The 143,343-nt window shown below is 40.9% G+C and overlaps 5 protein-coding genes and 4 long non-coding RNA genes across 13 annotated transcripts in view; 4 read left to right on the plus strand and 5 right to left on the minus strand.

Annotated features, from left to right (window-relative positions):
• Window positions 1-1,664: 1,664 nt before the first annotated feature.
• On the minus strand, window positions 1,665-8,511 carry LOC137863545 (uncharacterized). The gene is made up of 2 exons (XR_011100958.1): window positions 8,374-8,511; window positions 1,665-3,412 (listed from the first exon to the last, which is right to left on the minus strand). It is a non-coding gene; the product is annotated as an uncharacterized lncRNA (long non-coding RNA).
• On the plus strand, window positions 6,349-8,522 carry LOC137863555 (uncharacterized). The gene is made up of 3 exons (XR_011100960.1): window positions 6,349-6,822; window positions 7,891-7,993; window positions 8,400-8,522. It is a non-coding gene; the product is annotated as an uncharacterized lncRNA (long non-coding RNA).
• A 2,568-nt stretch (window positions 8,523-11,090) lies between these two features.
• F5 (coagulation factor V) lies at window positions 11,091-42,587 on the minus strand. Its single transcript, XM_068696504.1, has 25 exons — window positions 42,286-42,587; window positions 39,136-39,227; window positions 37,732-37,854; window positions 35,841-36,053; window positions 33,766-33,909; window positions 32,782-33,003; window positions 31,876-32,041; window positions 31,386-31,563; window positions 30,235-30,337; window positions 29,639-29,850; window positions 28,724-28,874; window positions 28,134-28,346; window positions 24,363-26,256; window positions 22,502-22,664; window positions 21,395-21,631; window positions 20,696-20,906; window positions 19,572-19,751; window positions 18,932-19,048; window positions 18,441-18,512; window positions 17,286-17,377; window positions 16,191-16,346; window positions 15,278-15,422; window positions 14,974-15,122; window positions 13,624-13,806; window positions 11,091-12,866 (listed from the first exon to the last, which is right to left on the minus strand). Exons 1-25 carry the CDS (start codon window positions 42,444-42,446, stop codon window positions 12,678-12,680), a joined length of 5,766 nt encoding a protein of 1,921 aa, XP_068552605.1. The 5' UTR covers window positions 42,447-42,587; the 3' UTR covers window positions 11,091-12,677.
• Window positions 42,588-49,258: 6,671 nt separating this feature from the next.
• On the minus strand, window positions 49,259-73,137 carry ATG3 (autophagy related 3). Its single transcript, XM_068696603.1, has 12 exons — window positions 72,977-73,137; window positions 70,951-70,992; window positions 66,628-66,677; window positions 65,392-65,462; window positions 63,659-63,766; window positions 61,611-61,660; window positions 59,692-59,773; window positions 59,135-59,169; window positions 58,276-58,431; window positions 57,495-57,622; window positions 51,410-51,478; window positions 49,259-49,469 (listed from the first exon to the last, which is right to left on the minus strand). The coding sequence occupies exons 1-12, from the start codon at window positions 73,046-73,048 to the stop codon at window positions 49,388-49,390; spliced, it is 945 nt and encodes a 314-aa protein (XP_068552704.1). The 5' UTR covers window positions 73,049-73,137; the 3' UTR covers window positions 49,259-49,387.
• A 167-nt stretch (window positions 73,138-73,304) lies between these two features.
• SLC35A5 (solute carrier family 35 member A5) lies at window positions 73,305-84,359 on the plus strand. 2 transcript variants are annotated; one of them, XM_068696590.1, is made up of 6 exons: window positions 73,305-73,694; window positions 74,472-74,570; window positions 76,246-76,379; window positions 79,121-79,188; window positions 80,411-81,206; window positions 82,297-84,359. In XM_068696590.1, exons 1-6 carry the CDS (start codon window positions 73,565-73,567, stop codon window positions 82,363-82,365), a joined length of 1,296 nt encoding a protein of 431 aa, XP_068552691.1. In that variant the 5' UTR covers window positions 73,305-73,564; the 3' UTR covers window positions 82,366-84,359. The 2 variants fall into 2 exon arrangements, with proteins under 2 accessions (XP_068552691.1, XP_068552700.1); XM_068696599.1 differs by having other exon boundaries at window positions 73,555-73,694; window positions 74,424-74,570.
• A 3,062-nt stretch (window positions 84,360-87,421) lies between these two features.
• CCDC80 (coiled-coil domain containing 80) lies at window positions 87,422-108,256 on the minus strand. Its single transcript, XM_068696515.1, has 8 exons — window positions 107,605-108,256; window positions 105,354-107,236; window positions 101,671-101,827; window positions 96,471-96,607; window positions 95,720-95,868; window positions 92,428-92,531; window positions 90,948-91,028; window positions 87,422-88,809 (listed from the first exon to the last, which is right to left on the minus strand). The coding sequence occupies exons 2-8, from the start codon at window positions 107,223-107,225 to the stop codon at window positions 88,463-88,465; spliced, it is 2,847 nt and encodes a 948-aa protein (XP_068552616.1). The 5' UTR covers window positions 107,226-107,236; window positions 107,605-108,256; the 3' UTR covers window positions 87,422-88,462.
• Window positions 108,257-113,143: 4,887 nt separating this feature from the next.
• LOC137863550 (uncharacterized) lies at window positions 113,144-123,950 on the plus strand. The gene is made up of 3 exons (XR_011100959.1): window positions 113,144-113,444; window positions 121,258-121,519; window positions 123,861-123,950. It is a non-coding gene; the product is annotated as an uncharacterized lncRNA (long non-coding RNA).
• A 351-nt stretch (window positions 123,951-124,301) lies between these two features.
• The window catches only part of LOC137863516 (uncharacterized), a 169,015-nt gene continuing 149,973 nt past the window's right edge, over window positions 124,302-143,343 (plus strand). For all 4 annotated transcript variants that reach the window (XR_011100942.1, XR_011100932.1, XR_011100949.1 and 1 more), the window contains exons 1-3: window positions 124,302-124,408; window positions 126,023-126,091; window positions 127,932-128,081. The gene's annotated coding sequence lies outside the window, so the exon portion shown is untranslated. The remainder of the gene's footprint in view (window positions 124,409-126,022; window positions 126,092-127,931; window positions 128,082-143,343) is intronic.
• The window catches only part of LOC137863540 (uncharacterized), a 7,324-nt gene continuing 7,313 nt past the window's right edge, over window positions 143,333-143,343 (minus strand). Inside the window, exon 2 of the long non-coding RNA XR_011100956.1 lies at window positions 143,333-143,343. This exon is cut by the window's right edge and continues 3,681 nt beyond it. This is a non-coding gene — a long non-coding RNA (uncharacterized lncRNA).

Here is a 143,343-nt window from a genome sequence, read left to right on the forward strand (position 1 = left end):
GAATTAGTTTGTGCCTCTTGACATATCCAGTTCTCAGTGCGCTTAGCGTAGCGTTTGTCCCACTAGGGGAGGTGTTACAGATGTTCCCAGGAACACTGAGAACGATTCCGTGGCCCATTTTGGAGGGTGCTGTACAAACTTCCAAGGTGATGGAGCCTCTACCCAGAGGAGGTAATTGTAATTAAAGCGTGATGCAAGTACTGGGTGTAACAAACAAGTGCAGAGTAGGGCACAGTAATGATAGGAAAGTGTGGGTGGATGAACTGGGCGGATGCTATACAACTAGCATGAATAAACATAACAAAGTAAAGGAGTGAGAGCAAGAAGAGGAACACTCAATGCTCGTTAAGTGGAACGACTGACTCACTAATACCAAGCAGCAATTGGTCACCCCAGGACACTGTTGCATCTCGTTTCTGTGGTGCTATATAGTCACAAGTAATAAACAGTCTTCCCTAGCACATCTGTGTGCGTGGGCACAGCTTCTACCTTCCTCCTTCAGATATGTCTCCAAAAGGTCTTTTCCTGTCATAGAAGATACCTCCTGCACATCGCTGCTTACCAGGTTGCAATCCCTTTTTCTGACCCTTAGCACTGTTCTAAAAACACCGGTGTTCATGGCCATACCAGGGTGCACCGGAGGGTGCTCAAAAGGCTGGATGTTTGCCTGAAGCCCTAGCCAGATTCCCACTTGTTGCTTTTTTTCTGTAGGGTTCTCCTGGCACTTCATATGTGCATGCCTTACTTTTGCCACACATGCTCAGCGATGTTTAATATGTGAAGTACCTTGAAGCCCAGATTCACCTTTGCACATCTCAGGAGGTTTCTGGGTAGATGAATGTAGACACACGATCCGCATCGACTCGAATCCACGGGCAGTACGCAGCTTTGTGTCTCCATTGTGCTTTGCTGTGCCTTTACAGCTGCACTTTACAGCACAACCTGTACAAACCTGTCCGAGTACTGGGCTCATGCGTCTGGGTCTGGAGAAACTACTGCAGTGCTGCTGTCGGCTGCTCAGCTGTGGTTACACACACTTCCTCCTCACTTCCCACCGACATGCAGACACGACCAGTTTCACAGCTTCTGCCTGTAGTCCAGCCACCACCACCTCTGGAAAGCAAAAGGAAACGCTTAGTGGCACCTAGTGAGAAAAGCATGGGGATTCGTGCACACTTATCCCTTCCTATCGTCTGGAGATGCTGTGCTTTGGACACCCTGCGGCCTCCTGGAAGCTGGAACTACAGAGCAGCAACGCCATTACTACGCCACTTGAGGCTACAAACAGCTAACGCTGGGGCTTTGGATCAAAAGGCCAGCGTAAAGGCACCCACCTGGAGTCCTGTGTGAAATATTGGCAAGATGTGAATACTCTGAACTCAGACACTACGTTTCTCCCTTGGTCCAAAAGAGCGTGTGTTTGTTAATGTTTCATGTAGTGATACGCATCTCTGTTTTTTTTAGTTTGAGAGAACTGCAGGAGTTTTTGCTCTCCCTATGTATTTTACAATTAGTTTCAACGTACACAGGATTGCATCCTGTGGTGTGTAAAAGGTGGTATAAACCTGATCATTTTTACTACATATTTCCAAAAGCCTTGGCAGATTCAACCTATGTTGCGAAACCATTTGTTGTCGACGGAAGGAAGACACAGACGCTCAATATGAGTGATCAGTGAACTTCGATTTATTGGATAGCTCAGTCGTCTTTTATCTAATTCAATATAATTAGCTCATACATATTGCAAAAGCTAAGCTCATGATTGGTTAGTGCATTTCTCTATTCTATCAGCTAGTTTCCCACCAAAATAACACAGTTAGTACTTTCCCAGCATACCAACAGATATCACGTTCTTGTACCTGAAACCTCCCTGAAACCTCCCTAAAACCTCCCAGAACTTACATTCCTTCCCAGGCTGCATTTACGTATTTTCTCAGGCTCATTTGAGCTGTGTTCGATACTTTGTTAACTCGCGGCCTCCTAGCTGCTCAACATCCACATGACCTACTTCACTTACCCATTCCTCCACAATTCCCTCGTTTTTATTTTGGGCTACAAACACCTTCTTTGTGAGTTGTTCTAGTTTCCTAGATAAGCAGCTAAAGACTACCTGCGCAGCAATTATAATCAATACAATTATAAGCAAAAAGCGAAGTCCCTCTTTGATTAAGTTAAAAACCCATCCCCCTACATTTCCAAAGACAGATTTAAGCCAATCATCAAACCAGTTATTCTGTATCGTAATTTTTTGTGTATGATCCATTAACCATTTTAATTGATTGTGAATTGATTGCCCATGATCAGAGAGATTAAAGCAACACATTCCTTCTACATCTTCACACCCATGTCCTTGAGCTAGTAGCAAGAAATCAATTGCAGCTCTATTTTGTAACACAGCATGTCTTATGCTCCCCATATCTTGCGACATTTCAGAAAGAACTTGTGTTGTTACATTTGATTGTTTAACAGCCCAACAAGCAAGCCTATTAATGTTAGTCAAAGCGTGTGCAGTTCCCACACCAGGCACTAAGAATCTTTTTGCTGGACCCCACAATTCTACATTATCATTGCAGTCAGAACCCAAAGTTTTTAATTCTCGTTTAATTCTTCTGCTCCCTGTCGAGTTCTGCCACGAGTGCAAATCTGGAACGAAAAGTGTGAGTCGTCCTAGGTAACACGGTCCCCCAAAAGCATTAGCTGGTATTCCTTGCCATGCACGGTCCCCACAGATTAAAAACATGCCAGGTGGCAAAGCTTTGGCCTGACTTTGAAACCAGATCGAATTGGTGTCACCTATTTCATACGCCCCAAATGGTACACTAATGTTCCCGGTGTTGTTCCATCCACAGTAATGTCCATTGGCCTCAAATCCAGGGGTCCTCGATGTTATGTTGGTCCAGTGCGCTTTATTTTGTTTCCCTTCATGGAGTACAAAGCATGTTTGTGTCCAGTTACTACTGCTATTCCCCACTACCACAGACCCCAGGAGATCCAGTTCTTGAGGGTCCCATGGCAATGAGTTATTAAGAGCTTGCAAGGCAGCAACTACTCCATCCGAGACATTAGCAGAAAAGGATCTAGTGAGTAAAGTAACACTGGCAGAATATGGTGCTAACATTTCACTCAGTTCCTTTGGATCCCCTATTGGGACCCCAAATAAGCACGTTCTAAAAGGATCAGATGCAGAAGCAAGAGACAGACAAAATGAACTCTGTCTGGTTTCATTAGCCCAGGTGACCCACATATTCTGCTGAGGGTCAATCTTCCCTAAGATAGCATTACCATGTCCAGCCATTATTATAACTGATAGCATAATCAAAGTCCCTTGTTCTGTTACTTCAGCCATGATCGTTGTCATCCTCTTCTTTCTTGATGGCTGGCTTTACACACCGACTAGGCACCCAGGTTGGACCTGTAAGGGAAGAGACACATACATAACCTCGTCCCACATAAATCACATCAGCAGGCCCTAACCATTGCCCTGTTTTCATATCTCTGTACAATACTCTCATAGCACATTTATTATCATTTTCAGATTTGGTATAATGTCGTGCTGCAGGTGGTTCGTCATGTTCCCCAAAAACACACAAATGATTTAGAACAAATAGAGTCTTGTCTACCCTTTCTCTAACATCAATAATGTCTTTAAACTTTTCTAAATATTGTTTAACTGTTCCATTAGCCCTTTCCACAATAGCCTGACCAGTTGGTGAATGTGGAATACCAGTAATATGTTTAATGTCCCATAGTTCCATGAATCGCTTGAATGGCCCACTAACATAGGCTGGACCATTATCAGTCTTTATAGTCTGTGGTACTCCCATTACTGCAAAACAACTGGCAAGATGACGTCGTACATCCCGAACTTTTTCCCCAGGCTGCGGTGTAGCCCAGATCATGTGACTATAAGTGTCTATTGTTACATGCAGATATTTCAATCGTCCAAATGCTGGAACATGAGTGACATCCATTTGCCACACTTCATTGGCTTTAAGCCCTCTTGGGTTTGTCCCGACTCCGAGACCCACCCCTGAGTTATAATTGCTACATATTGGACAAGCTTTTACTATCGCTTGTGCATCAGCTCTAGATAGTTTGTAAGCCCGCGCAAGTCCCTTAGCATTCTGGTGAAAAATAGCATGAGCCTCCCTAGCTCTACAGAAGGGAGATAATGGCGCTTCAGTGGCTGGAGCGGCAACTAATTTATCCGCCCGAGCATTGCCTTCTCCCAGTCCCTCCATCCATTGATGACTTCGTATATGTATCACCGCATAGGATTTGCTTCTCTGCGCTATAGCAAGCTGTAAGCTAGTTAATAGTTCTGCAAGGCGTTCATTTTTTACATCTCTTAAAGCAGAGTCCTCTATACGATTAGCTATACCTACTACATACAGAGAATCAGATACTACATTTAAAGGGGCATCTTTCCATTTTATAAATGTCCACACAACCGCATAGAGCTCTAATGTCTGTAATGAATCGTTGTCCTGGCCCTTTAAAATTTGGTGTTGCCAGCCTTGTTCGTCTTTCCATGTTATTGCAGCAGACTTGGAGCGCTTCCCAGCGTCTGTGAAAACAGTTACTGCATCTGCTAACGGAGAATCCGACCGCTTGGGCTGGGTTATCCATGCTTGGTTTTCCATCCATGACAATATAGTTGATTGTAATGTCTTTGCCACTATTGTGGCACCATCCTGTAATAATGCAGCTTGTAGTTTTTCAGAATTCTGTATGTACCATTCCAAGTCACCTGGCTTTATTGGTAGCCAGATTGTACTTGGTGGAACTCCGTCTATTTGTAGTATCCGATTTCTTCCTTTCTTTATTAATTCTGACAGCGTGTCAATTTTTTCTTGAATTGTTCTTCGGGGTTGCAATGGGGGAGCTGTCCACTCCAATACCACAGTTTCCATTTCCTTTTCCCCCGTTTTTATTTTTTGCTGTGTGATAGCACCCATCAAGTATTGTGGACCACACAAAACAGTAAAATCCAGTGGCCTGTCAGGTATGCGTCGATGTCTGACACGCGTTGTGATCAATGATGCAATTTGTTGTAATATTTCCGACTGTTGTTCTGATAATGTCACCTTTGCGGCAGGATCAGTTCCTTTTAATAAAGGTCGAAGGGAATTCAACAGTTCATTTGGAATTCCGACCACTGGCCTAATCCACTGTAAATCTCCCAGCAGTTTTTGAGCATCATTGAGAGTTGTGATGTTCGATTGGATAGTAAGTTTCTGAGGCTGAATAGTAGAATCTGTGATTTTCCACCCTAAGTATTTCCAAGGGCTTGTCTCCTGAATTTTTTCTGGTGCAATTACCAGTCCCATTTGTTTAAGAGCAGCTGCCAGGGCATTTTTCTGCTGTAAGGAAAATATCTCCTCCTGGGCTAGCAAAATATCGTCCATGTAATGGTAAATAATTGTTTTTGGCCATGCGCGGCGAATTGATTGAAGTGCTGCATCAACATAGAGCTGACATAAGGTAGGTGAATTACGCATGCCCTGAGGCAACACAGTCCATTCAAATCTCTGATACGGTCCTTCACGATTTATAGCAGGAAGTGTAAAAGCAAACCTCTGTTTATCATTGTCATGTAATGCAATTGTAAAAAAGCAGTCCTTGAGATCCACAATTAGTAATTTCCACCCTTCTGGTATCATAGCAGGATTAGGTAATCCAGGTTGCAGTGCTCCCATAGCACACATCTGATTATTAACTGCTCGTAAGTCATGTAGCAAACGGTATTTCCCTGATTTTTTGGGAATCACAAAAATCGGAGTATTCCAAGGGCTTGTTGACAGTCTCAAATGCCCTTGTTGATACTGTTCCTGTACTAATTTATGAGCATGTAAAAGACTTTCCCGTTTTAGTGGCCACTGCTCAACCCATACAGGTTCATCAGTTTTCCATTTAAGTGGGATCGGGAAAGTCCAAGCAATGGCCACACCTAAAAATTTTGATGATCTGTCGTGAGAATTGCTCCCATTTGGGCAAGGATATCTCGCCCTACCAGCGCTTGTACTCCTTCAGGTAGTGATAAGATGGAGACACTGCATTGTACCACCTTATCACCTATTGTCCATTGTAGCACTGGTGACCGACGAGCAAGAGTCATACCTCCTACTCCCGAAACTGTGGCATTAGACTCAAATGTAGGCCAATGTGAAGGCCAATCCTTTGTGCTGATTATAGATACATCAGCACCAGTGTCCAACAATGCCTCAATCTGTATTTTCTCATCCTTTAAACACACAGTGACTTTTTGTCGTGGTCTGTGTCGCATACCAAGTGTCAACAAAGCCACTTTTCCCGTGGAGCCAAATGCTCCCAGTCCTTGATGCTTTGCAGATTCCGATGCTAATGATTCAGCAAGATGAGGCAATGGGATCAACTGTGCTATTTTTGTGCCTTTCGGCACATGAATTGGAGGAAACATTGCAGAAACCATAATTTGTATTTCCCCAAAGTAATCCTTGTCAATAAGTCCAGTTAATATTTGTAATCCATTCATGGTGGCAGACGATCTCCCTATTAACAAAGCTCCCACAGGTTCCTTATTAACAATAACTGGTCCAATAAGTCCTGTTTTTATCCTGGTGGGTCTCGAATCCAATAAAGTCACATCGACTGCGGTTGCCAAATCCAGGCCGAGGCTCCCTCTGGTGGCTGGTCGGAGAAAAAGGGATTCGTCGCAGCTGGTGCTGGTGCTGTTGCCGTCGCTGCCGTTGTCGTAAAAGCCACTTTTTGTGTCGTCGCGGGGCGGCTCCTCCCGCTGCTCCGGCCGTTTCCCGACGCATTTCGGCGGCATGCTGAAGTGCTGTGAGTATTTGTTTGACAATTTTGGCACCACACAGATTCTATTTTGCAGTTCCGTCTAATGTGTCCCGCAACACCACATCGAAAACAACGATATTGCGGTGTCGATACTCGTCCACCGGGGGTTTGCAAAGGAGCAAGGGCTGCAAATACTTTTGACTGTTCTTTCACATTATCACCTAATTGTTTTACTGCTTCTACTAACATAGTCTGTGGGCCTACAGGTACCTGAGACATTCTTTCCAATCCTTCCTCTATTGTCCAAGTACTCGGTAACGTAGCTAATATACTACGAGTTGAAGGGTTACAATTTTGGAGTGCACATTGCTTTAGTATAGTGCCTTTAAGATAATCAGGAACTCCCGCTGCTTGTATCGCATTTGCTACCCGATCGATAAACAACCCGAATGGTTCCTCCCTGCCCTGTTTAATTCCCATGTAGGACGGCATTCCCCCTGGCTCTCTAATTTGTTCTAATGCTCTTCTGGCTAGATTCATTGATACCTTAGCTTTGTCTGGTCCCAAGAGTGCCTGCGCCTCTGTTCTAAAATATGGTCCCATGCCCAGTAATTCGTCTGATGTAACACCATACAAGGGATCCCCAGGCGCGCGTATTATCGCTACCTCTTCTTGACAGATACCATGCCAATATGCATTAAACAAAAGTTGTTGATGCTGTGTCAAGATTAGTTTCATTATGCTACGAATATCTCCTGGGAGCAAAATATTTGTCCCCCAAATATAGTCTAACATTTGACGAGTAGGTTCTCCCTTTAATCCAGACTCATTTACTGTAGATCGTAATTGTGTTAATAGTTTCCAATCTAAATTAGTCAACTGAGCCTGTACATTTCCCTGTGCATCTGGAGGTGAATACACCACCGGATAGGCTGTTGTTATTTGTGCTGCTACTTCAAGATTCCCTTCCTTCATTGCTTCATGTGCTATTTTTTTTCCATGTCTCCTCCCTGTCCTGTATATTGATTTTAAATGGACTTGTTGAGAATGAATTTGTACCTGACTCCTCACCCACCCTTTCTTTATTCTCTGATTGTACGGGCGGAGGTACAGGCGGAGCTGTCGGTGGCTGTGACTGTGAAGGTTCTTCTTCCCCTGATATGGGTACCGAAGTCCCTTGTGGAATTATAACTGTTCTATATGATGGTGGAGAGGGGTAAGCTTGTTCCTCAGCTCTTTGCTGAGTAGAGGAAGAAGCAGAAGCCCCCCCTTTCTGACTGGATGATCCTAATCGTTCTGTTGCAGCAGCAGCTATTTTTTGTTCAGCTTGATGTGTTGCTAATGCATTAGTTACCGCCCTCCATGGCTTCATCAATTTTTTTGCTATTTTATCATCACTAATTACTTCATCAAATAATTTGTCCCCAAACTTCCTCCACTCTGCTTGTTCAAACACAGTATCAGGATTTAAAAAACAACCCTTAACTACCCCATAAGCTAATAACTTTGGCAATTCCTTTTTACAACATATATCCTGTGTGCCCCGCTTTTCTAAAAAGCATTTGAGCAAATTATACGCCGCTTGTCTCTCCATACCTTTATATACGTCGGTACCGTTGCAGCCTTTGCAAAGACCTCGGCGACGCTTTCCGGCGGGACCCTCTATAGGCTCATCCCGGGTGCGAGGACTCCCTTTCCGAGCTGCGGGTGCGGGTGTGGTTCCATTCACCTTTCAGGCCTCGGGTGCGGGGATTCAGCAATTTGTAATCCTTTTCACCTCCTGAGCTGCGTTGCAGGACCGGTCCTTGTATTCCGTCCAACCGTGGCTCGCAGGTACAATTCCAGCGCAGGTTCAACTCCAGCGAAGTCCCTGTTCCTGTATTGCAGGTCCCTGTTCGGGCGCCATTTGTTGCGAAACCATTTGTTGTCGACGGAAGGAAGACACAGACGCTCAATATGAGTGATCAGTGAACTTCGATTTATTGGATAGCTCAGTCGTCTTTTATCTAATTCAATATAATTAGCTCATACATATTGCAAAAGCTAAGCTCATGATTGGTTAGTGCATTTCTCTATTCTATCAGCTAGTTTCCCACCAAAATAACACAGTTAGTACTTTCCCAGCATACCAACAGATATCACGTTCTTGTACCTGAAACCTCCCTGAAACCTCCCTAAAACCTCCCAGAACTTACATTCCTTCCCAGGCTGCATTTACGTATTTTCTCAGGCTCATTTGAGCTGTGTTCGATACTTTGTTAACTCGCGGCCTCCTAGCTGCTCAACATCCACATGACCTACTTCACTTACCCATTCCTCCACAAACCTAAGCTGTCTGCTTCATAGGCATGATAAAAATTCTTTGTTTTCCAGTCACCTAACGGCTCGTTGAACACACCTTACCTTCAGCATGGCAGATCCACTACAGATATTTTTTCACATCTTGCTGTAAACCTAGACCAAGAACTTGACCCCTCCATTTGCATATGGAAATACTTTGTGTGCTTGGTCTTGCTGGGATGGAGTCAATTTTCTTCAGAGTAGCCCACGGGGTGCTGGGTTTTCAATTTGTGACTAGAGCAGTATTGACGAGGCACCAATGGTTTAGCTATTGCTGAACAATGTTTGCACAGGGTCAAGGCCTTTCCTTTTTTCCACTTTGCCCCCGAAGCAGGTAGGTTGTGGAGTGAGAGGTAGGAGGCTGGGAGAGGACACGGCCACGACAGCTGATGCACACTAAGCAAAGGGATATTCCGTGCTGTACGACATCGTGCTCAGCAATAAAAGCTGAGGGAAAGGAGGAGGAAGGGAGGCACATTTGCAGTCATGGCATTTGCCTTCCCAAGTAACCGCTATGCATGCTGAGACCCCAACTTCCACAAAGTAGGTGGACATCTGCCTGCCAGCGGGGAAATAGTCAATCAGTTCCTGACTTTGCTTTGCTTGCATGCACAGCTCTGCTTATTACACTGTCTTGGTCTCGACCCACAGCTTGTTCTTATTTTTGTCCTTTCAGTTCTCTCCCATCCTGCCAGGGGCAGTGTGTGAGTGGCTGGGTGGGAGCTCTGCTGCTGGCTAGGGTCAACCTGCCATGCTCCTTGCCCAGTGTGTGACAAAAGGGGTCCAAGACAACGACAGATCTGATCAGTGTGCCAGATGGCATTGATAGCTGTTGGAGCTGTTTAACTGCTAATTAGCAGGGTCCTGGGCCTCACTGTTTGTTAGAGTCTAGTGCTTGTTAGTGACTAGTTTTGACTTTTGCTGTTTGAGCCCTTATCATCTCACTGCGCTGTTCCCAGGAATATTGTGATAACAGGGATGATGGCCATGTGCCCAGGCTGGCAGGTGGCCTGGGCAATGCTGCCACCCTGGACATACAGGAACTCCAGCATGAACTGCAGTCAAAGGGACTGTGACCATTAAACAAGTCCACGCTGAAGCAGATACACGCTGCTGTAACCCATGCCTTGAGGTGCATGCTATAGGAGGCCCCACAATGTGAACCACCTGAACCAACAGAGAATGAGCATCACAAAAAGCCAGGCAAGCGCAGCAGTGACCTGACCCGAGCTAGGTTTGGCATGTAGTAACTCAACACAGCGCACCACCTCTGAGCAGCTACTTTAGCAGATGGAGCTTGCGTCATGGGCATTTTACTGGACATTTTACTGGGACAGACCACAGGCTAAGGGAATAACATCTGTGTAGGTATCAAAGGATGAGAAGGGAAGTGGTGGTTAATGAGGATCTTGATGTATTGTAGTATAGGAATTGAGCATGATCCAAATGTTAAGGAATAAGGAGTAGAGACTGTACTAGGCCTGGCAGGGATGGAGTTAATTTTCTTCAGAGCAGCCCATAGGGTACTGTGTTTTGGATATGTGACTAAAACAATGCTGACAACATGCCAGTGGTTTAGCTGCTGCTGAACAGTGTTTGCACAGTGCCAAGGTCTTGTCTTTTTCCCCAGTGTGATAGGTTGGGGGTGCACAAGAGGTGGAGAGGGGATACAACAAGGACAGCTGACCCCAAACTGACCAATGCCCCATCCATTAGCAAGCAGAAGCAGAGCCTCCAACTTGGAACGCTGATGCAGGTGTATTTAGTCCTGCTCTGCACTTGTCTAACTTTACACACATGTATATAATAAAGCTTATAAATAAGTAATTAGTTTAAGAACATGGCCTTCTTAAATATAGATTTGTTTAGCACTCATCACACAAAATTCTAATTCTACCAAAGTTGGCTAGCATTCATTATTTGTATCCTCAGGCGAAACTTTTCTCTACAGTTTAAATTACTTAAAAAAAAAAAAAAGTGAAGGGGGCTTTTATTGCAGTTTCATCATTGCATCAAACAAAAATAAATTAAGCACCATTAAAAGATCAGTTTCTTAATATTTTCTAAGATGAGACAATTTTCCATACAGTTTCACAATTTGAAGTTAGTTCTAATTAACACTGAAATTTCCCACTGAGCAGGAAATTTTACTTTTGTGATGCAAATTTCCACTAATTATTGCCAAAGAGGAATGACTGTCAAGGCAAATATACAAATTAAAATGTTGATGGTTTTCATGCTGCAGTATTATCTTTATTTTCCAGTGAAAAATAACAGGTTTGTGACACAGTAAAAAAAAAAAAAAGGAAAAATATTTTAGTTGTATACTTCTTGACACTCCTTTTCTATATCTTTATTTTGAATGGTCTGTAAGATACAAGATTTGAAAAACTACTGAAATAACTTGGATAATACCATATGAGGATCAAAGACAAACTACTTCAAAAATTCCACCCTTCCCAAGGAAACCATGTGATAAATCGGAGTTTTGCAATTAATTTACAGGATAGAATCCAATGACACTAGTGAAAGCCTAGCAAAAACTGCTGGAATGAATTCATGGACTGTGTTTGTATTTTTACTAAATGTAGTCATCCTGGGAAAAATATGTGTACACTCTACACACAAGAGTAGCTCCTCTAGTGAAAGCATTGTCAGTGCTAAATAGGATGCAGGTGTTTATTATCCAGTTTGATCTGCTGCTCCACTACCACCAGGTTGTATTCTCAACAGCTAAAGTTCTCAATGCTACCTATTCAGGGAGCTCCTCATAGTCTAAAAGTTTGTATGAGACTGAAAGTAAGGAGTTCTGGATTTTCCCTCTGGTTCTACCATTGCCATTCCATGACCTGGGGTAAATCAATTCCCTTCTCGCTTCTGGGAAAGAAAGATATGGCTGACTCTTCCTCCCCTTGCCAGGACACTGAAGATAAATGATGTGTAACCAATAGTTTTTCCAGTGTGCTTGGTATGTAAGAACCAAACGGATAATGTGAAGCCACGTTCTCAGAGAAGGGATACTGCATATGCCTCGGTACTGGGATGCATTCTACCTTTGTCATACTGCACATAAAAGACACGTGGAGGTGAGACTACCCCTACTATCTCTTCTTACCTAGGCATTGCAGGAATGCAGCACGACAGCTCCGTGTCTGCATTTGTTTTCCATCTCAAGCACTATGTACAGAGAACATCTGCCTGTAGCTGTCTATTCTTCCTCTATGCTGCAGAAGCATTACAAAACGGAGGCAATCAGGGCTCAGGACTAAGGCTAGTCTCTGTTCCCAGGGATTTAGAACTTAAAATTAAGTAAAAAGCAAGATTATACTGCTTAGGATGAAGAAGTGATATATAAAACAGAAGAGACTGCTATTTCTTTAGAGAAAATAATCTGTTTTTTGAAGTGTGTATTCATAGGAACAAACTATCTGCAAAAGAACCCTCTCAATTCTTGCTGGCAAAACATTAGGTCCTTTGATGAAGCACACATCCGAACTACTAAGTATGATTGCTTTAAGGATTTTTTTTTAAAGTTGCCCTGCTTGATGATTGCAGAAGGGTTAAGAGCTCCCAGATTTTTCAGTCCTTTTTGCAGCCAGACCCCCATCAAAATCACACCCAAAGAGTTCTACCCGAAGAGCAATTCCATGATACCATGTCTTTGGAACAATGCGGATAAACCTGGAGAGGATGGGGGGGTTAAAGAAATGCTTGACATGTCCATCGCTGTTTTCATTACCTGAGAAAACCTGCAAATACAAAATAGTAAATTAGTAAAATTAGTAAAAAAGGCAGCACATTAAAAATAAGCTGATTTTTCTTTTTTAAATAGTTCCTAGCTGTTGCGTTAGCCAACCAGGACAGGATGGACTGGTTAACTTCTGCTCTTATTTAAGATCCAGTCTCTTCCTAAAATGCTGGGTCGAAGTTATTTAGGTCAGCAATATCGATATCTGAGCAAATAAACAGCCTCTGTTTCCATCCATATCACAAAAGCTACCACTCTAATTGGGATGGACAACAAAACCAAACTTCTGTTATTTTACCTCCACTAACAGCCCTTGTGGGTCAGGTTGGTGTAAAGTGATACAGGTAACAATATAAAGTACCCTGTCTGCTCTGTGTGTGCCTAGAGCCTTCCAGCTCTGTTACAACGTAACTGCTCGCTAATTTCAATTACAAAATAAAGGCAAAAATAAGAAAGCTGGAAAGAGTCCTTGGAAAATCCCTTGTTCATTCAAATTGAATGCCCTCCTTTACTCATCGCATCAGTTCCTTTTATCACACTGTTGACTCTATGGATTTGGTGTTCTTTCCTTTTATTACTGTAAATTACTGTGAAAAATCAGATGGCTATTATGACATTATCTGTAGTAACCCCAGCTCCCAAACAATTTAGTGTCCTGTGAGAATATCTTTTTGGCTGGCTATTCTGCCTTTGGGCCCTGATGGTACTCAGAATCTAAAACCAAGCAATGACAGAATTGTCTGAGCAGAGCATGATACCTTTGCCACTGAGCTTGAACCATCCGTATAGGATTTCCACTCTGAGCCTTCGTTGCTGTAGAGAATAACATAGGTTTTCACAAAGTTTTCAGATGACATGGACTTGACCCCCTGGGTAGCAACAGCAGTTATCTTCTTAATTGAGAGTAGATCAATTTGCAGCCACTGTTGGTTGTTGTTTGACTACAGTTGATAAAAAGGGTCATCCATTAGCAAACATGTCTATGCCTTTATTTGCTTAATTGAAAACAAATAATGCTTTATTTGCTTAATTGAAAATTCTTGTTTAAAGATAGTTAAGACTATCTTATGCTAAAGTCAGAAACATTCTTGGTGACCCCGGTGACCCATACAACTAACTTATTCACTGCAGATAGTGTATTTGGAGTCTTTTCACATTATTTTCAATGGTTTATGTAGCAAGGTTTTGGTAGGGGGGAGCTGCAGGGGTGGCTTTTGTGAGAAAAGACAAGGAGCCACAAATCAGATAGAGCCAGTTCCAGCTGGACCCACAGCTGAGCCAATGACCAATGCTGGTTATGCCTCTGTGATAACCAAAGGATAAAAGCATACAGGAGCTGTCAGAGAGGAGTACAAAAATGTGAGAGAAAAAACCCTGCAGACACAAGGGGAGGAGGTGCTCTAGGCACCAGAACTGATTCCCCAGAAGCCAACGGAGAAGACCATGGTGCAGCAGACTCTCTCTCTCAAGCATTAAAATGCAGTATATCACAAAAATACCAAACGCTCATACAAAAACAGTAGCTTCCAGCAAAATTCAAAGTGCCTTGTACATAATACTAATACCAAACACTTTAGAAAACAGTTGCTTCCAGCAAGTCTCCAGGTGCTTTGTAAAGAAATGCAGCTCCATTTTGCAGACATAGAAGCTCACACACCATGCTGAAAGTTATTCAGCAGAACAGTGGCAGAATGAACCACAGAATCTGCAGCCCCACATCCATTATGCTGCTCCGCCTATCGACCAGTCCAGGAAGGGTTTCTTTAACCCCCTGGAGCCAAATATTCAATTTATATTCAACTCCTGAAATTAAAAGGGCTATTTCTCTGCGGGGAAGTGCTGCAGGCTCTGGCCCAAAGGACACCATCGATCTCTCCAAAATATGATTTCAGTGCTGTTGCCAAAAGCTTAACAAGGTTTCTAGTGAAAGAGAGTTAAACGGGCTTCTTCTCAAAGGATGGCTAAAGAGCTGTGAAATAAGCTGTGAGTAAAAGCTGCGAAGTCCATTTGGCGCTGGACATGGTGTGCAGGAATCCCATGAGTACACAGGCAGCACAAATTTATTAACAGTAGCGGCCTTGCCCTTGTCCCTCTTTTTCACTTGTTACCTTAGCTCGCCAGGCATTTATCTTTCCTTTCTGATTGAGACGAGCAAGGAAAGGATCCCATGTGTTAAACCAGGATGTCTTAACAGATGAGGCCGTTATCTGGCTGTTCTTGATCGCTCCGTTTTCCATTCCAAGTGGCAAAGAGCAACCTGTTAAGAGAAGTGCCTTGTAGTTCTGTTCATCCAAGTAGCCATAGCTTCAGCAACAATGTTGGAACTGAGAACACCCGCAATTTCAGTTTAATTTAACCTATAAGTACAAAAATTATCCAGAAAGGAAGCACCAACACATGATCTGTTCTTACCATCTACTTCACAGCCAAGGAGCTCCATGCGAAGAGTAGGCCTGTTATAGGCCTGCGTTGGGTAGACTCTGATATACTTAGCAATAATAGGGGGATCGATGATGTTCTCTTTTATAGTATTGGCATCAGAATTACCTTCAAAAATCTATTAAAAAAATTCACATGTAGTTAATATAATGCAAACACAAACTGAAAGCCCCCGCTGTTATGAAAGTAGTCTTTTATGCCACTAGCATCTTTCACTGTGACATCCTATGCTGCAGGGCAACTTGAAATATTTCACACTTCCACCTTAGCACATTTGGAAGCACCTGTAGGCCTCAGTTCACATAAACAACCCATTGCTATGTGCTATATAGAACTGTAGGAACATACTAGTAGAGGCAAAAGGAGAGGTAAGAGAATAGGTTATTGATTTGGGAGTTCAACCACAGAGACCTCAGAGTAAATGGAATGGAGCTGTATTTGGTAGGGTTAGGCATAAAACAAGCCTCTTGCAGGGTATGACCATTCTTATTACATGGGCCTCCTGCAAGCGTTTCAGACAGTTTAAAATTCAACCATTGTGACAGCTGGAAGAAAGAGAAAGGAAGAAGGATCTGGCAGGCCTAATTTTTAGTTCATCTTCCTGCTTGCCTCAAAAAGCCAATGTGGGCTTCAGAAATAAAAATAGGGAGAGATATTTGTAAGAAAGCCAGACTCTACAGTCAAGGTTACAAGGCCAATCTAAACTCCAGCCTCGTAGGTTCCTCAACTTGTAATTTGTCTTCTGGTCTGAATGTGATTATTCGATAATTTGACTCAAGCACTATATTCTTGAAGTCTCTGAAGACCACCAAAATAAAGTTATCACCTCACTGCATCATCTAATGAGGTTACCTAGGTTGTGGCAACCCCCATAGCATGTACAGACCTTTTGTGCTTGAAAGCTGTCTCCTTTGAAGGTCTTCCACTTCCGTTTGTCTTTGCTGTATGCAATAAAGAACTTCTGGATGTACAAGGACTTTAAAAATTGCTTGGCACCCTGCATCTGTATCCCCGTTAACAGAACTTGTCTTTGAAAGTCCACCTAGGAAAAAAGAGTGTTTATAAAGTGAATACTGCATGGTGAAGTAAGCATCATTCTTTGGTATCTACACAATTGTTTTGAGCCCTGCATTTTTGTACCCACAACACTCATACTCTCAGGAGGAATACAAACAGATGGCAGAGTCCAAACAAATGCTTTCACTAATATTTGTGAATTTCTGTGTGTATTTAGTTTCAGAGTCTATTTCACAGTGTTCACCACAGCACTACAAAGACACCTCAGAATATCTGCACCTGTGCTAGGCAGAATTGCTATCTTCATTTTACAGATAGTCAAAAATATGCCACAACACTAGTTTGAGTCTCTCTTCTCCCAACTGCACATTTTCATTTAATTTTTAAGAAATTAGCTATGTTCTGTAGATTTGGGTTTAAACTGGCTATTTGTTGCAAAAGTGATTGGAATAGAAGATGGAAGCAACGCAACTGATTAATGTAGTACTTGAAGCCATAATCACATAAGCATCATTTCCCTGTGATATGTCAAACTGGGCACAGGAGCATCCAGTAAAAACAAAAAATCTCCAAAACTATCTGAAGTAATACTAGAGAGTATTACACTTTAAATGATCCCCCAACAAACCTACATAAAAATAAATATTTAACTGTTAGGTAGACAGTACAAAAAATGGTAGTGGAAATAATGACTTAATTTGCCTACAAAATGGCTACAGCCTAAATTGTAAGGGTAACTGTCCAGGAACTGAGCCTCAATAGCAGTACAGATTAGGTTACTCAGAGGAGATGGGCAATTTATGGTATCACTAAACTTGTTGCATCTTCTCAGTTTTCCCCAGCAGTCTTTTCTGCAAGAACAAGAGCAGCTTGACCTTCTAACAAAAGTTACAACAAAATCATAACACGGGACTGTATGTCCATGCCCAGACTCAGTGATGGCCAACCACGTGTTGTTTTATACCTGGATCCAAGGGAGATCATCTTTCATTGTTGTGCTCCAAGCATTGTATGTTCCAGAATTGTTTAATCGGGCTAGCTTAGGTTCCCAATAGTCTACAGAGAAAATATGAATAAAGCAAAAATTTAAGGAGATGCTAATTTAAGTGCTTCAGTTCTTTTCAGATCTGTTGGGGGGTGGGGGGGAAAGGGGGGAGAATTTGGACATAGCTAGCATTTGCAAGTCAACTATTACTCTACAAAGCTTTATAGTTAGAAGAATGACTTCAAAAAAAATAACAGCATTTTATGTAATATACTCTACTCATCTGGGATCAGGGTCTAGAGTTGGCTAAACAAGTTTTGGCTGCAAGCAGGATCAGACAAAACATGCTCTATATTGCCATATTCATGGCAGAGTTCCCCTATACATAAGGAAGTTTCCATGTTAAGAACTGATGTTGAATATATATGAACCAGCTTTCAAGCCTTCATAACACTGGCAGGGGATGGGACAAGAAGGGGGGAAGAATATGAAAAAATGCAGTTACATCCACAGAAAACTCTTCAAAATATGTAATTTATTTGTTATTTCAAGGGAAATGGTGTGTTTCTGCTTGTGTGAATAACCTGTATATCTTTTTTTTGCCACTATCTATGTAGAATCCAATCAATATTTCTTATCAAATGATACCAATTTTATACCAGGAATAAACTTGGTAAATCAAAGACTGTGATTGCACTAGATGCTACTTTCCCAAATCTTTCATAACAGATACACTTTGCACTTTCAGAGCTCATACCACATGCAAATCTCAGTGTTTGTTTTTTTTTTGAACATTTGGTATTGATTCTCAAGCAGGGAACCCAGAGGACAAAAATACGAAGCTAGATTTGTTCCATGTCATCCAGCAGGCCCATGACAGAGGACTTCCTGACTCTCAGGCTTATAATGCTGACAGAAGACCCAGAACAGTACTGGACTACAACGATGAGGCCTACCTCGTACAGGTCACAATCTCTGCCTACAGAATTGAAGAGCTTTTTAACCTGAAAGTTGATTCATTAATGAACTGATCTTTTACAAAGTATCATGAGATGCAAAAAAAAAAATGAAACTGCAGTACTTTGCTGGGGATGTTCAGTAGCATGCCCAGACTTTTCTTAACTATTAACTCACCTAAATGATCCGAAGCGTTGATTTGTGAATCAAGTATAAGTCCACTTGCCAGACCCATTGGAATCCTGCACTCTAGAGAGAGTACAAGAAGTTTGTTTTAAAAAAGTTGTCTATTCCAATGTACATTTTGGTGGAATGTTCTAAAACAGCACTTAGAACAACTCTTAGTAATACTGTAATATCACCACTCTTTTCCCAGAGAAGACCAAAATAAATCTCTGAAATTTCTTTCAATAGATTAATCTACTGGTCACTGTGAGAAAAAACAAAAACAAACAAACAAACAAACAAAAAAAACAGAAAACAAAACAAAACAAAAAAAACACATAACAAAACTCCACAACAAATGCAAAGCTATTATGCTAAAGGATGAATATTTTTAATTCCTCATTGATTGAAAACATCTCCCAGATTTGTTTTAGTGATCCTGAGAGGGAAGACATCACTTTACAACTTGGCTCCTCCAGACAAAAAATACCTTCGTTCAGTACCTTTCTCTAAAACCAAATAGGATGCCTGCATTCCTGCTTGCTGATATTCCCCCACTTCAGTGTCTAGAAGCCACCAGCCAGGTCTCTGTGGTTTCATTTCAATTGTTTGAAATGAGCCTTGAAAAAAATGGAAGAAAGAAACATATCAGAAGTGTTAGCATTATTGTAAGGTTGATGTTAGTGAGGCTGGGTGTTAAACTAAAGATCATACTGTGGCCTGATCCAGAAAAATTAAATAACCTGCTAAACATAGCAGAGAAAGCAGTAACTGTGTCAACACCGTGTCAACTGTGCTATAGGTCATACTACTACTCATCTTCCATATACATCCCTGACCATCTGAGAGGAAGATATTTGCCCATACTGTCTATGTTTTGTCTGTAAGTTTACTCGTATCTCCAGTTTTAGAAGACAATGTTACCTTTGCTTCCCCCCTCTTAAAATAAGTGCACCTCAAGTGCACCTTTGCACCTTAAGGGAGATGCAAAGTGATGAATTTTTGACCATCATTGACAACAGAACCGTTAGTGCCCTCAGACTCCTTCTCCCTGTGCCCAAAGCGAACTGCTGTTCTCCCTTACATTGGTATAATTATGACAGACTTCAATCATCACCCCTTAGAATTTATTCTGATGCTTACCTGGAAGGAGTGTGTATGTCCCAAGCTGATACTTTGGCTCTCCTTGTTCAACGAAGGTCTGTCCATGGAAATGAACAACATGAATGTCTTTTGGCCCTCCCATATTCAGCAAATGCCATCGGACCAGTTCACCTTCATACATGTTTAAGCCTTGCAAATTGTAGGTAATTCCATTAATGGCTAAAAAAGAACATACTGTTGGTAAGGATACACTCCACAAAATACGTCTTATAAAGTACTAGAATGCAGTTATTAAAATGAGTCAAATATTTAACAAAGTAATGTATTTGGGGAAAAAATATAACTTTTTCCAATCTAAAGTGCTACACAATATAGTCTATGTACCATCAGTTCAGAAAATCCAGAGACCTCATCACAGGATTTGAGCTCAGTTTGCTTGCAACATGTGGCAGGTAGGAGAACAATGATGTATTCTGTCACAACTGACACCCTTGATTAATAACTGATTTTAGAGACCACATCTTCAATGGCAGATTCTACTTTTCAACATGCCTTTTTCAAACATGATCACTTAAGATTTATGGCACAAAAACATCAGATTTTTTAAAGACAGCTCACATACTGGGCAGATTTTCATAGGCTTTCATTAATGACTATTATTTCAAACAGAACAACAGATTACCTTTCAACACATAGCTACTTAACTCTACATAACTAAAATCTCTGTATCCACAGAGAGGTAATATGAAAGGCCGTCCTTGAACTGCTTAAAATTCTTTCAGTAGAACTAGTTGATTTGCCAAATTATTATTGTACTTCTACAATTCAGGCAGGTTTCACTTTTCCAGAATATTAGCTTCTTACTGAAAATAGTTTTGTTTGTTTTAAATGCAGGGGGTAAATGCATGTGAAAGAAACTTTCTGTAGAAACTTTGTCTAACGTGTCCTTTCTACATTTTAGTAACAATTTTCCAGCCAATGGTAATCTTTGCATATAAAACTATGACTATTACAGGTAAAATGGAGGACAACAACAAAAAACATTCACATAATTAATGTGCAGGATTTATGCATGTCCAAAGGCAGAGTGAGCTGAGAAAACTTCCCCAACACCTTTCCTTCTACTCCGATAAACTGCACACTTGACAAAAGGAAATAAGTACCATAGAATTTGTGGCATTGTTGATTTCCTTGGGTCTTCTCAGTACAAGATCTTCTAGAACGTTTGTCAAAGTACCAGCTTTTCTCTTCATCAAAGACCATAAAAAGTAAGAAAAAGTCTCGGGTGGATGTTCTTTTATCGTCTGACATACTCAAGGTTCCTTTTTGACAGATCAGTATTGGTCCAATCAAACCTGAGTGAGTATCTTTCTCCTAGAAGGCAGTAAACCCACATTAAATATAAGAGTGGACTTCCCAAAAGATGTCAAAAAGCATAACGTTCTCTGGAAACGCATTGGGTCCTAAAACTTTGAGGGAAGGGGCCTGAATTTCCACTGCTTTGTATCTTTACTCTCCTCTGCTCAATCAACTAGAGTTTCCTAATTTGAATCTATCAACAGCATATATCCTCTTTTAACTGAATGTAAGAGATTAAATGTCAGACGGGAACATTAGGCCAGATAAAAAGGACAGCTATCTAAAAAGTGTTCTGCATCTTATGAAATTTCCACAGCTGTATAGTAACATCATTTGGAGATGTTCAAAACTTGACTGCACATGGTCCTGGACAACCCACTGTACCTGATTCTGCCAGAGCCAGTGAGGGGGTATCAGACTGGATGATATCAGGAGGTCCCTTACAACCTAAATGATTTTGTGATCAATTGCAATGCTATCAATGGCTATTTCAATTTCCTTACCAGATTTACATCAGAGTAGTAGACCCAGGACCGACAAGCTGCTCCTGACTGCAGGGGTCCTGATCGCCTGTTTGCATACCATACGTATATATAGCTGCTATTTGGCTGAACTTTGTCGTCTTCCTTAAACCAAGTAGTAGACTCATCATCGTAAGTGCTTCCCTCAGAGGACTTTTCATAGAAGAGTCCATGGGCATGGAGAGAATATGGTCTGGATGCCAGATTCTTAAAATGAACCTAGAGAAAAGGAAAAAAAAAAAAAAATCTGTTGAGCAAATTCAGGCCTAAACCACAGCACCTACACAATACATTTCAATAGCCTCAAACCAGGGTCAAGATTTGTATGACTACAGGCCACACTGTTCATGTCAAAGTTGGCAGGGATACTTTCTGAGATCTCCATGCAGAGTCACATACTTCAATGCAGGTGGTTAATTACAAAGTCGGTAACATGAGTCTAACTCCCTGTCTTCTACTGAGCCCAGTTTCCTAGGTCTCTTGCTGCTACCCTTCACTTCTGGGTATGCTTGTTTACAGCAAGCAGGGAGTATCTTTATATGTTTTGCTGTGTGGTTGCACTAAAGAAGGGCACAAGATAACCAAATAGTAACATTAGACCTCTGTATGTGTCACTCGCACTGAAATCAGTGCTTCTCTCTTGTCTCAGAGAAGAAACATGAGGATAGGGAGATTCCATATTTACCTCCCCAAGCTAAAGTAGACTTTCTTCATACTCATGTTTTTAATGTAGCTCAATGTGTTCCTACTGTACACAACTCATGGAAATAAGCAGAAATGTATGAGATCTACTGTATGTACTCCATCCTTGTGTGTTGGAAGACTGGACAGAGAAAGGTGAGGAGTATTTAATGGTTGGAAACTAGAAAAACAGAAGTGAATTTACTGTGGATAGTGGAGAAAAGGGGGATCCTACCCCTTCAATGAAACAACAAATTGTGCTCATTGTGCTCTTCTGTCCCCAATGCAATTTCTAGCTCTGAAAAATACTTCCCTATCATCTTGTAAAATGTGGTATTTTCAGACCCATTTATATCACACTAAGATCACCATGAGACTCCTATCTTGTACACATACTCAGTGACTTACTAGGATTACATCATCCACTTCAGCCCGGATAACTGGTCCCAGGATGCCAAGGTGTTCTTCATATTCGCCTTCATCCTGGAGAGTTGTAAAGGTACTATCTGTATACCTTTGAAAAACCACCTTATATGTGGCACCATCTTTACAGGCTTTGTCATTCATTGTACTGAAAGGAAATTCCCACCAGAAAAAAAAAAAGTCATACAAGTGAATTGGAAATTGCTGAGTACTGAAATCTGAGTACTCACACAACAGAAACATTTCAGCATGTAAAGAATAAGTACACAAATGTCAGAGGATTCTGAAAACCATAACTTACAATACTTAAGCAATTCTACTTCTTGAGTTCATGAGATCCTTCAAAGATTTGGTCATTTGTCAAACTCCAGATAGCCTCTGGAAACCCATCTAAGCTCTGTTTCCCTTTTTTACCAAAGGTATTCATTTTTACCATTAGCCTCAATAAGCTAAATCAGAGCTTAGCTCAGATTTACTGTGCTGCCTACACCTGACTTTCTCATAGATGTACCATCTCCAGAAAATTAACAGAAACACATTTTACATCTAATTATATCTGTATATCTGTATATCTGCAAAAGCAGAGATGGCAAGAACCAATAAGCTTTTAATCACTCAGACCATTTGTTAGGTCTTAAATAGAAGCACCAGGAGGTTATTATTCTGATAAAATATAAACATTGCCTTATTACCAGTACTGCAAAAATAGAAACCTAACCTAAATCACCTCACACAACAGAAGACTGGTTTTCAGCTCTTCAGCACACTGAGACTGCATATGCCATGGGCTCTGTTAACTTCACTGAAACTATGTACATCACAGCAGCTGAGAATGAACCCCACTGGGGAGGTCTGTATAGTGCTCTGAGCATAAGGGTTTCTTTATTTTTCCAAGCGCACTGAGAAACTGTCTGTGGTTTCTGCTATTTTTACAAGTGCCATTTACACAGACTGAGGTGATGCAGAAATAAACCCGGAGGATATAGAAAGAGTGTGGAAAGAATCATTCAAATAAATTAGAAATTCAATCTGAAAAATGATATATTTCAGAGCTGATTTTTCTGTACTGACAGTTTCCTTGCTCCTGCTTTTTCTGCTTGTGATAAAAACTGAAGTTGTGGCAAAACAGGCAATTTTGGTCTTGTTCATTTCAAGAACCACAAAGTTCAGCTTTTTGATGAAAAAATTGCTAGGAATTCTACACATTGTAGGATAAGCAGTGATCCTAATTTGGATGAACTAAGTTGAATTTTTAGTATGAGCCTCTCTCAAGTCACATACTTTTTGTTGTGGCATGGGGGCACTGTCAAAAAAAAAAAAAAGAAAAACCCTCAATGTTAAGGGTCTGTGATCCAGTCACCTTCTGATTTCTCTAAACAGTAAGAACAACACTGCTATAATTCATGCAGCTTTGCTTTCACTTTTAAATATAAGGCATTCTCCATCACTAGCATGGCTAATCATTTTGCATGTATTTTTCAGTGCCATGACCTTGTAAGGTTGGAAAGTATTATCTAATTTTACAAGAGATAACTGAGACACCAGAATCACTTCTTGCTAGTGCTAGAAACTGTGTGATTTCATGCTGCCTCTAAGCACGTCCTTCATGTATTAAATCAGTTAGCCCATTTAACACTGGAAAGGCTTTGTGCAAGGAAGTCTTTATGCTGTCTCTACTACAGAATCCAAAAATTAAAGGACATAAAACATGTTGTCCAAGTATAACAAAACTAACTGGAAGTTTCCCTCCTGACGTACTACAGAGGATTTTTCAATTTTACAGAGGATTTTTCAATTTTACATATGAGGATGGTGTGCAAAAAGAATCTAAAGGAATTAGCCAAACCTTTTTTTAAATCCTGCATAGTTCCAGCAGACTTCCTTGGCTGCAATGTAGTATCTCCTCTCATTCCCTCTGCTACGCAGGTAATGTTCAGCAATGCTCTCTGGGTTACGCTGCTCTTTGATATTCAGTTTTGGGTCTGTCATGTACGGGTCATCAAAGCTCACATAATGGTATTCATATTCACCGCCTGACGTATCCTCAGCGTAATATTCTCCTGAAAAATATTCATAGTCTCCATTGCCATGGGGAAGACCAATCACAATGGATGGCTTAAACTGCCGTGGCGAGAGCGTGTGATTTGGCAGCCCCCCGTGGCTGGCCTCACTGGTGTTGGTGCAGCACGGCAGTGCTGTGTGGTTGGCCTCAATTGGAAACAGTGCGCGGCCAAACTCTGCTCCAGGTTTGGGGAATTTCTGGGAGTTTTTGCTCCTTGGGCTCAACAAGTGAGCAGTTTTGGGGTATTCCTGTTTTTTCCTTCGGATCCTGATGAGGGCTCCGGATGAACTCAAAGTATCGTTCTTGTTTCCCCGCTTTCCTTTCAGAGTTGGGTGCCGGTGGCTGCCTTTGCGCTTTCCTCCCATTAGACCTGAGAACCCGTCATCCTTCTTCATATGCTTATTTAGGAATAATGTACCATTTCTGCCACCACGATGGAATTTACCACTAACAGACTTATCTAAGTTTGCCTCTAATCTCAGACTCTCCTTTGCAGACACCAAATTCCATTCCTCATTTGTCATTTTGGATGAATACTTCACAGTCCTGGGCAATGATGCTTCCAGTAAGTTCTTCACTACTGCAGGGCTGGAATTAGGTCTTACATTGCCCAAAGTATGATCTAAAGAAAAAGTATCTGCTTGTTTGTCTTTGGATAATTCGAGTTCAGAGAGGCTGGATGCATTAGACTCGTCTCCTTCTACAAAGACATCCAATTCAAGTGTCAAATTAACTGCTTGCATAGCATTTTCCTCCTTCATTTCCTCCTCTTCCAGTTCATCATCATAATCACTTGGAAGCTGTCCATCTCCCACAGGAGTTATATTGGTGGTGTTCTCCGCGTGATGCATGGAATGAGGTGCACTTGTCTTGTCAGAAAATGAGGCATTTTTATTTCTTACATGATTTAGAAGGGCATTCATCTTTTGGATGGAGTAAAACTTAGTAGCCAGTGAGCTTCGCTTTTTCCTTTTACTATTAATGCTGTCATTTCCTTTCCCTGTGCTTTCTGTTTGATGTTCTTCTGAAGAAAATTTACTGTCCTTTCCGTTAGTCAAAGGCTCTTCTGCAACTTCCATTTGGGCTTCCCCATTGCTCAGCAAGTGTTCAGCTGCAGACATGTTACTGTGATCTATTGCATAACTGCTTTGGCTTCTGTTCTCAAATACTAAGTCAGGCTTTCCATCACTGGTGCTAGCTAAAAATAAATCCTTTTCTGCTGTCACTGATGTGTAATTTGACTGGAATGTTTCAGCCTCAACCTGGGGAAGAGGAGTGGTATGAATTTCTAAGAGCTGTGTGGATTCATTGGTGTTTATAACTTTCAGACCTGAGTCACCAGCCACCTTAGAACTTGCAGCAGCGTCTTCGTAGTGTTCCCAGGCCAGTGCTGTGAGGTTTTGCGTTTCTTCATTTCCTTTTGACTTCCTTGGGCTTCGGATGGAGTACAGATTAGCCAGCACTTCCTGGTAATCATCGTCGAAATCATCTGTCTCTGTTTCTTCACCCACATTTTCTTCAGCTGAGGTGGAAGCAGCCTTTTTATCAGTCTTGGTGTATGTGACATCTAAAACTTCAAACGAAGAATAATCCTCGTATTCACATCTGGCATCTCTGAATCTCAGCCTCATGCCATTACTCTTTTCTGGGGCACCCCAGGATGCTAAAAGCCAAGTGCCTGCAAACAAAATAAAAAAAATGTTTTTCTAATATGCAGTATTTATTGGAGTGGATATTGCCTATTGTGTAAATGGTCAGGGCAAGTTGCTGGGTTTGTTTCTACAGCAACTGTTATAGCAGAGTGCTAATCCTCAGCTGGGATTCCTATGAGCTCCACTGCAGTGAAAAATAATCAATAGATGTAAATAAACAACAGCAAATAAATAACAGTTGGAGATCTCCAATGATTATGGTGCACCTAGGAACTGAGTCCAAACATATCTCACGAAAAAGAAAGAAATTATATAAAGAACCCTATGTTTACAGCAGGATCCAAGATTCTGATCTTTTGAGATAAAATTTTAATTTTAAGCTGTCTTTTACGTTATGTATATTGCCGCACACAAAGAACTCCAAACAAAACAAACACTTTGAGAAAACATAGACAAACCTTTGACAAACACAGCATTTTAAAAGCTTTTGAATGCATAAAGGATAGATGATCTTTAAAAAATGAAGTAACTTGAATTTCTAATATGGACATAAAATATTAAGCTGCCAATCTGAGCCTCTAAATGACTAGGTTTTGGAGGAATTATTAAACCTGTCAAGTTAGAAGATAAGCTCCTCCATTTGAAACTTGGATATGCAGAGAACAAAATACAAATCTGATTCCTTAAACAGCATTAGATCAAGTTCTTTGCTTGTTGCAGCTTGCTTTTGAAACTAGCAGAAGTGACAGAAGACAGAAGGATGTTGTGTATTGGGTTTACGTGCCAAGGGTTTGGTAGCAGGGGGCTTCAGGGGTGGCCTCTGTTAGAAGAATCCAGAAGCTGCCCCATGTTAGACCCGAACCAGCTCCGGACAGTTCCAAAGGGACCTGCTGCTGGCCAGAGCCAAGCCAATAACCACGGCTGGTTTGCGCCTCTGTGAGAGCAGATTAAAGACAAGGATAAAACCTGCTGCACAACAGCAGCTGGGAGAGAGGAATGAGAAACAGCCCTGCAGCCCCTGCTGCCAGTTGCAGCCCTGCAACTGGTGAAGTTGCAGCAATTCTGCTGGAGTTATTATAATCCCCCAGACTTGAACAATAATTAAAAAAACCCAACTCTTAACATACAATGCATTTTTAACTGATAAGGTCTTGAGATTGTAAGATCACTGAAAACAAACCTAGAGGACAAAAATAATCAGTAATTCAAACACGCAAAAGAGAGAAAAAAAAAAGCACACTGATATTTTAAATAAAGATACCTAAACCCTGGGAGATTTTAAGGTGATCATTGGACACAGTCTTCAATGAGAAACATATTTCTATCCTTTCATAGCTAATTCCTTAGGCGTGGACTACATGGGTTGTAATACCACTTTTTTCAAGATCTAGTATTAATCCTAGTTAGATATTGAAATAAATACTGATGAACTAATGATCTGATTCAGGCTGCCAGACTTTACTGCTGCTAAACGACCACAAGCCTAGAGGTAATACGTAGCCACTTTGTTCAGTAATGACCAGTGTAATTTGACAATCTTGGCTCATTTTAGGTTACTTTGGATGGACAAGCTGGGAATCAAAGTTGGGAATTATGCAGTGGACTTGATATTGGGTTGTTTGCATGGACAGTCTTAAAATGTCTTAAAGCAATTGTTGCTAACCCTAATTCTAACTGTGAAGTGAAAAAAACAAAAACAAAACAAGAAACAAACACAAACAACCACTATGCTATGTGCTTAGCCAACAAAACTGTATACATATCAGTAGCATTGGGGAATGATTCATGATTTTATGGCACTACGTTTATCTGAAAACCATTTCAATCTGAATAAATCTTTACAGACTAGAGAATAAAATAGTATCTTAGAGGAGCTGTCAAACACTGCAGTCTTGCCACTTACCAACATTGTCCATTTCTACTGTGACTGATTCTCCACTCATTGGGAAAATGTTCAACACATCTTCGTATTTTCCTTTATACAGGAAAGCATGCCCAGAAAGACGAACAGAGACAATGTCATCATGAGTGCCAACACTGGAGAAATGCCACTGAACCACGTTATCTTGGCAAAATCCAAGGATTTCACTGCTGTCAGACACATAGCCATTTATTGCTAAAATGAAAGTAAAATAAAAGTTGACTCAATATTTTAATGCCTCACCAATATTAAAACTAAAGAGCAAGACTTTTAAAGTCTCTTGTTCTTCAATGTCAGTCCACTGAATGGGACTCATATTTACACTCAAAGCGAGACTGGCACAGGGCTGAAACCCTAGTAGCCTTGATGGAGATTCCAGCTCTGGAAACAGCATCTCCAAATTAGCAGAGAACTGCATCAAAATTGAATAACTTTTGCCTTTGCTTTGGGTTGAAAGACAGCCCAGTGTTGGCCACAGAATTCCCTGATTGCACTACATCTGTGAACAATCAATCACTGAATGCTCAGGCTCACATGAGCTTTCATAATCTTCAGTTTGATATCCCACTCACTGTGCATTATGTTCGAGTTATAGAACTTGGGGTCATCCCTTTTAACAGTGGCAGGGCTGCTGCAATACTCCTTGATGTTATCTTCTATGTACCAGCTCTTATTTTCATCAAACACAGCAAACATTGCATGCTGCTCCCCATCTGCCTTTTTCTGGAAGACAACCAACAGAGCACAATTGCATTTTATGAGCAGAGGCACTTATTAAAGTACTCAATTCTACTATCTTATTTACTATGTAAACAACGTCAGCTTCAACAGAGTTGTGGTAAGTGTGATTCAAGGGGTCAATGAAAGGGAGTAGAGGGTCAGGACTTCAGTATGACAGTGCAGCAGTCAGCCTGAGGTGGAGCACCGAGCGAGCACTAGCACTACTTACATACAGGTGGTATGCAACCAGGCAGTTTGTAAAAGGACCAGCCTTCTGGTTTGACCTGAGCACAAGCTTTTGACATTTTTTTCTCCAAAGCAATGCTCCAGTCTTTGCCAGCAAGATTTCAATGAATGGCAAATAGAGAATCAGTCTCCCAGAACTCTCCCATCCTTTCGCATTGCTCTAGATTTAGTGATGCTTGAGACTGTAATGGATTTAACTCAATAGGGTCTGACAGACAAGAACCAGCTCAGATCTGAGTGTCTTGAGTATGAAGGCATAATAGCAGCAGGAAAAATTAGCATCAAGTCTAGGAACAGACTCGCAAATCAGGCTGACTTCTTGTTGAAATGCTGCTCTAAGAAAATTAGAATATAATTCGTAGACAACTGTGGATGATTACTACATCTTCAAGTCATTTCTTCAGAAAAATATTAGTTTGATTGCTCTTCACGAGACACTTCTCTAAATCAAAGCAAAACCAAATTTCACTGTAGATAAATTAATAAGCAAAATCTCTCCAAAAGGTTGCCAGACACGTTACCTGCACACCCTTCTGCGTCAGTGCTTCACTTTTGCAGATCAGAAGTGGGCCAATCAGTCCAGATGCAATATCTCTCTCAATATCTACAGCACTATGATATAGCCTTGTAATACACTGTGCATCCCGTGCAGTGGGTTGATCCGTTTTAGCAATTTGCCATTCATAAGTGTAGGTATTCCCTGGTTGAATTCCTTTACTCTGGGTGTCATTGCCTAAGTAAAAAATAAAGAGGGAAAACAATAATGATACAAACTTAGAGACAGACGTTTATACAGCGTCAGGTTGCACCCTTTAATGAAATTGGTGTAGTTATACCATTTCAAGCTACCTCTGAGGTAAATTCAGCAGGAATATTTGGCTCTCTCTAAAATCACAAGCAAGAACAGAAAATCAAGACACCAAAAAAAGAGCAGTTGTTTATGCTTTGCACATACTACCCTGGTTTCTCTATAAAGCAACATTAACAGGTCAGCAGAGGCAGAGCATAGAATTCAGGTCTCCTAGATATGCATTCCTATCTACAGCATCTCTTTCAAAGCAATGAGACCCTCTGCAACAGTTAGTGGTATGTAAAACATGACCCACAAATTTCTTACTTGTGGGATCCAGAGGATAATTAGCTCCTTCTGCATTCTTTGAAAGTGTCACTCCATGGAAGTAAATACTGTAGGGTCGACTGGCTTTATTTTTGAACACAATCTGTATTGATAGACAAAACAAGACAAAAATAATTCAGTACCCCACAAATCTGTGTCCAAACATATAACCAAAAGATTCAACTACAGTAGAATTTGCCTGGTTTCAGCTCTGGAAGAGCTGAAACGCACAGGGATACCTTAAATATTATCTGACATTATAAATCCAATGTCTACAGGCTGCTGGTACCTGTCAGGATCTCGCTAATTCTACGCTTTGTAGAGTTCATTAAGTGAAATTCAGCTTCTTACACATACTTTCTAGAAAACTTAAAAAGAACACTTGTTCTTCCAGCTTCTAGGCACATACTGTTTCAGGAAATACATGGAGTTATTGACTTAAATTCTTAATTACCTTCAGTATGAGAGAAGTCTGACTTAAAAGTCTATCTTTTCCCAGACTCCAGGAATCAAAGGGGAGGTGAGCAGAAAAGATAAGATGTCCTATCTACTCATGATAAAATCAGGGAAAAAAAAGAAAGGAACACTGTGCTAAATTCAGATTCAGAATCATGGTAGCAACGAAAGGCCAGGAAACCTTGTGATGTATCCCTAAGCGACAACCAAAAGGCAAGTGGATGTGATATTGCAAAACAGCAGCACAAGCCTATGATGCTTTGTAGTTTCATTTGATAACTCAATAAAAGAACATTTAACTATTAAAAGTTCATAACATTGTCTAAAACAGCCAGAAAAAAAAAAAAAAAAAAGAGTGAGCATATAATTAATTTCAGCCTCAGGTCTAAATTTCCCCAGAAGTCCAACAGGGTCTAACTTTTTTCATTGTGGACCACTGTCAACATAAAAATATACTTCACAAAAAGTGTAAATGAATAGTGTTTGTAAAATAAAGCACAATCATGGAAATTATAGACAGAATGTTGAAAAAATTAACCTAAACACTATCACTCATTGTTATACCTTTTAATAAGGCCAATATTTATAACACTAGCTATATGATTTGTCAAAAAATAATCAAACTAGTTCTCATGTAACTGTGCCCAACAGAAAAATTATGCTATAGTATATATCTCTGAATTTATGTTACTTACTTTAACTTTGTCGTTGAGTTGAGCTCTTATAGTTGGGCCCAAGATCCCAGTTTCCTTGGGACGAGGGTTTTCCAGACGTTTGGTGAAGGTGCCATCAGTATATTGCCTAAAAATAGCCTTTTTATACTTTTTACCAATGAGATTCGAGAAGTTGTCCAAGTGCTGTGCTTTATAGTGTCTTAAAAATAAAGGAAAAGACAAACTGATCAATCCAATTTGAATAGTGGATGCAAGCTGCTACATAACAACAGATTATGTTGGAGAATCTTTTTCACTGTGAGGTTAAAAAGGTGCCCAGGCTGAGGAGTCCCCAGCCTTGAAAACTCAATGATATGCAACCTGGTCTAATTTTGCAGATGGAAATAACTGATGTTGGCATGGCTTTGAGTACAATTTCAGGTGAGACAACCCTCAGAGGTCCTCTCCAACCTGAATTATTCTGTGATTTTGTATTAACATTCTCTATTATGTTGACAAAATATTATTTTACCTGTCAAGGGTGTCTGGAATATTTGGGGCATAATCCCAAGTGATTTCTTCTGCAGCAATGAAATATTCCCAGTTCTTGACCATACGACGCTCTTTAAAGGAGAGACGACTCTTCTTTGCCTCTTTGTCCCCACAGTCTCTTATGGTGAGGTAGCCATGCATTCCAGCTAGTTGAAAAGAAAGAGTACCACAGTGATTTTTCCATTTTATGAAATCTTACCGTTTCAATTACATTTCTCATCTCTTCAGCTAAGGTGGCCTGCAAGCATTGGTCCACAACTGTTATCTTCTCAGGCTTAAAAAAGCTGCATCCATATAGGTTATATGGATGGGGAGGCCTCTAAGGAACCCATATGAATCAAACTGAATACAGAAGCTCTCTCAACTAATCCTTTTTGAAAAAGGCTGAACTGATAAAAAGTTACTTTTCCTCCTTCCTGCCCCCCTTCAAAATATGTGTCTTCCAGCTCTCATAAGACAGATTTCTCTCATTCTTTAAAACAGAGTTTTGATCACTAATTATACCCACTTTCAAATGACAAGGAGCAAATATTTTCTTTAGATTGAGTGGTCCATAGCTAAAAGTGCTCAGTTTCTCAGGAAACAGGCAGTTCCTCACTTATTTTATAATGTTGCTCATCTGAGCAGCTCACAAACTTAGAAGCTCAAGTTCAGATTCGCTGCTGCTCTGTGATCTGCACACAGCAGTAAAGCTGCAGGTAAGAACACCTTTTAGTTCATCTTACAGTTCCAGCTCCAACAAAACGCCCTGTTCTCTGCTGGTTTCTTAGTGAAATGACAGCCATCTGAAACACGGTTACTGTACCACTGCAGAACAGAAGCTCTTTGGGTCATAAAGAAGAAGAGGACAACTCTACAGTTGCCTAATAAATAGATGTTTCCTTGCCTTGCAGGTGCTTTTGGACAAGAGAAGAAATCAGCCACCTTCCTTCTTCGCTCACTGTCATGTTTACTGTGGTTGATGCTCCTCCCACTAGGTTAACAGTAGAAATTCGGTGATGTCTTTGCTCCATGGCCTGGCCATTGATGTGAATGGAGAAAATTTCTGGCTTGGAACTCATTCCTATCAAATGCCAGCTAATGTTGTCATATGCACAAGCCTCTAAATCTGAAAGAAAAGTGAGAGTAGTGTTCAGAATATAGGCAAATTGTACAAATTACCCATGCCACACTAGGTGTGAAATGAATCTTTGCTCAAAACATTAAATAAATCTCTGATACCTGTGGTTAGCAATTGCAACAAGAGGAAGATTCAGAAGCTTGCAGTGGAAGATACATGTAGATATTTAAATCTTACGTGCAAGTGACAACCTGACTTATAGTGAGATGAAAGAGGAAGAAAGCCAGTAGCTCTCTTTCAGAGCATCAAGCTGTCCTTGTTTGAAAAAATGATCCAAGCTAAAGAATGATGCTGTGTGTAGTGGACGTAATGTAGTGAAAGTAACTATCCTATCCAGTATTTGTTTAAAACAAAACAAAACACTCTAAACAGTCATTTGCATTTGCTTGATGGACTGGATGGAGATATGAAAGTAGTTCCTTAGGATAAGGGGAAACAGTAGCAACAAAATTGTCTTATTACTACCCTCAAGGTCCCACTTAATTATCTGATTTAACAGCAACCGATTTTTCACTTACAGGAAGTTTTCCATTTACTATGTTCCACATGCTTTAAAATCAGCAGTTTGCCTAGCCGCATCACTATTTCCCCATTAGCTGAGTAAAAAAGATTTTATTTTTTTATTTAAGTTAGTAATCCTGTTCTTCTTATCAGCAATATGGCATAACTTCCTTCTAGCAGCATTCATTTCATATTCATATTCAGTCTTCATTAATGTTCATTTCTCTTCACACAAGCTTTGAGTAGTACCTGGTAACGTTCCATTAGCATACCCATTAATTGTGTATTTGAGCGATGCTGATCTTTGCCAACTCTTGTTTTCATCAAACACACCAAACATGAGTATATACTCCTTGTCAAAAAGTTTCTGGGACCCATCCTCATTGAGGCTTCCTACGAAGAAAGAAAGAACAGATCTTAATTTGAAGCAGAAGTGGAGTAGTTTCCACATCAACGTAATGGCATTTCTGTGTATTTAATGAGCTTGCTTCATCTGTTACCATGTGCTGGCTGAGCCTGCCCAAGAACCAAAGATCTTAATAATGATCATAAAGTGATTTTACTTCTGCTTTTGGGTTTGGGTAACCATGGAACCAAAAGCCTCTAATATCCAAAGGAAGATTAAAAACATGCAATGAATTGACTCAGAGAACTCTGGCAATGTGCTGCAGGTATCACCTTAATGAATGGGAGAATCAAACAGCCTTCTGTCCACAATCGGACTCTGGCTTCTCTTCTGAGATTACACGGCAAAGAGAAGAATGATGCCTGAGCCATCTGCAGTGTGAACACTGCCTTCTCAAGCACCACAATGAGATCATCAGTTCCTTTAAAAAGCAAAAAACTTCTGCGTACAAAAGAATCACAAATACTGCAGAATTGGATCAGTTATAGGAAGCTATTACGTTGAGTTTGTGATGCAGGTGAGATTTCTATCCATAAGCAGAATTAATTTTAGGCATAATTAACTGCCACACAGAACTGGTGTGATTTCATCAATTTTTTCTATAGTTTGCTTAGATCAAAAACTTCAATTTGCTACTTTCAGTAAATGTACATAATTCAAGACTAAAATGTATGTTATTTGGACTGCCGGATCTGAAAATCTGGGAGGTTACAGATTATTCTACTTAGGAGGAAGCACCTGCAGTGGAAACAGCTATCTTCATATAATTCTTTCATTTTTATCAGGCTACACACTCCCGTATTCTTGCAAAGAAGGACTCTCAGATCAACAGAGGAATTTATCTGCTTGTCATACAAAGAATATTCAGTCAATGCGTTAATTCAAAAGTCCCCTTTTCTAACCTTCCCACATTACACAATCTATGATGCTCATAATGTGTCTGACTGTGGTGAGTTAACCCCAACCAGTAGGCAAGCCCCCACACAGCTGTTGGCTCACTCCCTGCCCATCCCCTGCAGCAGGATGGGAGAGAGAACAGGAAGAAGAATAAAAAGAACTTGTAGGTTAAGATAAAGGTAAATTAAGGAAAAAGGAAAAAATGAACAAACAAAAAATGAACAAAAAAATGAACAAAATCACTCATCATCTCCCACAGGCAGACCAATGCCAGTCAGTCTGAGAAAAATTCACCTTGGAAGCCAATCCCACCTCCACCCACCGCTTCTTTGTCCTCTACCTCAATTTTTTATTGTACAGCATGATGTTAGATGGTAGGGAATATCCCTTTTGCTAATTTGGTTCAGCTTGTCAGCTGTGTCCCCTCCCAAATGCTTGCTCACCCCAAGTCAGTTTGCTGGATAGGGTAGAGCTGGAAAAAGAGAAAGTCTTGATGCCATGCAGACATGCAGGACCAGCAAAGCTGCACCAGGTCAGACTGGACATTATGAAAAATTTATTCACTGTGAGGGTGGTCAAACACAGAAGCTTCCCAGGAAGGTGGCAGATGCCCATGTCTGCCAGCATTCAAGAGGCATTTGGATAATGCTCTTGATAACGTAACTTTTAGTTAGCAGTTAAGTCAGTTGGACTAAGTGATCCCTTCCAACTAATTATTGTGTTCTGTTCTAATACTAAAAGCATCAATTCTCAATAAGTAATTAAATAAATAAAACTTCGGGAGGATCATGGTTAGTACTAATGACACTCCTGTTCAGTAATAATGAGTAGGCAAGTTCTGCAACTGAACAGATGTCTGTCAGTGAGAAGAGTGCCCTTGTATAATCCTTTCCTTGTACAGGAAAGGGTCAAGATCCAAGTCCATTCCATCTGCAGCCTATAAAACATGTTTGACTCGAACATTAATATGATTAAAAAAATAAGCCTACATTACCTTACAGTAGTCAAAGTGTTTCATTACCTTTCCTGCAGATAAGCAGTGCTCCAATCAGACCAGAGTTAAAATCCATTGCCACATTCTCATGAGAATAATAAGCATAAGTAAGACAAGGAAGGTCAGCTTCTCTTGGACCAACTTCTTCTGTTATCTCCCACACGTATGTGTAGACCTGGCCTGGAAGCACAGCATCATCTTGTTTTTCTACAGATGATGTTCTGTCATCATACAGGGAGCCTGCCAAGAAAAGTCAGTAGGGTCACATGAAGATAAAGAATAATTAAAGCATGAGGTAAGTAAAGCTCATACAATCAATTCCAAAAGTCTGATTTCTTTTTTGCCATATACACAGGAATGACTCATGTCTATTCACATTGTGTAGGGGAACACAGGGAAGAGTACCTATTCAATTCTTCTGTTTCTTACAAATCTAAAATTTTCTAGGACTTTTTTTTCACTGCCGAAAGGTGGGGCTCTTCGATGGTCTGACCAGGGTTAGCATGGCATGAAGCTGTCTGTGCTCACTTACCCTTTGTGGATGTATTTGTGGATAAATACTACCCTTTTTCTCATCTTTCTAATCATCTCTAATAAAGCCATCATGCAGACTAGCACTGGCTTGCTGACCTTAGACTTTCTGTGCACTGGATATCAGTGATCTCTCATATCTACGCCTACCCAGTACCCCCCTCCCCAATACAGTATGACAAAGGGGAGTCAGAGGATGAAAATTTTAGGTGCAAAAGGCATATTAATAGGATAGTCAAATTGAATTACCTATCACACCCAATAACATATTTTGTCCAACCCCATGAGATGAAGGCAAAACTCCTTTTGCAGTCATATAATAAATAAAGCCTTGAGTAAATTTGAAAACTGCAGTTTAGAGCTCTGGTTAAGCACCTAGGGCAAGGCAATCCAAGAAACACAGTCAATCACTCCAACTCACTGTGTTAGAGCAGACATTTAACTGTCAGTTTGTAGACTGATCATAAGATCATAAACTGCATCAATGAGTTTACATTTCCTAAAATAAATCATTTTGCAGTTATGGGATGAATTGTCTCTGAAAACTTTGTGGGTCTTCACTCCAAACAGTATGTGAGGGAGCAAGACAATGTTCTGAGTTTCACTTGCTTCACACACAGCTAACCACCTACTCGATTCAAAGGTCAAAAGCTGTCAGATCCCCATGTATGTACAAATCCATTCATGGACTGTTTGCTTTCTCAGTGTTTGCTTCTGCAAATCAGTGTTCTAAAAAGCTTTTAAAGTTTACAATTCTTTTCTCTTCCTCCTCCTTCATCAAAACCTGCTCCAGGAAGGAAAGTCCAGAAGACCTAAAGAAACTCTAGCCTCAACACTTTCCTGGGCCACCCTCTTCCTTGCTAGAATATCCACAGCTAGAGCTCTTTGAGAAGTAATATCCCTGACTACCCCTTAAATTGTCCTAACATTAAATTCTGTTCTACTCTTTATTTGGTTATTAGATGAAGGTAAATGGCCAGATAGCATCAAGTTGAGCAATAAAAAGCTAGTTCTGCCCAGGTGGGGTTCAACTGTTGTACTCTGGAAAACCAATGGACTATATCAGTGTTATCCAAACATGCACGTTCAGGTTCTGCTGGGAAATACAGCCCACTGCCCTTCAACTCCCTTTGCTTCCTCAGGTTCCTGAGGAGCAAAAAGTATTAGACACACAGACAGGGGAGCTGGTCAGGAGAAGGTATATGTCAAAAGACACTCATATTCCTAGTATTATATCGATGAACAAGGAGCTAACTGAGTGTGAAGTTTTAATCTACAATCAACATATATTTGTGTTACACATAACCCCAAACATTGGTCTGGGGCCCTTTCTATATTTCATGCAATAGTCTACAAGAACAAGACATAGATCTTTTATAGCATTTACCTTCTGCCTTTTTATTGTAAACTAAGCCCTGGGGATGAATACTGACCGGCTTGTCAGCCATATTCTTAAAGTGAACTACTAAAGTATCTCCGACTTCAGCACGCAGAGTTGGTCCGAGAAGTCCTGTAGATATTCAAGATAAGAAAAGAGGAAACTGTGAGCAAAACAGTCTGTTTAGAGAAAGGAAGAGTTCTTCTCCAGCAGAGAGTGTGAGCTCTGCTAAAGTACAAGTTGCACAAAATATAGACAGGAATATAATATCACTGCAATGAACATTTACCCATAAAAAGGGACATGGGAGGTGTAAAGCATGCAGTTCACAGTCAGTAACGTTATAAATTGTGTATCTGGAAACTAACACAAAGAAAAAGCTATTTTCCAGATACAGAGTATTTATCAACAGGTTCACATTGAGGATCGCTGGGAATTTCTAGGGATCCTTCACATACAATTCAATCATACAGTTTCTCAGGAAGGCAGATTAAGAGTTTATAAAGGCATTCAAACATTTACATAGCACTCTCTATGCCATAAGTCACAGACAAAAAGATCCAAACATGTAATCCAAGTAAATAATTGGTTTCATATTGCAATTTCTTTATGCATAGCCTGCAACAGGTTTTAAGAGGGGGTTATATCCTTTCTTAAAAGGGATCACTAAGGCAATCTTTGGACTGTTAGTCTTTTCTTGTAAACCATTTTGTAAATTTCTTCCTTTGTAAAGAAAAAGCACTTTAAGAAAGTGCAGGAGAACACACATTCTGGAAAGAATCAGATCATAGACTAGACCTTTCAGGCTGACTTGTAACAATTTGATATCACAAACCTCACATTTGCTTTGAAATCTAGATGGTTTCAACCATCTAGAAGTTATTTTATTCCTTAATATGAAGCACAGATAGACTGTATAAGTACCCTGCATAAGTACAATGCTCATGTATGGCATAAGAATTTGCTTCCATCCATTTAAAGCGTCTTCAAGCAGTAAAGGACAGCAAAGGCAAGGGGATATTTTTCACATCTGACTTCATTGTTTGTCTCTTCCTTTCCAGTGATCTATCAGAAACACATTTTGTCTCAGACCTTAGGCTAATTCCACATGAATTTATTGGTGTCATCGCTGTGACTGTGCCATGCAATTCTAAATGTGTGTGGCAGGTTTCACCTGATGCTGAAAATGAAGGGAACAGCTCTGTACCATGCAATTTATTTGCAGATAGTACTGAGCCCTAGCCTCTGAAAAATCTAGCTTCTCAATGGCCTTTCAAAGCCTAGTGCACTGTAGATAGAGACCTCATCCCCTGTGTCTATTTGGTTAAATGTGCAAGAACAAGCTTGCTTAGTAGGTTACTGGCTTTAAGACCAACAAACAAAAATAGTTCAGAACTTTTCTTTCCTGTTTACCTGCAGACTTATTTGCTGGCTTTTCTTTTTTAAAATCCACTTCATATTCTCTGTAAGAAATTTTCTTAAACACAGGATCAGAATGTACCAATCTGAAATCAGAAGAATTGTAAAAAAAGATTAGAAGGACAGATTCTCAGAGATGTCAGTGCTTTTTAACAGATATTTCAGGAAATAAATTCTGGAATTACATTTAAACACACATTTTGCTGAAGGCAAGTCACATGGTCTAACACTTTTTACTGTTTTCCCTTCTCCCTCTTACTCCACTGTCTATGACATTCTTGAGCTAGGCCATTTCATATATATTAAACGTACAATTACAGTACCTAGCACAGTTTATCCCTGATTCTGCTTGTGGTTTCTATAGTCCTTTTGATTCTGTGATGAAGACATCTTTGTTTTCTCCATTTAAGAGAAGACGTCCTGACCATATTTACCTAGAAAGCATCTGACAAAACATTGTGAAAAACTTGTATTTCTCTTTAGTGAGCTCCTTGCTTAAACTTTAAGACTTACCACAATAATTGCATAACAGCATAAACAGCAAGCACCTGTAGTAGCTATAACCTCTGAGACAAACATAAAACTGTTCCCTGAAAACAACTACGAAGCTCACAGAAAGCCAAAAAATCTGCTTTCTGGGATACCAGACAATTCTTCCAAATCTTGTTACATAAATGACATACACACCCAGTAGACCACACACTGTTTTCTCAGCAAATGTTGAAGCAAGCAGAAGGAAACCAGCACACAACATTTCCGGAATGAAAATGATGAAATGAGGGCTGAAGGGAGAATAATCTGTACTTAGTTTCGTATATATGGGCTGATTTCCTAGTACATACAATGGCTGGATCCAACAGTACTTCCACTTACTATTTTTGTAATGCTCTTTCAGTTAAGCAAGGCACGTTTGATAGTGGGAAGTTGATGGGTCTCTCGTGCACAGAGAAGCTGAGCAGAGACAATCAAGTGAACTTGCTTCAGTGGCATTCAGCATCCAGAAGGGGGAGATCTGCTTTTGTAAAGATCTTTTGTAAATACCTCTGGAACACTCTTTCACCTGCAGTCAGGCAGAAGTGGTCCATGCCTCAATTCCTTGTGTTTTCTTTGAAGTCACTGATAAAATTTCATTTCTTTCTTAAGGGGAAGAACACAAACCATCTTCATTGGCTGGTACTGCGCTAATGTGGCAATGTTCAATAGGATACCCACGTAAGACTATGGGGTGGAGGAGGAAACTTACTAATGCCCATTGTATTGGTAAAAGGAACACTTCACAAATCTCAGGCTGTGCAACTAAGTCTAGTTACATAACCTTCAGCAATGGCATCAGCAAATACATCATGCACAAATAATACATTTTCATTCTGTTTTGAACTATCTTATAAATATCACTCAGTCATGGTAATCGTTAAACCTATACAAAGATAAAAACACTGATGCTGAAGGGAAGTTAAGTGTCCTTAGCCTGAATGAATGTAAGATTAAGGAAATAGTTCAGGAATAATCCATTCTCTTTTCAGCCTCTCCAATTACTTAGAACTCCAAAAAGTAAACTATCAGATTCTTCTCTGTATTTACATATTCAGTTCCTGTTGAAATCAGAACAAGTTAGATGCCTTTGGGATTCAAGTAATTAGCCCTTCCTCAGTAAGTATCTTTGTGCAGTTGTGTTTTTTTTTTTTTTTTTTTTTTTTTTTTTTTTTTAATATTTCTAAAAGTTCTACAAAGTTCATTAGATCCACGCAGTATGTAACCTACTGTAAACACATACGTGAGATATCTCAATAGGCACTGTTCATGAAAAACTCTTACCTAATTACAGTGTAAAAACCTCAAACTCAGGTTTGAGACAGTTACTGAATCTCTACTGCATGAAAACAATCTATCCAAAATGTGACATTTAATGAAATAGTAGTTGATGCTTATATTGGTGCATTCAGTGCAGATAATATTGAAGTTCTAAATACTAAATCCACATGACCAGGTCACCAGTTAAATGGTATTTGACTTCATATTCCTATGTTTAAAACCTGTATTCTTCTGTCTTGCCAGTTTGATGTTATGGTCACAGCAAGCTGTATTAAACTTTCAAGGAGACGTTTTAGAAAACACAGAAACTTTGTTTGAATTAGTTTTGAAAAAGGAATATGTAGAAAATTGAAAACTGAATTGTAAGTGTCCTTGCCGCAGCATCCAGAAATCCAATACACATTAAAAAAGAATAAAAAATCACAGACTAAACCAAAATAAAGAAAACAAGTCACTCACTGATATATATATATATATATATATATAAGTTGTAATATCCAAATACACCCTTCAATGTAGGAGAATACAGAAGAATTAATCTGAGTAATTTGTACCATTTCATTTCATAGCTAAAAGCTATGTATTATGACCATAGTAAACTCAGTATAAGAACCAAGCTTAAGTTAGACCTAACTTAGAATTCTGTTTAAGATCTGTCATTTGTAGCATTGCACTTGCAATGTGTATAATTCTAAGCATAACAGTGGTAATATAAAGAAGTTATTTACATGCTTGATTTCTGTATGCATGTAGGTTGGCCATTCAGCAATGCTATATGAAAAAAAGAGTTTTAAAACTAGTGTAAATTCACCTAAAGTATAGTAATGCTTGATCCTACAACCTTTGCTCAGCAGAACGCAGGATGAACATTTCACAAAAACTACCGAACAACTCAGAAACAACAACTAGTTCCAAAGTTCATCAGGCTTCGATTTAAGTGAAAGTGATAGTACCCAAATTAGGACCTATTTGTGAAACCTATCAAACTTCAAGGAATAATCTTGTCAAATCATGGCTAAACTTAGCAATGCTCAAAATCCATGTATCTAAAAATAATGACATTTTTAAAAAAGACAAACACAGATGATGAGAAAAACAAGCCCCGATATGTATTCAACAAACGTGTTCTGAAAACATAAAAATGATTCTATCAATTAATGAACAAAAAACTTTTGATACTTCCTTGTCTCCAGTTCAGATCACACAGCTCCTCTGAAGCCAACAGATTGGGCTCTGAGGTTCTCCTGAGCTCTAAAATTCTCCATGAAAATCAAAACACTTCCAGTCCCAAAAGACAACTAATTTTACCCTTCCTAACCCGTACTTTGTTACCTGGACTTCTCCTCAGGTTCTGGTTTGTAGGTCCATATTATGGTCTGAGCAGCTATGTAGTGCTCCCTGATCTTCGCAGCTCCCACCACATTCTTCCCTGAGTCTGGCCACCATGAACCGAGAAGAAGCAAGAGAAAAAGACGCATGCAGTGGAGTGTCATGGTACAGATGCCTGCAGATGCTGCTCTGGAAGACGAGGCAGAAACTGCAGCTTTTATTGCTGTTGCTGCTTCCAACTTCCCCTCAGAAATGAAATAATCCTGACGCAAGAGGGTAACAGTGCTCACTACGCTCAGGTCACTGCTCTTCACCTTCTCCTCCCCTTGCTGACAGGGATCCAATAGAGATAAAAAAAACTGTTTAAACTACCTTTCCACCCCTCCTCCACTTCATCTTCACTGAGAGACATGCACCACAGAGAAGCTGCTTCAGCCCCGCTACAGACTGCGGTTGGGCCATTGTCTACTGAAGCAGCAGGAGCAGGAAATAATTACTTAGATTACTTACAATTACAAGATGTTTGACTTACTTGGTTAGGAAGGAGGGGGGCACATATTGTGTCTTACCAGGAAACAGAAACTCGGCACATACTTGGCGTAGTGGAAATTTCCCAGATAGGCAACAACATCTCCTAAGACCTGTGGAAACATTCCCAGTTTGAGAGCAAAATGATGAGGGATTAGACATGGGGACTAGAACTGAATGCAGAGCTAAATGAAGTTCAAATCTAATTGAGGTGACCTCATACAGCATATCCAATTTCTTAACATTGCCAACTTCGGTTTTGTTCCTGCTATATTCTCAAGAAACTCATACTAGATAATGAACTGGTTTCTCAGTGGCAGCTAACAGGTCAGCTTGAAGACTTGTGCATAGTCAGAATCCTCCTCATCTAGTCTTGGTAAGGACCTGTTAAAATTTATCTGAAGAGAAATTATTAGGAAAATACCTTTTGATAGGCTAATTACAAATGTAAGCTGTACTAACAAAGGTCTCTCCCCACTTCTGCCAGTGTTCAAAAAATTGTCAAAGCAAGGAGAAAGTTGTTGGCTTTTATCCTTGTGCACTGCAATAACTGGAAAAAGGAAAATATTTATATTTTTTCATGAATAGAAGTTTACAACAGTTTTACAAGAATGCTTTGCTACTGTTGGCAAGAAAAAAAATAACCTAAAAACACAAACCCAAAACAATCCCATTCCAGATCCAGACATAAATAAGGATGATATTACTTCAAAGTAAGGGTGATAGTACTTCAAAACAAAACCTGACGAAGTCCAGTTTTGATATGTTGTTCAACAGCAGAATGGCCTAATTGGCAGCTTGTATGATAACTCTATTCCAGCAGGTATGGCATGGCCTTAAAAGTAATAGAGAAACAGTTAAAATAAATAGAAATCAAATAAGACTAATAGCTACATATTCCTTTACCAAACTTCCGAATAGTTTGATGCCTAAACCTGAAAACAATCATGATCACTTGTACAGCATATGACTACAGGCATGGAAAGTTTTCATCATGGAACAGTTTCAAGGCAGCATATTGAACTGAAGTTACCTCTTACTGCATCTACATGGAGCTCATCACTTGTACCCATTATCCACTTCGACACATTCATTATGTATGAAATAGATTCAAAATCCAGAATCCAGCAAAAACTAGGTTGGACTATAATGTGTGCACTCATAATGATGAGAAAAACTTAGTAATAAAATAGTATTGGACTGTGTTTACCTAAGTAATTCTTGATTTGATTAAAGAACCCATCAAAATCCTTAGCACGCTGCTTCAATAATCTTAAAATAAGAAGTTGTAATATTTGTCTTATTTCTGCTCTGGTCCCAATTTCATCCCTGATTCAGGATCTCTTTCAGTGCAGGTGTTTTAAGAGTCTGACAGCATGAAAATGCCTATAATTTGGATTTTATGAAAAACAACAACAACACTATCTCCATGCAAATGAATTATTCCTACCTTCTATTTGTAACTGATGGGGAGCAGCTGGTGCTGAAGTGCCTATCACACTCTCTTAAACCTAAAGCACATTCACTTTTAAGCTAGCTTGTCTCTACTTCTTAAACATTCATACAGAAGCATATACAAATACTGCACATTTCTCTGTCAAAAAGAAAACTGATTCATGTCTATGTCCAGTCTCTACCCATTGGACTTTACAACACTATTCCTAAAGCTCCCTCTCATAGATAGATTTGAGGATGTCGCTGTACTCTGATGGGATAGGTTGATGAGACAAAATTAAAATACAAATTAAGTTGGCTTGACTGTTTGATGATCTGTTTAAGTATTAGAAACATACCTATAAGGAAAAACTTAACTCTACCCTGTAATTAAATAAAAAACACAAAACAAGTGCAGGCCAAGTATTAATACCGAGAAAACCTGATTAGAAACCCTTGATTGATATCTGAGACTCAAAGCTGATAATCAATTAGCTACTTCTGATTTATCCTTTTTGATGAATGCGGGGGTTCTATACTGGCAAAGCAATCTGCAGCACAATGAACAAAGTTATTCTCAAAGCTAAGCTATACCTTCAGGATGTACTGATATTTAAATGTAAAATAAAAACAAAGAATGGGAAGAGAAGTGTAAACAGTACTTTCTAACACTAAAAGCCAGCCCACTAAATGGGGAAGTTTACTATCTGTTCTGACGCCCAGGTGCTGGTTCTTGTTATACTACATGTGAAAACATACTAAAAGAGTAGTGGGAAGTGATGTCCTATTAAAGATTGACCACTAAAACAAACTGGTATTGCTAGTTTTTCACCCAGAATAGCCTAGGCTGAGTCTGAGCAATCAAGAACAGATAACTCTTCAAAAGAGTTATGAAGTGATTTTCAGCTTTCAGTAAATCACAGACAAACTTCATTTGTCTGAGTACTATCAAGTAGTCATATCCCAAAGACAGCCATTAGTTTCAACAATTGCACTGTAGTGACTAATAGCGAGCTAGTATAAAGTTGTAAAATAATTACTGAATTAGTTGCTAATAATGCCCTAACACAGGTCTGTCTCTCTCTCTCATTCAGACACACAAATCAATGCACAACGTGTCCAGCAAGCATACTTTGTTTAGCACAGGGCGAAAGGACTTCTACGGGCAAACAATGAGTTAATTATTGATCAGCAGTAAACACATGATTCTGAATGTAGGTAAAAGATAGACACGTACGTACCAGATCTACCAAGCACAATGCAGAGGGAGAAACCATCAATAAATATCTTCTCTTTTTGCAAGAAGGCACTAAAGCCAAGAAAGCTTAATCTGTGAAATGAGTTATTTTAGAAGTTTAAGATAAGATGTACTATATTGAAAATCATGTGAGCAAGCCAAGAAAACAGTTGGTAGAGAAACTTTTAGGCTTTCTTTCTAGGAACAACCTATGCAAAAAGGAACACATAAATGCATTTTGTATTTGATGGCAGTGTGTAAAGAACACATTCTGCATAACCCTTAAATAAAGGCAGACCACATAATATATGTGACCATACAAGACAGTAGAAATATAGAAGAGCAGCATTTTCAGACTGCTCTGGTACTAACGGCTTCAGATGATAAATCATCACGTTGATTAAGACAAACACATCCACATGTTCTAATCTTGTTTTTCCTTATGAGAAAAGCAATTCCTCAATTAGAATTGGGTATTTCTCCAGTCCATATGTTTGCCAGAAACTATTCTTTAGCCAGACCCAGTACTATTTGTACAAAAACACTGAATTCAGTTTCACAGAAATGTGAATCCTCTAAACGTTGTACACTTTAACTTCAATTCTTCAACAAATTTGTCTGATACCATTGCCTTTTAGTCTGAAAAAATGTTCATAGAAGAAAGAGAAGGATGAATTACCTTCCTTCAAAAACTACATTAATGTCTGACTCAAAAATTTTAAAATTAATTTTTGCTCCAAAATTTTCAGTTTCATTCCACAAAGAATTTTGCTCCTACTTTAAACCCTGCTTGTGTTCTGTGCTCCAGTTTCACTTCTGTACTAAGACTTCTGTATTTGCCCAGTCTGACAACTGATATTCTGAACCGGACCAACTGCCCACATGTTAAGTCAGTCTAGCAGCACGCTTAACTTGGCTTTCTTTCTGTACAGAATAAAGCAAGCACACCAATGCTTATAATACGATGTTAACCAGGTGATGTAAGATTGCAAGCTTCCAACTTGGAAGATTTGTTTTTTTTTTTTTTTTTTTAAATCATAAATCCTTGCTGGAACCAGAAGGAGATTTATTATCAAAAAATGAGTCTTTTGTAAAATTACATGCATGTGTATTTCCAACAGTAGTTATGATACTTTGTGGATGAATTCGCTCTCTCTTCTTTCACATGGCCATGTTTCCTACATGCATCTTTAAAAAAAAAAAAATTGGACCTGAATCAATTCCTACAGTTACTTGCAGATAAGGTTATTTTCCAATAGGAAAGCAGATAGGTATGTTTCAGGAAGAAACATCAAATCAATAAGCTAATGAAAATAAGATACTAAATTACATCTGTCACTACGGACTTTATAACACCAAGAATGCCTTGAATTTGTCTGGTTCTCCAGCAACTGATTAGGCTGTTTGTTACTAAGCCCATCAAACAAGCTGTGCTTTCCCACACCTAAAAAAAGCTGCAACAGAAGGACAACGTTGAAATTGCCCTTGTTCTTTAACACTATTTCCACTCATCCTTATTTAAAGTTTCAACTTGGACTGAACTTTCTAAACAAAGAAACGCTCTTTCCAAGTATGGCTTGGAAGTTACTGATTTCATTTTTTTTTTTTTTTTATTGGAAACAAAACTTTATGTTTTCAAAGCATTTCACATAAAATGAGGAATAGATTTCAAATTTGACAATATTTAAAATATCTAAAATACTCCTTTTACATCACAATCCATTCCCTACAGTAAAAAACAAACAAACAAAAAACCTTCAGATTCAATGGAATCAAATTTGACTTAAGTCTTCACTGCAATACCTGTAAACTAGAATGTACTCAAAGTCTAAAATCTATGCGTAGAGATCTAGAAGGCACGTAAACCAGAAGATGCACAGTAGGAAAAGGACTCCAGCATAGCAGAACTTCTCAGGAGCTATTTCAATAGAAGCAAAATTCAGACAATGACTGCGTAGGATTTGCCGTAAGCTATAACTGAAGTTACTATGTTTGCATATATTTATAGCAGCTCCTACAGCAGCAGTCTTCATTTCTAACATGAATTTTTAATACTAGTCACAAATAGAAAAGTATGAATGTAAAATTGCAGGAAAAAAATGCTGCAAGTGCACACATCAACTCCGTCAGGTCAGGTCCAGCCACTTTGATAGCCAGCCAAGCATCCACTTATTTTCATGTGTGGGTCAGGTTTTGTAATATCAGGGTATATTTGTCCTACAACTGCTGTAAGACGTTAAATATCATGGTGTTGATGGAAGCCACTGACTAGTTTGCTTCACTGCTGCTGCCCATCTGTTTTTCTGCTATAGTCAGAGAAAAAAGCCTTCCATTGCTAAAAAAGAAAAAAACTATAATCATGCCACTGAACTTCTGTCAACAGCCTGACAAAGAGGAACATTTTGTTATGGTATTTGTTATCTCAACATACTGGAGACCACTGAAAGGCTAATTCACCTTCCTAAAGGAGGGGAATAGACACCTTTTAGGGAGAAGAAGGTTTTAAAACATTCTGACAGAGCAAGCTGTCCCCAACCCAAAAAAAAATACCCCCCCCCCCCCCCATTTATTGGGTGGAGAACAGCTTTTTCCTTTGTTAACAAAGGATTCAACACGTCTTTGAAATGAATCTGATAGGAAAATCCTATGACATGACTCAGAGGGTGTGGCTAAGTTTTGTTTCAACCAGCGTTACTCTTCACTTATACAGACACTGCTTAAAATATTGTCCAAGAAAGAAGTGAAAATTAGTATCAAAATAGGAAAGCTGTTTTAAGCAAAGGACAGAGAAATTGATTATAGACCCTGATAAGTGAGAATATGGTACAGAGAACAGGCAAGGCTTGGCATCAGTTATGCCAAGCTTCCTATTCAACTGTACGTTCAGAAAATGTAGATAACCAATTTTGGATTATCCTGTAGCATGACAGCTGGATGTTTGTGAGACAAAGATGTTGTTGCAAAAGCTACGAAGACTTTAAGTGAAGCTATGACATACACACAGCAGTCCTTTTCTCCTATGAATGATGAACTTGCATTTTATAGGGCAGAAGATAGCTGCCAAAGCCTGGATGTGTCTGCAATACCTGAATTCAAACAACATTATGGACGCTTTAACCTAAAATGGAAATCATGCTATTCAGCTGCAAGTTAGCATAGTCTAGGTTGGGACAAATTTTCAAAATTGAACCCTGCTCTAACACAATTTTCTCCCTCCTTCCATTTGTAGTTTTCTAATTGGACTGTTCTTGCATTTATTACAAGTTGAACAGGCTACACACTAATACTCCTTTGTCTCCCCAAAAATGCCATCTCCAAATGCTAGTCTTACTCAAGTGTAAATCTGACTCACCTTTCAAAGAATGTCATTTATTTGAGTGTTATTCAAAGAACGTTATTTGTCTGCTTTAGTTTAAGACGTAGTTAATTTTTCCTAATACGATCATCACTTATTTTCCTTCAGCTTTCAAAGCCTTCTTCCACTTAGAGGAAACAACCATTCATAACTATGGGAAAAAAACAACTTGTCTCTCAAGTGAATTTAAATCGGAGAAATATGTCACATTTCCAGGAATCATCTTGGCAATGAAGCCAAAAAGATTAGGCTTCTACTAATACTAGTAAAGTAGACTTTAACTTCCAATATAGAGGAAAAAACAGTCTTCTGTTGAAAGGAAATTGAAAGAATTATGGAGAAAAAAATCCACCTTTTATTGCAGTATACGTATAGGAATGAAAGTGATTTATTTATTACACACAGACTTCTATTAAAAAGGCTGGTAATGGAACATTTTATTTTAATGCATTGACTTGATAAAAGGTTAGTTACAGAAATTGTGTGTAATGTTGTATGTCACATGGAAGGGTTATTTAAAAAAAGATTTGATAGAGGATCTCTCATTTTAGTTACATCGTAAAGTGCCTCGTATAGTCATATTCTATTGTCGGAATGACTGCTTGTACAAATTTCAAGAAAATAAGAAGGTACCTGTGTTTGGTGTTAAGGAAAAGGTGCAACAGCTAGAAATCCTCAACCCCCCGACCCCCAAACATACCAGCAGTCACATGCAATGGTCTGCTCAACAGTTTTTCTTGCTAATAGGAAAATAGTACTTAAAAATTACACAGTTAGAGACTGGGAAATTTACACAGTAGAACTCTAGTAGTAACATCTGATGCTCCTCCAAATACACAGACCTTTTTCAAGTTAAAGCAGGGAAACGGAAGTTCCTTTCAATAAATCTTACAAACTACACAAAAATTTGCAATCCCATTTACATACTTAATATTTGCTATTAACAAATGCCAAGGTAAACTGCACCTAGAAAGGTTAACTCCTAGCTACCTTCCTGTAACTACAAGGAAATCAGGCTCCTCAGTGGCTCAGAAAAAGAAGTTGCTGTTCTGAACAATTCCTTGGAAAGGCTCCTTCCTGTTGATGGGGGAAAGTAGAGAAATTAGCTTTGCTAAGCTTTGAAGTCTGCCCTCCTTGAAGTCTTCCTAGTCTCCCTTATATGAGTCATCTTCAATGAATCACCTTCAAACACTTGTTGTGCCCCAATCTGTAATGTGAAATATGCCTGATAATTGCTGTCTGATATTGCTGGATAATGTCTGTCCAATTGGGGCTGAGGCAGACTGACACCAAAAAGAAAAATAAATCGCAGCTTACAATAATTATGTTATATTGGTACTTGATAGAAGAAAAAAATACTACTTTGGCACAGTCTCATTGACCATTTTTTGACAAACACAAACTACACGACAATGATGTACGGAACTGTCTGCTAAAACCCCTCAATTATGTTAGAAATAGCAAAAAAAAAAGTAATAAAAATCTTGAAAATAAGTTATTTCAAACTACTGAGAAGCAGACAGCTTCAACTAACTAGATGCATTTTCCAGTTCATTTTCTGTTGCTTGCTGCACAAATTTAGCAAGTGTCAACTCAGTGAACATGAATTTTACTGATTCAGGGCCTCTGGCTGCTCAGTAATCCCCTCCCTTGCTTGCCTTGTAGCTGCAAAAGCAGTTAGATTACTGTTCGGAAAGGACGTACTTGCTTTTAATACCAAGGCTATTTCAATTATAAAGCACAGTACCGATTACTACAAGCATAATGCCAGTCACCTAACTAAAAGGAAATTGTTAGACATTCTATACTGATATTCAGAACGATGTCATCTTCATTGCTTTGTCATCCTAGTGTTTTCCCAAAGCAAGGTTTGTCAAATACTCTCTTCACTCCATGTGAGCAGTAATAGGATCTCCACACCTGTCAGAAATGAATCTCAGAGCCAAATCTAATACAGAAGCAGCATCTCCTTACCAAAAGGGTTGTTAGGCATTGGAATGGGCTGCCCATGGAAGTGGTTGAGTCACCATCCCTGGAGGTCTTTTAGACATTTAAATGTAGAGCTCAGTGATACGGTTTAGTGGAGGACTGGTTAGTGTTAGGTCAGAGGTTGGACTGGGTGATCTTGGAGGTCTCTTCCAACCTAGACGATTCTGTGATCTCTCATATTTCTAAGTCATTACTATGAGGTAACATCATAGCATGGATTCCCAAACTACACTTACGCATGTACCAAATCTGACCACACTCTATGAACCTCCAGCTCAACCTCCTAATACATCCTCCTGCATCACACTATCAGTTCCATCCTCATAGCTGCTTCCCTCCCACTTGTACAGAGACTCAACGCCTGTCCCTTCAGCACTACCTACTTTCCCCTGTGGTTCCTGCCCCACTCCCCGCAACTGATTAGTGGTGTTTGTTTGCACAGATCTCATCCCAGAACTCTAGCGTGCTACCAAAACAGCTGTTTACTGCTTTCACACACCGCTGTATTTCAGTTTAGGAACCCTTAGGTAACAGCTAGTGCAAAGAAGTCTCTAGAAATACCATGCAGTAATGAAAAAGGATACATGTGAACTCCAAGTTCTCCCCCACCTTCTGCAACAGTCTCAATTATTTTCTTCATCACTTCTGCATGCCTGAAAAACAGTAAAAAAATATTTTAAAGATAAAACAACTCCCTTTTCATTTCAGTAAGATTGTATTTTACACAAACTAAGTTTTGAATGGTTACCTTCAGTGCAGGAGGAAGAGATTTTCAGTTTATTAAGGTAGAAATCAAATAATAACTGAAAATATTGTCATGATTATAACATTACTTACCAGCCCCTTACATTGACAAGGAAATCGGAGGATGGGCTACACTACAATGTATTCTGAGTAGCATGGTGAGAGGCATTCTGCTTGCCGCTAGTATATCTGTTAATTGTGAAATAGGGGTTAATCCCAGATGAACCCCCTTTAGAAGATGACTAGAAATTGTTGCAACTTTTTTCACTGCCTCCTATAAACTTTCAAATTTGCTTAAGTTAAGAGAGGAAATTACTTACATAATTCACAGAGCTTCCTAGGAAAGCCAGGCTAAACCAACCCTGCATAAAACACTTTTTTGCTCTGGGACCGACTAGGGAAACTTTCCCCAGCTACAGCTGTAGTTCTATGGCAATAGGTTCTATGGCAACAGTTTCTAAACTATCTTCTGCTCACTCATGACTAAAATCATGACAAGGTTTAATCTGACAAACTTTCTAAATCAGATTACTACTGTGCAGTGGAGGATGAACATTTCTCCATGTGACTGTACTTTGAGGTTAAGTCAGTGACTTACCAGACCTACTATGAACCACACAAATACTTCTGTACAAAGCTGATCATAGGAATATGACATGGAATTACAAAAGAGCTGAGATGAGAAGAATTAGAAGAGACTCTGGTCATCATCTAGTCCAGACCTCCCTGTACAAGGAATAGTGACCTAGAACAGATTGCTCATGGACATTGTCTGGTCTAGCTTTTAGTATCTCCAACAATGAACACTTCAAATCTTTTCAAGACCAGTTACAATTTAGGAATAATTGTCTTATATTCAGGATAGCTCCTCTATCTCATAACCTACGGGATGACGAACATACAAATCAGAGGAGAGAACTACTCTATGGTTAATTGAGGTTTTATTTATACATTCTTAACCCAAACTCACCTTACTTTTATCTATGCATCAACCCTATTTTAAATTCATGATTCTGCAGGCAATCATGATCAGAGAGGCCATATAGCGCTGTGAACACTCAGTTATACAAGACTTCAAACTAGCCAGCAATAGCAGTTTAAAGAAGCCATCCTGAACAACTATGTGCCTCTGAGATCTAGAAAGAGTGGTAAGTACAGTTTGCGTAATTTACTGAACACGCTTTGATGTTGTTATGCAAATCTAAATAACTGACTAATTGTTGGCGTTCAGCAATCACCTCTGAAGTTAATCATTCTGACAGTGACTGTGAACACAAGGAAGGAAGCTGTTGCAAAATTACCAAGACACATTGTAAACAGGAACATGTACGTCTGGGGAAATACAGAAGGTCAGCATTTGTCATTTATTGCGCTGTTGATCCGTACATGCCAGCTACTCTTCACTGTTAATTGCAGTTCTGGATCCTCACGATGCCATGGCAGAACACATGCTGTACGTGGTACCAAGGCTGGTTACTTCAATATAGGAACCTCACTGCTGTTAAAGCTTAAGTTTTGACCTCATCTGTAATGGTGGGCTATTTTTTGTACTGGCACAGAGTCCAGGTCATCCCATGGATGTCAGAAGTGTTTTACAGGATACAGGTTCAATCACATACATCTTAATGATGATTGTTCTTTTTTTTTTTTTTTTTTAAAAAAAAAAAAGAAAAAAGGACTAAAGTTCTCACATTCTTTAATTGCCATCATAATAGTAATTCTTACAGTTACTTGGGAAAGCTTTTTAAGAACCTTGCAAATTCTCAGAAATTGGTTTCCTTTCATTAGATAATTCTGAGGAATTAACATGAAGTATATACCTCCCCCTCCATATAAAAGGAATGTGATAACTGGGAGAAATGTAACCTAAAACATCCTATCTAGAAATCTCAAAAGCTCAAAGATTTTTATTTTACTTCTGAATAAGAGCTCCCCAGAGACAAGTGGTTGTCTTAATTCAAGGTGACTAAATACGATGTGTTCACCAATGCTTGTCCCAGGAGATGTTTGTAGATCCCTTGAGCTAAGAAATAGGTCAGTCATGTGAAACACCTATGAAAATCCCCTAAATTACTTTCAGGTATTACTTGAATCACCTCAAGAGTTGGTTGATACAAGTTATTCATATTCCAAGTCAGAAATACCACTGTTGCTATTGAAAAGAAATTGAAATATGTAGAGTTAAGACCATGCATTAAGAGACTATAAATAAATTGAAAGCTGCTGATTTCTTAGACTCATAAGACAACTATTTATGCTCTCATTGGGACTTTTTGCTTTTTAAAGTGAAGAAACCCCCTCCCATGCTTTGTAAGTGAATAAAACTTTTGGTTAAAGAAATAAATTTCACAATGGAATTCAGCATAGTTGACATACGGACATTCTCCGAGTATCAGCTGGAAGGGAATCACCACACGGGAAAGTAAATGGAAACAGTAAAAGCCAACCGGACATAGTGGGGGAAAAAAAAAAAAAACACAAAACAGATACGACCACCAGAAGTGATTGATTTGCCCTACTTAACTAGTTTGATGATTTATTCATAAAACTGATACGAACATTGAGAACTGTGATTAAAAGTTTCCAGCAGTTAATGAGGAAGTTGAATATGTTCCTGCCAGTACCATAAAAATGCTGACAATAAATTTGTCTTCCAGAAGGGCTGCAAGATGAACAGTTTCAACTAATTACTCAGAATAGAAGCAATCTTAAGCAGCTGCCTATGGCAATCATCTTCACTCTACCACCCCGTTTCTCTCTTTTCTCTGACGCAGGACAAAGGGATAAATGCATCACAGGAACAGTCAAGCAAGGTTAGCGCCATCCAAATACCTTACATTACACAATATTTGTAACATGTAGGGAAGCAACAGCAGCAGAGCTAGATAAACACTGGAACTTCCCAACTAAATTAAGAAAAAACAGTGCTTTGGGCCTTTAAAAAAAAAATAAAATCTCACAAGTCCAGACTTTCTTAGCTGTAAGCCTTATTAAATTAAGGAGATGGAATAGCTTGCCTTGGAGAACAAGAGAACATACCTAATGCTTCAAAAGTCAGGTAGCATGAGAATCTAATTTAGCCAAGGTCTTTACAGCACTGGTACCTAGCAGTCCCATAGAATTCATAGAACACCATTTGAAACATTCATTTTAGCTAAGCTATCAGTCACTTCTCACATTCTCAGGCCTTTCCCAGGTCAAGCAGGTGCCAATCAACTAGACTGCCTCATTTTTGAGAAGGCTTCATTTAAAGATTACTGACAAATTGGTCTCACTGCAATATCCTTTTTTTGTTGTTGTTGTTCTTAAAAGACTAATTGCAGCAAGTTTAATGATGCAAGTTATTTCTTCAAGAGTAGATACAGAGTACATAACAAAGGCATTGAAACTTCATTCACTTCACAGGAAAAAAATGAAAAAGATACACTCACAGATCTCCTGGAAAAGAAAACTCAATCCAAGTTCAGAAGCTAGTATTAAATTGGTTCTTACTCTGCAAAGGAGTTTTCAAAATTGAACAGGTTACGTTGTAGTCACTGCCCTACATAAACTCTACCTAGTTAATAAGGGCTGTAATTCCCAGATGTCATCTTTGTTTCTTCTCTGAGCGCCCTCCAACCTGCATCCATCAACAGAAGCTTCTTCACAACCAACTTAGCAGCAGCACTTTCGGCAGTGACTAAACTGAGCCACGGCTTCATGCACTTTTTTTTTTGTCTTTGCTTTGGATAGTCATCTTCCTAGTCAGTCTTAAGCCTTCCTACATTGATCCCACCTGATACTCCTTCAAAAGCACTAGCTGTGCAAAGAGCTGGATGCACTTTTTGCTTCCAAAGCCCCGTTTACTGCAAACAAGACAGAGTAACAAATATATCAACATACTAAGATTCCTATCTTCGTATGTTACAAGAACCTTTGCATCACACCAGAAGTCCACCTTATCTGATAGATTCATCATACATGCCCAAGAAGCCTGAGCGAGTGCCTAGTAGTACTTCAAGTCTCCAGCAGTACACAGCCCAGAGACACTCTAATACTGAAGCTGTAACTTCACTTGTAACAACTCTTAGCAGTCTTTTTCTTTCATTATATTGCCTGAACAACTTTAGTTTAATTAGATGCATGCAGAATTTACTCCTTTTTCTGGCTTTCAGTGTGCAAGTAGTGAGCTGCATTCAATGCCACTAGTTTTCATTATTTAGAAGAGGAAAAAAAAACAAAACACCACCTATCATTTATTCTCCTTCTGTAGGGTTTGTGATGGAGGTCTCAGAAACCAGAACTCCCTCCTCAGCAGCATTTTGCTAGCTGAAGGGTGGCATGTTATTCAAATAATTCCTTATTTGGAAGAAGCTTCGTAACTGATGGCAGTTATCTCTAACACCCTCTTTGTACCTCTTCCAGTTTTAGTCTTCCTTTACCTCAGACTGTAGAACCGATGACCAGAACTGTACTGCAGTATTCAATTTTCAGGTGGTGGTACCAAACAATCACAGAAGCTTAATGACATTTTCTGTTCCACCTTTTATTCTTTTTCTATTAGGGCTCTCTGCCTTCCCGTACTGCTCTTGAGTACCAAGGCTTATACTTTGACAAATCTACTGTTACTGCAGTCTTAAACCTGGTGATTTAAAGACCAAGAATGAAGTTCACTATTTAAAAATTTCTCTAAGTCAGGTGTACAGGGGAGAAAGCTGTTCCCCACTTGTACACTGGTTTTCCTGCTCAATATTGTTCAGACATAACCCCTAGTGCTCGATGAACGCAAACACTGCTGTAAAGCAGTGGTTAAAGAACTAGGATCTGGAAGAAATACAAGATGCAGATTTCTGAAGTACGTGAATATGTATCTTCACAACAAGATCAAGAGCAGCCATCCACCAGTGCAAAGCTTCCATGCTCTTTCTATGTTAAGAATGGTATGCCCTTCCTGAGACTAATCATACAATTAAAGATGGCCTAAACCAGTAATAAGAGTGTTTTGAGTCTGCAAAAGCTACCATAAGCTTGCCAACGAGAAGCTAATTATTTGACATCTCAGCTAGTGACATAAGATCCATGTGTGCTTCTTCAGGTACTAAGACATTTACAAGACTGAAAGAGGCAATTGTGATTTTATTTATCTTTATTTTAAACATATGCAAGATTATAAAGCATGTATTTTTATTTATTTATTTATTTTTAAAGAGAAAGCCCAAACTCACATCTCTAAGATCTTAATACTACCAAGAGGTTGAGGAGTTACACTAGGATACTGGCTCTGCATCACTAAGCTACTTCAGAAGGGATAAAGGCCTAGTATCTGAGATGAAAGGTACCTTCAAAGACCTGTTCGAAAAAATATCTGCACAGCTAGTCTAACTACAGACTCCTTGCATTTTGGATGAGAAATGTGGAAAATGCAACAGAAAACACTGAGAACATGAATGTGTTTTGCATTTGTGTTCAACAAATATTTCAGTGTGGCATATAGAAGACCTGTTTGTCAGCATAAAATTTCAAGGACTGCTGGAGGAAAAGAAGGTAGCAATTACAGAATAGGAAAGTTATTTCAAACTGAAATGAAACAGCTTTTTCTTCTCCTAGAGTACACATTATGCAGCAACTTATTGCATAGAATGTTTTTTTTTTTTTTTTTAAAGTGTTCTAGTAGTCTGCCATCTTCTGGAGTCTATAGGAAAGTGGAGGAAAAGCAAATTAAGCACAGAAGAGAGCTCTAACTTCATAATACACTTGCAGAAGCAAACACTGGGAATGACTCCAGAGAAAAGCTGTTATCTGCCTTTCACACTCCCTCAGAAGTGAGCAGACCACTATGGCAGCCACCTGTGGAAATACAGCCAAAAAATCTAAACAGAATTCCTAACAAGACTAGCAAAATGCCTTATGCCTGCATCCTGAATCACACCAGGAACAAAGACTTACCTGCACGGATGAACTGAGCACATGGGAGGAGGAGGAAGATGAGGATGATTTTCAATGGTCACTGTTTTTTTGACGTGATCTTGACTAATGTCTTCATACATATGCTCTACTGTTAAAGGCTGCCGTTGCTACAAGAAAAAAGGGAACATTTGAACAAAAGCATTACTTGCAAAGAATCTTCTGCTCCTTCTCAATAATTCTAACATCATTAATGTATGAGGTACTGTAAATTACAGGTAACTAACATATAACAGATCTGAAGGTATGTCAAAGGAACTGTTGTAAGATCCATATGGTATAGAAACAGCACTGCACACAGTTTTGTTTTTAATACACAAGGTGAATGGCAAAGTCAATATATTTGAGAACCAAGACCCTGGTTCTCATCTAGGCATTTGAGCCATAAGTCCTCACAACTTTAACTCAAGAAACTTATCCATTAAAAGGGAAAAGTGATTTATCTAATCTTTTCCCCCAAAGGTCATGAAAACACACATCTGCTTACTTGCGTAAATTGACTGGGGTTATTTCTGGTAGCTCAAGAAATAGCAGTGCATGATTTTCCTTCTGTTATATGTGCTTGGTTACAGAGTACAATTTTTCAGCAAAATATTTTTTACTTCCTGCAACCCCCAAAGCCCTGTCTGCAACCCTGACTGCGTAATGGGTTTTCTCACCATTTCTTTGAATTTGTTCAGTGAATAAGAAAGCAATAACAAAGTAGCCTTGCTATTTGATGTGATCTAATTTCAGAGAAGTGAGGAAAAAGATAGAGATATACCTCATCATATCCAAATAACCAGAGCCTTGGAGTTTGGTAATATTTGTCATAAGTGATGTAGAGGTCATAAGTTCTAGTCTGTAGAATAGCATCTTCCCCTCCAACATCAACTTTAGCTTTGTTAACTTCAACAATCTGTCTTGTGTCAAGTGTTGCCTGGTTTTCAAGGTAAAAATGACAATATTAGTACAGTCTTGTTATATTCCATCATCACATCCTAAGCAGTTAGGAAAGGTTCTAAAATTGAAATTAATGTTCTTAATATTAAGAAATGTAGGACTTGGGGTTTTGCTTTAGTCTTCAAAGCAGGAATACTGCAATTTTTCTTCCTTAAGTCTGATTTCTCAAAAAAAAGCATGCAACTACATAGTCTTATCCCCTCCATTCTTTCACCAATAACTTTTGAACTTCTTGATAATTCCAATGAAATTCAGAAGGCAGAGGTCTGTTTATGCACGTGTCATAAAGATCTTAAGCAAGTACCCCAAATAACCATACCCTCTGTTTTCCCTCGTAACACTTCAGCATCCGTGTAGTCAGTTTAACCCACAAGCCACTCAATTCACCACATATGAGCCTCAAGAACAATCACATGTGAATAGAACATTGCATGTAAGCAGAACAAAGCAGATCAGCAAAAAAAAAAAAAAAAGCAAAATTACCGTAACCAAAATCTTTCAGGACCTAAGAATTAGGATAGATTGGCAGGAGAAAAATCCACAGGAAACCAAGTTCAGAAATCCCACCACTTATAATAAGATTATGTGAACTATTTGTCATCCTTATTTTTATTTTGTGCTCATATTGGTGATAAGCATTGCAACAGAGAAGACAGAACTGGACAGAACTGTTCACTCACATCATCTGTCTCCAATAGCCCACTTTCTTCATACTCTGAAAAGAAGACCCATAAAATTCTGTGTTCAGCTCATAGTTAGCTGTCATATTTCCCATTCATAAACAATTCCATTAAAAAAATATCCACACATACCTAAAGATGTTTTATTCAGGGAGATCTCCCAACCCCTAAACCACATTATACCTCTTAACACAATTTGACAGGCTGTAACAAGTACATGACAAACAATCCTTAAACACGTAGTTTTTAGCAGACAGATTAAACGTAGATATGAAACCAGAACGAAGTTGTGCCAAAATCCCTATTTTTTGCTTGCATCTGTGCTGCTACTCAAACTAATTTGCCACTCAACACTCACAGAGATTTTATCGCAGAAGTTAAACATGCATCAATAATACCATTCAAAAGGTAACAACAAACAGGGACCTGCTTTTTTATTAAAAAAAACAAAAACAAAAACCAAACATGCATTCCATTAAAAAGTAGTATTTTCTTAGAGTGTTCTATAGTTAAAGGCTTGAAACAAATACACCCCCTCATCCAATTTAAGGAAATACCTTCCATGTCTGCAGCTTCCCCTTCATCTTCCTCATCATCATCTTCACAAGATGCTGATCGTTCTGGTATTTTTATATTATCCTTCAGAAGTTAAATTGAAAGCACTGCTTTAAGACAACTGCATTTAAGATGCATCTACACAGTTTAACAGCCCCAGCAAGTTTAGGTCCAGTCAACTGAGCTATACAGAAAAGTAGCTCCTACAATTTCAGCAACTATGCTGAACTCACATATTTGCTTATTAAACAAACTTAGTTTTGAAATCCTAGCATAACGTTAAAAATGCACTACAGATTTCTCCTCTGACTTTGTAGTCCAGAACGACTGTACTCTTAAGCAAAGAGTAGACATAGTATTAAACAATTTCTTTTCAAATAATCTACCTACGTCAAATGAAAGGCAATGACTAAACACATAGACTAATATTTTGTGTGAATTAATTCACAAACAACTGTGCAACAGTTCCATAATTATTTCTGAAACATTTAAGAGCCCCCCCCCTTTTTTTTTTTTTTAATATCACTGTCTGAGGAAACAGAGCCCAACAGAGGTGAAGAATATGACAAATATGACAAGTCCTCAGCCAAATTTTGTGCTGATATGTAACATTTGAATCCAACAGACAATTCTAGAGAAATTCAGAAGGGGGAGGTCTCAGTTTATGCTAGTTTCATGAAGACTTTAGGACAATTCTCAAAACGATAAGAATTAGAAACTGCTCTAGTTGTAAGCATCACCAGACTGGTTTCCTCACTGAAAAAAAAGAAAAACAACAAACAACCAGTACAAAAATATGTTGTCAAGTATTTTGGCAAAGAGTATATTATCATAAAAGGATTTGTCATTCTGGATTGGACTTGTGCTCCAAGAAATGATGTACTATACAACAAACATTTTTTTTGCATACCAAATATAAAAATTGAAATCCAAGTCATAACACAACAGTTACGCATCACAATAATATTCTAAAAGTACTTTTTCGTAAAAACAGAGATCACTTTTAGGTATTTATTAAGGCTGTTTCTTCAACCCTTATGTAACCAAGCGGTGAAAAAGCAGTATTTTTTTTACTATGTTCAGCACAGTTCCATTTAAAATGGTTGAATTTCACAGTTCATCACATCAATAGTGTTTTGAGTTGTTTACAATTTGTGCAGTAATATGTGGGAGCCCATTCTCGCTCCCCCTAAACTTCAGAATCTAATGATTTATGCCTGGATAGTTTCACAAATTCTCATAAGGCATAGCTGGAACTCCACTTGAGCCATCAGCTAATCTTAAAGCACTTTGTCTTTGGCTCTCTTAAGCACATTAAGAAATATGTACATACACACGCCCCTCAATTTTTTCCAACTATTCTCAGTTTCCCAAGGGCTTAAGTTTCAGATTTGGCACCTGCTACATAGTGACTTTTTGGAAAAGTACCGATAGTGATGACTTTGTAAGATATTTAAGCAGTTTTAGTTCATGTGAATGCGAGGACAGCAGTTTGTCAAACAGAATTTAATGCGTTTAAACCTGCTTGCAGAAGTATTTCAAGGTTATGAATAAATACATGTACTTTACACTCCTGCATTATTTTTTCCATATAAGAATTTTATTTATGCTGGCTCTCCAAACATTAGCTTCTTGAGACACAAGTACAGTATCACTGTAAACACATTATCATCTTCAGTTTGTAGATTTCTGGCAGACTAAAGACATTGCAGTAAGAACACTGCTTTGGTAAACATCAAAATAAGGAGATGCACATGCTTTAACTACTATGGTGGGCTGTGAAGATCAATGAGCATCTGGCAACATATCTAGCGATAAACGTGCATTTAAACCTTTCAGAAGCAACACTAGATTGCTGCAGGTAAGATTTCTATTACCTTTACATCCCATAATAAAGCAAAAGAAATTTCAAAACAAGTACCTTACTGTCTAGTGTGATCTCCTTAACTGCTTCTGTTGCACCCACTACACCTGTTAAATGAACAAGAAGTTTGCATTAAAGAAGTTTCTTTGTCACAGAACACTGGAAATAGGTTGAGACATTGCAGAGTGAGACCTGCAACCAAAAGCAGTGTATAATTTTTCTAGTTACATGTCACAATGATTTTAGACATTTGAAAGGCTGTTTATTTGGTGTTGGTAGCATGCATGGAGATGGACATCTATAACGAGACCATACTTTTAACGTAGAACACAATAGCACAGTTCTGGTACTTCAAGCAAATTTTGTTGATGGAACACCACAAAGTAATTTGGATTTTTATTTTAAGGAGTTTTTACACAAAAAATGAGTTCAGCATAGGCATTCACTTTGCAATAATACTCAGCTTTGGGACGATGGCATGCATTTATGAGTACTTCTGAAGCATCTTGAAAGCAAAGTGTTCGTGACACAGCAATATCATGGCAGGTCACGATGCTTTTAGCTGAGGAAGCAATGGTAAAAAAAGCTACCCGAAATCACAGCAGTATCAACTCTTCAGTACCTCCCCATTACCTTCCTAGTTTTAATGCAGCTCTCATCTGCTGCTCTTTGGGATACAGGCCAACGTCTGCTTTGACATAGTATACACATCTTATTAGCTCTTCAGCTGAGAAATTGATCATTATGGAGAATAAACCTGGAACCAAATTACTGCCCACCAGAAACGCATGAATGGACCTCAACTGTTTGGGAAACAGGTATGCCAGGTCAACACTACTAGGAAACGATGCGTTTCCAGTGGCTGTGTGATCGTTTACAGAGTGTTTCCCACCCACCAGAAAAATATGTTGCTATAAAGCATATAAATACAGATAATTTATTTCCATCTATCTCCTCTGATGGTGTTTGGAAACCTGGCTAGGTCTAGTCAAGAGTCTTGCAGCTGTGTTACCCCAGCATGGTGACCAAAATCAGTCCACCCTAAAAAACAAACAAACTTGACAAAGCAGGAAAGGGGAATGCATATTTAATTCAAGAATATGACAAAGCTTTGTCAAAAAGATTTCTTTAGGGTGGGGTGTTGTATTATGAAGTGCAATGCATTTAAGAGTTGCCAGCGATCAAAAACATACATCTATAAAAGAAAGGAGGGCATCTTCTTTCACCCTTCCTCTTCCCAGCTTGGCTGAACAATTTAGTGAGAACATCTACCAGATTACAGCAAAAATGAAATACACCAAAGAAAGTACTGACTAAAGTACATTCTACCCTTGGAGACGGTAGGAACAGCATCATTGTAAGACAAGTTGATTAACTTATGACAAAACATGAGGAAAGGCTAAAACTAATAAAATTAGCAGTTCTCAAGAGAAGAGGAATATGATTTAAGAGGTTCTGCCAGAAATACTAATGAGACAAATTCACTTAAGCAGTAATTTTAGTCTTATTATAAATGCAAGCCCATCTGAAGATTTCCTATGAGAAAGGCCACATCTCACAGTGATCACTGTATTTAATTTTTATTTTTCAGCCCCCTAGTCCACCTCAGATACTAAAATAAGAGTTATTTTCTAATGATTCCCCTTTTAACTCAAACACAACAAATTAACAAAATGTGAAACACTACAATAATTAAAGTTTCTTTGGGTCATCACTAAGTTAAAGGATCGGTAGAAATTAGCATATTCTTCCAATTAATATTTTAAAGCAACATTCTCTAAACAAGGTCTTTTAAAGGAGCGAACTGGTACACGGCTCTTCAGCCCATCGATAGCCTAGTTGTACTTTAACAAGAGAATAATAAAATACTGTCAACCAACCTGAAAATACTGTCAACCAACTCTGAAAAACTGCCTATTTCAGGCATACAAGCACTCAGTTAAGCAGCCATATGCAGAGCAAGTGGGTAGCTGGCACTGTAACTTATTTTTTCCCAGATTAGATAATGGAACACAGCCACCTGAGAAAGATTTTACTTTTTAATAGTAGAAACTGATTATCTTATCAATTACCGAATGCAAAGTTTGAAGCAAGACTTTGAATACCTGCATTGTGAAAGGTGTCTACCCATCCCCCATCACCATCATCTTCTTCTATAATTGCTTCCTGCTCATCCGAGTACTCCATCTGCTTACATCTTTTGTAGCACGGAACTGCAAAGAAATTGCACATAAAAATGATTGCAGCCATTCTGTACAAAATCGGATGGAAGTATGAAGTTATTCTACAAAGACTTCTGAAATATGGTAGTCTCTCATATATTCTTATTTAAGAAATTCTAGAGCTATATTTCAAATGCAAAAGCACAAACTTAAATATGGTAGGAGGTGTTTTATCTCACAGCAGTGCATCACTTGACTTGACTGGAAAAAGCTTATTCTTCCAAAACACTAGAAACCTCTCATGTCTCTTTAGGCTGCCTATTCATTCACTAACAACTGGAGACAACCTACTAGTTTTCTTCGCATCACTAAACCATTTCTAGTCCAAGAACAACTTCGCTTATATTAGCTTAAGTTTACTGAATTGATTTGTCTTCTGCTACAAGTTTGAATCAGCAATTTATTATTAAACATACCTAATTTATCATGGTAATTATCTAGAAGTTTTGAAGAGGTTAGCATTAATTTAGAATAACTTCTGACACATGAATTATTATATCACTGTACATCAAGTCCAGATTTAAACGAAGTTTCCAGAAAAATTAACAGAAAGAATGCAGAAAGCAAGAATTATGTCAAAAATTGCTTATTTTCAGGAAGAGTGGGGTGTAGAAGTCAGAGTGAAGAGAGGTTGTCCTGACTTCCAAAATGAAGTCTGTAGCATGGCTCTTGGTTTCACCCTTAGCCCATAACTTCTACTCATGTGGTAGGCCAATGCATCATTACCAGCACAGATGGCATGAACAGGAAACATTTTAAAATGTGTCCTAGAAGGGTCACAGCAATGTGGGACCCTGAAACCAGGAGAAAAAGAAATAAAGTTGACCATGCAGCCATTAAGACCATTTCAGCAAGTCCATCCAACACTAGTATTAGCATTTTCACATGACAGTTTCCTGCAAGACTCTGAAAGCCTGCAAGTAAAATCAAAGGATGCAAAGTGCACTGCAAGTGCAAATCTCTTCAGGATCCTTTCAGTTCTGCAAGTACTCCTAATGACATTATCTTTGACATATTTTGATACAAGATCTTTCAAGAAAATGATTTTGCCATGATTGTGTTGCAACCTTATCTTTCTCATGCATTTTATTAAAAACGTAGTAATCACAAATATTATATATACATAACCATGAAACTGATCAAAATTTGATTTATAAATGTATTTTATATCACTGCTATTGAAAGGAATACTGACATTAGTTACACATCTGAACTAGAAGCATTGGTGTTACCATGAAAGACATTCTAGGTACACTTCCATAACCCAGGTTTTCCCCCAAAAAAGAGGAAAATAAACCTATTTTCTTTTTAGAAACTGAACGTGAGCTGAAGGGCAGGAAAAAAAAGGACAGGCAGATAAGGAGATTTATGATACTTAAGCTTCATTTCTACTTCAGCAAGGCAAACTGCATTACTAGTATAAAGCCCTAATCGCAACTGGTCTAAAGAAAGAAATTTTAGATGTGCAGGAAAATTTTTTTTAATATCCCAAAGCCAAAACATCCAAAGTGCAAGATATTTGCTTCCCCTGTCAATACAGACAATCAGTAGAGTTGATAGCACAATCAGTCATGCTATCAATCCTAAGAACACTTATATTTAAACTTCAGCCTTACCATTTTTAGTTACCAAAAACTGTTTGTCTGTTGGCAGATAAGCCTTGACTTTTAGTTCTTCTCCTGAAGCCCTGCAAAATGAAGTGCACCATAAAAGGTTGAGAATTTGGTGATGTGCAAAAGAACCCTATTTTCAATTTATATGAAGAACATTCTACATACTTCTCTTGCCCTTTTCTCAGAATTCGTTTGCTATGACTTTACTCTTGGCTACAGAGAGATTTTGATCTAGGTATGAGGTCAAAAAGGTTGGCCACTCCTGAACTACAAAGTCTTGGATCAAAACCTATTTGCTGCTTCAATAGCTACTTAGGAACTACAAGCAAAGATGGGTTGACAGAGGAATCTAGTCTATATGAAATGTACTAGGATCAGCAACAACACAGTCCCAAGCGTTTGTAGAGATTAACTTCAGAAAAAGCAAGAAAGACTTGTAAAGATATAAAAACCAGTAACAGTCACCAGAGCTCATGTTATTTAAGCGCTTGTTTTTGCCTTCTGTGTTTTTTGGTTTGGAATAAGAGTCTAAGCTTCTAAATAGCCTCTTGCCAACTGCTGACACACAGACCTGATTCAACATTTTCTCTGAAGGAGACAATAAAAAGGCAAGAAACAATGATTCGAGCATAACAATTCCTCCTTCATCTGTTCGCAGCCCAGTATAGAGCCAAGAACCTTGATGATACCAACTGCACAGACTGATTAGTTTTATAATGCAAGACATTAATAAAACATAAGTACCTTATTTGCACCCTTACCACACACAGAAGATAAGGGATTTCTGAGGGCAAGCACAGCAAAATTACCTGATGTGGGCCAACTTGAAAATGTTTAACCAACAAGCTCTTGCTTAAAATATACCAAATACAACTTGCTCTTAGCAATTTCAGTTGGACATGGCCTTTGCTTTTTCAATCACCATTGCTAAGACAAACTCAGGGAGACACACTGGTGCTGCAGCTGAACACTGAAAGCATGCATGGTAACTTATTTCCTCTACTACAGCCTTTGGAAAACAAAAGATCCCCAAACAAATCCTCATTTCCACTACCACTACACAGAACAACAAATAAGACCTGCTTGACTTAAAGTTAGTATCACTTCATCACAGAAATAGCATAAGTTCTACTGCAAGAGTCAGTGCACTATTCTGAAATGATGAATTGTATCCAATAGAAACATACAAAAGCATAGGTAGGGATGCTAACTTTCCTTAATTCTTTTGATTTTGCTTACCATTGCCAAGTAGGGCAGTGGTGAACTAAGTGATCTCCAGCTGCGACAAACTGTTAAGACAAAAAAAATTAAAAGTACTGTTAAATATAGAGTAAGGAAGCAATTTCTGCAATAGTAATATTTCAGTCATATATTCCTCCAATAGTTCTTAGTTACATTATCTGTTTATATCATTTTGATGCTTTAACAACTTTTCAGCTAACCATAAAGACCCACAAAGACTAAAGTAACTTCACCTGGAGGAAATGCATACTAAGCATTGCTTCCTAGGCCAAGTAGCACTGTTTACTTTGTGATGAATAAGCTGCTTTTCTTTGCTACTCTTCAAAGTTCTACAAAGACACTCAAGAGATTAACATGAGAAGATGAATACTTGAATTTAAGCTTTCCCCTAAAACCAAACCAAAAAATCTATTTCTGTATTTTACTTGAGTTTCAGCTACAAGGTGTTTCTCTTCTAGTGTTCAAAACAATTTTGCAGCGAGAGGAAGTAACATTGTCACCATTTCAATGAACTAGGGACAGAACTGCAACAGAAGAATAAATAGTATGCTTTTGATAATGACCATCACCATGCATCACCGACTGACATTTACTAGATATGGATAACCAAGTACTTAGAACATTGAAAAAATTTGTGCAGAACTTTATTCTGAAGAAATAGCTTTTAAAAATCTTCACTCCACTTGTTCTTATTATCAGACATAACAGTTTTTTTAAAATCACATCACCTTTTCAAAGCAATATTGGATATGCTGTGCTAGACTTGTATAACCAAGTCAAAATCCACACAGCAAATTATAACCCACTAGACTTAGTTTTTCCTACACAAATTGTAGAAGGCAAACCTGCATTTAAGAATAGCAGTTTGTGTGCTCTATGCATTAGTGCCTTTTGAAAAGAAGGTGTATGCCTATTGCTGCAATTGCTTTGTCTTAAAACACCAGGTTATAATAATGTACTACCAGGCTGACTACAAGCTGTTACGGAGTGACATAACGGGCTTGGAGCATAAGTGCCAGTCATATTCTCATCACGCCTTCCAATGCAAGGCACATCAGTGTAGTAGAAAATACCACAATGTGTATTGCATGCAGATTAGCAGATTTAATCTCTGCAAAAGTGATTTCTTTCAACCATTTTCCAAGAAAAATCTCTAGTGAAATACTCATTTTAAAGAAAACAGTAATCCCTTCCAACACACATGGAAATTAAAAAACACGCTATTAGGCTTTACCTAATAATAAATAACACATGAAACTTTAGAACCACTTAAAATGCTCTGTTCAGAGAATTGGAACAGTGTTTGTAGTTCAATGTTGAAGGACATTATTTAAGATGAAAAATTCAAAGCATTCTTTGGAAGTCTATGAATGCAACAAAAAAATAAAAACAACACTAAATTTCTTCTCCTAAACAGCATAATTAACCTAGTTGGTTTCACTTTCTAAAGCACTAACTTTATCGTACCTGAATTGGTATAGCAGAAGTGGCAAGAAAACAATTTGAGATTTGCCTGTACTTACATATGAAATGAAAATGGCCACCTTTCTGAAGCATTAGCTAGTAAGAACTCATGACAGGCAAGAATTTGTTAAAATTAAATCAATTGCACTGATAAATGGAAAAAATACAGATGCTGAATTTAAATAGTCATCATTAGCCTTATCACTAACAGACTCATCTTCAGAGACAAGCCACAACAACCACACTAAGTTTATCACAACGGTGAGTGTCTCAGACTAACATACAGGCAGAGCAGGTTAAACTGAGATTCATTACTCATGAAATCCAAACTCATTCAAAGATAACATAGAATCATAGAATATCCTGAATTGGAAGGGACCCTTAAGGATCATCAAGTCCAACTCTTGACACCGCACAGGTCTACCCAAAAGTTCAGACCATGTGACTAATTGCACAGTCCAATCTCTTCTTAAATTCAGTCAGGCTCGGTGCAGTGACCACTTCCCTGGGGAGCCTGTTCCAGTGTGCAACCACTCTCTCTGTGAAGAACCCCCTCCTGATGTCAAGCCTAAACTTCCCCTGCCTCAGCTTAACCCCGTTCCCGCGGGTCCTGTCGCTGGTGTTAATGGAGAAAAGGTCTCCTGCCTCTCGACACCCCCTTACGAGGAAGTTGTAGACTGCGATGAGGTCTCCCCTCAGCCTCCTCTTCTCCAGGCTGAACAGGCCCAGTGCCCTCAGCCGTTCCTTGTACGTCTTCCCCTCCAGGCCTTTCACCATCTTCGTAGCCCTCCTCTGGACACTCTCCAACAGTTTCATGTCCTTTTTATACTGTGGTGCCCAGAACTGCACACAGTACTCGAGGTGAGGCCGCACCAGCGCAGAGTAGAGCGGGACAATCACCTCCCTCGACCTACTAGCGATGCCGTGCTTGATGCACCCCAGGATACGGTTGGCCCTCCTGGCTGCCAGGGCACACTGCCGGCTCATATTGAACTTGCTGTCTACCACGACCCCCAGATCCCTCTCTTCTAGGCTGCTCTCCAGCGTCTCATCGCCCAGTCTGTACGTGCAGCCAGGGTTTCCCCGTCCCAGGTGCAGGACCCGGCACTTGCTCTTATTGAACTTCATGCGGTTGGCGATCGCCCAGCTCTCCAACCTATCCAGATCCCTCTGCAAGGCCTTTCCACCCTCATTCGAGTCCACAACTCCTCCAAGTTTGGTGTCATCGGCAAACTTGCTCAAAATACCTTCTATTCCTACATCCAGATCGTTTATAAAAATATTGAAAAGTACCGGCCCTAAAATGGAGCCTTGAGGGACCCCACTGGTGACCGCCCGCCAGCCTGACGCAGCGCCATTCACCATAACCCTTTGGGCCCTGTCCGTTAGCCAATTGCTCACCCATCGTATGATGTTTTTATTTAGATGTATGGTGGACATTTTGTCCAGTAGGATCCTATGGGAAACCGTGTCAAAAGCCTTGCTGAAGTCCAACATCCTACCATCATCACAGTTGATATCAGTTCTTTAGCAATCACTACTATATTAAGATCAAAATCATCAGGGAATAGGAAAGACTGTCAAAGGGACAATCAGCATATCCATGCTCCGGTCCTATCTAAATTTAACAGGACTATTAGTCTTACTGTGTAACCATTTCCCTTCAATATGGCTTTGAAGGATCCATTCTATTCATCTTATCAGCATCTATGTTTATAGCACAGACTATTTGCATTCATTTACTGGTGTTTAAATGCTGCAAGCAGTTTAACTCAGCATGGTTCTTCCTATGTTCTATAGAAGGTATCTGATCTTTCAGTCCTACTGCAAAGTTCTCTCCTACATCTACTGTTTAATTCCTCCGTGATATGTATCTACTTTCTCCATAAACAGTTATTTTTAATCTATAATACATTAGTATGTAAAATACAGACACCTATGCACACACAATTATCAGAACACCATGTTGCTAAGCCTGTTTTTCTGAGTAGTACTCCCGTGGGTCACAGAAACCACAAGTGCTTGCATGCCTTGCAACAGAGCAGAAAAATGCTTGCTACCAACATTAGGAAAGACACTTTTGCCCACATGCACTACCTGTACCAGTTGTAATTTGTTCTCTCCCATCTTCACGTTTGTACAGTCTCACTTTTCTTTCATTCTACCTAACAGTTTGAACACTATTCTTACACCTCTGTAAAGACAACGTGTTTTCAGAACAGTAGCATTTTAACATGAAAAACAGCAGAACAGGGAAGCCTACATAGCACTGCAAAATCAGTGCTAATATTCTAGAAAAATTCTTGTTGTTTTTTCTTCATAGCAGACTCCTTTAAAAACTACAACTGCTTGGCATTAATCCAAAACACAATCACTCTGAAGCAGCCTCTTGGGATTGGGAGAGGGTTGTTTGCTGTGAACAAGCATATATAATGATTTAGCCACAGCCCTGGAAGGAACCAAAAGAGAAGAAAGAAGACTGTTTCCAAGACACAGCAGTACAAGTTCTCCTTTGAATTGCTTATGGAAAAGGCCTTTGAAACAAACATATTCCTGTTTACTTCCATGATATATACAGAGTTGTTGACCCAGCATGAGCTTCCTTATTAGTGTTTTAGGACATAGTACAGGAAAAGATAATTCACATTCAGATGCCACGTTGCATTTCAAGAATTCTGCTGTTGGTCTACTTCACCTGTAGAGTAACAAGGCCATTTAGAACTTCCACAGCATGGAAATTGTTTCAAGAAGGAACTGACAAAGGTGTGAACAGTTTGAGATGCATGATCATTTGGAGTAAAAGTTGTATTTAGAAAATATGGAAGTACTGATATTTCAAAGGTTCTAAATACTTACCTCTTCAGGTGTAATTACTCCAGTTTCTTTAAATTTGGACTCCTGCAATTAAAAAAAAAAAAAGTTAAAAGTTGTGAGTTCTGCTGGCAAATCAACATACCCACTTTACTGGTAAATAAAAACATCTGTGAGACTTCCATCTTGCGACCAGCTCAGTCCACACAGATCTCTGAAGCAACTTGGAGGTAGCCTTTGCATGGGCTGATAAAATATGGAAGCAAGATGTATAAGTAAGGCCTGACATAATTACTTAGATGCAGGATCTGGGGAAATTGTGAAAAGTATTTTTTTGATGCTGCCAATTATATCAACAGCTAAGAAAAAAGACTCCTTACACCTTGTTACGTTCACCAGTAAGAGACTAGTAAGAGATGGAAAACCAGATAGAATTTAATGATCCTCTCAGTCAGGGCTTTGGGACTGTTTCTTAGCCCCAAACAGCAGTGCAATGCATTGATATGACGGCTTTTAGTTAAGAAACCTACTATTTGGCTACAACTTTAGCCTACTCAAGCGCTAGGAAAGCATTGAAGAAAAACAGCCACTGCTTAACTTAACTATTCTTGACACTTAACCCTGGTGCACACTACCACCTGTGTTAAATAAATGGAAATGAGCACACCTAGCTCATGAACACATCTGACACCTTCCTCTCCCATAACATTAGGAAAAGCAAACTGGCTGCTGGGCAGACATTATAGTATTACTCTATGCAGTTCACAAAAACCAAAGAAACCCAAACAGCTATAGTTTAGCAGTTTAATTACCATAAACCCAAGAACTCCTGATAACACATTATGCAATATCACACTAGAGTCAGCTTACTATTTAAAACCTCAACATTAACCACATGCATTATGCAACACGCACAAAGTTGTGCTTCTGGAATTACAGAAGGAAACATGTAAAATACCCACACTCTGTTCCCCAAGGGTAAATAATCTCATCTTTTTCATCTCAAAGCATCCTGTGGTATGCAAGCTAGCGCGAGACACAACTCTAGTTTCTTTCCGAAGGTAAGGAATGGGAGCACTTATTTCAGGCCCCTTGTAAAGGGAACACATACACATAATATTATCACCTCCCCCATGTGGGAGGGTCCACCTTGCCTCCCGGCCGCTAGCTGTACATCTGGTCACACAGATTCCTCTTCTGCTCACAGCAGAATAAAGCGCCAGCTGCTCCACAACAAGCGTATGTGGTGAACACATCACTTCACGTTTCCACACCACAGCTTCACTGCAGCACGCATTGGTGGTCGAGCCTAGGAAGATGCACTACCCAGGGAGGATACCTCCAAGGGACAAGCTCAATTAATAGCTGCGTATCGCTGCCTTCAACCCAGAGACCTAAGCGTCAAGGTGTAAGGCGTATAGAAGGTCACGCTACAGAACTACGGGCAGAGAGACTGGTGCTGTAAATAATTAACAGTAGAAATATTAAATGGGAGATTTATAGAGCAATTAAGGTTGGAAAAGACCTCCAGGATCATCTGGTCCAAGCATCGCTCTCCTACCAATGTCAAACAACAAACAAGGCTCCTGAACACCAGGGACATCTCCTTGAGCACCCCCAGGGGCGGTGACTCCACCACCTCCCTGGGCGACCCGTCCCAGTGCCTGACTGCTCTTTCTGAGCAGAAATGTCTCCTCATTTCCAACCTGAACCTCCCCTGGTGCAACCTGAGGCCATTCCCTCTAGTCCTGTCACTAGTTATCTGTGAGGAGAGGCTGACCCCCAGCTCCCCACACCTTCCTTTCAGGCAGTTGAGAGCAATGAGGTCTCCCCTGAGCCTCATCTTCCTCAGCCCAAACCCCCCCAGCTCCCTCAGCCCCTCCTCACAGCACTTGTGCTCCAGGCCCTGCACCAGCCTTGTAGCCCTGCCCTGGACACCCTCCAGGACCTCGCTGCCCTTCTCGCCCCCCGCAGCCCCTTCCCCAGCCCGGGCTCCCACCGGGGAGGGGGGGGGGCACGGCTCAGCGCCGCCCCATCGCCCTCTCCAGCACCCTCCCGCCCCCTTCAGCACCTTGAGCACGGGGGTGAGGTACTCGGCCACCTCCAGGGCCTTCCCCTTCACCGTGTTGATGACGCTCTGCATGCCGCCGGCCGCCCCGAGCCGAGCCGAGCCGAGCGATGGCCGCGGCGCCGCCCCCTTCCTCCACCTCCCACCGCCCGCCCTCCCTCCCGTCACGTGACCCGCCGCCATTTTCTCTCCCCTCCCTCCATCCCCCCGGTCGCGCCCATGACGCGAAACGAGGGGCTGGCAAAGCGCGGCCGGGCCTCCCCGCGCATGCGCGCCGCGGGGGACGAGGCCGGCATGGGTGACGTAACGGGGTAAGGGCAAGAGCCCTGAGGGGAGGGAGGGGCGGGTGAGGTGAGGTGGCAGCGCCGCGGGGGAGTGGCCCCGTGACGGGCGCTGAGGGAGCGGCGGGCGGGGTGGCGATGATGGCGGCCCCCCTCACAGCGCGTCCCTCTCCTAAAGGCAAAAGCGAGGGGGCAGCAGGGCTCGCGGCGTGAGCCCCTGGTGTGGGATGGCACCGAGCAGCCTCACCTGGCTGCGTGGCTTCCTAGGGAGCCGCTTGTTCTAGGATCGCCTCGCCCGGAGGGCAGCGGGATGGAGCTGAGGTGCTGCCGCCGCCTCGCCCCCTGCTCCAGGAGCACCGCCGCCACCTTCCTGCTCGGCGGGGTGTTCATAGCGCTGGGCTCCAGCCGGATCCTCCTGATGAAGTATTCTGCCAACGAAGGTACTGCCGGGCGGGGGGCGTAAGGTGCCTCAGCGAGGGGCGAGGGCATTTCGGGGGAGGCGTCCCCAAAATCCGAGCCCGCGGCTTAGCGCCAACGTCTCGTTGTTACATAAAGCGGGATAAATTCCGTGGTTTCTGGCATAAATGTCGCGGGATCTAAGGCAGAGTAGCACCTTGCGGCTGCAAGATGTCTGATCCGTGTGGAGATCGTCCCTGGAAAGGTGCGGCAGGGAATGAACGCCTCAGGAGCTGCCTGTCAGCAAATAAATTGGGCAAGCACGGCTGGGGGTGGACGTCTTGGCCAATGTTTCTCATCAGGTTTTAAGAAATAGTGTGCATGTTATAACTGTCTTGCTGTAACGCTTCCCCCGTCAGCGTATATCAGCGAAGCACGCTAGCAAAGAGCAGGTATAATCCTAAAAGATATTGTGTCATCCTGGAAGCCTTTTCCTTGGAGGTTAAAAATAGCATTTTTCTGCCTGGGGGAAAATATTCCCCTTATTTTTTTAAGATAGCGTTATTCCTGAATTCTTCCTTAAAGTTTCATTGTAAACCGAGACCAAATGAAGGAGGATTTCACCTAGGAAGGGGAGCGTTCAGGCAGTGGTATACCATCAAAACCTGAGTATTTATAATTGAAGTGCTGAAAGAGCCCTTTGTGTTCATGGGGAGTAGCTAAAATTCTGACTGGAGGGGTTAAAATAGTTTCTTCTCTAATTGTGAATGCAGGAGATAGAATCTGACCGTGTACTCTCTACAATTTGCTGAATCCCACAGATAACAAATATGATTACCTTCCTACAACGGTGAACATATGTTCTGAAGTAGTGAAATTGTTCCTCTGTTTGATACTGGCACTATGGGTTAAGAAAAAAGGTAAGTACGTATGTTTAACATAACAAAGATGTACTGATTTTCTAAGATTTGCTGTACTTCAGTTTTTTTCCTTTGACTAAAAGATTCACGTTTAATAGTATAGCAAAAGTCCTGCTAGTAATGTTCTCTGGGATTGTGTCTTCCATACAGAATTATAACAACACTTTTTACAACTGTACTTTGTGCTATAAATTCACGTGTTCTCAAGTTGTTGGTATGATAGCTGAAATGAAGACAGATAAGCTGAATTAGATAGTGTAATGAAGACACAATCTATTTTTTTATTTTTTTTTTAAGAATTTTAGCACAGCATCAGGGTAGGATAATAGGTACTTCACCTCACTGTGAAGATGTGACTGAACAGAATTTTATAAATTGCTTTAACTAAAGGATCTGCCTTTATCTTCCAATCTTCTGAATGCATCTATTTAAAAGTGCCACCACCTTCCACTGGAGGGGATTATGTGTGTGGTGGTATTTCAGTCAGAAGCAGCATTTGAATGTAAGAATTCAAAGTAGCTTTGTTACAAAGACAAATCTTGGGGCTGCTGTCTGTACAGGAAAAGTGGCGTCAGGCTTCATTACCTTCCAGTTTTGTATTGCAGGCTATTTTTCTCATTTCTTTTCGGGCCTTTGTACAGTTTCTGTCCTGATTTAAAAAGGTTGAGAAGCTAACTTTTTAGCATTGCAATACTTTAGAGTACAGACGTTTAAGTTGGAGGAGGTTGTCAGGTGCAGTCAGCACGTTATTACTTGTTAAATTGAAGTGCTAGTTTTGTCCACTTACTCGTTTAACAGTCATGGCTCTGGCAAGCCAATAAAAATTGTACCCCACCATTTAATGCAGAAATACCTGAGACAGTGAATACAGTTAATGTTTGCCGTCCTTTGCTACTGCGTATTTTCAAGTTTGCTTTCTTTTTTTTTTTTTTAATTTGTTTTCTACCAGATTTCTGAGTTTTACTGAGCTCAGTGTGTAACTAAATCAGAAGAGGATTAGATAACATTCTGTAATCTTAAATCTGTACTAACAAAGTGCTTCTGTTGTCAACTTTAGACCAGTCTAAGGTTTGGCACAACCCTAAAGCACGTGTCCTGAATACCTAAGTAAATGTCATTCTTTGTGCCTTGTCCCTTCTGCTTTCTTCCCGTTTGCTCTCTTTTGACTCGGATTGTGTGTTGTATATATACCAAGTTCTGATTTATTTTGTATTTCTGGTGTTACTGGCTGTCCTCTGGGTGGTATGTGAACAGATCCCCTGTTTGAGTCATTGTTTCAGGTCTAGATGTGATTAGTAATCGCCCAGTAATGATGTGACTATTGTGTGGGGACTTTCTAGAGTGCTTTCTGGCCCTGAGCAAATGATTGATGCTTGCTTTTTTGCTTCCAGTGGGCAAATACTCTCATGGGGGGGGGGTTTAAAGGATTCTTGGATGGTTTCTCTGGTGAAACAAGAAGGTGAATGCCCATAGGCAATGGATTGCTCTCTAGCTACGTGTTCTGCCTTGGGTGTGTCCTCTGTGTTGCCAGAGACCTGTAGTACCTGAGGCTTTTTGCAGTCCAGCAGTGTTCTTAAGAACACAACAGTGGTACCTGTTCAAAAGGGTTTGGAATAGACTTGTACTAAAATAAAACAAGAAAAATGTCTTTCCTCTTAATTTGTTTTCCTTCCAGAGGGTTGTTTGGATCATCCCTCTGGATGTCTTTCCTGGAAGAATTTTTGTAATTCCATGAAATGGTCAATTCCTGCCTTTCTTTACTTCTTGGACAACTTGATTGTCTTCTATGTGCTGACCTACCTCCAGCCAGTAAGTATGCATGTACTGAATTAAGTATCTTCTGATGTTTTACCAATTGATAACATTAACCTTAAGCTATTTACAGTTGTAACATTGACAAGGCGAGATTTTCAGGTAAATGAATGATCTCTAGATCTTCAGCTAGACCTTCTTATTTATTTATTTATTTCTTTTCCCCTGCCAATGATCCGTGTTTTACAGCTGTCAGTAGAGGAAGGTCTCTGTATTTTCTCCATCCTAAATAATTTAAGAATAGGCTGAATTACCTAAGAGTGGGACAGGTTTTTTTGTTTTTTACACTTCTTTTTCTTCAATTCAGTATTCCTTTTTAAATGTATTTGCTCATCTTGCTAGTATTTGAGTCTCAATATTCTGTCTTCTGTTGCTTTATGTACGTGACTTTACATGTTGACTTGCATTCTTTCCTCACCGTTTCCAAAGAAAAGCAAATTCCAAAGAAAAGCAAATAAATGTAACCTGCTAAAGCAGGTGAGCAATAGGAAGTGAGCAAGGAGGAAAACTGTTTGAATCTCAATATTTACATACATTTTTATGTTGCTGTGCATTAAATGTGGTTGTGTTTAAGCACAAAGTTTAATTGCTAGTTTCTTCTAGCTACATTCAGCCTTCTGGATAAATCTACAGATTCTCAGCATACAGTTTTTGAGCTTTCTTTTTTCATGCTAGGGTACTTTTTGGTTCACAAACCGGTTAGGTGAAAACAAATGATTAGTGCTTGCTATAAATAGCATGGCTACACTTGTTTGACATTAAAAATTTGTATAAATGTTTCTTCATTTTCATTCAGGCCTTCTCCTCTAAAATGATGCCCTTTTAGGTGTACATTTTTGACAAGGATGGAACAGTCTGGAATAGGGCTTGGCTGGAAAAACATACTGAAAACGAACATTCTGGATGTTTTAATACAAGTTGATGTTTTCTCCTTTGGGAAGGCAATTCAGCTATTACATTTGTAATACCAAAACCTGATACTTAAAAGGTTACACCACACTGATGCTTTCTTAAGCAATTTGTTTTGGCTCAAGTCAAGGTGATCTTTTTGTGAAATGCGCAGCTTGTATATTGCACACGGACACACTGCAAAACTGGTCTCTCTCCCCTCAGAACATGTGTGCTCTTCCAGAATTTTTGGTGTCTTTTAACTGACAGCTGAAATTGTAATACAGACATAAATAATAGATGAGATAACTAAATACCTGTAAGGTAGCATGCCTTGAAAGAGTTCAAGACCCTGCAAGAGAAAAGGCAGAGGCAAGATGCCTAAAAAAAGGTGGCCATGCCTGGATGAACTTTGTTTCACGTGACTTTTAAAACTATAGATTTGGGGCTATGTAATTACTTGGGTGAGCAGTTGTCTGAGGTATAGAGTGGGTTTGTTGAGATCTTTTCTCCTGAGGCTTCAGCAGTAACTGTGGATGCTGTTTTCTGCTCAATCTGTTACTGGTAAAACTTATTTTTAGAAACTTTGCTTCCAGCATGCAAGCTAGTAGCATAGTAATCTGTGGTTAATTTGTTTCTTATTTGTACTTACCTAAAGCAGAGGTCTCTTGAAGCCTCGGAGAACAAAGAAACTCAAAATCAATTCATTTTTAACTATTCTGCTACAGATTTTGGTCATATTACGTTACCAGAGATGGTTGGGGCTTAGTCTGTGAGACCAAAAATATACGTGGAACGTTTTGCATATCATTTATATATTAGTTTTGCGCCAAGCCTCATTTTTCCAGAGTAATTTCTGTCAGTTCCAGATTCATCTGTTTATTCAATGTTTTTCTTCTTCCATAATATTCGTCTAACATATTTTTTTTTAACCGAGTTGTAATTTCACAAAGCAGAAACTTAAGCTGTGATTTCTTAGGCAGGTGTTTCTTGTGTCAGTCTTCAGCTTACTTGAGACCTTGTCATGCTGCTTCGTGAGATTTATTATTCAGCAGGTAGTGCCAATCTATTCCAAAAAAAACACCTAAGGTGATGGGAAAAGGGCATATGCTTTTCCTTTGATAAATGAGAAAGGCTCTGCAATAGCAGAACCTGAGAATGTGGACATGTAGATAAGAAAGTACAAGATAAAGTCACTTTGCACTTCTGAATCCATGTGTATGTTTTTGTGCAAAATCGTCTAAAAAGCAATCTTCCTCTGATGTTGAAATGGAGGAAAGAGTTCAGATGCCTATTTTTTATATGTATACTGTTTATACAGGATAATCCTGTCATGAAATTCAAGGTGAGCATCTCTTTATGTTTTATAATCGATAAAGGAGATGCATTTGATGTGCAAAAAGTTTATTTTCTGTCCAAGTCTGAGATACCATGGATGCTACAAGCTGCCATCAGAAGCAGCCTCACCTTCCCCTATTCAGAGTTTCCTTTTGGAGCATCTTTCTCACTTGTGCTGACACAGCTGATTTTGCAGCTTAGTGGTCGGCCTGACGGGGAAACTGATCTGCCAGAAAAATAAACAGTTTTCTTTTTGGCCAAGTACATTTCCAGCTGGATTGTTTTCCTAACATCTTTGTTTCAGCAGAGCTCTTCCTGCTGTAGTTAAACTTAATCTCCACACTTTGCTTGATACTTTGAAGTGGGACTTGAATTTCATTTTAAGGGTGTGCTACTCGGCACCAGGGTGATGCTTTCCAAACACCTTGCAGAAAGGGGACCACTCAAAATTGGTGGGCTTTTGGTGTCAACATGGTGTCTGGACTATAATGTTGCTCTCCTTCTTTTTCTAGGCAATGGCTGTACTTTTCTCAAATTTTGTCATTATAACAACAGCTCTTCTCTTCAGGATAGTGCTAAAGTAAGTAGTACTTATGAAGGTAAATGAGATTTAATTTTTTATCTTTCTGATGAAGAGGTTATGTTACATTCTTTCTGTGTCTGATAGGCACCATAATAATGTTTTCTTATGGCTATACCAACTTGATGAGAGATGGCTTTGTATTCTGCATACCAGAACATTGGAAATAATAGCTTGTAAGGAGCTCCTACATGTCTACATTTGGTCACCTGTAACAGAAAACGAATGAAATCATGATTATATACTTGTTGAATGGCCAGAATTAAGGTCTGGTTTTGGGTTCCTTCATTTGTTCATTAAATTTCATATTCATGATGAGCAGTACTTCTTGCCAGTTTCTGGTCAACTGTGTGTTTTTAAAAGTAAATATGTACGTCTGTTCTTTGTTATTCATGTGACAAAAGCCAGTTTCTCTGTCCTGTGTGTTCTTCAGCTGACTCGTGCTCTTTATGGTGTGGTTTAGATTCAGAAAAGACTAGCAGGGAAATGGATATTAGCTTTCATACTCCACCTAAAAGGTTACTTGTGTTCAACTTTGAACAAAGATGCCTTTTCTACAGGCGTTAATATTTCAGAAGAGCATCTGATGGTCTGACCAAAAGGCTTTTTCTTAGTTTTTTAGATTTACATCTCAAGATGTCACCATTTGCTTAATCTTCCAAAATTCTGATTTTTTTTCTTTTCCACACAATAAACAGGATTTCCTTGGGTGAAAAAGTGTAAAATAGCTAAGACTGTTAGGTCTTCTAAATTGCATTCCTATCATCAGAAAATATTAGAAAGGTGCACAAAATCATGGGGGAAAAGTGAAATGTTGTGAAGATTTCCCAGAGAAAGAGAATTATTTGAACGTCTGACTTTCTTTGAATTCATCAAACCTGTGTTCTGTGTTCACGGAGACAAGAGTTGCTTTTAGTGGTCAGGTGTTTGGCATCTAGAACTACCATCTTGAAAGACTTCCCTTAAATTGTCTCTGCACTTTGTGTGTTCTCCCTTTTGTGTTTCTGTGATCACCAGGCTGGGGTCTACTTGCCACAGAAAAGAACCCTACGTTTTCGCATTTTCCTGTCAATTACGAAAACCCAAGATGTTTCTTTGTACTTGTCTGCATCTCCTTACCTGTGGCATGATGTCTTTTCTGTGTTTTTTAGAGCTCGTTCTCTTGTTGTTTAATTTGTGCCGCTGTGTTTCTAAAGTTAGTGGCTTTTTTGTCTGCTCCTAGGCGAAAACTCTCTTGGGTACAGTGGGCATCTCTGGTCATCTTATTCCTGTCCATCGTTGCCCTGACTCTGGGAACTGGAGGCCATCAGCAAAGCTTGGCTGTACACGGATTCCATCACAATATGTTTTTCAGTCCATCTAACCACTGCCTTCTTTATACGGGACCTGAGGAACCGTGTGTTGAAAAGGGCAACTGCGGAGCACCCAGCTTCCTTCCCAGCTTCCAGTGGAATGTCACCAGCACCATGGCAGGAGCACTGAAACCTCTCCGCCTCAGTCTGGGACATCTGCTTATTCTAGTGCAGTGCTTCATATCTGCCCTGGCTAACATCTACAACGAAAAGATCTTGAAAGACGGGGACCAGCTTGGTGAAAGCATCTTCACGCAGAACAGCAAACTGTATGCCTTTGGGGTGCTGTTCAATGGGCTGATGCTGGGTCTGCAGGCCAAGGACCGGAGGCAGATAGGGAACTGCGGCTTCTTTTATGGGCACAACGTCTTCTCAGTGACTCTTATATTTGTCACAGCTTTCCTGGGGCTATCAGTAGCCTTCATCTTGAAGTTCCGAGACAACATGTTCCATGTTATGACTGCTCAGATCACCACTGTCATCATCACCACAGTGTCTTTCGTCATTTTTGACTTCAGGCCTTCTTTAGAATTCTTTTTGGAAGCTCCTGTGGTGCTTCTTTCCATATTCATCTATAATGCCAGTAAACCAAGAGGCCTGGAATTTGTCACTCCGCGGGAAAGGGGCAAGCTCTTCAAAGGAGACACGTGGGAGAGGTCAAGTGGGGTAAGGCTTTTCAGTACTCCTCTTCTCTGGTTTCTCCATTGTTTCACCTCCATTTCCACCATGGCATATTTGGAAGATTTGTTGTGCATGTGACCAGACTCATAAATCTTTAAAATTGTTGGGAAATTTTTTTGCGTATTCCACTTTTTAAATTCATGAAGCTCAGGTAAGTGTTGCTTTTCTGCCGTGACTACAGACAGTGCTGTGAGCAACTTCAGCAACTTTTATACAAATCCTCTTTTGCGACTTCTTTGACCAGATACATTTTTCCACTGGCCCTGGGCATACAGAAGTTGGAACTGACTCCTGGGAACTAACTGTACTTAAGTAGAACTGATAAATCTTTGTGTAGCATAAAGAAATTAATATATTTGTTAAGATTCTTCATACTGTAAAAGTCAAAAGATATCTGAAGACATATTAACATGATTTTTTTCATACACAACATTTTCTGCAGGTACTTTTTTTTTTTTTTGCCCTAATTTGAATAGTAATCTAAACAACTAGAACGTGACGCAGAGGGCTTGCCTTTAGGCTCAGCTCATTTAATTGAGCTGAGAAATTAGAGTGGGAAGGAGCTAATGTCTGTGTGTTCTGCATGTACAGATCTGCTCTGTTACACATGATGCAACCAGCAGAGAGTGCTGTCTCCATTTATTTCTAGAAAAAATTAAACTTGGTAGAGATGTTTTCAAGAACTTCTACCCTTTTATATTGTTGTTTAACAAGCAGTAAATAATACAGATGTATTTTTTGGGGTAGCTGGCATTACCTGTTTTAACATTTACAATTGAGCATCTGTGGTAAAAACAGTGCTATGTGAGCAAGTTTCCTGATGAATGGATAGGCTACAAGCTGTTTAGAGACAAGTCAGTAAAAGTATTAAAGATGAATGGGATGTTTCTTATGAATATGTATATGTTAGAGGAAGATTTTAACATACTGGTAAAACATGTAAATTACTGGGTGTTAATATCACAGAGATACCATAAATAAACTTTCTTCTTTTCTTTCTCTCTTTCTCTTCCTCTTTCTATGTATCAGTAACAAGATGTCTTTTGCTCACATTGTTCTCTTCTTATTCCTGTAGGATGGAGAAGAATTTGAGAGACTGAACAAACCAAGCAGTGACATCGATACAGATGAAGATTCGCTCTAGTGTGGAGCTGGCTAAGAGGAATGCTATTACTCATAGTGAGAGAATGTTAATGTTTCCTTGACATAGCGAAGGGTCCTTTTTTCCCATTTGCAGAACAATTGAGACTACTTTGGGTCCGGATGTCAGAGATGGATGAGGAAAACATTCAAGCTCTTAATTTGAGCCATTTATTTTTGAGAGCTGTTTTCCCTCTTTCCATCTGTGCAAATTAGGAGTTCAAAATCTGCTGAAATAAATAGAGTTTATACCTGAAGTGGACAAGAAGAGGCTTGGACCCTGGACTCAGTTGTCTGGGTGACATGCTGCATTGGAGGGCAGTCCTGGACTCTAACCGTATGTCTTTCATCACTTTGGTTGACTGTCCTGAGTCACTGCACAAGCTCCTGTGTGAATTCCTTGGTTAGCAAAGCAGAGATGATAAAACTTGTCCACGTTGCAGAAGTGATATAAGGGTTGATTGGCATCTTCCAATGTAAAAATGCGTCATTAAGTTTTCTTTTCAGGGCTTAAGATGTTACTAATAACCTCATAAATAAGAGGCGAATTGACTGTTTTACTGTATTTTGGTGATTCACATTGAAATATCCCTTGCTGAGTGAGAGAGTCCCCCTGAACCAATCTCATCAAACCTTGACCTGAGAATGTATAATAATCAGATAATTTGTCTGAAGGATCAACATGTTTGTAATCTAGGAGAATCTTTTCCAGTTTGAATGGTCTTAATTCTGTTTTCATTCCTGTTTTACACCAGTGTAACTCCGTACTGGCTCCTGTGGAGTCCTTTCTGATTCTCTGATGTGACTGAAGCAAATTTCACTCTCACATTTCCAGTATGAGACTTGTGTGTGCCTGTCTCCCAAATGTCTGGGGGAACTGAAATTTGGAATGCCTTTGTAGAAAATAGTAGATTTTACTGGCAACTTATGTGGCTTCACTTTGAAAGATCCTGAATAAAACATAAGCATGTTATTTGGTATGAATGTATCATAGGGGTCTTTATTACATTTAGAAAAGGTGTGTGGAGAGACTGATTTTGCACTGGGGCCACTATCTGAAAACGGATGTTATGCAGCTGCAATGATGCCCTGCAATATCTGGAACACTGAGCAGGAGGGTGCAGGTGTTGATACCATTTGTTGTTGCTCTGACAACTCAGACTGATAAGAGTTTGCATTCATTTTTGCAGAGAGCAAAATCATTCTGCGGAATGTCAGGCACGGTGAACTCAGAATCACTGTTGAGGAGTCTGCTGGATTGTATTTTCAGTGAGATGAAAAATGGGTTCAAAATAATTCGAGGAATTTTAAAAATTGGAGGATGAAGGGAACAGTCAAAAACAAGGCTTTGATAATGGAAAGATAGCTGTCGAAGGAATTCTTATGAAGGTATGCAATGAGTTCAGTGTCAGAGCCTCATACCACAGCGTATCTTAATCAATTACTGATGCATTTCTCTGTGGACTGAAGACAGTTCTGCCTTTGTTCCCCTCTGCCATCCTTTTTCCAGGCTCTGTGTGCCTACTTACACATGCTGTCTTGATGGCTCATTGCTATATTAATTAACATACCTCCTGTCACTGATCCATCAAGCAGGGCAGTCTGTTTCCAGTTGTGGCCGATGACTGTCAAGTTATAAACCACGCATGTGAAATTCTTATTCTGATTTCTTCCATCTTTTTTTTTTTTTTTTGGGAGTATGAACTTTTTCTAGCATGTATTAAGAATTACACAAAGTGAAATTACTGTTGTGGTTTGATTATATGAGCTAACCTTGTAAATATGTTGAGCTGAATAATGTTTTACAGCTGATCTTGTTGTGCTACCATAGTAGCTCATTTCATCAAGAGGAATCCTGGTTGTTTGGATTTGTACAGAATGAATAAGAAAGCATATTTGAATGTAAATTCCAGAAACATGAGTTTTGTTGGTGTGTAATATTCTATTTTGGGAAATGAAACTTCAATGCAAAAAAAAAAAAGTTCAAACTGTTCAAGACTTAGTTGCAGTAAGATGGTTTCTTTTTTTTTCCATTACATACAGGTTTGCAGTATATACTTGCCTGAATTCATTGTCTTTTTCAGTCACAGCTACCAACTTTAGCAGACATTCCCATGAAAAGTGAAAGCACTGTTAGTTTTAGATTGCTTTGCATTACTAGTGGTAGCTTTTTACATCACCTTTTGCAGGCAGCTTTGCCTTGCCTTAAGTCAGAACATAAAAATTAGCCTCATACCTCAAATGATAGAGCATCAAACCAAAGATGAGTATCTTTAAACATTTTCTTGACTTTCCTGCCATGAAATGTATGCCTTAAGAGAAATAAGAGCTGGAAATTATTGATCTGCAAATGTTATAAAGTATATTTAGACTTGCTTTCAGCTCTTGTCCTGCTTAGTCAGTTTTACGCTCTATAAATTTCATTGTAATAACTTCCATCACAAGCATGATGTCATGATTGACTTGTTTTGCTAAAGTCTCAGATTTCACAAAGATAACAGGAATGTAACTATGGAGGTCTATGGAAGCATTTACTTTCCTTGTAGAGTTAGATCCTATCTAACATGTAGAAACCTTTCTGTTGTCTTCAGGTGAACAGGTTGGAGGTCTTGGAGGCATTCAGTTGGATTGGCCAGGCAGGTTTCTTTTAATAATGGAGGAGAACTGTATATCCCCTATACAGCAACAGGAACATTAACAGCTGTCTAAAAATGGGTAAGGACTTAGCATAAACTTAGCAATAAAAAGTAAGTAACCCAAAAATATAACCATGCAGTTCTATGCAGCCATGCGGTCCATGGCAATGGTCAAATTTAGCATGTATATGAGATTTGTTAGAGGAAGTGACTACAAACCACAGTCAGCTGGAAAACAGCTCTGGTCAGCAAGGGGGGGCTGTTCTGTAGAGCTATACCTTGCGAATAGATCATGTGAATCCTACTGCAGTAACAGTGGTTAAATATTTCCATTGTATAGTTGCTCACCTACTCTGTCAGAAAGCTTACTATTTTTCTTTTCAAATGGTAATAGGGGTTTTTATGAGGAAGTTTTTTGGAGACCAACATTACTTTGGCACATAATCTTTAATGAAAGCATTGGGCAGAGAGTTCCTTCTACACTGTGAGTTAAAACCCAGATTCACAAATGTTTGAATTTAATAGCTGCTGAAAATGTTATGTTCCTCCCGCAGATCTGAGGAATTAGTTCATAAAACCTCTTGGGAAGAGAGGTCTCTCTATGTTTCTCTTGTTTATAACAAGCCAGTTAAAGTGATTTTTATTTTGTTTAATTTCATCTACTTTGTGAATGTAAAAACTGAGCCATCGTGCTTGAAAGACAGCCTGAGGGTGAAAACAGCTGTCTTTCAGCTGAATCAAATCCCAGAAATATGTATGAGAAAAAAGTTTTGAAATTTTCCTCATTGTGTGGAACCTGCCCGCTCAGAACTATGGAAGTAGTTAATCTCAATAAACCTGTGCTCAGAGTGATGCTGCAGGGGCAGATCCAGTACTTTGGATCTGATTTGTGTTTGGAGTAGTGTAGCTCCCTGATGCGTGTAGTCTTCAACAGAACTATACATTGTTGAAAACATTTTTTTTTCCTTCAAGCCTTGCTTTTAGTTCTCCATAGTGAGAGGTAGGTTGCAAAGTAAGGATTTTAAACCATTGCTAAAAATTCCTAGGAATTTTGAGATGGTTTGTAATGAAGGCAGAAATCAGCACCAGAATCATAACAAGTCTTCCGCAAATTTTATAAATATTCAAAAAAAAAAAAAAAAAGGCCATTTGGATTAAGCATTGCTCTCTGTTTTGTTAGTTAACTGTCTCCTCCTCCTGCTCAGCACAGGACATTTAGGTTTGATGTTTTGTAATGTGAGTTAAAAAGGCTTTCATTTAAGTATGCCATGTGGAAAAACAAGATTACAGGAAAGTTGAAATGAACACCTGAAAGAAAATCCAGAGGAGTTCGTCCTTTTGTTTACAGGAGGTGACTGTTAGGTACTTCTTCCTCTGCTTTTGCTTTAGGCAAAAATAATTAGGCAGCTGACCTTAACACACTGATACAGTAAGTACTTGTTTTCTGAAGCTAACCTATGGGACTTGATCTTTCTTCTGGAAACCTTTTGGTTCTGTGATTCTTTTTTTCACTTCTCTTAAATTTCTTTCTTAATTTCCCTGTCCACTGCTTTCAGCTGTGGAAGTGCTGTAACCAAAGGAATGCTTGGAAGCACTCTGCAGGCAGCAGTCCTCTCAAAATGGGTCTGTCAAAAGCCTGCCTTCCCCCAGTTAGCTCCATTCACAAATCCAAGAGGGGTAAGATGAACTGTGTCTTGTGCTGCCTAGACCTGGTGGCATGGAGGGTGACTTTGTACTGCCAAGGAAGAAGTGACAAGATCCTGTGACCCCTTGACATCTGTCTGCCTCTCTGACATTACAAAAGGCAAGCAGGGTCTGACTTCTTATGATCAAGTTCCTGAGGAAAGTGTCTGCTTTTGGGTGAACCTGTTGCTTTACCCATTTTGGTGTCATTTTGCTACCCCCACCCCTCAAAAATAAAATTAAAAAAAAAAAAAAATCAAATTACCTCACAGCTGAAAAAAGCAAAGGAGAGGGGAAAAAAAAAAAGGAACAGTAAAATGATAAATGTCACATTGTGGAGCATGCTCTGGCCAATTTTGAGTTGTAGTATGTACATGTTCCAGTGTTTTTGCTGTGATGACAGAACCAACTGAGTGACCTGTTGCCCATATGCATGAGGGGTGCGTCCGTACATGACATGTGCACCCATGTCACAGATTATAAAAAAGAAATGTGCATGGTCAGGTGTGTCTGAAACATTAGAAGTGACCGCTGTGCCACTATGAAGGTTTGCATGATGCTGTCACTTCAAGCTAGTGCTTAATCATGCTGCTGGGTCTTTAAGTTTTAGAAATCTAACCACAGTGGTATTGGAGGCATAGCTGTGCATGGAGTTCCTGCAGCTGATTTCAGCGGAGTAGCATGGTGCAACAGATCCAATGCCCAAAGGCACCAGGGAAAAGGAAACCATTCCAGAAGACATGGCAGAAATACAGATGGTTTAGTAGCAAATCAAATTATACCCAAACAATTCTATAAACACTTAGTCCAGATTTCTTTTTACGGGGGAGGGTATGAGAAGAGGTAGAAAGAAATTTGAAGTTTAGAGCAATAGTTTACTGAAGAACATTACTATAGAGAGCTAGTTACAACTCGTTTAAAATATGTGAATGAGAATGTTTTTTTTTTTTCTGATGGAAAATAATACTTTTCAGTTTTCTGTATTTCAGACAATACTGTATGGTTGGTGTTTTCACTTAGCTCTCATTAACTGCCAGGTAGGCAGGACCTAAAAGAACAGGAACCCCAATTAAAAGAATTAATGGCCATGCAGCAAGCTTTGAGATTAAGAGAACTTTACATTGTATTGTATTGGAATAAGTCCTGCCATAGCCATAAATTCTTACTTTCATTGGCAAAGTCAGCTAACTACAATGCTGATGCATCGTAGGAGGGTTGCTGTCTTTTCAGACAAGCTATTTCAAAAGAAGTTTTATTATTAAAGAACCTGCCACATGCTACTTCCTTAACATTTCCTTTTTTTTGGGAAAGTCCTGCAGTGTGATTCTTTGCTTGTCTTCATCAGCATAATGCAAAATTCTCACTTTCCAATAAATATTTTTTTTTTCTCCTTAGAAAAAATATTACAAAGAGCATTGCAGTATTTGTTGGACAGTTTGTCTCCTGCCCTGTAGTATTGTCCATGGACTGAGGCTGCGGGGACATTTTGTTTGGTTTTAATACAAACAAACAGCAACTGCTGATGCCCTTTGTTTATAAAGGATTAAAAATATAAAGGAGTCTTTATTGTTTAAAGCTTCAATACTACTGGTTTGAGTTGCTTCACTGTAAAGGCTTCTGCATTTTTGAGAAGGCAAATGACCAGAGTCCCTTGACTGAACAGTGGAAGGAGGAGGCATGGATATCTAGGTGGCCTGGAAGAACTTTCAGCAACTGGCCACCTATTGCTTGGATAGCTATTAGAAGACAGGCACGGGGCGGTCAGAGGCTAAGTTGCTCTTTTCAGTACGGGTATCCATGGTGGTAACTTCCATGGTGCCGGTAGTCATCTTGATAACCTTCCTGGTATCCCTGGTGATAGCTATGGTAACCATACCCACCATACTCATCGTCTGGGCACTGCATGCCGAGCGATTGCTGAATTGTCATCTCCTGTCGCCGAAGCTGCATGGAGTCGATCAGGTCATACACGATTGCCATGGACCACATTGGAGAAGGATACCAGGATTTGACGTTTCCATCTTTCCCGACTAGAAGCATGGAGAAATATTCTGGGCTAATTTGGAAGTAATTTCGGATGTCTTTCACCAAATTAGCTGGAATGTCTTCTCGGTCTACAGTAGAGCTTCCTAAAAAAGGGATTACATAAAACAGTGTTGACATTGTGGTTAGGCAACAGTGACGATTTTTAGTAGCTCAGTGAATTTGCAGTGGTGAGATAGGATACAGTCCAATAGCTGGCAATGTAAGATTCTTATTTGCAGCTTAGGATTTCCTGGTTCTGAAACATAAGGCTGCTGCACAGAAACCAAAGCTGTATTTTTAACAGTTTTGTTAGGGTTAGTAAATTTGTCTTTTTCCTCTAGGCTGAAGCTGCTGTGGTGTGGCACACCTTTTCCTCACCCAACATGCATGTATATCTTTGACTCCCATGTGGCTTGAGTCCCAGTTCATGTATGCAGAAGGCATATGTCAAAAACAGTCACACTGAAAGAAACCATGGGAATAGAAACGTGATTGTATGGAGAATTGCAGGATAAATTCTCTGAGTCATTAATGTTAGCGTGGAGCTTCAGTCTTGAACTGGAATTATGTGTGAATTATGGGATGTGGCAGATGCCATGCCCACTTTAAAAACATACATTCTGGTGTAGATTTGGTGAACTCTGGGCTTTTAAGCATGAAGCTTGTACCAAGTAAGCAGGTAGAAAGTATAAGACAATTAGAATCAGTGGACACCTATGAAAGAAACCTGAGAAAGTTGGCTTAGTAGCAAGTCTCTTATGAAGTGGCTTTGTGCTTACAAACTTGTTGAGGGTCCCCAAAGGAGGTCAGCAATCAGATAGCTAAAGGTAGTCTGGCTGTGTATCAGCAATGCAGATTTCCAGAAGACTTCAAAAGAAACTTTGATAATATGGTTGGAAGGTAGGAATAATGTATAATCATTTTCTGGAGTGGAGGGAGGTAACCAGTGAAGTTCATAGTTGCATGTGCTGGGACTAGTGCTGTTCTAAAAGAGAGCAGGGTTATGAAAGGCAGTTCCTTGAAAGGCTTGCTCACTACTCACTAATTGCCAAAAGCCAAAACAGGCGTTAGAAGCTATAAGGAAAATAATACAAAAAAGAAGAGAGACTATCATTAAAACGTATTGCTTGTGTCCATCTTGAACACTGCACACACTTCTGATTCTCTAACCTCGAATAACCAGGAAAAAAAATCAAAGAAAGGCAGTAAGGATAATCATAGGCTTGGATAGACTCTGTATGAGAAAGGACCAAGTCAGTCAAGACTCTAGTCCGTAAAACAAACGGGCTGCGTGAAGGTCTACAGAACTGTGAATGCCACTGCAGAGAGGGTCATGTTTATTTCAAATAAAAGGTGCCTTGCAGATCTGCAGAGCTTTTGCAGGTAGGTGTAGGTGGTATTCAAAGGGAGAATTCAAAGGTGAATTCAAAGGGAGGTTAGGAAAGTACATTGATGAGATGGGGGGGGGGGGGAGTTGCTTAGCATGTAGGACTAAGGTCATGAAGTTTTTTAGTGAAAAGTAAATGAATACAAAGGTGTTGAAGAAAGAAGTTATCATATCTGTTTTCTCTATTCTTACTCTTTCTTAGGCCTGGACTTGTACCTGTATGGGGCTAGAAGGACTGAGATGCTTTCATGTACAGCACTGTGAAAATAGCAATGAAATGAATAAGTTGCTTCTTGTCCTCATATCTTCACTGATAGGTAGTCGTTGGGATTAGGTAGTAGAGGAAAGCATTGCCTTTGAAATGTACCCTGAAATTCTCCTGACAGAGGGTTCTCCTAAGAATAGCTGCCTGAATTAGTCTGCTGGGATGCAAACACATAGGAAGATTAACGATGGACCCATAAAAGAGAATGTGTTAGGTATATGTTCTATAAGCTCTGCCAACTCTTGATCATGAACATTTCTTTGTCATTAACAGTAGTGCAGGCAGAGGATTATACTTGTGATTGTATGTTTAGGTAAGATAAAGATATGAGATGCTTTCCAGATCATCTTTGGGCTTTTCTATTCTGAAAATATTCTATATAATATTAAGCACAGTTGTGCCAAGAAAGCTTGTTTGCTTGTGTGCCTTCTTTTTTTGTTTGTTGTTTGTTTGTTTCGGGAAAAAAAGAAAAAAAATGTAATCCTAGTCATATCCATCCCTCTAAAGAAATCACAGCAAAAAAAAAAAACACTCAAAGTGCATAATGCTCTTCATGGGTCGTACTGAAGAAACTGGAAACGGTCACTTACCATTAATTGGATACAACTCTAAGACACCGCCAATATCTTCTCCAACTCCTAGCAATTTGAGGATAGTTATATGGCGTAGACCTGTGGAGGAAACAAAGGAGATTTTGAGTGAGACCCAATCTTTATGCACATTCTTGGGCAGATTTCAGTTTAATCAGCCAGGTTATGCTTGCTGAATTAGGAGCCAGTCTCAGCAGTCCTCCATGAGAAAGAGTTGCTCATCCCAAGGACAACAGCACTTGATGTCGTTCAGTACCATAGGGATACAAACATTAGACATACAAGTAAACTGCAGCAGCCACCCCCGAATTCAGAATGTCTCGGCACTGTTTTGTTCACCGGTAAAGTTCTTACTTGTCATCCACACTGCAGGAAAGTACTTAGAGGCAATATAATCACCACAGATCGCTGCAGTGAATGGCTTAGGACAGGCATTCACTTCTTTCATTTGTTCTGAGCAAGGCTTGGACTTCTGCCTCTGCATTGAAGACCTTAGGGACCATAGAAACTGCTCATGAAGTAAGAGTCTATGTGATCTACAAAGTCTTCTGTAACTGTTTTTACAACTTGGAGATAAAATGCTTGGGAACATCACTTGGTTAGGAAAAAGCATTGAGAACAAATGCTTCAGCAACTCACTGGATCTCTTTCAGGCTGTCCTTAGCAAAGGGCGGATGGAATTAACTGTTAATGTCATGTTCTGCTCTTCAGAAAGCATTTTACTGGTGGTCCATGACACAGTTTACATGGGTAGCTACTAAATCAGATGATGCTGAAACTCCAAATGGAAGCCAGGTGATTACGAATGAACAGACAGCGTAGCAGTAACACTGTGCAAACCTCTCTTAGGGCATAAGTGGAATGTATTGAAGTAACGGCTTTGGGATAGGACGTTTCATTCTGTCTCTCCACTGACCATGGAGCTGGATCTTAAGTACCTGGTTAGAGGGCTGGAAAGATTGTTACTGGGTTGAAGTAGCTTCCATTAAGATTTTTTACAGGTTTAAGAAATGGAGCAGGACAGAAAAAAAAAAAAACAACAAAACAACAACAACACAAAACAGCTGACATCCACGCATCTCCCTGGTACCTGACCTAGGTCTGAGATGGCTACCGGGATCTGCAAAGGATCTCAAAGCATTGCATCATTTATTTGTTCAGTAAGAAGATACGCAAGCTGAAGTGGTTGTGTCCCTGATTTTCTGAACTGTAAGCCTGAAGAGAAGCTTCAGAGTGCTCACCTTTCTGCTTCACCCAAAGGATTCCAGGGAACACTTGGCTTAGTGGTGTTAGCTGTCAGAGAGCACTGTGCTACCTGCTTAGCACAGTATTTTCCAGTTATATTTGGAGTAGCTACAGCAAACTTTCCAGTTGTCGGACTCCTCGGATTGTCTAGTGTCAGACTTGAGCAAAGGAATCCATCACATCACCAGAAAGGATGTGGTTTTGGGGAGCAAGAATATTATTTCCTTTGACTCACCAAAATTACAGGCCTGTCCGCTGAGAGCAGCGAGCTGCTGGGAGTAAGCCCAGTCCTCATCACTGGGAGCAGAAATCACCACAAGCCGCCTCCTCCAGCGGAACCTGGAAAGAGAAAGGAGGGCAACAGGGAACCATCACAACGCCTTCCTGTGCTGTGTGGGCTGAGATATGTGAGATCTCTCGCAGCTTCTGAGTAACAGCTGGGTGGGAGATCTTCCCAGTTCCATCCATCACTGGGAGAGGATAAAGCCTGTTTGAAATTTTACAGCTCCAGAACTCAAAGCATCTGCAGTTTTGCTGCAGTTTGGCCAAACAAACACCGCAAAGCTTCTGATCTTTGCTCTAAGCCACCTTCGGTAGATATAACACTGCTGAGAATTGTGTATTCAAGTGCAAAAAAGATTCCTGTAGAATTTCTCACTAGACACTTTAGCTTTTATGTCATTCGCTGCTCCTGGAACTGCTCATTGATTTTGCAGTCCAAGGGTTGTCTGGGAATTAGGGTGTATCTTCATTTCAGACATAACTCATACTTCTGTGTAAATAGTCACTGACCTCTTTTTCTTCTTCACCACATTTGCTCGAAATACCTTTAGTGTGTTTTTAAATCTAAGCTTGTTTGCATATATGTGGCAGTATGAGCCTGTGAGTATATAAGGCATCCATAGGGCAATATTTTCCTTTAATCCGGGATGTCTCATCTAACCAAATTTGTGCGCTGAGTATCACCTTCACTCTCAAAGGAAAGTGATGCCACAGGGACACTTGAAGCCTTTAAAAATTCTAACTACAGAGTCATTTAATATTCTCCAAACAACCCCTTTTTTGAATCAAGGTACTTCTCCACTAAACCTAAATAAATCAGATTTATAGGAATTTGCAAAGCTGCGGGGATATTTTTATAGCAGGAAATGATGTTTTAAATGGATGCAGATGTTACCCTGTTACAATAATAGCCTGCCTTTCCACAGCACCAAATGAAGATCTCAAAATAAAGGCTAATGCAATGGATCAACACTGTTCCACTTGAGAGAAGCAGGAAATAAGGTGGGACTTGCTCAAAGTCATAGAAGAAATTGCTGAAAGAGCAGAGGATGCTCCTGACTAATATTTTGTCTTGTTGACTGATTGATGATGCTTGTATTTTTATAATTAAAAAAGCAAATGCTTGAAAAAGCAAATTTTAATCTTGTCCAGGAGGAACAAGTAAGAAACATGGGCATGCGTATATGCGAATAGGAATGAGGAGCATTAAGAGTCGTATATGTTATGTGAAGAAAAGAGAGAAATTTTCTTATTATTTTGAAAGCATGCGAAAAAATCTTTGTGGTATTTTGTACAGCAAAAACACCTGTCTGTCTATAAACAAGGACTGAGACTTCAAACATTGGATCACATTTTGTCTAGGGCATAAATCAGAATGATGTCTTGCCTGTGAGCTGCTTTAAGATACTCTAATGATGACTTTCTATTTTTTGAATATCTGTTTTGTAGATACATAGAGCTGAAAAGGTTGGAGAATCATTCAAGCTGTCTATCCTCATGCCCCAGACAAGCCTAATACCTGGTGTGCTTGTATGGGGTCACATCTTACCGAGAAATTAATTTAGTTGGCCCTTCACAGCTGTTAGTTTACTAATACTAATGTACAGATTTATGCCTTATTCCTGACATCTGAGCACACATCTGAACAATACTCCTGTCCTGGCAAATGTGCCAGATCCTTCCCTGTGTGCACCCTGTTCTTCCACCTTATTTTGCATTCCCTTCTCTTCTGTGAGCCCAGAGCAACACAGACGGTGTCTTGGGACTACAGGAAGACTCTCTCCCCCAAAACTCAAGGATTTCCTGCTGGTACATGTGGCTTTTAAGCATTACTCAAGCGAGTTCTAGGTCTCAGTATTCTTTCAATCCAGCCATGGTTTTTAAGAACAACGTTTGCATTATTATAACTGACCTCCCAAATGAGCAACACCATGGAGATGATGCCAGGACCCTTGCTCAGCCGGGAAGATAATCTTGGACAAAGCTGGAATGAATCTTGCTGGGGATCTGCCCAGTTATCGTGGCTAGTGAAGTCCACCCGATACTTGATGCCTATTTCACAGACAGCAGATGTATTCTATGCAGTGGCAGTTCTGTTTATAGATGTACCACTCTGCATTTTTCCTGCCTGTTTTTCTAGTGTGTTTATTACCAGGGCTGTTTGCAAGCTAAGAAGGGTTTGGGAGCTGCCACTTCCCAGCATACAAGCCCTTTCTTGTGTTGGGCAGCTGTTTCCAAACTGTGGTTCTTCCTGGTGGTCTTGAAGATGAATCACTGAGACCTAAACAGGAGGTGGTGAGGCGGGTGGGGTACATCTTAAATGTTCTCTTTTCATTGAAGTGGCCATCGAATTTTAAAATGTTTATGAACCAACAACCTATTCATTTGCCTGTTGCTCCATTCGCCCTCAAGTCGTACCACATCGTGCTGTCTCGATTATTTGCATAGCCAGATGGCATTAAAAGTGTACCCCCCAAGGATTTTGATATTAGGTGAGGAGGATGCAGTAGTAGCAGGTAAAGCCTGCAGTGATGAGGTAGCCGAAATTTTATGTAAATTACCCTTTAACAGAGAGGGCCATAGCTGCACAGCTGTTCTTTGAATCTGAATCTTCCCACAGTCCAGACATGTTTATTTCCCAGTATTTAGGTTTCACAGGTAGAGCAGTAACACAGCATATAGAGACTGCATAAACAAAACTGTCTTGCTACAGAAGGCCTCAGACATTTTACAAGAGACATCTGCAAGACCTTTAATACTATATATGACTAATACTGGCAAAGACCAACTGTTATCTCAAGCTGGATAAGAAGGAAGTTACAGAGAATTAATTACTGATTCAAGCTCCATGGAAGGGATTAGAATGGGATTAATGTGATTGTCGTGGTTAATGGTTGAAATATCAACACTGTGCTTCATTCAAAACACTGAGCTGACATCTGTGAATTAATCCTTATTTGCCATTCTAATGCAAATCAGTGCTATTATCTCCATGTCATGGTGGGGGAAGCAAGATATAGAAAGTTAGCATCCAAAAAATGTGCAGTCAGTCAGGAAATACAATGTGCATACTGACTTCTAGTGCTCTGTGCAAGAGCGCATTGTGCTGTGGCTGCATCTCTGTACTTGCTTAATGCTGTTAATATGGAGAAATCTATATTAAAAATTGTAAAAGTAGTTGGATAGGTATTTTTCCAGTAAAACAGAAATTGGAACTAATAGCAGATAAGAGCAGAAGGTAATACCTGGATAAGAAGCTCTCAAGGGATTGCTTTTTATCTTCTTTGCAGACAATGCCCTCTTTTTTCTGTCTTTCCATGTCTTTAATTCTTGACTGGAAGGTGTCGATCAAATCAAACACAGACTTCATTGCTATGGGTACTTCATAGTATTGCTGTTAAGCAAGAAGAACAAATGGAGAAAGGATGCACAGAGTAGCAGTCATTTTGCATGTATCACAGCACAGCAGGATATCCCCATTTACACACAAGGTAACAAGGCCTAGAACAGGTTATAAATCATGGAAATACTCTTATTTTAGCAGTCAGACTCTTCTTTGGAAGTGACATATTGTGAGTACTTGTCCAACGTGATAAGGGCAGGCCATTGCAGGCAACAAATTGTCAATATATTCTTTTGTAGGGCCCTTCAGCTAGAGCATTGTCCATATACAATATGTTGTCATCTTGTTGATCAACCATGCTGTTTTAGGACACCACGTACTGCATTAAATCCCTCTGCCAGAGACTCCTAGCCTGTCCTTGTGGTGTCGACTCACCATCCCAGCAGAAAACCACAATTCCTGAAATCTCTCATCTGCAGAACACGAAGGCAGCTGATTCCTGAAAATTTCTCTTACTGTCCTTTCTCTTGTCGCCCAGCAATGACAAAGTTCTGCATCACTCAGTTATGCGCCTGACATGCAAGCCTATAATTTCCTGTATTTTATTTTCATATTTTCTAACGCCTTTTCTTTCCAAAAGTCAAAACCCTCACCTTGACTTTCATGTCAGTGTCCGTCAGCACCATGAAGAAGTCATTGTAGGTCATCCCATACTCTTTCCTCAGCTCACTGATAAGCTGCTGATCCACAAGATCTTCATCTTCTATCACTTTCATAGGCTTTTCATTATCTTAATACAAAACAGGAGAAATAAAAATAGTCATGGAAGTGCACAGCATGCTGACTTCGATTTCACCTTGAAAGAAAGGGGGAGATTCATCTTCCAGAAGCCCTCTTCCCACTGCCCTGGCAAGATCTTCAAAACCACCACTATGGCACTGTGGCTTTTAGCTGCCAGGTTTTAATCCCAGTATTGTCAGAAAATCAGTTTTCCCTAGGGCATATGTGTTACAGCATTCAGCTTTTCTACTTTTGAAAAATGTTAGTTGCCTGCTCTTTTCTGGTAAGATGTTTTAGATGTATTTATACATTTATATGCATGTGTTAATCATTTCTCCAGCTCCTGAAATGCAGCCACTTTTGCAGTAGAAAATAGAAACTGTTTGACAGTTTAGGACAGGAGCTGGAAAGCACCACATCCAAATGAAACAGCATAGAGAATTTGGGTCAGTAAAATATAGTTAGAACAGCTTAAAGTTGGCCAGGACTCTAGAGAGTCTTCCAGTCTTAAAAAATGACGGGATGTTTAGTGACTACAAGCAACCAGAAAATGTTTTATGTATCTTGAATAGTGCAGCTCTAGCTCTTTAGGTCTCCACAAATACCCTGCTGTGGCACTCCTCCAACTGCTTGCTGATGTTAATTTCCCATTCTAGTATCCTAATGGGAAAAAAACATCACTTTGACAATGATTTTGCAATGATTTTGTATATACTCGTTGCTCTACCCTAAGAAAACATTCGGACAGGCTTGGAAAAAAAGCAGACTGTAATTTCATTTTGAAAATTACAGAGTTATTAAATCTCCAAGTTGTTCAGATGGATAAGAACCAAATATTTGAAAAGATTTTTAACTCAAAACTTTATGGCTCTTTTCCTATGCTTAACATGAAAATTCACTAATCTGATCACTCCAAAATTTCGCCCATTTCACCATTTTCAAATGATTTGCCATCATTTGGTGGCAAATAAATACCAAAAGAAATTCTCAGTATATATTTGTAAAGTTAGAGCTGTGTGACATATGACAGAGATTTGAAACGTGTACAAGACAAGCCTGTGGAGGTAATGAGGTTCCTTACTTCCCTTAGAGTGCATTAGGGCCAAGTCCTGAAAGCCTCCATGTCGTCAGCTCAGCACCCAGCACAGCACTGTACAACTGTGACAGTGCTGGAACTGGCCTCTGTATCAAACTGTGTGCCTGGAAAGCTAAAGCCAGGCTAAGTCACACAAAAAGTGAAATGAAGCACCCTGTCACCTGGGGGCCGGAGAGCTGTCTGCAAATGTTACTTGTTTATGCCCTGTGACAGCTCCGGGTTATAAATATTCATATCCACACTTAACAATCCCAGCCCTGGCGTAAGTGACCTGCCTGAAGTCAAACAGAGACACCACAGCCGGTCAAGAGCTGGGATCCAGAGGCCCAACTTTCCCATCCCCTGCCCTACCATTATGCACCAGCAGACATCTGAGTTGAGCATACAGCAGCAGAAAATACTTTTTCAAGAACATATGTATATTTTGACAATATTTGACTCATTAAACAATAGGGAATTTTAAGCTATTTTCTAAACATCCACAGTCCCCAGGAGCATATTGATCTGATCCAAATTTTGCAATAGGCCTAATCTGTGTAAGAGGCTGGATGGAGCTTCTGAATTACATCTTTGGGAAGATGTCCAAAGCAGAAACTGCCCTTTAGGTTTCATACTTTGGACCCGCTTCTTACAGAAAAATGAAACAAAACAGCAAATGTTGCAATTTGGTTATAGTAAGTAATCATGCTGTAGGCATAATTTATATGGTTGTACATGGGTTTATGTACCTCAGCTGAAAGTTTTGTAAAGAATTACAGGCAGTGTTGTAAATCCCACATGAGATGTGTTGCTGGATGTGCTAATTGGTTATTCAGTTTTAAAAATATCTGTAAATCATGCATCAATGCTTCATAAACAAGATTTACACCTTACTTGAATCAAGCATGACTATTACAACATAGACTAAAATTCATATTAATGCCTGCAAATTCCTCCCAAAGCAGAATCAGGGTTATCCAATTGGCCTCTATGGAGGTAGAATAATGTAAGAGGAATTAGTGTGAAACACGATGGAAAACAACTGTGGTGCAGTACTTTACACAAACTGACCCATGGCATTATTCTGCTTTAAACACTGTAGATATCAACATGAAGACAGCACTCAAGTTGCACTGTTGTGAGATTGTCTTTCAACACAGCGTAAAGAAAATTAAATTACAAGAATGACAGAGAAAAATGTTTTTGGGGAAAAAAGCCACAAGGACTGGCTTGCCTTGCAAACTTGGAAGTGATTTCTGGGGAGGAAAAAAATAAATTAAACTAGAAAATCTAATATTTTTCCAATTAATTACTTGTCCCCATCCTTCACTGTCATAAAGGATGTGGGGTCAGCCTAAGTAACAACAGTGTTGGGACTGCCTGATACCACCTGCAAAATCTTCTCTGCTGTTTCTGGAACTGTCCCTGAAAGAGCAGAAATTTTTCTCTGTACATCTTTAGCAGCTAGACATGGGAAGACGAGTTACTCTTTACAAAAAAGTTCAAACGAGGTTGCAGATTCAGCAATTTGTCGTGGCAGTGCAGTGGTCTAATAGGCTGGGTGCTGGCTTTGGTTATGGGGTGGGTGTATTCTAGCCTGGGGCTGCTGTTTAGTTCGCTAAAACCCAGTTCCCAGGAGCTGGGGAAAGAGACCAAAAGGACGATTTGGGGTGAAGAGAACTCTGCACTGAGTTCTCAGCTTTTCTGTCATTCCAGTGGGGAACTGGGAGATGCTCTTTGGCTTCAGGATGAGCTGATCTAGGCCAAACAGTGTTAATAAGCTCTTTCATTAACTGTTTCTAAATGTATTTGAAATTTCAGGTGGAAAGTCTTTTCTGGGGGTCTAGAAAGGTGTTTGCATTAATTAAACTTTTTTAAAAGTTCATGATCAGGCATTCTCAGCAAAAATGTAAGGTGAGTTTTCATGTAAAGTTTAACTTATACCCTGCTTATATCCTGCTTTTCTTTAACAAGTTAATTCCTCCTATGAGATTTCCTCTCTTACACACGTTTGTGTGGTTTGGGGAAAGTTTGGGTGTAAGTTAAGTTTGGAACAGGCTGAAAGGGCCTGTCACTCTGACATGGTCTATGACAGAGGGCATGCCTGTTCATTAGCCAGCCTGGAGCTATATATAAACCTAAAAAGTCCACGGACAGACAGCTTGGTCTAGGTACACAAAAAGTGACCTTGAGAAACCTTGGCCTGATGTGGAAAATCCTGTGCCACTCCAGATTTGTCAAGGAGGTGCACGAACGGACGTTCTGGCTGGATATGTGACTCCCTGTTGTTCAGGGACACAAGTCTGCTGCTCTCCAATTAGGTCCCCTCTGAGATGTTGGAGGCATGGCTGGAAGCCAGGCATAGTTCGGTAATTTTCTGGCTGGTCATATGCCAGACCTGAAATACCCCGAGAGAGACGGTTGATGGGAGCATCATGTGGTCCTAAGCTTTTCATTTCATCTCACATCTCTTCCCAAGGTCTGGGAAAACCAAACAAACTTCCAGAGGAAAGATGTGACGAATTATAAGCAAAGTGAGTAGTTCTCATACTATTCCTTTGCTTTGGTCCAGCAAAGCACTTAAGCTGGTATTAACCATTAGATGTAGACAGCAATAGGACTGTTTACATGCTTCAAGAGATACCTAAGCTTAAGTGCTTTGCTGGACTTGGACCTGCAGTCTTTGTCCAAACCCCACCATAATTAAAGGAAAAGCTCTTGCTGGTTTTGGTGGGTGTTTCCCCAGGACCTGAGCACCGACACCAGTTGTTTTCAAAGACATCTACCTAAGATCTTCAGGTAGATTCAGGTAGTCTTAGGTAGATTTTCATCTACCTAAGAGAGGTAGATGCTCTGTGCCATCTGTAGATACGGGAACATCCATGTAAAGAAAGCAGTAGTAGAGAAGTCTGAATGAGCTACTTTGCAAGACCTGCATACTCTGATTTACAGTGCCTCCAAAGGTTAACCTCTTTGGGACAGGCAGCAATTAGCAGTCACACCCATGGGTGTCTTGCTTTACGGGTAAAGAGAGGCTGTAGGAATTAAAATCCTAAACAATTAAATGGTAAATATTCAGGTATGCTGGTGCAAATTTGTAAGGTTGTGCATACCTAGAGACTATGGCTGAAATCTCCTACCTCTTCACTAGCAAAACAGGGAAAATGTGCCTGGACCTCTCCTGTGGTGGAGAATGCTCACTCTGTCAACATCTCACAATCAGCTGTTAGGCCTAGAGAAGCTGATCCTGGGCAGGAAAAGAACTCACTGCAAGGGGTCTACCTAGCACACTTCTCTCTCTGTCCTGCGTTTAGTGTGCCTCCACAAAATTCATCTTTTTCCACCTCTTTGTAAGGAGAGAAAAGGCATAAGAAAATGTTACATGGCAGGACAGGGAGGTAACAATATTGATATTCAAAACAGGATTAGCTTGGGCCATTCTGAATATAACCTCAAACGTTTCCCTTCAGCCTCTTCTGTCGCCAGCCTCCTCTCCTTCGTGACAATAGCCAGTTTCTTTAAACAGTGTTTAAAACATGCTAGCAAGTATGTTTACTTTATAGGCCACCCATGTCAAACATACTGCAAAACCAATGGTAGAGTTGTGTTAGGACACCCATTCAGTTAGACAGTGAGGTTGGTGTTTTAGTTATTGGTAGAACTGAGCCTAACTTCCACCTTCTGTCCCATGCCCTCATCACATTTTTAGGCCTTTTCACTGTTTGACTGTTCTACTGTTTTTATAAATTCCCACAAAGAAAGCTGGAGGTGCTCAAGTTACAGCACTGGAAGCCCAAGCATGGAAAATACCAGAGGCACTTACGTAAATACGAAGTGGGGGTAGTCAGCATGGAAGAGGAAGAATGGGTTTGAAAGTGCTGCTATACCACAACAAATAGTCTTGCTTAGATCTTGACCCAAGATGGGGAAATTTCTCCCTTTGCTATCTGCTATTGTGCCCACAAGGTGGAAAGAAATTAATAAAAAAAAGACGGAACCTAGCTGGAAGTGGTCAATTTTCATGCTGCTGTTGTTCATGGTGCCAAAGATTGTAATGACTGAGATTTTCCTCGTTGCCATCTTGCAGAAGCTCTCCAGGTATTCGTCTCGCTGCTGAACATACATGTTGTTGTCCGCCTTGGGAGTCGTGATCAGCTGGTTGGTGGCAGAGAAAAAAGAGCTTGTTTAATATAAGGAATGAAACAGGTGACTATTTCACTGAAGGAGAACTAGTCATTGCCTGCAAACTGGGATTTGTTTTCCATGGAGCTGTCCCAAAGGTGTCCAGGCAGTCACAGGAAAGCCATAGGAAGCATGGCCAGTTAGTGGCACTAGCTCATCTGTGTCTCCACAATACTGGTAGAAGAAATGGCACTAGGTTTTACAGAAAACCATGTACCCTCCTATTATTCCTTGCCTTCTCAGGGCTTCAGAGGTGCAACAAATCTAGGATTCCCCCCACTCACTCACAGCGGGAGTTCCTTGTGTCTATTTTGGCTATCGCAGTGCAAATACAACTAGGGCTTCATGAATACTTATATAACTCTATAGTACTCTATTCACTTCAAAGTCTCTTAACAGAGACTTAAAAATTGTAGAGCACGCAACTCGGATCCTTTATCAGTGACTAGGATTCAAACATCCCAAGGAAGGTGTGTGTGTGTGTCACAATATGCAGTAGTCTATGCAGCTGTTTCCAGCTGAAGGTGGGGAGGAAAGCCCCAGCTCTAGCAACCTAAACATCCTAACTTGCATTAGTGAACTGCAATCAAGTGCCTGCCACCAATTCCCCAAACACAAAGGGAGTGGAATCTGAATTTTATGGTTTTGGGTCATAAAAAATCACCAGCATCCTTCAATTACAGACTTATGCTTCAGTCTGTATCAGGTGCAGTTGTCTCCTAGCTACCCTCTTAAGTTTGTAGTGCCTGAAGGCTAATTTTTATGATACACTCCTTATAAATCCAGCTCATCAATGGACTGAAATGTAGGCAGCATTTATGGGCTTAAAAGATCTGACTCTAGTTTACAGAAAGGCCCCCTGCCATAGCTATAGCACTGGGACATGAGAGTGAACAAGAATTGGGCACAAAGAAGATTTGATTTCTGGGCCATAGCACGTAATACATTGCATTTAAATTGCAGAGAAATACTTCAAATAAACAAAGGATTGTGAAAAAGATTTGAGGACTGAGATTAAAACCAGAGTATTGGTTTGTATTGTCCGCTTAGTTTCAGTGGCCATAAGCACACAGTGAAGTCTGAAGTAGAGCTGCTTTATCAAGCCTTGTAGAATAAAGCAGGGAACATTTAAGAGGCAAAGCAAATTTCGTATCAAAGCTTTGTTATAGGACTGTTTTAACCGGGGCAGTATATACATTTTATCTACCTGCACTTGCATGCGTGTGTGTGTATGTGCATATGGGTGTGCAGGTATGTGTTATATTTAATCCATCAGCCTGCATTTCATCACCATAGAAAAATAAACAAAACCAAAAGTCACTAAGCCAAGACTTCTCAAAGTAAGTAAGACTGCAACAGCAACAAAACAACATAGAGGGGTAGGGCTGCAGGGCTCAAAGCCCATGTGCTTTTTCAGGTTTTGTAGCTGGGTCCTATATCTGTCATTAACTGAACTTAACCGGGATTAGCCTTCAAAACTCTAGGTGTTTGAAATGCACAATGAAATCTGTAGTCTGAAATCCACAGTGATGCATAGGGCTTAAAAGCATGTGTCTCTCCGAATTCTCTTGTACTGGGAGAGGACCAAAACACTGTCCTTAGGAGCCGGTCTCCTAAAGAGGCTGAAAGACAATAGTATAGCAATGCAACGGGGAACAGCTCAGGTAGAGGCACTTCTGGAGCACTGTGGGCTAATTCTTTAGCAAGGGAGTTTGAAGACTCATGAATGTCAAAGATCATCCAGCTGGAAGGACTTATCCTAAGTGAACTGAACAGCTTGATCAGAAGGGATGCAAATAGGCATGTATATGTATTTAAAGTATTGGAAAGCTCTTTGGAAGAGACAGCAGGCTTCAGCCACTGCTTTTACTGTTGATCAAATCAAACCTATCCTTCAAGAAACTTCAGGGCAAGCAGGCTGAGGGTCACACTAGATACTGGAGAAGTAAAGTGTAGCGTGGTATTATCATTTCTCCCCAGTGAGTTCTGGTCTGACAGCCTGAGATTGTGCAACTCTTCTCTTGGAGATCCAGCTGAGAGGTGGCCTAGTATCAGAAGGTTCAAATTTCAGACCAGCCTTTAACTTTCTAGGACTGTGTTGGTGTAATGAATTCACAGTCTGACATCTGTAAGCTCCGCTCTTGGCATATTTCATATTTGTTTTTATTTGTCATGATGCTGCACATATTCTTGGAAGCCACAACATTGAGATACATGGCTAAGATCCCAAACTTCCTTGCAGTTTTTCTCTCTCAGCTTTTGGTTTAGTTAACTATTGATTAACTTGTAACTAACAGGCAATATTTGCAAAATTCAGTCAAGTTCAAATTTTTCAAATATATAGCTCTTCACTCACAGCTGCTAGCTCTGCACAGCCCCTACAGATGGAAGAATGGGGAGGGAAAGAAAAAAATCAGATTCCACTCAGGTTTGTTAATCATCAGCAGAATGATTAATTACATTCCAGGGGTTGAAATCTTGGCTTGGCATCTTAGCTATTTGTATGGGAATATGGGGCATCAAAGTCAAAATTATGTTGTGACACTGACAGCTGGACAATAATTATCAAAGAGGCCAGCTTGCAGTGAAATAATTGCAAGAAAGCAGCTCCTATAATAATATTTTTAAATAACTATTTTTCAAAGTGTACCTTTCAGGGTATGTGCCATCTGCCAGGAAAAACATTTGTACTACAGCTAAAACTGTTTCCTGTCCCAGGTGAAGTGTTTTTTTAGATAAGTAGTTGGAAAAACATACAACACTCTTAAACCCTGGGAGAAGTAACTCCAGACCATGCTGAGTTTCTGAGACTTGAAAGCTTACCATCGAGTTATAGTTTAATAAAAACAGCAGGGGGGAAAAAAATAAGGTTTGTATGGGATCTCCGAAGATATCTAGGGGATGTGAATGCCAAATTCCCATGAGAAATAATGGGAAATGTAGCAATCCTACCTCAGGGCATCTGCTCATATGCCTTTGTGCATATTCTCCATCAGCCGTGCGCTTATACTGCCAAGTGCACGTGGCTCGCTTCCAGTTTTAGGACACCAGCACCAATACAAACCAGGTGTGCCAGCTGGCAGGGTGCGCTGAGCGCTGAAATGTGGTAACATTGGCCAGTACCCCAAAGCGATGAGTGGATGTAATCCACGCTGGACCTTCGTTTCATTGATCATAACTGTACAGATCCCGAAACCCACATATCCATTGGAAACCAAATAATCTGGTGGCTATATGGCGGCCTATGGGAAGAGGCTGGGAAAAGGTTTTAGCCCAATTCCTGTCTGAAATATGTTCATACTGTACATAGGATTTCCAACAGGAGGCCACAAAAGCTTCTCTGTTGGAAATGATCCTCCAGGTCTAGAGATTTGACGTCTTAGACTCAACTAAAAAGAATAATGTGAAAGCACCATAAACTTTTTGTTCCTCATTTTCCTACTAGGAGGGAGACATGACTTCATTTATGAAATAAGATTCAGATGAACAAGTTACTTACAATGAGCCGCCTTTTGCCTTCAAAATACTCCAGGAGGTCGGTCACTGATTTCCTGGGAGGCTGTAAGAAAGGCTTCTTGTTGGGCTTGGGGAAATCCTCATTCTCTGTCCTGCTCCCCTTCTTGCTTTTCTTGCTGCGGTCTTTGTCCTGCTTGCTCTTTTTCTCAGCTTTGTCCTTCCTGGACTGCTTCTCACTCTTCTGCAGCTTGTCCTTCTTCTTCTTCTTCTCGGGTTTATCCATTCGCTCGTGCTTCTTTGACTCTTTTCCTTTCTTTGAAGGAACGTTGCCCACTGCAATCTCCTCTTCTAAATGGGGACTAGCAGGCTTGCTGGGGTCATATTTATCTTCATATTCATTGCTCAGTATCTTTTCCTGGGTCTTCTTCTTTGGCGGTTTAGTCTTGGTTGGCTTGTGTTGCCCCGGGGTGACGTTCAGGTCCCTGTGGTTGTAGTCCTTCCTGTCCGTTCGGTTATCTTTAAACCGACTCACGCTTGCCTTCGTGTAGTGCACCGAGGGGGCTGTGGGGACTTCTGTGAAGCTCTCCTGCCGGCCACCTTTGCTTGGTTTCCGCGTGGCCACCGGCTGTTTCTGCCGGTCCCTGCGGTTTCCCTTCCACACGGGTGAGTAGAAGTCCTCAGAGGCCGCAACACGCGGCGTGGTGCTCTCGGGGGCCGCCGGCGGCCTGTGGTACTCCGTGGTCGTATGCGACTTCGTGGTCCATGTCCTCTGCGTGGTGGGGAGAGGGGTGGTGGTCGTCGTAGGCCTGCTCGCCATTGTCACTGCGCGGGTGGTGGCCCGGGTGGTGGTGGTGGTGGTAGGGAGGGTGGTGGTCCTTACTGTGGGCAGAGGAGTAGCCACGGTGGTCGTCATCGGTTTCCTCAGGGTTTTGGTCCTGGTCGGCTGGTTGTTGCTCCTCCTGGGCTCCTCCTTCCTTGCTGGCACCTGGACATGTCCACCGCCAGGGGTAGGTTGGGTGCTGCCCCCGTTGTTGCCTTCCTCAACCACCTGGCCCTCCACCCCAGCCGCTTTGCAAGTCTGTATGAAGCCCTTCTGCCTCAGCTTCTCAATTTTTCTGATGGGGTTCTGGTCAATGACTTCATACATGGCCTCTAGCCTGACTGGATAAGGGTACCTTTCCTCCACCTGCAGCGTTTTCTTCAACAGCACCATGCCAAACTTCCCCTTTTCCAGTTTCAGGAAGCTCATGAGCTTGGGGATGAGGGCAGGATCCAGTGGCTGCTCCAGGATTTTTCCTTCGTTGGTTATCCTCCTGACTTTCCCCCCTTCTTCCCCTTCTTCGTGGAACAGCACAATCTGCTGGATGTGCCTCTCGGCCAGTTCGCAGTAGACATCATTTTTCAGCAGGCTCATCATGAGCCGGTAGTAGCCTTCTGAGGCGTGGGGGGCAGAAATCACCCACACCCGATTTTTCCCAGCAAAGCTGGCCAGGACATTGGGGGAACTTGACCCCGAGGGGAAGCGTGCCACCCTTGACTGTGCGGCAGGAGACACCCCTTCGTCCTTAATCATCTCGGATTTGGAGTATTTGGCCGCGGCTGTGAGTCTCTGTATCCGTCTTGTCCTGGTGCCCATGCCCCTGGGGTGGGAACGGGCTTCCTCCTTCAGGAGACCAGCAGGTGCCTTTGGAGCTGCTGAAGAATCCCTCTTTGTGACGGGGTGTTGGGGATTCAGGCTCAGGTTCCTCGGGGATGCTGCAGACCTTCTCAGGAGGCTGCTCGGAGCCCTGTAAGGCAGAGGCGCTTTCCTCGCTCCATGGCTCCCTCTCTCTGCTAGCCTCCCCGTCTCCTCAGAGCCACACACTAGCCACGCTGCCCACAGCAGGGCCAAGCTGAGAGCTGGCCTCCAGTTCATTGTGCAATCCGCTTGCGGGGAGGAGGAGGAGAAAAAGTTAGATGTTAACAGGATGATGAGATCTCGCACAAGTGATTAAAACAAAACAACGGCCACAAAGCAGAGGCTAGGTAGTTTCAGTGATTTAAGGGGGCTGGTTACACCTCAGCCCTGCCCTGGTGGTTTTACAGTTTACAGGTTGTTTGGGGGAAAGCACAAAATGGATCATTTTATGCAAAATGAGATCATCCGTCTGTAACATGACTCTGTCCAAAAGGACACCGTGCTCCACATCCTTCTTCTCTCTCTCACACTCACATACACACACGCAAGCACACACACAGAGAAAGGAAGGGTCCAGTACTAGAGGAGAAAGCCAAGAGTTTGACTGGAGACTTACACTCCCAGGGAACTTCCCCTTCCCGAGATGAGGTTTCACGTCTTTTTCCTTTAAAAGGAGAGCAATGCCATACAGCTTTGCTGCTGCTTGGTGATTTATCCTTACGCAGCCCAGCAGGTCCCCGAGCTCATCCGTCTACTCGTGTATCTTTTAACTTTCTTTTCTTCTTCACCTTCTCGACAAGTGGGACGAGGTGAGTGGAAGTCTCCTTTGGGATCTCTGCTCCTCCATTTACCTGCAGGTCTGGCTGCTTTCTGTGCCGGTTACCCGCACAGGCAGAGATTTCATTTAAGGAAAGGGAACTCCCAGCTGCTCTGAGTCCCTCTCTTTTAAACTTCCCCAAGCCTCCTTCCCACTCCTCGCTTCCTCAGTCCAGTTTAGCTCCTTTGTTTCCAGAGAGGAAAGCACCAGCATTAATATATTTTCCAGGCTGAAGAAAAACACAGGAATGTGATGTTTGAAAAAAAAAAAAGAAAAAGGACGCTTCCCGTTCCCCTTTCTCCACACTCAGACAAAAGCAAGTTGTAAAACTCTCGTCTTTTCTTCTCCTTCCCTTCTTGGCTGGCTACGGTCCCAGAAATGTCAGGGGAACCCCAGCCCTGCTCCGAACCAGCCTCAGACAACGGTGGCCACTGGAAATGGGGGAAACTTCACTCAGGATTTAACAGCTCAGCAGAACCCGCCTCCTCCCCACTCTGACACACGGAGGGAGGAGGAGGAGGAAGGCTCTGGGGGCTGAAACACTGCACAGCATCACAGAGCACTTCAGAGAGGGCGACTCCAGCCTTAACTCTTTCCTTCACGCCGCCCGGCTCCCTTGCGATCCCCGGTCATGTCTTTCTCCTTCCTCCCGTTAAACAGGCACTGGCTGAATAAAAACCAGCCCCGTGAGAAGCGCCTTTCCCCATCTGTGTCAGTAGCAGCTCTGGTGTTTAGGAGTTACTGCTTTTTAGCCCTATTGTTTCTGCCTCCTGCTCCCCTTTTCCCTGTTCGTTTGCTTTCTGGGAGTTCTCCAGTGGAACCCAATTTCGCTTCACTTTCCAGCCAATTTCTCTTTCAAGTTCTCATGTATCTCAGCGTAGTCCTTTCTGCAAACAAATACAGGCATGGCTGCTTGTTCATGTGTAGCTTTTAAAGACATCAAGATGTTTACTGTATTACAGCAATAAAATTAGTGTCACATGTATTTCCCATGAACGTATGCTAGCAGTAAAAAATAAAATAAATTGCAAAAATGCCTAAAGAGACATGGATACAGACAGGGTCATGTCCTCTGCTCTCCCTTCGTGGTGTAAATGACACCATTCTACTGAGCTGACGTAAACTGGCACGGCTGCGCTGCCAGCACCTGGTCTTTAGCCGATTCACACTGGCTTCAGCGTGCCATGATCCCTAAGTGTAAAACACCTCTTAATGGTAGCTGGTGGATAACAACTGAAAACAACCAGGGTCTGAATACTACTTTTGTAATTTTTCAAGATTTCATTTATTTATAGAGATGCTGTTGCACGGCGTGGAGGTAAGGGAGGATGCTACATGCCCACGCTCACATGAATATGAATGCAGAAAGGCTCAGCCCCTCCCAAAATATCATATCCTACATCAGCTAGGAAGGAGGAGAATTGTACCTCTCAGAAGCACCACAAAAATGGAGCTCTGTGGAGCAAGGGTGGGTAACATTTTCCACTTAAACTTCCATTAGTGGCAGGTCTGCTGGGTTATTAATCTTGACAAGGAAAAAAAACAGGCCTTTGAACACTACACGGTCTCATTGTGACTTTTTTAAAGAAAATAAATTCTAAGTCTGAATGAGGTTTTCATTTCAATGTTTCTTTCAGATTTACTACAAGGATTAAAAAAGTCACCCCACAAAGCTGAGGCCAAATGCTTAATTTGGGGTAAATTATTATTTTTTTTTCACTAAGTTACCTCAGTTTTCTTGAGGTTGGTGATAGTTTGAAATCACACCGAGTTAAAACATCATTTATCGGCATATGTTGAATGAAGCCAAGAAAGATGCATCCAGTGCATAAAAGTGAAGGAGAGATTTCCTTATTATCTCTGCTTTCTGTTCTGTCAAATTTTAGATACAGTCAAGAGTTTCTGTGAGAACTTTGTTTTGCTCTTGCAACCTGACTGCAAAGTGGCGTGCCACCGAATCTCTTTTAAATGTATCGGAAGGCAACAGATCACCAAAGATGATAGATTGTAAGGCAGCTGCAGATGAAGAACAATATCCTACCAGGCAGCTATCCTACAAGTGACTTAAAGGTCAGAGTAGTTAAACCACTGGAAGTAAGCTTCTGGGTGTTATTGCAGCAAGTAAGAAGTCTGCCCATGTGTCAATGACAAGTTAGGAACTGGTGTATGGTATCAGTGAGGCTGTTACTGCCATGTACATCAAGCTTTTCAAAAGGATTACAAAGGGTTCAAAGCAATGTGACATCTGGATATTGTTGTCCGGGCTACAATATGCTGCTATTCAACTGAAGGTGGGAAAAGTCTGGGGAAGGCACAGTCACACCTTGGGCATGATCTTCTCGTGCATACACAGGAAAGAGACTTTTGAAAGTAAATGGCTTTGTAATCCGGCAGAGGAAGGCTTAACCATATCCAATGATTAGGAATTAAATCTTAGCAAATGCATACTTGAAGTAATTGCAGTTACTGGTAGTAAACAGTGATCTCAGTTAAGCCCTGGGATAATTTCCCCAAGAATGTGGAGATTTTGTGCTGTTTAGGGTCTTCAAATCAAGCATCTGAGAGAGCTTCTTAGGAGGACTGGAAGACAAGGCAAAAGGATGGGATGAGATCCCTATGGACACGTCTCCAAGGGAAATTTGAGAGCAAAATGACACCCACCCCTGAAGGGTGCAGCTCTCTGGAGGCTTGGGGAAATCTATTCTTTGTTTCACTGAATTGACACCAGCACTTTGAGAAAGATGGAACGCAAAACCTCACAGCCCTCAGAGTGGTTTTAATAGGGAAGTGAAAGCGAATGCTCTGTCCACAAAGGGAAAGTATTATCTGTTCAAGAATAACCACATTGTGGGTCTTCCTATATTCTGCTTTAGGTACTGGAATTAAATATGCATCACGTGTGAAGGGGTGTGCACATGACTGCATTGTTGCAGCTGGTAAGGAGTTAACAGGGCAGTCAGCTACCTCCTGAATTAGGGCGCATTCTCAGTCCAACAAAACCTGGAGAAAGAAGGAGAAAAGCAGCAAGAAGGAGAGAGCCAGAGGAGTGACAAAACTCTCCGTTGCAGTAGGCTTCCAGGCAGTCCTCCAGAGAGTGGAAGAGAAATTGCTGCCATGGAAGGTGAAAGGAGGGAAGGGGCTGGGAGGCAGATCTGCAGGTGGAGGGTCCCCAGTGATGCCAGTGGGGGTGGCTGGGGCACAGAGAAGTGAGTCTGAATCCTGCGGAGCAGGCGTTGCTCCTCAAGCAAGGGACAGGTTTCTTGAACTCTGCTGGCTCCTCGCTTGCCTAAGGAGGGAGGAAGCTGTTATCAGGGATGTGACTGGGGTCGTAACCCAGCCAGCAGCTGGGGAAATAACAAGGAAGAGTGTAAGCAGCGGTCCCCAGAATGGAAGCAGGAAAGGGAGTCAATACAGGGAGGCTTGAAAAAGCAGTGACCCATAATAAAAAGAGCAGTGCCTGGTCTGTCAGATCGGGCTCCTGAAATAGAAAGGCGCTCTTGGTAAATAGGGTGGCCCCATTTGAATCTTCACTTTTTAAAGATCCATTTTTCTGTGGAGTCCCCAGCAGCTTTGTTAGGAACTGATGCTGCAACGTGACACTTACAGCACAGACTTTAAAATTAAAGGCTTCAATACCAAGGCTCAGCCTCCCAAGGTACTGACAGAGTTGCAGCCCCATAGGTTTGGGCTCTGTTTGAGATGCAGTGAAGTTCTGATACCTGGGTATTATTATTGGCCTGTGCTCAAGGTGGCCTTGAGTTTAGCACCTCTCCGTGTCCAGTTTGCAGGGCTGCCTGGTGAGAGGAAAGCTCTCACTTAGACCCATTTCTTGTTCTCCATCTGGTTGACATCTGGGATGGAAATGTCAGCCAGGAAGAACAAAACATCTTCTGGCTGGGAACGACACAAATCCTACCCCAAACTGACTGATGCAACGGGTGTTATGTATGCTGAGATGAAAATGCTCTGCACGAGAGCAAATGAATACAAAGATTGCCATCTGCCGGCCTTGCAAACCACGTTACCTAATCCCAAACCGGTGGGATTCGTAGAGCCATCGCGGCGTGCTGCAGCTGTTTTCTCGGTGATGCAGCTGCTGACGTGTAGGATTCAGTCAGTCACAGATGCAGTTGTCCCCTTCTTTCTTGGGCTGAGCAGTACAAGGAGACTTGGTGAGCTCTAATCGATGAGTGGGGCCAACTTCCCTCTCTTAGAATATAACCCCAGAGGGAAGTTGTACTGCTGGCATCTCATGATGGTGAGGTTCAGGATTGTCCCACGAAGTGCAGCTGCAGGGCTAAATGAATTCAGCCACAGCTGTGAACCCATCAGCTGCAAGGGCCAGGATTCTCATCCCACTTTTGCACCTCTGCACAACACGACTTCACGCTAGCCTGGGTCTGAATGAACATTGATCTGTGCCACCTCATTTCTCCAGCATGCTGTCTTTTTCCTTTTCCCTTTCTTTGTCCAGGGAACTGCCAGCCCTCCTGCACAGAGGGGAAATTCTCACCTGGCGCTCGCTGCTCCTCTTTGTGGTGTGAAATAGATTTAAGCAGGCTGGAAGCTGGTGCTTATGCAAGTTCTCTCTTTGCACAAACACTAGGACTTCACGCAGAGCTCCCAGGTCTGATCTCTTTGACAACTGTTTTGTCCAAATGCAATCACTTATGGCTGTGCACATGTGGAAGCAGATCAAGTAGGAATTGTTGTGCAATATATTCAGCTCCTCCACTTACCAGGGAAGGCTCAGCTCTCCTCTGCATGGGCAGAGGAACTTCAATGAGATTCTGCCAGAAAGCAGAGCCCGCTGATTCAGAGGAGGTTTTGCCTCACATATTTGTGGGCCTCATTATCTAGCCTAAAATATTCTGGTTTATAAACTTCTTTCCTTGCACCCTGTAATTTAAATCCAAGATTTGTTTGGTTTTTTTTTTTTTTTTTTTTTTTTTTTTTAAGACTTGTTTTGATTATAAAAATTGAAGGGGTAGGAGTGGAGGAGGATCCTGTTTAAAAACCAGGCTCGGCTACAGTTTAACAACAGAAGAGCTTTCCAAAACAGGGCTGTGCTCAGTGATTACGTGTCAGAATGCTTTGTGGATGAATATAAAAATGACTAGTTACATGGCTGCATGTACATTTTTCTTCTAACATTTATTACTACCTAATGGAGAAGATTAAAATTCTCCAATGTTTTAAGTCAAATGATCCCTTAAACATATCCTGAAGTTTCACGTCCCTGGTGATTGTATGGCTTTACAGAGAGAAGGGCAGGGAAGGCAAGGCAAGGCACCAAAATACAACAAGAATTTAGTGGTTCTGTCCCTTTGCTTCAGGTCAGACTGAAGACAGTTCAAGCCTGAAAGTGGCAGATGGAGATGTTACCATTTACAGCTAATGCACCACTCTTTTTGTCAGGCTGTTTATGCTCACTTGCAGGCTTTCGTGGCTCTTTTTTTTTTTAATTATTATTATTTTATCTTTTATTATTTGCTATGAGGAGCATTACACAATTTAACCTCTAGGGAATTCACTCTTTTTCCTTTATACGAGGAGTATCAGGCACTCCTGTGTCTAGCTCAGTGACACCCTGTGGCTCTCCTTCACCTCCTCTGGGCTGAACCAGATCTTCTCTACAGGTACTTTGTAATCTTTCCTTGGGATGGGGGTACCCGTTGCAGCAGGCACTGTGACTATCAAGTGAGCAAGTGCTTCACAGGGGCCTGTAGACGGGGTCATAAAAATGGGGGAAAGGAGTACAAGTGGTTGGAAGCCAGGGCTCTTAATTTCTTTCCTTGAACTGGCATTGAGTGCTACTGTCTACTACCATCCATGGCCAGCCATGCAGGAGAAAAAGATGGGCCTTTTGAAGATGTAAAGTGAAAAGCTTGGAGAAGTCCTCTGAGAGACAGAGAGGAAATGGACAAGGATCTGCTCAAACTCAAATATTTAGGAAATGGAATCAAATGTTGTGGAATCATTTAGAGCAGGATGGACATCCACAGCCTCCTTTAAGAGGTTCATTTGCTGTGAGAAGGCCCTGGATATGCAGTTTGACTGGCAAATACAGTTCTTTCTGCTTCCTTGCATAATTTTATTTTCCTTCTGTGGTTGTGCAGGGGCAAAATCTCACCCGGGAGAAGGGTTGAATTGCTAATCTGCTTAATCTCATCCTTCCACAAGTGTACAGAGACATAAATCCAGTGATCTTTGTGCACTACTTCTGGAAGCAGAAGTATGTGCAGAATGATGTAGGCAGCTAGTTCTTAAACCATAATTCATGGAATTATGTCAAGTGGTCAGCAGCTGGCAACACAACAATGCTGACTATTCTGGTGCTTTCAACTGAAAACATATGAAGAGGGTGCAAAGTGGTGTGAGAAGTCCTTAGGCACGACATTGGTCCAGAGGATTTGGGAAATATATTTTGTAGGTTTTTTAGGTCGGTGACCCAAACTCAGCTCAGGTCAGAACCAAACCCAAATTGGTGTCATGTGGATGTTTTCCACAAAGCCAAAGACTAAAAAAGCAGTTGAATCTTAAATTGGTTTCCCTAGGGAAAAACAAAATAAAGCAAAGAATGAAAAAGCATCCTGGTCCCTGATATGGTGTCTCACATTGAGGAGGTTTACATACCCATCTCTTTCCTGTTTGGTAATGCTGATACTAATTTTTAATTAAAAACAAACAAACAAACAAACAAAAAACAAGCTGGGTTTCTGAGGTTGCTGAGTCTGCTTTGCAAGCAATAAATTCACATAAACAGAATAGGTGCAGAAGGGATTAGGATATACAGCAGAGGTAGGGAGTGGTCTCTGCCATGCACAATCAATGTCAGTATTTTCGTTCAGGATTAATTGCATTTTAGGAGTGGAAGAACTTATGCACATAAATTCCACAGCTCAGTTTCGCACTGCAGGGTGAGAGACATTTTTCACAGTTATTGACAAAGGACATTCCAGCAACTAGTGAGATCTGGATTTCATTATATATTTTAGGCTGCAGTGCAAAGTAGTATCTGCCAGAAAAAAAAAAAGAAAAAAAAGAAAAAAAAAAGTGGTTGAAGCATGTTTTATTAATATATTGCTGCTGTTCTTGGATTATACTCCTGTAGGGGCTCACAACTGAAATGATACATCTGATAGACTATACATTAGGGAGCATTTCAAGGTTCACTTTTTGGATCCGATTCTCTTACTATATACAGAGACGGGATAAATTCCTAGTTTTAAGCATTCAGAGACAAGCTGTCGCTGCCCTTCTCCTGTAGATCATTGTTGCAGACCTTTATGTTAGTGCCCATGCACTAGGAGCACCAATATTACAGTAGTGCAGTAAGTTCTTACCATTGAGTTTGGTACCTCTGTATGTAACGGGTGAGTAGAGTGACTCCCAGTCCAGATGGCTTCTTTCTAAATCCGCAGGATGAGCCAGTCCAATGCTGTCAACATTTCACTGCAGCGAATGGGCTGAGTCACAGGAGAAGCAGTGGCAGGAGACCTGTGCTGCTTAGCAGAAAGCAGACCTGGAGGACCAAAAGAAGTGCATTTACTTCCCCAGAGAGCTGTGTTGATGGTAAAAGTTCCCTGACAATCCATAACCTCCAAAACGAGCAAAACAAAAACAAGGGAAATCTGTATAACAGATTCCTTCAGAAAAATACCAAATTAAGACTGATATTTCCTTTGCTGGTTTTGCCTTCTTATCTCTACGTTAAATACAGGCTTGTACATAAACCCACATGTGTTCCTGATATACAAACCCAGCTGCCTTGAAATCAATGGCAAAGTTCGTGTCTTCAGTGAAGACTCCTGGGTTTTGCCCATATTTATAGGATATGATTAAGCTGAAAACTTAAGGGGATCACAGCCTTCCAAAAACTAGAGAGGAGGGAGAAAGAAATGAGAAGGCAAATATGTTGTGAAAGAGATCCCAGGTGAAATAATTGGTCCAAATTTTCATGTCTGGATGTTGTTAGTTTTTCCATAATTACTATAGCAAGCTCCTGCTTCCACTGAGGGGAAGTGACCTGGGATTTTTCCAGTAGCAATGGAAATTTTAACACACAAATGACCAGAACTGTTAAAGTTGCTTTACACCTATGTGTCAGCACTTGCAGAATCAAGGTATAGCAGACATCATATAGCCAAGTACGAAATTGGGTATGTGTCTGTGCACTCAAAATGGGAAGCAAGGGACTGAAAACCACTGTCTACCAAGAAGAGAAGAAGAGATTGTTTTAAGTATCCATGTAAAAGTGTACAGTGATGTAGGCATGAGTGCAACGTGATTTAGATGTCTTAGAGTGTCATATCGTTGGGGTAAGGAAGTCTCATCTCTCTACAAATATCTGTTGTTAATAGTTATCTGACACTAAACTGTGACTGACATATCCGTAGTATTTGCCTTTAATCTCACCCTTGGAAATATACAATTACATCTGATATAAGCTTATTCTTGTTAAGAATTAGTTAAAGGAGTATGGCTTGGTGTTTTCATCCATGGTAGCTATTAGGAGCCTGGCTGGGGCCAGGATGCTATTGTACCTGCAATCAAGAACCTGGAACATCCAGAGAAGCTCTTCTTCAGGGAAACTGTAATCTCTGCTGAAGGCAATAGGTGGATACAGACAGGTGGATGCAAGAGCTCAAGGAACAGTGATACAATGGGGGCAGGAGTGCCACACCGTTGGCCAAAGTTACATCATGTGGCTCATTGGTAGTGGTGTGGGGGTATCTTAGCAAAGGACAGACTTTAGGGAGCTTTTAAAGAATGATATGAAGGAGAAGAATGGGTATTTTTTTCCCCAGATGTAAGTGGCAAAATGTGATTTTGCTTATCAGCAACAAGAAGCAAAGGAAACCCAATACAGAACTGACTCTCCATGACTTAGTTCATTTGAGGCAAGATCTCATTTTTTTTTGTGTTAGAAAAATAGCTCTTTATTGCTGTACTGGTAGCCAAAAATGTCTAACATCTGTATGAGTAGCATCTGCATGCCATCATGCGCAGCAGAGAGCAGGCTATAAAATGACAAGAAGTTTTGGTAATGGAAAGATCAACAGCGGGCTGGAACACCAAGCAGAACTATTTATAGAGGGGGGGATTTAATTCTCTTTGAGAAGGACGCAGAAGTGATTGAGAGACTGAGAGGCTGACTGATGAGGAGAGAGTGAAAGAAGTAGATACATTAAAGCCTGGGCAAATGACAAGCCAAAGTGAGCTGTGATGTAAAGAACCAGGGAGCAGATTTTTTACAGGGAAGGCTGGGACGATAAGATCAGTGGACAAAAGCAAGTCTAGGGTGAGGCATATGAGGCCACGGGAAGTGATGTATTAAAACTTCGCAAGTGACTTCCCAAGGGAGATGGCAAGAGCTCACGGTGCCCGGGTCAGTTAAATCTGGGCTGGGCAGAGCACGAGAGAACATATTTTGGGCAGGGAAATAAGTCCTGGAAGGCCCTATCAGCCTTTTGCACCTGTACCATCTGGTTCTGGCATTCAGTCCTGGAGCACAGTGGACACATACACACATCCTGGGCAGAAAGAAGTAAAATAGGAAGTGCCCACTCCAGTTTCACATGCTTTGTGACCCTATGTGAAGGTGAGACCTTTGGAGCCTCCAGTGCTGGTTCCCCAGGGGGTTTAGAAGACCGCCTCCTGATTTTAGTGACAAGCCCTGCAGGATGGGCACAGCTCTCTGTGAGCTGGGCTCACGCATCATCGCCAGACTTGTTAGCAGGACTGCAGAGGCCCAGCCGAATTGTCCTCACCTCTCATCTCTGCCAATCCTAACACTGCCGGTGTGGCTACACTGCTGTAACTGCAGGCAGCCTGGGAGGTGAGAGGCAGCGGGGTTATAATTCAGAGCTGAACACGGCTGAGAGCAGTGGTCCAGGTACAGTGGGAGATGGGGCAACTGGCTTGATTCCCAGAGCTCCCAGCGGGGTGGCAAGCTAGCTCTCAGCTTTTATTTATTTATTTATTTTTTTAACTGCTTAAGTCTGATGAGCCGATCTCAAATATTAATAGCCATAACACCTCCCCGTATCATTTTTAGAAACGTACTCTGAGGTTCAGCCACACCACAGGCTTTAGGGGCAGACAGTGAGCCAGTCATCTGCTTGAAGCTGGAAACGTGCCCGACAGATTTCCTAAGTCAGGGCTGCATTCAGTACGGAAACAGCCCCAACTCTGCCACTGCCCCTGGCTTCAGCGGATTAGCCGGGTATGAATGAGGCTCTCACTACACCTGCGAGAGCAGTGTGTAGGGGCTGCTGTAGAGACCGAAAACTGGTGCTTTCTGTGTTCATGTCTGTGGGTTGTGTAGCCTGTCTCTTCAGAGCATCTCTTCGAGCATCTCTGGATGGGGATGTGGATACATGAGCAGGTTCTCCCACAGCAGCCTATTGCAAGCCTCACAGCCTTGTGATTTGCCACTAAGCTATACCATAACTGTTTTGCACCGCCATCTAGTGACACGTATGGATGCCTAAAACCCACTCAAACTCTTGCTGTTATCTGATATATTGCCGTGAATTGAACAGGCAATGGTTTTGTAAGGAAAATAAATGTTTACGTTTAACAGCAGTGACAATTAGAACAACAGATACGAGTGGGGCATTTGGTCCATGCGATGTAAGCTGTTTTCTTATTCTAAATAAAGAATAACAACATCCACTGAAGCAATAACCCGTTCCCAGGCAGTGCTGAAGTTTGGCTGGCACTCGCAGCCTCACCCCCGCTTCAGGTCTTGGCGTGAGGCCTCCTGATACACAAACATCCCTCTGCTTTTAATATCAGTAAAAAAAAAACACAACTCCATTTATGTTTCATGAAAAATAGCCTCCAAATAAACATATGTAAATTGTATCGGTGCTCTTCTTTTAGAGCAAAACAAAAATATCCCTCCTGTAATCAGAGGCCTATTAAAACTGAAGTCTTGCTGAGAAGTTACTGATGAGTTCACCATTTGATGAGCCTGCTGTGTAGTAAGCTTCCAAGTTTTGTAAGTCTGTGAGGAATGGTAGGGGAAAAGAGTGATACAGAATCCAGAAAAGCCAATAACCTCCTTCTATAATCCATAGCTGTCTAAAAAGGCACAAATCATTTTTTCCCCATACTTTTTAAACTTTAATATTTTGGAAAATGTTGAATTATTGCTGGATTTTTTTTTTTTTTTTTTTTTACTTTGGAACTGATACTTCTTTCTCTACTTAAAGATTAATGAGAACCTTATGTTTGAAAAATGTAATAATGCTGAGGAATGGTGAAGCCTTTATCCCGCAGCAAGCTTGGTACTTAATTAACACCCTTTCTAATGACTGCTCTTACCGTGGTTCTCCACTTGCCATCCTTGGGCAGGTCATAACAAGAAGTTACTTTGCCATCTACTGTATTCCTCCCATCCTTTCCCTTTTGAAGGGTTCTGGCTGTTTCACGGCGACACTGTGGTGTGGGTTTCTTTTTTTTTTTTTTTTTTTTTTTGCATTGAACAGAACGTTTTGGACTGATCCCTTAATCTGAAACAGACGTCTCTTCCCTCATCCCTCGCTAGCTGACGCTACAGCTGGAGGAGGACAGAGCCAGTAAGGGGCTCAGCCCAGGGGAGCTCTCCCTCACCCGTGCTACAAGCTGGGTGCCCCCTAGAAGGCAGCCTCTCGTTTCAACAGAAGCTCAGAGGGTGTGATGCGGGGGTGACAAGAAGCCCTGCTCATGTGGCAAGCCCATATTACTTGCAAAACCTCAACCACAGATCCAGTTCTGTAGAAAGCAAGTTCCCTTTCTGTTTTTCCAGGAAGCAAGTGTCATAACACGCTATCTAGCAGGTCAGAAATACATGTGACTAGGCCTTGTGAAGTGTTTTTCTTGGCATTAGTGGGCCAACACAGAACAATGCCATAGTGCCTTCATTTAGCACATCCACTGACCCATCTCAGGCCAGTGTTTTTATGGGGATCTGTGCAGGCTCATATAAATACAAGCCTCAGTCCCTGTCGCGCCATTCACAAAGGGGCTGTTGTGGCAATGCTATTTTTTTTCTGTTCCACACATTGTGGCCTATCTTAGAGGATAAATGTTGTCTATTTCTATTATTTTCTATTTGAGATCCTGGAACTGAAAGCTGACATTTAGCAATATCCAGACCTCTGCTATCAGGAGCTTCAAGGCACGCTTTTGAAATACGTGCCTCATGACAGCCTTTATGGTAGCCCCAGTTTGCAGACACAGAGACAGCGGTGTAGGAAATTTCAGTGGTTTGATATGTCACTCTTTCTTTTGGGAACAGCCACCAGCAGTGTCAGCCCCCCTTCCCTTTCTGCACAGGACGTGGACTTGGAGCTGTCGTTCTTGAAAGTGGATACGTCTCTTGACAACTCCTACTTAATAAAGAACGGACTCTGCAGAGGTGGGAGAAACTACATGAACAAACATCTGGATGTTCCTGCAGTCTTGTGTATTACCTTGGAAAGTTTCCTAGGCATACGGCACAAGATCTGTCACTTCAGATATGAAATGCATAGCCTATAAATGACCATAACGTCCTGTTAAAAGCAGCCAGTCTTAGAGCACGGCATATTTTGAACCCTGGAATGTATGATTCATTTTTTAAAATCTTTTTTTTTTTTTCTGTTGCTGCTACTAGTGGGCCTCTCATCACCTCATCTGTGTATTTCTGCCTTTCCTGTCCTTAGCCACAAAAGATAGGATTCTCATTCATGCCATTTTTCCATCCCATAGCCTTAGCTGTGGGTTTGTCTGCTGAATGTATAACAAAAGTCAGCTCACAACTATCCTGCTCCCATTTCCTGAGCATGGTGCATGGATTGCAGTGACTGCAGCCCTGGTGTCAGGAAAAGTTTTTGGAATTTAGCAAACCTGGCAAGCAGCTGTGCACAGAACCAGAAAACCAAAAAGAATGAAGATCCAAGATCCCATTAGGAAAGCAGTTGGGAGAGCAGAGGACAAGCTTCAAAGCTAGCAGGCAGCTTCTAGGCAAAGTGGTCTTAAAGAGCAGTTCACGGCAGAATGGAGGATACAAATTACAACCCACCACTAAAACATTTCCTTCTCAGCTCCTTCCCTTCTACCTTGGCCATTTTCCTCTTCCTCTAGTTCTAAATGTAGCTCTACATGCCCTACTGTTTTAAGTCTCCACACGCCATTGCTCCTGAATGCATTGACCGTTCTCCCTTTCTTCCATGGGGCTTGACCCTCTTCTCTTTCTCTCTCTCTCTCCCTCCTGAGGCTGGGAGATTTGAGTTTAAATTTGCTTGCAAGTGACTGCACTGCTGGTTCTACCTTTTTAAGGAGAAAATGCCCAATGTCCTGATTTTAAATCAGAAAAGCAAATAGCTTCTTTGTTTGCAGAGATGGTGGATGTAAACAGCTCTTTTTTGGGGGTGTGTTTGTACATGACTGGTTAGTAAATTAATTTTCTCTTCCTTTCAGTTCCACCTCTGCGATGGCCACATCTTAAATCGCTGCCTGCAGTATCCATTGCCGCCTCCCTTCCAGCATGCCTAAGATGGTAATAACAGCCACAGACATGAGAAGCCCGAGCCTCCAAGTCCAGAGTTTCAGTCTCAGCTGTTGGCAACTTGGAAGTTCTGATGAGTAAGAGGAGTGTGTTGGAAAGCTGACCTAAGTGAATGACTTCAGAAGGAGCTCACATTTGTTCAGACTGGGTCTACAAACTGCAGAAATGCTTTGGGTATGTTTTCCTCATTCATTTACTGTACCTGAAATGTGTTATCAAGGATGTTCGACCAATCAGGCTGGGAACCTATTTTGGGAAATCCAGGCCCCTTGTGATGGCTTCTCTAGTTAGCTATCCAAAGTTGCTAGTAATTCATTATATTCTGCCTTACGTAAAACCCCGTCCTGCTTCTTGAGTCAAGTGCAGGGTTCCAAAAATCATATCAAGGAGACAGGATTGTATTAGTGGTAAAAGTGCCTATATCATGTCATACTTTGGAGTCTGCATAGATGCTTACGGAGATTATTATATAGCTCAGGAGTATAATTACAGTCTGAGGTGAGAACAAGGGCTGTGTGTGCACTGCACTACATGAATTCCAAATGTAAGCAGAGGTTCTGCACCAGCAGCCTTCCTCTTGATCTCAAATGTCACAGATGTCATCCCACAGAGCAGGCAGGGCATGCTACATTGCAGGTGTCCTCCATACAGCAACAGCTTGCTACATTTTCCTGTGAAATACCTCCATTTCTGCCCAGCCAGATGTGCAAACACTTTCACCAGGGGATGTCAGGATATACGTAAAATATTGGGATGGGTGTTGGCAATATCTACAGAGCTGTGTGACCTCAGTTTGAGAGGATTTGTTTTCTTCCCCAAAACCAGAACTGGAAGAAGGAATGTACAGTTACATTATGTTACAATAGGCAGCCCTGGTGGCCACAGATAGCTTTTCAGTTCTAATAAAAGGCAAGATGGTTTGAGGAACATGTGGTTCCAGCTTAATATTCTGTGACAGCCCAAAACTAACCCTAACAAAAACGCTGTGAAATATCAACATGAGCAGAACTCTTCAGAGTAGGGAACAAAACCATAGTAGCTGATTGTACACAGTTCCTGGCATTGGTTTGAGCTGATGGAAGCAGGACAGAGATTGACCGAGAGTGCATGGACCCACCCCTTAGATACTTACAGGAGGTTTGTGTGAGGAAAAATTCAGCCCTTTTTATCCCTGATAGAACAGATGCTCCAGGAAGAAAGAGAAACAGCCTGGCACTGAAGCTAAGGACGCCTGGTTCCCTGGGAGTGTAGTCTAGGGTTTGGATTACTTTCTGGTGGAAGGGTGAGGTCCATCCAAGGAACCTAGGCTAAAAAGCAGATTACATACCTGGAGTGTGGGCTAGTGACTGATGTCGAAGAGGTGGTTTAGACAAAAACTTTCCTTGTACACACTCAGCTGAGTGTGACTACCAGCTATCTTACTGCCATCAACACAGTTCTCAGACTTCACCACCACTGGCATCCCAGTCATTTTGCACATCCAGGCACAAACAGTGGGATCCCAAAAACTCATTAACCTAGGATTAGCAAGTAATGAGACCTCCTACAGATGAGTCATAGTAACACCTTTCTGAATGATATTGTTAAGAATAGAAAATGATATAGATAAGGACAAGATACGTTGTTGTTTCGAGGTAATGTGCATCAGTATTGCTCACTGCAGGGAAGCAGGGCAGTGCTAAGGAGGTGTCTGAAATATGACAGCAGAACCCAGGGGAAGGGAAAACGATTGCCATGGGCACTGCCACCACACTAGTTTAGTATGAGGACAAAGTACAGGAGATAGGTGATGGGAAATTGAAATGAAGTCACAAGTAGAAACACACAGTCTCACAGACTCATAAAGGTATTGAAGAAGGAAATGGAAAGCTTGCAAGGGATAGCCTTACACCTCTTGAAACTTACTGGGTTCAACAGCAGCCTACAAGCAGTGAGGAAAACTGAGGGCCTGCACTGAGTCAATGCTGAATCAGTGGCATAATCTGTTACTGATGATGGAAGACATAGCTACTTGATTTACCAGGAGCAAAAAGGTGAAACCCCTCTGTGGTGTTTCATTGTGTTCAGACCGCCCTCATCAGCCCATTTGCAGAGCCCAGTGAACACACATACCTACAGCCATCAGCCACCCCTGTGCTCTTCCTGTGACAGTTGAGCTGGGCACTGGATGAATTCCCAAGCATTTGTCAGGCTTAGCATTTATAAAGAGCTTGCAAGAGGCAAACTGCAGGGCTAGAGAAATGCAAATGAGTGATAATCCAAGAGGATTCAGTGGCTTCTCTTTTGAGCAACAGTTGGAGAGCTCCTCTTCTCTGGAGAAGCCACTACAGATACATATTCACAGCCCAAATCTCCTAATTTGGGGACAGTATAAATTACTATCTTGTGTGATGCAAGTGAGAACGAGCAAGAAGAGAATAGTTTCTCACTTGCTTTGTGTGCTGTTCAGTTGACCTGTCTAGCTGAAATAACTCAGACACGTCTGAGAACCTCTTTCATTTCACTTGTTTTTCAGGATGGGTGAGTTGTGGAGGAAATGGAACCATCTGTTAAATCATGGCATCTGATAGAATAATCCAGCCTTCCTCTTGGTTTACTACCTGGGTAAAAAGTTTATTTATATGAAATGCTGGATTGCTTTGTGAACTACTTCAGCAGGCCAAGCCAAGCTGGTTTTCCAGCACCACGAATTTATGTCCTTACAGTGGCTTCCTGCCAGCATCCTCTCTATTGAACTGTATTTACATTAGCACTGTAAAACATTACTTCATTCAAGTGTCTGAAGTGAAGCACTCACTCCTTCCATGCACTTAGTCCCTGATTGTTGCCAGCTGGTGAGAAGCTAGCAGATTGCCTTTCCCAGCTGGGCCCTGCCATTCTGCCTATAATGCAAATTAAAGATAGTGGCTCACAGGTTATTTAAGCTTTGGTTGTCTGTAGGTGGGGGTAAGTGCAAATTATTAGATGCTTCCTTCAACTCAGGTTGGAAGATGAATCCTCCTGTTAGCTTCAGCAGACGTTGTCTTGGGTATCACTTCTTGATGTCCTCGAGTCTTTGTAGTAGTAAGTGATCTGGATGACAGTTCACTGCCTTTCGGGTTGTTTTTTATTCTCTTCTTTTCTCCTGTCACTTTCTAACTGCTTTATAAAGTGGAAGCATTTTCATTGTAGGGAAGGTAAAAATGGTGGAAGAGAAAGGTAGGTAATATTGTTGAGCCTGGTATAGATCCTCATGGAAAGCTTCTTTCCTCTGCTGGGTCAATAGGGTGGTCTTGAGGCCTCTCACTGATGGAGCTGTGACAATTTCTATAGAAATGAAAGGTTAAAAGAGGCTTGGCTCTCCTTTGTGTGCACAAGCTGTGTTACTTCTGAATAAGTGCTTCAAAATGGAGTTAAAATCATATATTTTCTGTATGTCCTAAACAGACTTTCTGAAGCACAATCTTTGTTCCTTCTATTTCAAGAGGAGTTTTGAATGAGGTTTTTCATCCTTGAATTTTACTGAATGCACTCACGTTGCTCTCCTTGTCCTGTGTCACACTGTACTCCCCAAAAACACAGGGACTCTGCTACCTTGCAAGAATGAGGAGGGAAAAAAAATCTGATTTCATGACTTAAAATGGATGAATGATATCAGCTGATGAATTGAATGTGTATTTTGACTCACATGTAAGAATGAAGCAAATAACCCTACCTGGAAGTTTGAAGAACACTTTGCTTTCAATGTTAAGAAATATGTGACAGCTAACTTAAGGAGAAAAATTGTTAAATAGCTTGGAAATATGACTTCTCATACACGTGTTCCGTTTTTGAAACACTTAATATCTCAGTGTTAACTTTCAGACGGGAGTACTGAAAAGATTTTCCTACAGTAATCCATTTTTGGTTTAAAACACAGCTCAGGATTTTAGGAGACTCTTTCACTTTCTGGCTTAGTTCCCCTCCCTTTGAAAAGGGGAATTGCACTTGTCATACAAAATCAGGATTGTGTGAGGTTTCTTAAGGTCCTTGGATACAAGGTTTGAAGGAGATTACCAAGAGAGATGGTAGTACTTATATTGCTGTTTCAATATATTTCATTCCTCAGTCTTGATTTGCTCGTGTTTCCTCTTCAGTCTGAGGAAATGGTAAGCAGAGAGTAAGGAAATGTTTTCATGGCTTTCTGGGAGGCAGGCAGAGGAGGTGTGTTGAGGGGCTGTAAGGGCAGGCAGCAGTAAAAATGACTGGTACTCCCTTATATATTAAGGTGGGCAACTTAAAAAAACAAAAACAAAACATAACTAACCTTCCCAAGTTGTTTCTGTCTCTTTTTAAGTGAAATCAATGGATTTTTTTCTTTGTAGTCTTAAATTTGCTATATGGGTGTTCACACCTTCATGGGAAGAAGCCATTTTCACATTCTAAACCCACTGGAATCCTTCTGTCTAGGACAACAGCAGTCTCAGGGAGGTGAAGCCAACCTCTCCCTCCCAGGCATACAAGCAGCTGCTGCTCTTTCCTATTTAAACAGTTTAAGTGCTGCAAGCGTGATTAAGGGTGAGTCTGCCTCAATGAAGCAGGATGGTCTCCTTTTCTGAACAGAAAGTGCAGGTGACACCAGCAGAGATGCATTTAGCTTTGCCTGGGAACTTGGCCTTATTTCTGATGATGAATATATTGACTCCTTCTGTCTTACAGGGTCAGGGCTGGTCAGCAAAGAGAGAACATTAAAGACTCTGGAAGTGCATTTTGGCTCTGTCAAAGAATGTGAGCACACTTACTTCTGTTTATTTACTTCCCTCCTTCATTCCCCCTTGCCCGTGGTGTAGATTAGAAGTAAAAGTCTCCAGAGAGTGGATTCCTCATTAAGATTCCTGATACCTCCTGGTATGCAGAGGCTGGGATTACCACATGAAGGGCATCCTGCTATTTTTGCCTCTGGTCCAGTCCCTTTGAAGGGACCCTGGAACACTTCACAATCATGCAGATTTATGAGCACTGAGTAGCCTGCCAGAGCCTTTCTGACATATTCCTGTAAACTAATTATGGGAAACTGCCCCAGGCCCCTGTCATTAAAAATACATTCTTAGCATTTCATGAACAAAACTTAGTTTCCTCCTTCTGTTCCTATAGGATATGATCTATTTCCTGACAGATGTTTATCCTGAAACATCAAGTGGTTGTTTATGAGGAAAGTAAGTGAATAAAAGCATACCGTGTCACCTAGGATGAGTCACAGTGTGAATCCTGAACCCCCAGTGTGGTCTGAATTTCTCCAGTGCCTGAGGAGATTGTTTTTTAAGATTTGGGTTTGTTTAAATTTGTCTTGATTGGCAGCTGGGCACTTCAAGTTCTGTAATTGTTCATCATGCCTTCATTTTCAGAGCCTTCTTAGTGTGGCTCTTGACCAAAAGCTATTACCCACCTGCTGTCTGTTTGAGCACTTTAACGAAATGAGTTGATCCCTCCAACTGCTTGTGCCTCACTGGCTCTTAGACGCTACAATGCGAGGTGCCAAGAAAGACAGACAGATATAGAATAAACAAGAATGGCTGTTGGCAGGAGCAGAGCACTGGCTCATGTAGGCAGAAAAACACAACATCTTTTGGCTGACAATCACATGTGTGATCCCAGGCCCCTGGAGAGCTGAGTGGGCTGCATCCGCATCAGCTGTGTGAGCCTGAAGCAGACTTGGAGGTTATGGATACAGATGTAGAGGCTCTCTACATGTGCAGCATAAATAATGCCCTTGTTGCCTTGCTAGGCAACAGGGAGACCAAATTCAATTCATAGCCATACAAATCATTCCTGGGGAGCCAGATTGAGACACCTTCTGGCTCAGACAGGTGGTCAGGTTATCACCATTTACCTGATTACCTCAGGTCAGCTGAGCTGCCATAATTATGTGTGCTTCAGGCTGCCTGACCTGTTAATTACTGTGTTCTACTTAAAACCTCAGTGGAATGCTTAATGTGTGTCAGCTCATTAACCTGAGCTGTCACTTAGACTTGTGTTTGGTCAGTGTAGGAATCTCAGCTTCTTGCTGCTGTTGCTTGTGGATGGTATCAGCTGGAACCGAGTTCCTGATGGGACCTGAGCTGTGTCTGTTTCAGGTGTAACGTGTATGTGCACGGTGGTCACGAAGATACTCATTTCATTAATGGATCTTAAAAATCACAGGCTCGTGTTCTTGCCAAGGCTTTCAGTTGTGTGTAGGTCAAACACCAGATGATCTGCAAAGCACAAGGCTTTGAACTGACCCCTGCAATTATATGGCCGTCTTCCTGCTGCAAGGTTTTGAGCTGCCAAGTAAAATGCAGTGAGGAAAATAATATGCAGAGGGATACTCATATTTTCCATCTGTAAATTATTAAAACTTATATTTCCAGAAGAGGAGACTTACCTGTTTTCTTATTGTTACTTAAGCCCTGAATTCAGGGTGTTCTTTTCTTGTTCCTGGATGTTGTTTGTTTTTTTGTTTTGTTTGTATGTTACATGGAATATAGGTTAATAATGTCAGCTGGTCCACAACAGGATGCTTACCATTCAGTCTTCTGTTGTACAGACTTTTTTTCTTGAAAATGATGGGCCTAAAATTCTCCCACAGGGTGAGACCAAAGCAGGAGGAGAGCCTGAAGCACACCTTCCTTTCCCTGACACACACAGAAGGAAGAGGACTGAGAAGGAGTCTTCTATGGGGTGAAGAGTTGAGGGGACAGAAGGCCTCCTATAAATGCTGGTGGAGATAGAAGAAATGGTAAGGAAAGGGGAACTGAGAGATGGGGTGAAGGAACATTTGGGAGAGTGCTGATGGATGTCTAGGCAAACTGAGGTGGGCTTAGAAAATAATCATGGGCCCCTCTTCCCTGTATCTTGTCACATGAAGAGGTGTGCTGTAGGGTAGAGCCCCAGCACGGTCTAACACTGGTGGTGGCTATCTGATTTCCACTAGCTGAAGCTCTGGCTTTTGACTCGATTGTCTTCTATTCACTCTTGGTATTAGTGTAAATGATTAGAGAAAGGGGAGCAGAGAACTGGGCTTAGCCCATGGGGTTGCTGGAGGAGCAGCACAGCATAATTCCTGGTCTGAAATGGGTGAGGCAGTAATTGGGGTGTACAGGGTGGGGATTGATGTGGTCAAGCAAAGAATTGGCGGAATTAATCGCATGTGCATGTGGCTACTCTGCCTATTTTTCCTTTTCTCAGTAGTGTAGTTTGGCTCTGAGCCTATTCCAGACAATCCTAGCTTTCCCCTTCGTTATTTCCCATAGTAAAGGTTGAATAAAATCAAATGATAAACTGTGGTCTCAAGCTTTCCTTTAGTCCTTCTAGGAAAAACAGTTGTTATAGGGCTTTTTGACTGTTAACACACCCTCCCCCTCTCAATTTCTCATAGTTTTCCAACTTGTTCTGTGAAAAATTCTCAGGCTTTGCTCCTTAGAGCTGATGCTGATAAATGGCCTCGGCAAGAGACCCAGCAAACTCCCACAGCAGACTGGGGCAGAGCTGAGTGTGTCCCTGTGGATTTTTATTTTTTATTTCTTGGAAGAGGGAACATGAGGGAGGGGAATAGGCTGCTTTCTCAGCTGGGGTCCTCTACTTCTAGATGTAGGATATAACAGTACTGCCTTCTGCTTCAGAACCAGCAGAGTAGACACAAGCTTAAGGGGCTCTTCCACCACACTCCTTTGAGCAGGACAGGCATAGTGTTCTTGCTAAAGCCTTGCTTCACAGGGTGTGTATGTGTCTGTGGTATATTGTCATGCTTTATTTAATCAGCATCTGGTGAAGGCATTCTAATGCCACTAAACTTAAGAGCCACAGGCTCCTTGACTCTGCTCCAGCTTTCCCACTGATATGACCCCATTCGAGAGACAGGGGAAGGCCCGTCTTAGTAACTGAGCTCATTGTGAAAGCACGTGTCTGCAATGGTCACCACTGCAGCCTTTTCCATCCACCTCCACTTCAGAAGAAACCAAGGTAGAAACAATATATTTGGTCTCACCTAATCAGTCTCTGGCAATATGGGATAACTCCTCCTACTCCTGATATTTAATTTTATGTGTTTCTTAAACTTAAACAATATTATCCCTTCTTTGTAAGTCTGCTCCATACTGTGACATACCTCTGGATGCACTGCACTGTCAGTAAGATGTAGACAAACATTAAAGAGTCCCTACTGGGGTGGCAAGAATGATAAGAAGCTTAGAAAACATGACCTGTGAGTAAAGGCTGAGAAAATCAGTTTTGTTTAGTCTGGAAAAGAGAATATGGCAGGAGCAGGGGTGGGAAATATGATAGTTTTCAGAACTGTCTGAGGGTGTTACAGAAAGGACAGTGATCAATTCTATGGGTTAGGGGTGGGGTAAGGCAATAAATTGGCCTGAGTTCAGCAAAGGAGACTCATATTAGGCCTTAAAGAAAAGAGGGGTGGGGAAATCAACCTCCAGCTGTCAGGACTGTTGAGTGTTGGCAACTTAGGGCCTGCGGAATTGTTGCTAGAGGAGGCTCATAAAATGGGTTGGAGGGGTGAAAGCTGGAGAAAGCAGATCCTAAAACTTCATTGCACTTCCAGTCAGTTTTGTGTATCACCACTAATGCGAATTCCATGCTTAGTCTTGGCCATTTTAATCTAAATGCAGTCAGTTGTATTTTCATCTTTTATTTTCCCTTTCTTGCTGCATTTAGGTGTTTTCCCCTATTGTACTCTTAATCCATTCCATATTGCCAGATGAAAATACTGGGTGGTTGTTGACTCAAAGGGCCGTGTTTTTATAACTGTATTGCATCAAATTTGAACATGGTGGGTTTTGTCTTTGTCCATCCAGGGGAGTGGCTCTGTTTCTGTACAGCACCTAGCATACCAAGATGCTTGTCTGGCACAGGGACCCTAAACAATGCTACAAGACAAATAATACACTTAATTAGTTATCCTCACTCTTCCACAAATAACTCATTTCCATCTGTGGCTGTACTGGAGCAAGACTGGGGTGTTTGATGTGTTGAGCTCAATAAAATATTGCTTCTAGTGCTTTGCAGGCTGCCAGCAGTAGGGAAGGTACGGTGTGAAGCAGGTGGAGGGGCTGTGGCTGACTATCTAATGTTGCATGAAGAACATTGTTATGTTATAAGTACTTGACAGAGAGCAGCAGGTCAGCAGCAGGATCTTGCTTTGATAGAAAACACTGATATGCTAGTTCAAAGATGCAAAAATGAGCGTGTAACTAGCCTGTCATGAAATGAATTGACTGAAGATACATATTAAAACCAGACCTTGTGTGTTAGCTGCACAGTGAGGCAGGACCTAGACACACTATATGAGGTCAGACTGGAAGAAACAGAGGCAAAAGGAGGAGAATCATGTGTCGTCCTTAATGTCAGTGTCCCTGAGTAAGACCTAGCTGTCCTGTGCTTGGCTTACCAGAGGCATTACTGTCCGTAATGGGGAAGAAAGGGCTGAGTCCCTCCTCCGTCTGTATAGCAGCACATACTGCTCCTGTGTTAACATCCAGATTTACAGCCCACATGTCATCATTCAGCACAGCAGAAAACACAGCCAAGGTTTCCCGTGGGGAAGCTGGCAGCCCTCAGGAACATCCCCAGGCGCTCCTCGCTCCCTGCCTGCAGATGGGCAGCCAGCCCGTGGCCCCCTTGGCAGCCCCCTGCTTCTCAGCCTGGGGGCTCTGACCCCACTGGGGCTGCAGCCCCTTGCAGGAGTGCTGCAGCCTGACAGGTGCTGGGACTTGCTCCTCAAGGGAGCAGGGGCTGAGCTCTTAAAACACCTCTGTGCCCCAGAGCCAATATCCTCAAGCTGGAGCAATTCAGAAATTTAGGGTTGTTCTTGACGGTTGAGTTGTAGCAGTTTAAAAGCACCCAGGACTCCGATCTGCTGCATGCTCTGGTGGTGTTTGAAGCTTGCTACAGCCACATTGTGCCATCCATGGGGGGTTGTGGGCAAATCCAGCTCTGCTCCTGGCTGTGCCAGCTGACCTACAGTCTTCCATGCTGTAAGGGGCATGGGGGAAAGATGTCCAGGCAGGACCTGGGCTTTGTCTCCAGGGTGGGATATAGTAGGTACAGACCTTTATCTTGCTCTTCTCTGCCAGAGCTAGTGTCAGAAGATGAGGACAATGTGCCAAGATTTACCTCATCATATCTCATTGTAATTTGGAGACAATGAAGAACTGGGATCAGCCTCCACAGAAAAGTCTGCAGAAGAGTATCTTGCACCCTGTGATGCTGCTCCACTTGGCTCAGGCTGCCCCTGCCTAAGTTGTGCCTTTTTTTTTGTGAGAACAAGGATTATCAAGGAGCGTTTCACTTTGAGGCTCTTCTGTAGAAAGTCCGGAGCACTTGTGTTCTGGTAATTAAGCTCTTTTTAAAGCATTTCAGCTCAGATATATGACCTCCTTTCTCTCTCCATTTTATAGCCTCTCCTAGAGGCATAAGCACTTCTGTGGTGCTGCTTCTTCCACTTGCGGTTTGCCTCCCACACTCAAGTCCTTAGAGCTGCCATATAAGTATGCTGTTTTTCAGGCTTTTCTTTTTGTGAGGTGTTGAGAAGAAATTGGGACTTAAATTATCCTGTAGGGTGTTGATGACATTTTCCCTTACTGTGTTTAGACCATGCTGGCTCGAGCTATCTTGCATCTATCCAAAGTTATTGCAGACAAGACAAGCTTTGATCTCTCCAAAAGTGCAGAAGTGGATGTCTGCCCGTAATGTGATGTGTCTCCTATTATTGCTGAGCCCGGAACACAATAACATCTTATAGAGGGCTTTGGAGTTTAGATTACAGCCCATTTATTTATTTTGCTGGAGCACTGTCCCATAAGGAAAATCCTGTGCTGGGTTTAAAGAGTCAGACAATGGAGCAGCCGTCACATTTAGATGTTGCTTTTGAAACAATACCCTAATGCTACATCACTTTGCTCTGCTGGGTTCTGCTCCTACTCATCAACAGCAAAAATCACAAGAACAGATTTAGTAAAAAGGCTTCAGTGATGTTTAATGAAAAGCATGCTGAAAATGAAAACACTGGCTCGACTGTGCTGAAAAAGCTGAACAAGTAGCTCTCTGGTTCCTAGGTTTCTTCTTGAGCAGTGGAGTAAGCATTACCTCACACTCAGGAAGGTGGCAGGCAACAGATAGATTGTCTCAGACTTTTGTGAGAAAAAAAGTATTGTTACACTTAGAGTAAATAATAATGCCAAATGTATGCCAAAGATATATTCCATACCTTACCACCAAATCAAGAATCAGGTCAAGAATCCCTGCATATATAGAAAAGGAAAAAAAAAAAAAAAAAGGCTAGTCTACTGTCTGTGAAAATAACATTACTTTTTTTTTTGAGTCTGCAGATTGCCTAAAATAACAGCTTCAAGATGTATGATCTTCTGTATTTGTACTTGATGCATTTTCAGATAAAATGAAAAACATGCAGTATTTTTACAAACTTGTTTTGTTGAAAAATGTTTGAAAAATTGTAGTGAAAAAAGCTGATGCTGTTTTGCTTGCTCTATTTGCCAAGTTCCTCTCTCCTTCCTTCTTCAAGTTTTTAAAAATACAAACATATTAAGTAAAAGAAGGTAAAAATACCTGTGTATTGCAAAGGGGTTTTACACTTATTCTGATGCCCTTTTGATTTATTAAAGTATAGGAAATCTTGGAAATTGACAAAAGACATTGGAAAGCAAATCTTTGAAATTTATTCTCCAAAGTGAGCTTTCAATTCTCACCAGCTTGACTAGAGCTATTTAGATAAATATTTTGTTGGCACTTTCCCTATGATATGCATCTCCTATGGATCGTTTAGTATCTTAGACATCTTAAAAGAATTAGGTAGCCCTTAAGCATCTCTGTTAAACTCTCCAACACTCTTGCTCTCTTAAAATCTGATTTTCACAATGCAATTATGTGCAAGAATTATGAAGACCGAAGTTGTGTGTATATATATCTATCTGAGGCAGAAACTAAGAGACTAAGGCGAAGGGGATTCAGCATTAACTATTTATTAATTTCTTGATGAACCCTCTGACAATGTTTCCATGCCTCAATGTGTACGAAGTGCTTGAGATCTTGCTGGTGCACCAGATCGCTGCAAAGCCTGGGAATCTTGCCATGAAAATTAGGGCTAGTTTGACATGGATTACATGGGTTTTTGCTAGTAATTACTGGAACAGCGCATTTGGTAAGCTGGCATTTGATGCACACACACATATGGCAGGTCAAGCAGGGTAACAGGAAGCACTGTGAGCAGCTCTTCCAGCCAAGTTTTCTTTTTAAAGGACCAAGTCAGCAATAACAGACCAAAATAACAAGCCAAGTCCCAAACAGAACAGCCAAGACTTCATGTGTTATCCCACCTAATTGCTTAAATCCTCCTTACTGATTACCTCTTTTAAGTCCTCTGTTAAGGATGTGAGTGAAATTTCCACGTCTGTCTTCTGAACGTGGACCCATGACCCTACTTACGTGCGGCTGCTCAGATCCATTTAAAACTTTGGGCAGAGGGCTATTCTGCTGCATAAATTGAGAAATACAAGGTGATGAGAGAACTAAAAACACAGCACACGTGCTTGGGTTCAGAGTGAAGGCTGTGGATCCAACTGGAGGGCTGAATGGCTAACTTCTGAATGATTTACTGAGCAGCCTTTGGAGAGCCCAGAGTGCCGGAGCCTCATATCTTTGAGATTTTGGGGAGATACAAAGAGCGTAGGTCTATGAGGTCTTTTCACTTAAAAATCCAAAGCCTGGAAACCTTACCTTGGAGATAGAGATATAAAAGGCTTAATCTATTCATTTTAGCAAAGAGAAGGTGAAGAGGTGACTTGGTCAGAGCCCACAAGACTTTAGTGTGGTAGAGGGTTTCTGGGAACAAAGATCTCTTTTGTGGGGCAGGGAGAGGCATAACAAACCCAGTGTCTGGAAGCTGCAGCTAGGCTTATAGAGATGGGAACTGAGGTGCAAAATCATGGGCTTGAGGCAGGAATCACTAGCAGAAATTCTCTGCCTGGTGTTACACCGCAGATCAGACTAGGTCATCACAACCAGTGCTCTTGGCTTTGAAATCTGTGCGCCTATGATTAACGTGATTCCCACATTATATGCACACATCAGCATTGCATTTAGCCACTGAAGAAGAGAGAGAATGCATCCAATTAGCTCTGGGCTTTCTGCCCGAAAAGGGAAAATGAAGTGGGATTTTGTTTAAGGACAACCCCAATAACTCTGCAAAACACCATGGGATCATTAGCACTTGGGCAGAGGGGACGGGATTTCAAGGGCCGGCACAAAAGACCCTGCAGAATGAACTCTGTTCAGTGAGCTGTATTGAAGGAGGGACTGTGCCTACCTTGCTCCTGGCTTAGTTACAGTCCTAGAAAGTACAGAACATGCTTAGATAACCAAATCAGAGGTATGCAGGGCTGTACTGCTTTAGAAACAGCAGGTACAAGAACCCTTTATTTCCGTAGGGTCTTGCATAAATTGAAAGGAGAATATCCTTTTCTCTGAGGCTGGTCATGTTAAAAGGGGTGGTGTGTGGGTGATAGTGATGGGAGGCAATTGTTCCTATAGAGCAGGCCTCATTTAAATGTTTAGTTTTTGCTGGGAAACCAAGTTCTCATAAGAACTTTGAAAGAGTCAGTTTCAAGTGTTCTTGATTCACAATATGGGGAAAAAAAAAAAATCAAGTTTCAAAGCTACAAAATATGTTTTTCAAATGCAAAAGAACTTGTCTTTGAAAAGGTAAGCAAAATACCTTTTTTATCTACACTCTCAAAATCTTTTTGATGTACTTAACAGGTATCAATGAAATGTTTGGGTGATACAAATAGGAAATGTTTTAATTTCAGTGGGTGAGAAGTGTTTGGTCCTTTGACAATTTATCTGGATCAGGAAATATTTGTAGATTGTTCATGGAACAAGAAAAGCCACTGCCGATACAGTCTGAAGTTCTGCTGCTACGGGGTGCTAAGAAACCTGCAATTGTCACCCGTGTGTGTAGGTGAGCCCTTTTAATACAGCTGCTTTGTTTTGATTTTCCATTCTTTCTGGCAGAGTGGCCAGTTATCCTAACCAGATGGATTTGCTGAACGTTTCCTGTCATCTGACTCCAAAGTCCTCAGTTTGAGCAGGGCATGGGTCATATTCGCTCTTTTAGGAGTTCAGGTGGTTGTTGACTTTGTTCTCTTCTCTGTAGCATCCAAACTGAGGGACAAAACAGGCTGTTGCTGAATGTCATTTAAAAAGACCATAGTTACCCTTCTTGAGTTGTGTAACTTGGTCTGGGATTTTCTCGTTCTGTTTTCCAGCCACCTTGAGGAGGAAGTATCGTGTGAGCTCATGCTTTTGATCTCACCTAGGGCTGTAGGTCTGCACTATGCAAATCTGAAACAACTGTTTTAAAGAGCCCTTTCGTTTTCACCTTGTTGCTATTGGCAGGGAAAAAAAGTGTGCAAAAGTAAGAGAAGAATTTGTTCCTGGTTGATTTGAAAACTGAATGGTTCACTGTTTGTTGCTTTTTTTTTTTTTTTTTTTTTTTTTTTCTTTTCTAAAAGTCCTTTACGTGGGACTGGTTTTTGAGGGCTTGTGATCATACATATAATTTGTTTTTCATCTAGCCACATCAGTTTACTCTGTTTACAAAAGAGTCTTTCAGCACCTGACCCTATATTCAGGGCAAGTTCTGCAACCTTTAATTGTTGAATTAGCTGGTGCTAGTTTAAAAATATTTAACAGTGCCCTTTTTGCTAAATAGGTTATTTCAGGAGGCATCCCACCAAATATTTTCATTCCTGTTTTACTTCCTTTTTCTCTTCTACTTTACTCAGAAAAGGAAGCAACAGCCATGATCTTTGAGGGTGATCTTCAAATACTTGCTAGTTGCACCCATTTTGACAACTGGTGAAATAAAAACCTCTATCTGACCCCCCTTATGCTGAGTATGATTGTGCCTGATGTGCTTTCTGCTGGTGTGTTGAGGGGAGTTTATATAAATAAATAGAAAAGGCCCTGTATCTTTCCATTACTTTTTAGTTTATTTAGTGGTGACTGGGCAATCCTTTCATCTGAAGCCTTGTGTGCTGCTCTTTCTTTTTCCATAAAACTTTAGAATCAAATAAAGCCCTAATGCAGGTATGGAAGTACTTTGCATAAAGTAACAAGTAGCACACAACATGAAGGCTGCTTGTCCTGGTTTCCTCTCTTCAAAAAGAAGGATATTAAGTAAAAGTGAAAGGCAGCACTTTTAAAGCTGATTAAAGGGTATTCTTTTAAATGTTACTTAACTGGGGACTGACAGAATTTGAGGGTTTTCTTTGTGGGCAAATTTTGGCTTGATGAGGAGAAAACTGGGCTTCTGAAAAGCTTTTTCTTCTAGTGACAACCTGTTGTTCCTGCTGCAGGCAGATGACAACACTTTTGCTTTCTTCATCAGGCTGTCAGCTGACCTCTCCAGGTTTATTTCTTGTAGAATGCCTGATGTTTTTAAGATCAGCACACTGGCAGCCAAAAAAATAAAGAATCAGCTGTTTGCCTCTACCCCTAGCCATTCTGTGAGGGATAAAGAGGAGCAAACATAAAGTATCCCAACATCACTTTCACTGAGCCACTTTTTAGACTGCAGACTTTTCAAAGTCAGCGTTGCACTTGGCTGAAACGATGAGATGCTGACATTAAATGCTGGTCAGGCAGAGCCAGTGTTAATATTTTCAATGCCTTAGAAAAAAATAATGAAAGTATGTAAACTAATTCTACTTCTGTTATGATGAAGTTCCTTCATAACATCGGAGCAAAATCAAAGCTGTGTTTGAGGACCTAGGCAAAGTATAAATTTTCCTCTCCTTATTTGGGACGGGGTGGGGTGAGGAGAAATGATGTTAAAAATGTTTAGTGACAGTCAGCTTCCTTTCCTCGTCCCTGTTTCAAAAATTCCAAATTAGAGCATAAAGAAATCAGGTTGATTCCCATGGTCAACAGCAGACAATGCCAATGAATACACGTACTGTCAGTGAGTGAAATGCATAATCCCTATGTGCCAGAACAGAGACAATGGAGACAAAAGCCACAACCTTTCAACTCCAAATATATCACTGGGCTAAACTCTGCTGACACGGCTAAGAAAAAGACTGATCTAAAGAAATTACTATGCAAGAAAAAAGCCCTCCTTGTCTAGCACCAGCCCCTTGTGCCCTGCAGCATTTGGCACTGGCTAGGTACTCAGTCTACAGGGCACTAAACTGTGTGCTATTTCGAAGTTACAGAGAAGACACAACTCCTGCAGCTGCTGAGCACTTCCAAACATTAACACATTAATTCTGGTAGCCCCACTGCAAAGTACTAATGTGTTAGTCCTGCCCGTTTCACAGATGAAGTTATGGGACCATTGCTAGCACGGTATTTTCCCTTCAGTGAACTTGGTGTGCACTGAGTTCTACCTGTGCCCATAGAGCAGCCAGGCACATTTTAACTCCAGCAGGCTCATCTGCCACCTGCCTGCTCTGCAGCCTGATCGAACTCCTCCACTCCATGTTGTTAACCCAGCACCCCCTGTGCAGCTCCTGTGTTAGCTCACAGTGTGGTCCCCCTCTATTCTAGCTTCTTACCATAGTGAGTTAGTGGCTGTCACACACAGGGAACATTGCACTTCATCTGAAGAAGGCCCTTCGTGAACATCTGGAAATGAAGGCTGCTGAGTGGGAAGTGAGCACCAGACTGTCTGAGAACCAGACTATCCAACACACATTGCTTTGTCAGTCTGCTTTGATAAAGGAGGCTAAACCAGTATCATTCCACCACCACAGCTTATCTTCTAGAATCCCTCTGTATCTTACAGTGACTAATGTTGTGAATGACAGCTTCTTTCCAAATACTCCAAGAAAAAAAATGTTGGCCCAAGTTGGTGAGAAATAACATCCAAGAGATACAGCGTGTTAGGCAGTTCTGTGCTTTGCATTACACAGTACTTCTTACAGTTCTCTTTGTACTGTTTAGATGATGTTGTATGGCAACGTCTTCTTGGAGGATGGATAAAAATATCAAGTCTGGGAAGATGGAGTAGTAATTCTCGCTGTCCCTATAGAAGAAAAAGTAAGGGGAGGAGATTGCAAACCAGAACACATGGGCTTTATAGAGATGATTAAGCTTCTTGTCAAAGGAAGCCAGCTGTGAACAATTCTGTATCATGACCCAAGCTTTTTTCTGGTACCAGTTTAGCTGTAATTTGGCCAGATCAGTCACTGAAGCAAGGTGGGCTTAAAGAAAGGGATTTGTCCCATGTGGTTTCCTAGTGCTGGGAAAAACCTGATGCTGCTGGTGAGGAGGAAATGGTATAATAAACAGATATGTTAAAGAGAGATTGAGACCAAGAGAGTGCTGTTTACCTGTGGGAACAAGTGAGGCGTTAAGAAGATGTTTCTATTGGAAGAAACATACTGGTAGTTTTCACTGTTCCTGTGCCTAATGAAACAGGACATCTGCAAGTAAATAAATTATGCTAAAAATGTGTTTATCTATGTTCCTAACTCCTCCTTCAACAGGAATTTAACTACGTACAAAGATTTCATCAAATCTGGCTCGGCAGAGAGATAAAAGCAGTAAAGAGGTAAAGAAATAATTTCATTTTAGCAATTTTCAAGTTTTTACCTTTCATATTCACTGTAATCTGTTCAATTTCATTGTTACAGTGGGAGAGGTGGGAGTCATTCCCCCTGCATTGGGCACCAGTATCCAATCTGTTCTTTGTATTTAACTGCTCTCTTAGTTCAACAGCCACTTGCATATCCACAAACTCCTCTTTTTAAAGTATTTCTTTGGCTCTGTGCATTTTTGCTGCTTATCTCAAGAATCCATCTACTTGGCTCTCCTACCAATTTGCATCAGCTTAGGCAAGTTGCACTTGGCTAGACTGCAGTGCCCTTACTCACATTAAGCAGTGCCTTGCTACGCAAACAGCCTGCTGTCATGAGCAGTGCTGCTCAGCAGAGAAGATATTAGCTGGCTGCAGAAAAAGCCCTTTACTTGATCAGAAAATCTGTGTGATAGGAATCTTCCCCATGGATGATGAAAGTCTGTTTCTTCCTTCCTTCGGTGAGCCCGTTGAGCCCTACAGATCAAAACCTGTCTATACATGCTAAACATAGCTGAGTATGTGTGGGCGTTTCTGTGGTACCTAGAGTCAACAGTGTTGGGAAAGAATCTGTCAGGAGGTAGGGAAGTTATCTCTAAGAAGGTGATATTTTTTAATAACCAGAGAGAATGCCAAAAGCAAAAGCTTGCCAGGGAACAATTTGTGAAAACATTTGGTCTAGTGATTTGCTAGATCCTAAACATACTTGGTGAAATTGGTCTTCTTTGTATTAGAAATATCTTCATTGTACATAGGTGAATATTTATGGAAAAGCCAAGCCCTGAGCATTCAGCTCATCACTGCTTTTCTTTCTTTAAAGCTTGGTATTTATATCATCTAACCGTAGGGTAGTTTTGTTTGTGAATCTGGCTGACCAAAGTCCCAAGGGCCTGCCACAAGAAAGAAAGCTTCTCCACTGGTTAAAAACAACTTTTCCACTGGATGTGCTGGGAAACATCTTACTGAATGAAGCAACTTTTCTAAAGAGGGGACAGCTTTGTGGTATAATTCTGCTGACTACACCGAACTTCTACCTCAGAAAGATTCTGACCCCCCACCTTCTGCCTTTGCTATCATAAAAGCATCTGCTTTTTACTGGATGGTTGAATCTTCATGAGTTTCTTGCAAGAATGGTCTTACTCTGAGACAAGACTTCAAGAGAATTCTCTACATGGCAGCAAATTGCAAAGAATATATCACTAAAGCATTTTTGATACAAGCAAAGAAGAGAAACTAGTCATTATACACTCTGCTGTTTGAATAGCCCAAGAAGGTAAATTTAAAGAGCAAAGACTATAGCTTCCATTTCAGAACATCAGCAGTGTGAGGTCCTCAAAGTCATACTAAGACAAGATCTACCACTTCAGCAGTCAAATTTAGTTTCGCCTAAGGTCATTGCAAGGGTCATACATGTTTTGTAAACTGAAGTTACCTAAAATTGGAATTTGCCATCTTACCCATCCAGCTGCTGAGGTTTAGTTATAAAGGAACACTGGTATGAATAATTCCATGTCTGAACTAACAGAACAAAACCGAAACTGATGAGGTTTTGCAACACCAAACCTGCCTGTCATAGCAGAGGTAAGAATAAACTGAACCACTTTATTTGAGTCCCAAATTGTGGTGCTTTGGATGAACAGAGACCAAGGCCAGGCTACCCACAGAAAGTTCAGTGCAGCCACCCAGGTCAGAATCCAGGCACAACAGTGAGGATGATTGTTTAAAGTTTCTGAAAAGAGAACTGAAGTATCTCTCATGCCCAGAAAGCTGGCTTTCTGTTGAGAGGAACCCTAAGTGTTGACATGATGATACCAAGCTGTAGGCACTACATCTGCAGAACAAGTTCTCTCCTTTGCCAGTCACAGCAGGGCACTGTAACTAACTGTTTTTGGAAGCAATAACCTCACCCGTAATTAGTGGCTGAGTGGCTACACATACAAAATACTCTTTTAACATTCCTTCCTTGCATTAATTCTCCTACTGCACAGACAAGAATAAGTGACCTTCAGGTTTCATTTGGATTTATTTATCTCCTGACCACTTGAATCTTGTGGCCATTTATCTCACGGCCTGGGAATAAACCTTGGCATCTCACCTGGCTGCTCAATGACGTAACTGTTTGCTCAAAGTTGCCCTGTATTTTTGATCTTCATGTTTTAGATGAGTTGGCTTGGCCTTCGTTAATCTTCCATTAAAGATGATGTTTCTCTCCAGGGCTTCGATAACTGTTCCCAGCCTACCATGCTTCAGGTCTCACTCTGCTAAAATTCTTCAGCTATACGGAGCATTCACTTTTATTTTTTTCCCCAATAAACTTGAAGTTATTTTAAAGCTGGAATATGAAAATGCCTTTGTGAAGGAGGTATAGATAAGAAAACCAGGGTCAGTTGGGTTACCCAAACTCTCTTTTAGTTTAGGGTCTCTTAGCTAACCAATACATTTACCACACTTGAGGACATGAACAAATAGATTATTAAAAGCCTGTGTTCTTGTAGAAATGTAACTGACTGAAGATATTCTTAGAACAAGTGGTAAGAGACGACAACCCTTATTTTCACTTTTGGTCAGGTAACTCGCCAGTAGATGTTCATAAGATTAGTGGGGTCTGATCAGATCTTGTTAGTAGCTTTTTTTTAAGGTTGGGAAAAACAATGTAGTATCTATATCACAGTATTTAATTAATTAAAATGTTCAGCCTGGCTCCACATGAAATGTATTTATGGTGTTTATGCAGAACAGAGGTTTTTGACTGTCATCTGTCCAAGGCATCTTGAAATGCTTTATGTCACCTGCCTCTCTCTAGCAGTAATGCTCTGCCATTTTCTAATTAAATCTGTGCAACTGTTTACACTGGAATTAAACTTCAGCAACGGAGATGGAGAAGGTTGCAGAGAGCCATGCCTTAATTACCCTCTTTTCTCATCTCATGGCTCATGCTGGTTTGCACTCTGCTTAAATAAAGCAATATGGCTCTTCTGAGAGCCCAGGACTGCAAATATCATGCTCGTGTGTAGCTTTGCTGGTGTTTTGTGCAGTACCAGATGTTTTTTATTGAGGAAACTCTACTATGTAGTTGAATAATGTAAGTCTCTACAGGCCTCATTGTTCTGTTTTGGACAGGGTGAATAAGACAGTACTAAATCCTTTGAAGAGTTAGGAAATGACAGTAACTGGTATAGTATGTACTCCACAACTGATGAAGAACCAGATGATCTTTCTCTCTCTCTCTCTTTTTTTTTTTTTCTTCTGTTTCTGGAAGTACAGAATGGCCTGAAATGGGTCTACTGGGGTGGGGGGAAGAAGCTTTCTTCTGTTTTCCTTGTAGCTCCAAAACGATTAGAAAATAATAGTCTGCTTCAAGAGCTTTGCCAGCTGCTCAGACCCATGCCACTCAAAGGCCACCTAAGTTGTTCACCTTATTTACATTACCTCAATATGCATCAGTTTCCTACTCTCTAAAAGTTCTTAATCTCTAAAAGAGACTTTTATTTTTCTCTGTAAGTTGCTTTGAGATCTAAGGGTAAAAAAATGAAGGTCACTACGTGAGTACTTGACAAACTGGTTGTTGGGCTATCGTGACACTTCAGCTGTGAAAATAGAGCTGATAGCTGGCAAATGAGATGTACATTTTCTTTGTCATGCACGCACATTCCTCTGTGCTCTACTGGGGACCCTCAATTTTGGCTCTGTTAGGTGAGGCTGATGCTTTGATGAATTTGAAACTTAAAAATGCTCTTTTACATAAGCCAGTGGAGAGTTTGGTCAGTGCACCATGTAAAACCTGTTGCTGTGTGCGGATAGGTCTTGAAGGTTGCAAATGGTGTCACACATATTTCATGACATCTTTTGACAGCAGCCAAGGGTCGGGTCAAATGAACTTTGGGCTGAACCTCCCTGCTTTGGGAGTCTTTCTGCAAATCCGGCCAGCGGGAGCAAATCAGATTGGGAGGTGGCAGAGGTACGAAATGTCTCCTCCTTCTCTGCCAAGTCAACGTTTTGGAAGCACAGGACAGCTGTCTTGAATATCTCAAAGCAACAACTTGTATGAGATCAGAGTGCAGCTCTGGGCTTTGTCACCCAGTTTTCTAGTTTGATTGTGCTAAAGCAGAAGGTTTGGCTGGCTTGTGAGGAACATCCTTGTGGAATGGGGCACTCCTTTGAAATGAATATGGCTGGATGGGGAAAAGCGGGGAGGACTGAGTGCAGAATTTATCTGATTGTACATTTCACATGATGAAATTTCCCTTGCTAAAGCAAACCAGGCCAAAAGAAAGAGGAAAAAGAAAAAAAGGAACAGAGGGAACTGAGTTTTTTTTTTTTTTTTGTGGTCGAGCTGTGCTTCACGTGCTGTTCTGCATTATGAAATGAATCCAACTGTATCCAGCAGATT

This window comes from Anas acuta, chromosome 1 (assembly GCF_963932015.1).
Source record: "Anas acuta chromosome 1, bAnaAcu1.1, whole genome shotgun sequence".
NCBI classification, from domain to species: domain Eukaryota; kingdom Metazoa; phylum Chordata; class Aves; order Anseriformes; family Anatidae; genus Anas; species Anas acuta.

Excerpts from the sequence above, each read along its gene's own strand:
- ATG3 (XM_068696603.1), bottom strand. The coding sequence starts at position 73,048 with ATGCAGAGCGTCATCAACACGGTGAAGGGGAAGGCCCTGGAGGTGGCC. Across the intron at positions 70,993-72,976 it reads ACCTCACCCCCGTGCTCAAG|GAGTCCAAATTTAAAGAAAC; the intron begins GTGCTGAAGGGG and ends TTTTAATTGCAG. Across the intron at positions 57,623-58,275 it reads GGTTATTTGGATATGATGAG|CAACGGCAGCCTTTAACAGT; the intron begins GTATATCTCTAT and ends TTTTTCTTGTAG.
- SLC35A5 (XM_068696590.1), top strand. The coding sequence starts at position 73,565 with ATGGAGCTGAGGTGCTGCCGCCGCCTCGCCCCCTGCTCCAGGAGCACC. Across the intron at positions 74,571-76,245 it reads ACTATGGGTTAAGAAAAAAG|AGGGTTGTTTGGATCATCCC; the intron begins GTAAGTACGTAT and ends TTTTCCTTCCAG. Across the intron at positions 76,380-79,120 it reads TGCTGACCTACCTCCAGCCA|GCAATGGCTGTACTTTTCTC; the intron begins GTAAGTATGCAT and ends TTCTTTTTCTAG.
- F5 (XM_068696504.1), bottom strand. The coding sequence starts at position 42,446 with ATGACACTCCACTGCATGCGTCTTTTTCTCTTGCTTCTTCTCGGTTCA. Across the intron at positions 22,665-24,362 it reads TATGCAGGATTTAAAAAAAG|TACAATGAATGACAAAGCCT; the intron begins GTTTGGCTAATT and ends ATTTCCTTTCAG. Across the intron at positions 16,347-17,285 it reads ATGATCTCCCTTGGATCCAG|GTGGACTTTCAAAGACAAGT; the intron begins GTATAAAACAAC and ends CTTTTTTCCTAG.
- CCDC80 (XM_068696515.1), bottom strand. The coding sequence starts at position 107,225 with ATGAACTGGAGGCCAGCTCTCAGCTTGGCCCTGCTGTGGGCAGCGTGG. Across the intron at positions 96,608-101,670 it reads AATTGACCACTTCCAGCTAG|ATAATGAAAAGCCTATGAAA; the intron begins GTTCCGTCTTTT and ends TTTTGTATTAAG. Across the intron at positions 92,532-95,719 it reads CTTGAGAGCTTCTTATCCAG|GTTCCGCTGGAGGAGGCGGC; the intron begins GTATTACCTTCT and ends TTCTCTTTCCAG.